The sequence below is a fragment of the Prinia subflava genome, chromosome 10, assembly GCF_021018805.1.
Source record: "Prinia subflava isolate CZ2003 ecotype Zambia chromosome 10, Cam_Psub_1.2, whole genome shotgun sequence".
Classification (NCBI taxonomy): Eukaryota; Metazoa; Chordata; class Aves; order Passeriformes; family Cisticolidae; genus Prinia; species Prinia subflava.
In genome coordinates this window covers 31,005,526-31,120,667 of record NC_086256.1, presented here as the reverse complement: position 1 = coordinate 31,120,667, position 115,142 = coordinate 31,005,526, and the positions used below count along the sequence as shown (strand labels likewise).

Genomic DNA, 115,142 nt, shown 5'->3' with positions numbered 1-115,142 from the left:
AAGGAAGGGCAGGGAAGGGAAGGGAAGGGCAGGGAAGGGCAAGCATTGGATTGCAATCAATTGCATTGGATTGAATTTCACTGTATTGCATTGCATTTCATTGAAGGGCAGGGGAGGGCAGGGCAGGGCAAAGCACGGCAGGGAAGGGAAAGGCAGGAAAGGGCAAGCATTGGATTGGATTGCATTGGATTGCATTGGATTGCATTGGATTGCATTGGATTGCTTTGGATTTCATTGGATTGAATTTCACTGCATTGCATTGCATTACACTGAAGGGCATGGAAGGGCAAGGCAGGGCATGGAAGGGAAAGGAAGGGCAGGGAAGGGCAAGCATTGGATTGCATAGGATTGCATAGGATTGCATTGGATTGCATATCATTGCATTGCATTGCTTTGGATTTCATTGCTTTGGATTGCATTGGATTGCATTGGATTGCATTGGATTGCATTGGAATGAATTGGATTGAATTTCACTGCATTGCATTGCATTTCATTGAAGGGCAGGGGAGGGCAGGGCAGGACAGGGCAAGGAAGGGAAGTGCAGGGAAGGGGAAGCATTGGATTGGATTGCATTGGATTGCATTGGATTGCATTGCACTGCATTGCATTGCATTGCATTTGAGGGCAGGGCATGGCAGGGCAGGGCAAGGCAATGCAGGGGTAGGGCAGGTCAGGAAAAGGAAGGGCAGGGAAGGGAAGGCAAAGGAAGGGAAGGGAAGGGAAGGGAAGGGAAGGCAAGGGAAGGGAAGGGAAGGGAAGGGAAGGGAAGGGAAGGGAAGGGAAGGGAAGGGAAGGGAAGGGAAGGGAAGGGAAGGGAAGGGAAGGGAAGGGAAGGGAAGGGAAGGGAAGGGAAGGGAAGGGAAGGGAAGGGAAGGGAAGGAAGGGAAGGAAGGGAAGGGAAGGGAAGGGAAGGGAAGGGAAGGGAAGGAAGGGAAGGGAAGGGAAGGGCAAGCATTGGATTGCATTGGATTGCATTGGATTGCATTGGATTGCATTGGATTGCATTGGATTGCATGGGATTGCCTTGGATTGCATTAGATTGCATTGGATTGCATTGGATTGAATTTCCCTGCATTGCATTGCATTTCATTGAAGGGCAGGGGAGGGCAGGGCAAGGCAGGGCAAAGAAGGGAAGGGCAGGAAAGGGCAAGCATTGGATTGGATTGCATTGGATTGCATTGGATTGCATTGGATTGCATTGGATTGCATTGGATTGAATTTCACTGCATTGCATTGCATTTCATTGAAGGGCAGGGTAGGGGAGGGCAAGGCAGGGAAGGGAAGGGAAGGGAAGGGCAGGGAAGGGCAAGCATTGGATTGGATTGCATTGGATTGCATTGGAATTCATTGGATTGCATTGGATTGCAGTGGATTGCAGTGGATTGCCTTGGATTGCATTGGATTGAATTTCACTGCATTGCATTGCATTTCATTGAAGGGCAGGGAAGGGCAGGGCAGGGAATGGAAGGGCAGGGAAGGGAAGGGCAGGGCAGGGAATGGAAGGGCAGGGAAGGGCAAGCATTGGATTTCATTGGATTGCATTGGATTGCATTGGATTGCATTGGATTGCATTGGATTGCATTGCATTGCATTGGATTGCATTGGATTGCATTGGATTGAATTTCACTGGATTGCATTGCATTTCATTGAAGGGCAGGGGAGGGCAGGGTAGGGCAGGGCAGGGCAAGGAAGGGAAGTGCAGGGAAGGGCAAGCATTGGATTGGATTGCATTGGATTGCATTGGATTGCTTTGCATTGGAAGGCATTAGATTGCATTAGATTGCAATGTATTGTATTGGATTGCATTGCACTGCATTGCATTGCATTGAATTTGAGGGCAGGGCAGGGCAATGCAGGGCAGGGCTTAGCTGGGCATGTCAGGGCCTGTCAGGGCATTTCAGGGCAGGGACAGGAAACGCAGGGTAGGGCAGGGCACGGAAGGGCAAGGCAGGGAAGGGAAGGGAAGTGAAGGGAAGGGCAGGGAAGGGCATGCATAGGATTGGATTGCATTGGATTGCATTGGATTGCATTGGATTGCTTTGCATTGGAAGGCATTAGATTTCATTAGATTGCAATGTATTGTATTGGATTGCATTGCACTGCATTGCATTGCATTGAATTTGAGGGCAGGGCAGGGCAGGGCAGGACATAGCTGGGCATGTCAGGGCATGTCAGGGCATTTCAGGGCACGGCAGGGCAAGGCAGGGTAGGGCAAGGCAGGGAAGGGAAGGGAAGGGAAGGGAAGGGAAGGGAAGGGAAGGGAAGGGAAGGGAAGGGAAGGGAAGGGAAGGGAAGGGAAGGGAAGGGAAGGGAAGGGAAGGGAAGGGAAGGGAAGGGAAGGGAAGGGAAGGGAAGGGAAGGGAAGGGAAGGGAAGGGAAGGGAAGGGAAGGGAAGGGAAGGGAAGGGAAGGGAAGGGAAGGGAAGGGAAGGGAAGGGAAGGGAAGGGAAGGGAAGGGAAGGGAAGGGAAGGGAAGGGAAGGGAAGGGAAGGGAAGGGAGGGGAGGGGAGGGGAGGGGAGGGGAAGGGAAGGGAAGGGAAGGGAAGGGAAGGGAAGCAAGAGAAAGCATTGTATTGGATTGCATTGGATTGCATTGGATTTCATTGGATTGCATTGGATTGCATTGGATTGTATTGGATTGAATTTCACTGCATTCCATTACATTTCATTTAAGGGCAGGGGAGGGCAGGGCAGGGCAGGGCAGGAAATGGAAGGGCAGGAATGGGCAAGCATTGGATTGGATTGCATTGGATTGCATTGGATTGCATTGCATTGCATTGCATTGCATTGCATTGCATTGCATTGCATTGCATTGCATTGCATTGCATTGCATTGGATTTAATTTCACTGCATTGCATTGCATTTCATTGAAGGGCAGGGGAGGGCAGGGCAGGGCAGGGCAGGGCAAGGAAGGGAAGTGCAGGGAAGGGCAAGCATTGGATTGGATTGCATTGGATTGCATTGGATTGCTTTGCATTGGAAGGCATTAGATTGCATTAGATTGCAATGTATTGTATTGGATTGCATTGCAGTGCATTGCATTGCATTGAATTTGAGGGCAGGGCAGGGCAATGCAGGGCAGGGCTTAGCTGGGCATGTCAGGGCCTGTCAGGGCATTTCAGGGCAGGGACAGGCAAGGCAGGGTAGGGCAGGGCAGGGAAGGGCAAGTCAGGGAAGGGAAGGGAAGTGAAGGGAAGGGCAGGGAAGGGCATGCATAGGATTGGATTGCATTGGATTGCATTGGATTGCATTGGATTGCATTGGATTGCCTTGAATTGCATTGGATTGCATTGGCTTGCATTGGATTGCATTGGATTTAATTTCACTGCATTCCATTACATTTCATTAAAGGGAAGGGCAGGGAAGGACAGGGCTGGGTAGGGCAGGGAATGGAAAAGCAGGAGATGGTAAGCATTGGATTGGATTGCATTGGATTGCATTGGATTGCATTGGATTGCATTGGATTGCATTGGATTGCATTGGCTTGCATTGGATTTAATGGATTGCATTGGATTGCATTGGATTGCATTTCACTGCATTGCATTACATTTCATTGAAGGGTAGGGGGGGGCAGGGCAGGGCAGAGCAGGGAAGGGAAAGGCAGGGATGGGCAAGCATTGGATTGGACTGCATTGGATTGCATTGGATTGCTTTGGATTACATTGCATTGGAGTGCATTAGATTGCATTAGATTGCAATGTAATTGCATTGGATTGCATTGCACTGCATTGCATTGCATTACATTTGAGGGCAGGGCAGGGCAGGGCAGGGCAGGGCAGGGGCTGGGCTGGGCTGCGCTGGGCATATCAGGGCATGTCAGGGCATTTCAAGGCAGGGCAACGCAAGGCAGGGCAGGGAAACGAAGGGCAGGGAAAGGAAGGGCAGGGAAGGGCAGGCATTGGATTGCATTGGATTGCATTGGATTGAATTTCACTGCATTGCATTGCATTTCATTGAAGGCCATGGCAGGGCAGGGCAGGGCAGGGAAGGGAAGGGAAAAGCAGGGAAGGGAATGGAAGGAAAGGGCAGGGAAGGGCAAGCATTGGATTGCATTGGATTGCATTGCATTGCATTGCATTGCATTGCATTGCATTGGATTGCATTGCATTGCATTGGATTGCATTGGATTGCATTGGATTGCATTGGATTGCATTGGATTGCATTGGATTGCATTTCACTGCATTCCATTGCATTTCATTGAAGGGCAGGAGAGGGCAGGGCAGGGCAGGGCAGGGCAGGGCCAGGAAGGGAAGTGCAGGGAAGGGCAAGCATTGGATTGGATTGCATTGGTTTGCATTGGATTGCATTGGATTGCATTGGATTGCTTTACATTGGAAGGCATTAGATTGCATTAGATTGCAATGTATTGTATTGGATTGCATTGCACTGCATTGCATTGCATTGAATTTGAGGGCAGGGCAGAGTAGGGCAGGGCAGGGCTAAGCTGGGCATGTCATTGCAGGGCATGACATTTAAGGGCAGGGCAGGGCAAGGCAGAGTAGGGCAGGGCAGGGAAGGGAAAGGAAGGGAAGGGAAGGGAAGGGAAGGGAAGGAGAAGGGAAGGGAAGGGAAGGGAAGGGAAGGGAAGGAAGGGAAGGGAAGGGAAGGGAAGGGAAGGGAAGGGAAGGGAAGGGAAGGGAAGGGAAGGAAGGGAAGGGAAGGGAAGGGAAGGGAAGGGAAGGGAAGGGAAGGGAAGGGAAGGGAAGGGAAGGGAAGGAAGGGAAGGGAAGGGAAGGGAAGGGAAGGGAAGGGAAGGGAAGGGAGGGGAGGGGAGGGGAAGGGAAGGGAAGGGAAGGGAAGGGAAGGGAAGGGAAGGGAAGCAAGAGAAAGCATTGTATTGGATTGCATTGGATTGCATTGGATTGCATTGGATTGCATTGGATTGCATTGGATTGTATTGGATTGAATTTCACTGCATTCCATTACATTTCATTTAAGGGCAGGGGAGGGCAGGGCAGGGCAGGGCAGGAAATGGAAGGGCAGGAATGGGCAAGCATTGGATTGGATTGCATTGGATTGCATTGGATTGCATTGGATTGCATTGGATTGCATTGGATTGCATTGCATTGCATTGCATTGCATTGCATTGCATTGCATTGCATTGCATTGCATTGCATTGCATTGCATTGGATTTAATTTCACTGCATTGCATTGCATTTCATTGAAGGGCAGGGGAGGGCAGGGCAGGGCAGGGCAGGGCAAGGAAGGGAAGTGCAGGGAAGGGCAAGCATTGGATTGGATTGCATTGGATTGCATTGGATTGCTTTGCATTGGAAGGCATTAGATTGCATTAGATTGCAATGTATTGTATTGGATTGCATTGCAGTGCATTGCATTGCATTGAATTTGAGGGCAGGGCAGGGCAATGCAGGGCAGGGCTTAGCTGGGCATGTCAGGGCCTGTCAGGGCATTTCAGGGCAGGGACAGGCAAGGCAGGGTAGGGCAGGGCAGGGAAGGGCAAGTCAGGGAAGGGAAGGGAAGTGAAGGGAAGGGCAGGGAAGGGCATGCATAGGATTGGATTGCATTGGATTGCATTGGATTGCATTGGATTGCATTGGATTGCCTTGAATTGCATTGGATTGCATTGGCTTGCATTGGATTGCATTGGATTTAATTTCACTGCATTCCATTACATTTCATTAAAGGGAAGGGCAGGGAAGGACAGGGCTGGGTAGGGCAGGGAATGGAAAAGCAGGAGATGGTAAGCATTGGATTGGATTGCATTGGATTGCATTGGATTGCATTGGATTGCATTGGATTGCATTGGATTGCATTGGCTTGCATTGGATTTAATGGGATTGCATTGGATTGCATTGGATTGCATTTCACTGCATTGCATTACATTTCATTGAAGGGTAGGGGGGGGGCAGGGCAGGGCAGAGCAGGGAAGGGAAAGGCAGGGATGGGCAAGCATTGGATTGGACTGCATTGGATTGCATTGGATTGCTTTGGATTACATTGCATTGGAGTGCATTAGATTGCATTAGATTGCAATGTATTGCATTGGATTGCATTGCACTGCATTGCATTGCATTACATTTGAGGGCAGGGCAGGGCAGGGCAGGGCAGGGCAGGGCTGGGCTGGGCTGCGCTGGGCATATCAGGGCATGTCAGGGCATTTCAAGGCAGGGCAACGCAAGGCAGGGCAGGGAAACGAAGGGCAGGGAAAGGAAGGGCAGGGAAGGGCAGGCATTGGATTGCATTGGATTGCATTGGATTGAATTTCACTGCATTGCATTGCATTTCATTGAAGGCCATGGAAGGGCAGGGCAGGGCAGGGAAGGGAAAAGCAGGGAAGGGAATGGAAGGAAAGGGCAGGGAAGGGCAAGCATTGGATTGCATTGGATTGCATTGCATTGCATTGCATTGCATTGCATTGCATTGGATTGCATTGGATTGCATTGGATTGCATTGGATTGCATTGGATTGCATTGGATTGCATTGGATTGCATTTCACTGCATTCCATTGCATTTCATTGAAGGGCAGGAGAGGGCAGGGCAGGGCAGGGCAGGGCCAGGAAGGGAAGTGCAGGGAAGGGCAAGCATTGGATTGGATTGCATTGGATTGCATTGGATTGCATTGGATTGCATTGGATTGCTTTACATTGGAAGGCATTAGATTGCATTAGATTGCAATGAATTGTATTGGATTGCATTGCACTGCATTGCATTGCATTGAATTTGAGGGCAGGGCAGAGTAGGGCAGGGCAGGGCTAAGCTGGGCATGTCATTGCAGGGCATGACATTTAAGGGCAGGGCAGGGCAGGGCAAGGCAGAGTAGGGCAGAGCAGGGAAGGGAAAGGAAGGGAAGGGAAGGGAAGGGAAGGGAAGGGAAGGGAAGGGAAGGGAAGGGAAGGGAAGGGAAGGGAAGGGAAGGGAAGGGAAGGGAAGGGAAGGGAAGGGAAGGGAAGGGAAGGGAAGGGAAGGGAAGGGAAGGGAAGGGAAGGGAAGGGAAGGGAAGGGAAGGGCAAGCATTGGATTGGATTGCATTGCATTGCATTGCATTGCATTGCATTGCATTGCATTGCATTGCATTGCATTGCATTGCATTGCATTGCATTGCATTGGATTTAATTTCACTGCATTGCATTGCATTTCATTGAAGGGCAGGGGAGGGCAGGGCAGGGCAGGGCAGGGCAAGGAAGGGAAGTGCAGGGAAGGGCAAGCATTGGATTGGATTGCATTGGATTGCATTGGATTGCTTTGCATTGGAAGGCATTAGATTGCATTAGATTGCAATGTATTGTATTGGATTGCATTGCAGTGCATTGCATTGCATTGAATTTGAGGGCAGGGCAGGGCAATGCAGGGCAGGGCTTAGCTGGGCATGTCAGGGCCTGTCAGGGCATTTCAGGGCAGGGACAGGCAAGGCAGGGTAGGGCAGGGCAGGGAAGGGCAAGTCAGGGAAGGGAAGGGAAGTGAAGGGAAGGGCAGGGAAGGGCATGCATAGGATTGGATTGCATTGGATTGCATTGGATTGCATTGGATTGCATTGGATTGCCTTGAATTGCATTGGATTGCATTGGCTTGCATTGGATTGCATTGGATTTAATTTCACTGCATTCCATTACATTTCATTAAAGGGAAGGGCAGGGAAGGACAGGGCTGGGTAGGGCAGGGAATGGAAAAGCAGGAGATGGTAAGCATTGGATTGGATTGCATTGGATTGCATTGGATTGCATTGGATTGCATTGGATTGCATTGGATTGCATTGGCTTGCATTGGATTTAATGGGATTGCATTGGATTGCATTGGATTGCATTTCACTGCATTGCATTACATTTCATTGAAGGGTAGGGGGGGGCAGGGCAGGGCAGAGCAGGGAAGGGAAAGGCAGGGATGGGCAAGCATTGGATTGGACTGCATTGGATTGCATTGGATTGCTTTGGATTACATTGCATTGGAGTGCATTAGATTGCATTAGATTGCAATGTATTGCATTGGATTGCATTGCACTGCATTGCATTGTATTACATTTGAGGGCAGGGCAGGGCAGGGCAGGGCAGGGCAGGGCTGGGCTGGGCTGCGCTGGGCATATCAGGGCATGTCAGGGCATTTCAAGGCAGGGCAACGCAAGGCAGGGCAGGGAAACGAAGGGCAGGGAAAGGAAGGGCAGGGAAGGGCAGGCATTGGATTGCATTGGATTGCATTGGATTGAATTTCACTGCATTGCATTGCATTTCATTGAAGGCCATGGCAGGGCAGGGCAGGGCAGGGAAGGGAAGGGAAAAGCAGGGAAGGGAATGGAAGGAAAGGGCAGGGAAGGGCAAGCATTGGATTGCATTGGATTGCATTGCATTGCATTGCATTGCATTGCATTGCATTGGATTGCATTGCATTGCATTGGATTGCATTGGATTGCATTGGATTGCATTGGATTGCATTGGATTGCATTGGATTGCATTTCACTGCATTCCATTGCATTTCATTGAAGGGCAGGAGAGGGCAGGGCAGGGCAGGGCAGGGCAGGGCCAGGAAGGGAAGTGCAGGGAAGGGCAAGCATTGGATTGGATTGCATTGGTTTGCATTGGATTGCATTGGATTGCATTGGATTGCTTTACATTGGAAGGCATTAGATTGCATTAGATTGCAATGTATTGTATTGGATTGCATTGCACTGCATTGCATTGCATTGAATTTGAGGGCAGGGCAGAGTAGGGCAGGGCAGGGCTAAGCTGGGCATGTCATTGCAGGGCATGACATTTAAGGGCAGGGCAGGGCAAGGCAGAGTAGGGCAGGGCAGGGAAGGGAAAGGAAGGGAAGGGAAGGGAAGGGAAGGGAAGGGAAGGGAAGGGAAGGGAAGGGAAGGGAAGGGAAGGGAAGGGAAGGGAAGGGAAGGGAAGGGAAGGGAAGGGAAGGGAAGGGAAGGGAAGGGAAGGGAAGGGAAGGGAAGGGAAGGGAAGGGAAGGGAAGGGAAGGGAAGGGAAGGGAAGGGAAGGGAAGGGAAGGGAAGGGAAGGGAAGGGAAGGGAAGGGAAGGGAAGGGAAGGGAAGGGAAGGGAAGGGAAGGGAAGGGAAGGGAAGGGAAGGGAAGGGAAGGGAAGGGAAGGGAAGGGAAGGGAAGGGAAGGGAAGGGAAGGGAAGGGAAGGGAAGGGAAGGGAAGGGAGGGGAGGGGAAGGGAAGGGAAGGGAAGGGAAGGGAAGGGAAGGGAAGGGAAGGGAAGCAAGAGAAAGCATTGTATTGGATTGCATTGGATTGCATTGGATTGCATTGGATTGCATTGGATTGCATTGGATTGTATTGGATTGAATTTCACTGCATTCCATTACATTTCATTTAAGGGCAGGGGAGGGCAGGGCAGGGCAGGGCAGGAAATGGAAGGGCAGGAATGGGCAAGCATTGGATTGGATTGCATTGGATTGCATTGGATTGCATTGGATTGCATTGGATTGCATTGGATTGCATTGCATTGCATTGCATTGCATTGCATTGCATTGCATTGCATTGCATTGCATTGCATTGCATTGCATTGGATTTAATTTCACTGCATTGCATTGCATTTCATTGAAGGGCAGGGGAGGGCAGGGCAGGGCAGGGCAGGGCAAGGAAGGGAAGTGCAGGGAAGGGCAAGCATTGGATTGGATTGCATTGGATTGCATTGGATTGCTTTGCATTGGAAGGCATTAGATTGCATTAGATTGCAATGTATTGTATTGGATTGCATTGCAGTGCATTGCATTGCATTGAATTTGAGGGCAGGGCAGGGCAATGCAGGGCAGGGCTTAGCTGGGCATGTCAGGGCCTGTCAGGGCATTTCAGGGCAGGGACAGGCAAGGCAGGGTAGGGCAGGGCAGGGAAGGGCAAGTCAGGGAAGGGAAGGGAAGTGAAGGGAAGGGCAGGGAAGGGCATGCATAGGATTGGATTGCATTGGATTGCATTGGATTGCATTGGATTGCATTGGATTGCCTTGAATTGCATTGGATTGCATTGGCTTGCATTGGATTGCATTGGATTTAATTTCACTGCATTCCATTACATTTCATTAAAGGGAAGGGCAGGGAAGGACAGGGCTGGGTAGGGCAGGGAATGGAAAAGCAGGAGATGGTAAGCATTGGATTGGATTGCATTGGATTGCATTGGATTGCATTGGATTGCATTGGATTGCATTGGATTGCATTGGCTTGCATTGGATTTAATGGGATTGCATTGGATTGCATTGGATTGCATTTCACTGCATTGCATTACATTTCATTGAAGGGTAGGGGGGGGCAGGGCAGGGCAGAGCAGGGAAGGGAAAGGCAGGGATGGGCAAGCATTGGATTGGACTGCATTGGATTGCATTGGATTGCTTTGGATTACATTGCATTGGAGTGCATTAGATTGCATTAGATTGCAATGTATTGCATTGGATTGCATTGCACTGCATTGCATTGCATTACATTTGAGGGCAGGGCAGGGCAGGGCAGGGCAGGGCAGGGCTGGGCTGGGCTGCGCTGGGCATATCAGGGCATGTCAGGGCATTTCAAGGCAGGGCAACGCAAGGCAGGGCAGGGAAACGAAGGGCAGGGAAAGGAAGGGCAGGGAAGGGCAGGCATTGGATTGCATTGGATTGCATTGGATTGAATTTCACTGCATTGCATTGCATTTCATTGAAGGCCATGGAAGGGCAGGGCAGGGCAGGGAAGGGAAGGGAAAAGCAGGGAAGGGAATGGAAGGAAAGGGCAGGGAAGGGCAAGCATTGGATTGCATTGGATTGCATTGCATTGCATTGCATTGCATTGCATTGCATTGGATTGCATTGGATTGCATTGGATTGCATTGGATTGCATTGGATTGCATTGGATTGCATTGGATTGCATTTCACTGCATTCCATTGCATTTCATTGAAGGGCAGGAGAGGGCAGGGCAGGGCAGGGCAGGGCCAGGAAGGGAAGTGCAGGGAAGGGCAAGCATTGGATTGGATTGCATTGGATTGCATTGGATTGCATTGGATTGCATTGGATTGCTTTACATTGGAAGGCATTAGATTGCATTAGATTGCAATGTATTGTATTGGATTGCATTGCACTGCATTGCATTGCATTGAATTTGAGGGCAGGGCAGAGTAGGGCAGGGCAGGGCTAAGCTGGGCATGTCATTGCAGGGCATGACATTTAAGGGCAGGGCAGGGCAGGGCAAGGCAGAGTAGGGCAGAGCAGGGAAGGGAAAGGAAGGGAAGGGAAGGGAAGGGAAGGGAAGGGAAGGGAAGGGAAGGGAAGGGAAGGGAAGGGAAGGGAAGGGAAGGGAAGGGAAGGGAAGGGAAGGGAAGGGAAGGGAAGGGAAGGGAAGGGAAGGGAAGGGAAGGGAAGGGAAGGGAAGGGAAGGGAAGGGAAGGGAAGGGAAGGGAAGGGAAGGGAAGGGAAGGGAAGGGAAGGGCAAGCATTGGATTGGATTGCATTGGATTGCATTGGATTGCATTGCATTGGGTTGCATGGATTGCATTGGATTGCATTGGATTGCATTTCACTGCATTGCATTGCATTTCATTGAATGGCATGGGAGGGCAGGGCAGGGCAGGGCAGGAAAGGGAAGGGAAGGGAAGGGCAGGCAAGGGCAAGCATTGGATTGGATTGCATTGGATTGCATTGGATTTCAATGCATTAGATTGCATTGGATTGCATTGTATTGCATTGGATTGCATTGCACTGAATTGCCTAGCACTGCATTTAAGGGCAGGGCAGGGAAGGGCAGGGCAGGGAAGGGCAGAGCAGGGCAGGGCAGGGCAGGGCAGGGCAAAAGAAGGGAAGGGAAGGGAAGGGAAGGGAAGGGAAGGGAAGGGAAGGGAAGGGAAGGGAAGGGAAGGGAAGGGAAGGGAAGGGAAGGGAAGGGAAGGGAAGGGAAGGGAAGGGAAGGGAAGGGAAGGGAAGGGAAGGGAAGGGAAGGGAAGGGAAGGGAAGGGAAGGGAAGGGAAGGGAAGGGAAGGGAAGGGAAGGGAAGGGAAGGGAAGGGAAGGGAAGAGCAAGCATTGGATTGGATTGAATTGGACTGCATTGGATTGCATTGGATTGCATTGGATTGCATTGGATTGCATTGCATTGGAATGCATTGGATTGCATTAGAGTGCATTGGATTGCATTGCATTGGGTTGCATGGATTGCATTGGATTGCATTGGATTGCATTGGAATGCATTGGACTGCATTTCACTGCATTGCATTGCATTTCATTGAAGGGCGGGGAGGGCAGGGGCAGGGCAGGGCAGGGCAGGGCAGGGCAGGGCAGGGCAGGGCAGGGCAGGGCAGGGCAGGGCAGGGCAGGGCAGGGCAGGGCAGGGCAGGGAAGGGAAGGGAAGGGAAGGGAAGGGAAGGGAAGGGAAGGGAAGGAAGGGAAGGGAAGGGAAGGGAAGGGAAGGGAAGGGAAGGGAAGGGAAGGGGAAGGGAAGGAAGGGAAGGGAAGGGAAGGGAAGGGAAGGGAAGGGAAGGGAAGGGAAGGGAAGGGAAGGGAAGGGAAGGGAAGGGAAGGTGCGGGCAGGGAAGGGAAGGTGCGGGAAGGTGCGGGAAGGTGCGGGAAGGTGCGGGAAGGTGCGGGAAGGTGCGGGAAGGGAAGGGAAGGGAAGGGAAGGGGAAGGGAAGGGAAGGGAAGGGAAGGGAAGGGAAGGGAAGGGAAGAGGGAAGGGAAGGGAAGGGAAGGGAAGGGAAGGAGGAAGGGAAGGGAAGGGAAGGGAAGGGAAGGGAAGGGAAGGGAAGGGAAGGGAAGGGCAAGCACTGGATTGGATTGCATTGGATTGCATTGGATTGCATTGCATTGGGTTGCATGGATTGCATTGGATTGCATTGGATTGCATTTCACTGCATTGCATTGCATTTCATTGAATGGCATGGGAGGGCAGGGCAGGGCAGGGCAGGAAAGGGAAGGGAAGGGCAGGCAAGGGCAAGCATTGGATTGGATTGCATTGGATTGCATTGGATTTCAATGCATTAGATTGCATTGGATTGCATTGTATTGCATTGGATTGCATTGCACTGAATTGCCTAGCACTGCATTTAAGGGCAGGGCAGGGCAGGGCAGGGCAGGGAAGGGCAGAGCAGAGCAGGGCAGGGCAGGGCAGGGCAGGGCAAAAGAAGGGAAGGGAAGGGAAGGGAAGGGAAGGGAAGGGAAGGGAAGGGGAAGGGAAGGAAGGGAAGGGAAGGGAAGGGAAGGGAAGGGAAGGGAAGGGAAGGGAAGGGAAGGGAAGGGAAGGGAAGGGAAGGGAAGGGAAGGGAAGGGAAGGGAAGGGAAGGGAAGGGAAGGGAAGGGAAGGGAAGGGAAGAGCAAGCATTGGATTGGATTGAATTGGACTGCATTGGATTGCATTGGATTGCATTGGATTGCATTGGATTGCATTGCATTGGAATGCATTGGATTGCATTAGAGTGCATTGCATTGCATTGCATTGGGTTGCATGGATTGCATTGGATTGCATTGGATTGCATTGGAATGCATTGGACTGCATTTCACTGCATTGCATTGCATTTCATTGAAGGGCGGGGAGGGCAGGGCAGGGCAGGGAAGGGAAGGGAAGGCAGGGAAGGGCAAGCATTGGATTGGATTGCATTGGATTGCATTGGACTGGATTGGATTGCATTGGATTGCATTTCAGTGGATTGCATTGGATTGCATTGGATTGCATTGGATTGCATTGCATTGCATTTCACTGCATTGCATTGCATTTCATTGAAGAGCAGGGAAGTGCAGGGCAGAGCAGGGCAGGGAAGGGAAGGGAAGGAAAGGGCAGGGAAGGGCAAGCATTGGATTGGATTGCATTGGATTGCATTGGATTGCATTGCATTGGATTGCATTGGATTGCATTGCACTGCATTGCATTGCATTGCATTGCATTGCATTGGATTTCATTGGATTGCATTATATTGCATTGGATTGCATTGCATTGGATTGCATTGGATTGCATTCCATTGCATTGGATTGCATTAGATTTCATTGGATTGCATCGTATTGCATTTCACTGCATTGCATTGCATTTCATTGAAGGGCAGAGGAGGGTAGGGCAGGGCACGGAAGGGAATGGCAGGGAAGGGCAAGCATTGGATTGGATTGCATTGGATTGCATTGGATTGCATTGGATTGCATGGGATTGCATTGGTTTGCATGGGATTGCATTGGATTGCATTGGATTGCATTCCATTGCATTGGATTGCATTAGATTTCATTGGATTGCATCGTATTGCATTTCACTGCATTGCATTGCATTTCATTGAAGGGCAGGGGAGGGGAGGGCAGGTCACGGCAGGGCAGGGCAGGGCAGGGCAGGGCAGGGCAGGGCAGGGCAGGGCAGGGAAGGGAAGGGAAGGGAAGGGAAGGGAAGGGAAGGGAAGGGAAGGGAAGGGAAGGGAAGGGAAGGGAAGGGAAGGGAAGGGAAGGGAAGGGAAGGGAAGGGAAGGGAAGGGAAGGGAAGGGAAGGGAAGGGAAGGGAAGGGAAGGGAAGGGAAGGGAAGGGAAGGGAAGGGAAGGGAAGGGAAGGGAAGGGAAGGGCAAGCATTGGATTAGATTGCATTGGATTGCATTGGATTGCATTGAATTGCATTGCATTGGGTTGCATGGATTGCATTGGATTGCATTGGATTGCATTTCACTGCATTGCATTGCATTTCATTGAACGGCAGGGGAGGGCAGGGCAGGGCAGGGCAGGGCAGGAAAGAGAAGGGAAGGGAAGGGAAGGGAAAGGCAGGCAAGTGCAAGCATTGGATTGGATTGCATTGGATTGCATTGGATTGCAATGCATTAGATTACACTGGATTACATTGGATTGCATTGGATTGCATTGCACTGAATTGCCTAGCACTGCATTTAAGGGCAGGGCAGGGCAGGGCAGGGCAGGGCAGAGCAGGGCATGGCAAGGCAGGGCAGGGCAGGGCAGGGCAAAAGAAGGGAAGGGAAGGGAAGGGAAGGGAAGGGAAGGGAAGGGAAGGGAAGGGAAGGGAAGGGAAGGGAAGGGAAGGGAAGGGAAGGGAAGGGAAGGGAAGGGAAGGGAAGGGAAGGGAAGGGAAGGGAAGGGAAGGGAAGGGAAGGGAAGGGAAGGGAAGGGAAGGGAAGGGAAGGGAAGGGAAGGGAAGGGAAGGGAAGGGAAGGGAAGGGAAGGGAAGGGAAGGGAAAGGCAGGCAAGGGCAAGCATTGGATTGGATTGCATTGGATTGCATTGGATTGCAATGCATTAGATTACACTGGATTACATTGGATTGCATTGGATTGCATTGCACTGAATTGCCTAGCACTGCATTTAAGGGCAGGGCAGGGCAGGGCAGGGCAGGGCAGGGCAGAGCAGGGCATGGCAAGGCAGGGCAGGGCAGGGCAGGGCAAAAGAAGGGAAGGGAAGGGAAGGGAAGGGAAGGGAAGGGAAGGGAAGGGAAGGGAAGGGAAGGGAAGGGAAGGGAAGGGAAGGGAAGGGAAGGGAAGGGAAGGGAAGGGAAGGGAAGGGAAGGGAAGGGAAGGGAAGGGAAGGGAAGGGAAGGGAAGGGAAGGGAAGGGAAGGGAAGGGAAGGGAAGGGAAGGGAAGGGAAGAGCAAGCATTGGATTGGATTGAATTGGACTGCATTGGATTGCATTGGATTGCATTGGATTGCATTGGATTGCATTGCATTGGAATGCATTTGATTGCATTAGATTGCATTGGATTGCATTGCATTGGGTTGCATGGATTGCATTGGGTTGCATGGATTGCATTGGATTGCATTGGATTGCATTTCATTGGATTGCATTTGATTGGACTGGATTGCATTGGATTGCATTTCATTGGATTGCATTGGATTGCATTGCATTGCATTTCACTGCATTGCATTGCATTTCATTGAAGAGCAGGGGAGGGCAGGGTAGAGCAGGGCAGGGAAGGGAAGGGAAGGAAAGGGCAGGGAAGGGTAAGCATTGGATTGGATTGCATTGGATTGCATTGGATTGCATTGCATTGCATTGCATTGCATTGCATTGCATTGGATTGCATTATATTGCATTGGATTGCATTGGATTGCATTCCATTGCATTGGATTGCATTAGATTTCATTGGATTGCATCGTATTGCATTTCACTGCATTGCATTGCATTTCATTCAAGGGCAGAGGAGGGCAGGGCAGGGAAGGGAAGGGAATGGCAGGGAAGGGCAAGCATTGGATTGGATTGCATTGGATTGCATTGGATTGCATTGGATTGCATTGGATTGCATGGGATTGCATGGGATTGCATTGCTTTGCATGGGATTGCATTGGATTGCATTTGATTGCATTTGATTACCTTGGATTGCATTGGATTGCATTGGATTGCATTTCACTGCATTGCATTGCATTTCATTGAAGGGCAGGGCAGGGCAGGGCAGGGCAGGGCAGGGCAGGGCAGGGCAGGGAAAGGAAGGGAAGGGAAGGGAAGGGAAGGGAAGGGAAGGGAAGGGAAGGGAAGGGAAGGGAAGGGAAGGGAAGGGAAGGGAAGGGAAGGGAAGGGAAGGGAAGGGAAGGGAAGGGAAGGGAAGGGAAGGGAAGGGAAGGGAAGGGAAGGGAAGGGAAGGGAAGGGAAGGGAAGGGAAGGGAAGGGAAGGGAAGGGAAGGGAAGGGAAGGGAAGGGAAGGGAAGGGAAGGGAAGGGAAGGGAAGGGAAGGGAAGGGAAGGGAAGGGAAGGGAAGGGAAGGGAAGGGAAGGGAAGGGAAGGGAAGGGAAGGGAAGGGAAGGGAAGGAAGGAAAGGTGCGGGAAGGGAAGGTGCGGGAAGGTGCGGGAAGGTGCGGGAAGGTGCGGGAAGGTGCGGGAAGGTGCGGGAAGGGAAGGGAAGGGAAGGGAAGGGAAGGGAAGGGAAGGGAAGGGAAGGGAAGGGAAGGGAAGGGAAGAGAAGGGAAGGGAAGGGAAGGAAGGGAAGGGAAGGAAGGGAAGGGAAGGGAAGGGAAGGGAAGGGAAGGGAAGGGAAGGGAAGGGAAGGGAAGGGAAGGGAAGGGAAGGGAAGGGAAGGGAAGGGAAGGGAAGGGAAGGGAAGGGAAGAGCAAGCATTGGATTGGATTGAATTGGACTGCATTGGATTGCATTGGATTGCATTGGATTGCATTGGATTGCATTGGATTGCATTAGATTGCATTGCATTGGAATGCATTGGATTGCATTAGATTGCATTGGATTGCATTGCATTGGGTTGCATGGATTGCATTGGGTTGCATGGATTGCATTGGAATGCATTGGAATGCATTGGACTGCATTTCACTGCATTGCATTGCATTTCATTGAAGGGCGAGGAGGGCAGGGCAGGGCAGGGAAGGGAAGGGAAGGCAGGGAAGGGCAAGCATTGGATTGGATTGCATTGGATTGCATTGGATTGGATTGGATTGCATTGGATTGCATTTCATTGATTGCATTGGATTGCATTGCATTGCATTTCACTGCATTGCATTTCACTGCATTGCATTGCATTTCATTGAAGAGCAGGGGAGGGCAGGGCAGAGCAGGGCAGGGCAGGGCAGGGAAGGGAAGGGCAGGGAAGGGCAAGCATTACATTGGATTGCTTTGGATTGCATTGGATTTCATTGGATTGCATTGCATTGGATTGCATTGCATTGCATTGCATTGCATTGGATTTTATTGGATTGCATTATATTGCATTGGATTGCATTGCATTGGATTGCATTGGATTGAATTCCATTGCATTGGATTGCATTCGATTTCATTGCATTGCATCGTATTGCATTTCACTGCATTGCATTGCATTTCATTGAAGGGCAGAGGAGGGTAGGGCAGGGCACGGAAGGGAATGGCAGGGAAGGCAAGCATTGGATTGGATTGCATTGGATTGCATTGGATTGCATGGGATTGCATTGGATTGCATGGGATTGCATTGGATTTCATTGGATTGGATTGCATTGGATTGCATTGGATTGCATTTAACTGCATTGCATTGCATTTCATTGAAGGGCAGGGCAGGGCAGGGCAGGGAAGGGCAGGGCAGGGCAGGGCAGGGCAGGGCAGGGGAAAGCAGGGAAGAGAAGGGCAGGGAAGGGCAAGCATTGGATTGGATTGCATTGGATTGCATTGGATTGCATTGCATTAGACTGCATTGGATTGCATTGGATTGCATTGTATTGCATTGCATTGTATTGCATTGGATTGCTTTGAATTGTATTGGATTGCATTGGATTGCATTTCACTGCATTGCATTTCATTTCATTGAAGGGCGGGGGAGGGCAGGGCAGGGCAGGGAAGGGAAGGGCAGGGCAGGGCAAGTATTGGATTGGATTGCATTGGATTGCATTGGATTGCATTGGATTGCATTGGATTGCATTTCACTGCATTGCATTGCATTTCCTTGAAGGGAAGTGTAGGGCAGGGCAGGGCAGGGCAGGGACGGGACGGGAAGGGACGGGACGGGACGGGACGGGACGGGACGGGACGGGACGGGACGGGAAGGGAAGGGAAGGGAAGGGAAGGGAAGGGAAGGAAGGGAAGGGAAGGGAGGAAGGGAAGGGAAGGGAAGGGAAGGGAAGGGAAGGGAAGGGAAGGGAAGGGAAGGGAAGGGAAGGGAAGGGAAGGGAAGGGAAGGGAAGGGAAGGGAAGGGAAGGGAAGGGAAGGGAAGGAAGGGAAGGGAAGGGAAGGGAAGGGAAGGAAGGGAAGGGAAGGGAAGGGAAGGGAAGGGAAGGGATAGGAAGGGAAGGGATAGGAAGGGAAGGGAAGGGAAGGGAAGGGAAGGGAAGGGAAGGGAAGGGAAGGGAAGGGAAGGGAAGGAAGGGAAGGGCAAGCATTGGATTGGATTGCATTGGATTGCATTGGATTCCATTGGATTACATTGGAATGCATAGGATTTCATTGGATTGCATTGCATTGGATTGCATTGGATTGCATTGGATTTCATTGGATTGCATTGGATTGCATTGGATTGCATTGGATTGAATGGATTGCAGTGGATTGCAGTGGATTTCAGTGGATTGCAGTGGATTGCATGCATTGCATTGCATTGCATTGCATTGCATTGGATTGGATTGGATTGGATTGCATTGGATTGCATTGGATTGCGTTGGATTGCATTGGATTGCGTTGGATTGCATTGGATTGCATTGGATTGCATTCTACTGCATTACACTGCATTGCATTGCATTTCATTGAAGGGCAGGGGAGGGCAGGGAAGGGAAGGAAGGGAAGGGCAGGGAAGGGCAAGCATTGGATTGGATTGCATTGGATTGCATTGGATTGGTTTGGATTGCATTGGATTGCATTTCATTGGATTGCACTGGATTGCATTGGATTGCATTGATTGCATTTCACTGCATTACATTGCATTTCATTGAAGAGTTGGGAGGGAAGGGCAGAGCAGGGCAGGGCAGGGAAGGGAAGAGCATGAAAGGGCAAGCATTGGATTGGGTTGCATTGGATTGCATTGGATTGTATTGGATTGCATTGGATTTTATTGGATTGCATTGCATTGCATTGGATTGCATTGGATTTCATTGGATTGCATTGGATTGCATTGGATTGCATTGGATTTCATTGGATTTCATTGGATTGCATTGGATTGCATTGGATTGCATTGGATTGCATTGGATTGCATTGGATTGCATTGGATTGCAGTGGATTGTAGTGGATTTCATTGGATTGAATTGCATTGCATTGGATTGCTTTAGATTTCATTGGATTGCATTGGATTCCATTTCACTGCATTGCATTGCATTTCATTGAAGGGCAGGGGAGGGCAGGGCAGGGAAGGGCAGGGAAGGTAAGTGCAGGGAAGGGCAAGCATTAGATTGGATTGCATTGGATTGCATTGGATTGCATTGTATTGCATTGTATTGGATTGCATTGGATTGCATTGGATTGCATTGGATTGCATTGCATTGCATTGCATTGCATTGCATTGGGTTGCATGGATTGCATTGGATTGCATTGGAATGCATTGGAATGCATTGGAATGCATTTCACTGCATTGCATTGCATTGCATTGAATGGCGGGGAGGGCAGGGCAGGGCAGGGAAGGGAAGGGAAGGGAAGGCAGGGAAGGGCAAGCATTGGATTGGATTGCATTGGATTACATTGGATTGGATTGGATTGCATTGGATTGCATTTCATTGGATTGCATTGGATTGCATTGGATTGCACTGCATTACATTGCATTTCATTGAAGCGCAGGGGAGGGAAGGGCAGAGCAGGGCAGGGCAGGGCAGGGAAAGAGAAGGGCAGGGAAGGCCAAGCATTGGACTGGATTGCATTGGATTGCATTGGATTGCATTGGATTGCATTGGATTGCATTGGATTGCATTGCATTGCATTGCATTGCATTGCATTACATTGGATTTCATTGCATTGCATTGGATTGCATTGGATTGCATTGCATTGGATTGCATTGGATTGCATTCCATTGCATTGGATTGCATTAGATTTCATTGGATTGCATTGGATTGCATTTCACTGCATTGCATTGCATTTCATTGAAGGGCAGGGGAGGGCAGGGCAGGGCAGGGCAGGGGAGGGCAGGGAAGAGCAGGGTAGGGAAGGGCAAGGCAGGGAAGAGAAAGGAAAGGAAGGGAAGGGAAGGGCAAGCATTGGATTGGATTGCATTGGATTGCATTGGATTGCATTGGATTGCATTGGACTGCATTGGATTGCATGGCAGTGAATTGCATTGCATAGCATTTAAGGGCAGGGCAGGGCAGAGCAGGGCAGGGCAGGGAAGGGCAGGGCAGGGCAGGGCATGGCATGGCAGGGCAGGGTACGGCAAGACCTCGTCTGTCAGGGCATGTCAGGGCATGTCAGGGCATTTCAGGGCATTTCAGGGCAGGGCATGTCAGGGCAGGACAGGGCAGGGCAGGGCAGGGAAGGGAAGGGAAGGGCAAGCATTTGATTGGATTGCATTGGATTGCATTGGATTTCATTGGATTGCATTGGATTGCATTGGATTGAATTTCACTGCATTGCATTGCATTTCATTGAAGGGCAGGGGAGGGCAGGGCAGGACAGGGCAGGGCAGGGCAGGGCAGGGCTTGGAAGGGAAGGGCAAGGAAGGGAAGGGAAGGGCAAGCATTGGATTGGATTGCATTGGATTGCATTGGATTGCATTGGATTGCTTTGGATTGCTTTGCATTGGAATGCATTAGATTGCATTAGATTGCAGTGTATTGCATTGGATTGCATTGCACTGCATTGCATTGCATTGAATTTTAGGGCAGGGCAGGGCAGGGTAGGGTAGGGCAGGGCTTGGCAGGGCTGAGCTGGGCATGTCAGGGCATGTCAGGGCATGTCAGGGCACGGCAGGGCAAGGCAGGGCAGGGCACGGCAGGAAAGGGAAGGGCAGGGAAAGGAAGGGAAGGGCAGGGAAGGGCAAGAATTGGATTGGATTGCATTGGATTGCATTGGATTGCATTGGATTGCATTGGATTGAATTTCACTGCATTCCATTGCATTTCATTATAGAGCAGGGGAGGGCAGGGCAGGGCAGGGCAGGGCAGGGCAGGGAATGGAAGGGCAGGAAAGGGCAAGAATTGCATTGGATTGCATTGGATTGCATTGGATTGCATTGGATTGCATTGGATTGCATTGGATTGCATTGCAGTGGATTGTATTGGATTGCATTGGATTGCAGTGGATTGCAGTGGATTGCAGTGGATTGCATTGGATAGCATTAGATTGCATTGGATTGCATTGGATTGCATTGGATTGCATTTCACTGTATTGCATTGCATTGCATTGAAGGGCAGGGAAGGGCAGGGCAGGGAAGGGCAGGGAAGGGAAGGGCAGGGAAGGGCAAGCATTGGATTGGATTCATTGGATTGCATTCGATTGCATTGGATTGCATTGCATTAGAATGCATTAGATTACATTAGATTGCAATGTATTGCATTGGATTGCATTGCACTGCATTGCATTGGATTGCATTTGAGGGCAGGGCAGGGCAGGGCAGGGCAGGGCTGGGCATGTCAGGGCATGTCAGGGCAAAGCAGGGCAGGGAAGGGCAGAGCAGGGAAGAGAAGGGAAGGGCAGGGAAGGGCAAGCATTGGATTGCATTGGATTGCATTGGATTGATTTGGATTGCATTGGATTGCATTGCATTGCATTGGATTGCATTGCATTGCTTTGGATTGCATTGGATTGCATTGGATTGCATTGGATTGCATTGGATTGAATATCACTGCATTGCATTGCATTTCATTGAAGGGCAGGGATGGGCAGGGCAGGACAGGGAAGGGAAGGGAAGGAAAGGGCAAGCATTGGATTGGATTGCATTGGATTGCATTAGATTTCATTGGATTGCATTGGATTGCATTGGATTGCATTGGATTGCATTGGATTGCATTGGATTGCATTGGATTTCATTGGATTGCATTGGATTGCATTGCATTGGATTCCACTGAATTGCATTGCATTGCATTTAAGGGCAGGGCAGGGCAGGGCAGGGCAGGGCAAAAGAAGGGCAGGGAAGGGCAGGGAAGGGCAGGGAAGGGCAGGGAAGGGCAGGGAAGGGAAGGGCAGGGAAGGGCAGGGAAGGGAAGGGCAGGGCAGGGAAGGGCAGGGAAGGGCAGGGAAGGGCAGGGAAGGGCAGGGAAGGGCAGGGCAGGGCAGGGCAGGGCAGGGCAGGGCAGGGCAGGGCAGGGCAGGGCAGGGCAGGGCAGGGAAGGGCAGGGCAAGGAAGGGAAGGGAAGGGAAGGGAAGGGAAGGGAAGGGAAGGGAAGGGAAGGGAAGGGAAGGGAAGGGAAGGGAAGGGAAGGCAAGGCAAGGCAAGGCAAGGCAAGGCAAGGCAAGGCAAGGCAAGGCAAGGCAAGGCAAGGGAAGGGAAGGGAAGGGAAGGGAAGGGAAGGGAAGGGAAGGGAAGGGAAGGGAAGGGAAGGGAAGGCAAGGCAAGGCAAGGCAAGGCAAGGCAAGGCAAGGGAAGGGAAGGCAAGGGAAGGCAAGGGAAGGCAAGGGAAGGCAAGGGAAGGCAAGGGGAGGCAAGGGGAGGCAAGGGAAGGCAAGGGAAGGCAAGGGAAGGGAAGTGGCATGTGAAGCTTTGCTCCCTTTGCGACACCACAGGGGTAGCAGCCCCAGCACTGCTCCCTTTGTGAAACCACAGAGGTGGCGGCCCCAGCTTTGATCCCTTTGTGAGCTCAAAATTCGTCAGCCTCAGCTTTGATCCCATTGTGGCACGACAGAGGTCGAAGCCCCAGGTTTGTTCCCTCTGTGACTCCACAGAGGTGGCAGCCCCAGTTTGCTCCCTTATTTAAACCTCAGAAGTGGCAGCCCCAGCTTTGCTCTTTTTGCGACACCACACAGGTTGCCATTCCAGCTTTGTTCCCATTGTGACACTACAGAGGTGGCAGACCCTGGTTTCCTCCCTTTTTTAACACCACAGAGGTGGCAGCCCAAGCTTTGTGCCCTCTGTGACACCACAGAGGCTGCAGTGCCAGCTTTGCTCCCATTCTCACACCACAGAGGACGAAGCCCCCGCTTTGCTCCCTTTGTGACATCACAGAGGTTTCAGCCTGAGCTTTGATTCCCTTCGTCACACCATACATGTGGCAGCCTCAGCTTTGATCCCCTTGTGACAGAACAGAGGTGGTAGCCTCAGCTTTGCTCCCTTTATGACACCACAGTGATAGGAGCCACAGCTTTGATACCTTTGTGACACCAGGGTGATGGCAGCCCCACCTTTGGTCTCTTTGTGACACCACAGAAGTTACAGCACGAGCTTTGCTCCTTTTGTGAAACCACAGAGGTTGCAGCACCAACTTTGCTCCCTTTCTGACTCCAAAGACGTGGCATCCCCAGCTTTCCTCCCTTTATGACACCACAGTGGAGGAAGCTCAAACTCTGCCCCATTTGTGACAACACAGAGGTTGCAGCCCCACGTTTGCTCCTTCAGTGACACCCCAGAGGTGGCAGCACCAGCTTTGCTCCCTTTGTAACACCACAGAGGTTGAAGCTCCAGCTGTGCTGCCTTTGTGACACCACAGACGTGGCAGCCCCAGGTTTGTTCCCTCTGTGACTCCACAGAGGTGGCAGCCCCGGCTCTGCTCCCGTATTTAAACCTCAGATGTGGAAGCCCCAGCTTTGCTCTTTTTGTGACACCACCGAGCTGGCCATGACAGCTTTTCTCCCTTTATGACACCACAGAGGCGACATCGCCACCGTTGCTCCATTTGGGATCCCACAGAGGTGGCACCGCCAGCTTTGCTCCCTTATTTAAACCTCAGAGGAGGCAGCCTCAGCTTTGATCCCATTGTGACATTGCAGAGGTGGCAGCCTCAGCTTTGCTCCCTTTGTGACACCACAGAGGTGGCAGCCCCAGCTTTGCTCCCTCTGTGTCGCAACAGAGGTGGGAATCCCAGATAAGCTCTATTATTTACACCCTGGAGGTGCCGGCACCAGTATTGTTCCTTGTAATACAGCACAGATGAATCAACCCCAGATTTGATCCTTTTGTGACGCCACAGAAGTCGCAGGTGAAGCTTTGCTCCCTTTGTGACACCACAGGGGTAGCAGCCCCAGCACTGCTCCCTTTGTGACACCACAGAGGTGGCAGCCCCAGCTTTGATCCCTTTGTGAGCTCAAAAATTCGGCAGCCTCAGCTTTGATCCCATTGTGGCATGACAGAGGTCGAAGCCCCAGGTTTGTTCCATCTGTGACTCCACAGAGGTGGCAGCCCCAGTTTGCTCCCTTATTTAAACCTCAGAGGTGGCAGCCCCAGCTTTACTCTTTTTGCAACACCACAGAGGTTGCCATGCCAGCTTTGCTCCCATTGTGACACCACAGAGGTGGCAGCACGAGCTTTGTTCCATCTGTGACACCACAGAGGTTGCAGCGCCAGCTTTGCTCCCATTCTCACACCACAGAGGAGGAAGCCCCCGCTTTGCTCCCATTGTGACACCACAGGGGTGGCAGCCCCAGCTCTGCTCCCTTTGTGACATCACAGAGGTTTCAGCCTGACCTTTGATTCCCTTCGTCACACCATACATGTGGCAGCCCCAGCTTTGATCCCCTTGGGACAGCACAGAGGTAGTAGCCTCAGCTTTGCTCCCTTTATGACACCACAGTGATAGGAGCCACAGCTTTGATACCTTTGTGACACCAGGGTGATGGCAGCCGCACCTTTGGTCTCTTTGTGACACCACAGAAGTTATAGCACGAGCTTTGCTCCCTTTGTGACACCACAGAGGTTGCAGCCCCAGCTTTGATCCCTTTCTGACACCACAAAGGAGACAGCCCAGTTTCGCTCCCTTTGTGACTCCACAGAGGCGTCATCGCCACCGTTGCTCCCTTTGGGACCTTACAGAGGTGGCACCACCAGCTTTGCTCCGTTTTTTAAACTTCAGATGAGGGAGCCTCAGCTTTGATCCCATTGTGACATTGCAGAGGTGGCAGCCTCAGCTTTGCTGCCTCTGTGAAACCACAGAGGCGGCAGTCCCAGCTTTGCTCCCTTTATAAAAGTACAGAGGTGGCAGCCCTGGCTTTGATTCCCTTGTGACACCACAGATGTGTCAAAAAGAGCTTTTCTCCCTTTGTGACACCACAGAGGTGGCCACCCTAACTTTTCTCTGTTTGTGAAACCACAGGGTTGGCACCCCCAGCACTGCTCCCTTTGTGAGCTCAAAAATTCGGCAGCCTCAGCTTTCCTCCCTTTATGACACCAGAGTGGAGGAAGCTCAAACTCTGCTCCATTTGTGACAACACAGAGGTTGCAGCCCGACGTTTCCTCCCTCAGTGACGCCCTAGAGGTGGGAGCTTTGCTCCCTTTGTAACACCGCAGAAGTTGAAGCTCCAGCTGTGCTGCCTTTGTGACACCACAGAGGTGGCAATCCCAATATTCCCTCCCAGGAGATGCCTCAAGGGAGTCATCCAGAGCTTTGTGCACTCAACACAACTGAGCCTTACCTGACTGGCCTCAGCCTGGGCTCATCTGGGGTCCTCTGCACTCTGGTCCGACAACGTCCCCTTGGCCAGCTCAACTCTGCCACACCCAAGTGTCACATCCAGTAACAGAGCTCTTCCCAGAGCTGACGGGGAAAATTCAGGAAATGAAACACCAAAGCCCACCAAGAAACCACTCTGCCCTCAGCAGAGCTGCTCCCACCATCGGTACTTTCACCTGCACACACACAGCACCTGAGAATGCAAGCAATCACCGTTCCTGCAAAACATGTGCAGCTAAAGGAGCTTGAGGACAGCCTTTTCTCAGGGAGAAAAGACCACGTGTCCCAGCCGAGTGAAAAAATCCCCTTGGCAGGCAGCAGGACGGCCCTTACAAAGGGCTAGACCCTGTGACACCACAGCACTGGGAGCCCCAAACTCCTCCCATTGTGACACCATAGTGGTGGCATCCCCAGCTTTGCTCCCTTTGTGACACCACAGGGGTGGCAGCCCCAGCACTGCTCCCTTTGTGACACCACAGAGGTGGCAGCCCCAGCTTTGATCCCCTTGTGAAACCAAAGAGGTTACAGCACGAGCTTTGTTCCATCTGTGACACCACAGAGGTTGCAGTGCCAGCTTTGCTCCCATTCTCACACCACAGAGGAGGAAGCCCCCGCTTTGCTCCCTTTGTGACACCACAGGGGTGGCAGCCCCAGCTCTGCTCCCTTTGTGACATCACAGAGGTTTCAGCCTGACCTTTGATTCCCTTCGTCACACCATACATGTGGCAGCCCCAGCTTTGATCCCCTTGTGACAGCACAGACGTGGTAGCCTCAGCTTTGCTCCCTTTATGACACCACAGTGATAGGAGCCACAGCTTTGATACCTTTGTGACACCAGGGTGATGGCAGCCCCACCTTTGGTCTCTTTGTGACACCACAGAAGTTACAGCACGAGCTTTGCTCCCTTTGTGACACCACAGAGGTTGCAGCCCCAGCTTTGATCCCTTTGTGACACCACAAAGGAGACAGCCCAGTTTCGCTCCCTTTGTGACTCCATAGGGGTGACAGATCCTGGTTTCCTCCCTTTGTGACACCACAGAGACGACATCGCCACCGTTGCTCTTTTTGGGACCTTACAGAGGTGGCATCACCAGCTTTGCTCCCTTATTTAAACTTCAGAGGAGGCAGCCTCAGCTTTGATCCCAGTGTGACATTGCAGAGGTGGCAGCCTCAGCTTTGCTGCCTCTGTGACACCACAGAGGTTGCAGCCCTGGCTTTGATTCCCATGTGACACCACAGATGTGGCAAACAGAGCTTTTCTCCCTTTGTGACACCACAGAGGTGGCCGCCCTAACTTTTCTCTGTTTGTGACACCACAGGGGTGGCAGCCCTGGCTTTGATTCCTTTGTGACACCACAGAGGTGGCGGCCCTAACTTTTCTCTGTTTGTGACACCACAGAGGTGGCGGCCCCCGCTTTGCTCCCTTTGTGACATCACAGAGGTTTCAGCCTGAGCTTTAATTCCCTTCGTCACAGCATACATGTGGCAGCGCCTGCTTTGATCCCCAGCTTTGACAGCACAGAGGTGGTAGCCCCAGTTTGCTCCCTTATTTCAACCTAAGAGGTGGCAGCCCCAGCTTTGCTCTTTTTGTGACACCACCGAGCTGGCCATGACAGCTTTTCTCCCTTTATGACACCACAGAGACGACATCGCCACCGTTGCTCCCTTTGGGATCCCACAGAGGTGGCAGCCCCAGCTTTGCTCCCTTATTTAAACCACAGAGGTGGCAGCTCTGGCTTTGATTCCCTTGTGACACCACAGATGTGGCAAAAAGAGATTTTCTCCCTTTGTGACACCACAGGGGTGGCAGCCCCAGCTTTGATCCCTTTGTGAGCTCATAAATTCGGCAGCCTCAGCTTTGATCCCATTGTGGCACGACTGACGTCGAAGCCCCAGGTTTCTTGCCTCTGTGACTCCACAGAGGTGGCAGCCCCAGCTTTGCTCTTTTTGCGACACCACAGAGGTTGCCATGTCAGCTTTGCTCCCATTGTGACACCACAGAGGCGGCAGACCCTGGTTTCCTCCCTTTTTTAACACCACAGAGGTGGCAGCCCAGGCTTTGGTTCTCTTGTGACACCACAGATGTGGCAAAAAGAGATTTTCTGCCTTTGTGACACCACAGAGGTGGCAGTCCCAGATAAGCTCTATTATTTACAACCTAGAGGTGCCAGCACCAGTATTGATCCTTGTATGACAGCACAGATGAATTAACCCCAGATTTGATCCCTTTGTGACGTCACAGAAGTGGCAGGTGAAGCTTTGCTCCCTTTGAGATATTACAGGGGTGGCAGCCCCAGCACTGCTCCCTTTGTGACACCACAGAGGTGGCAGCCTCAGCTTTGATCCCATTGTGGCACGACTGAGGTCGAAGCCCCAGGTTTGTTCCCTCTGTGACTCCACAGAGGAGGCAGCCCCAGCTTTGCTCCATTTCTGACTCCAAAGACGTGGCATCCCCAGCTTTCCTCCCTTTATGACACCACAGTGGAGGAAGCTCAAACTCTGCCCCATTTGTGACAACACAGAGGTTGCAGCCCCACGTTTGCTCCTTCAGTGACACCCCAGAGGTGGCAGCACCAGCTTTGCTCCCTTTGTAACACCACAGAGGTTGAAGCTCCAGCTGTGCTGCCTTTGTGACACCACAGACGTGGCAGCCCCAGGTTTGTTCCCTCTGTGACTCCACAGAGGTGGCAGCCCCGGCTCTGCTCCCGTATTTAAACCTCAGATGTGAAAGCCCCAGCTTTGCTCTTTTTGTGACACCACCGAGCTGGCCATGACAGCTTTTCTCCCTTTATGACACCACAGAGGTTGCCATGCCAGCTTTGTTCCCATTGTGACACCACAGACGTGGCAGACCCTGGTTTCCTCCCTTTTTTAACACCACAGAGGTGGCAGCCCAAGCTTTGTGCCCTCTGTGACACCACAGAGGCTGCAGCGCCAGCTTTGCTCCCATTCTCACACCACAGAGGAGGAAGCCCCCGCTTTGCTCCCTTTGTGACATCACAGAGGTTTCAGCCTGACCTTTGATTCCCTTTGTCACACCATACATGTGGCAGCCCCAGCTTTGATCCCCAGCTTTGACAGCACAGAGGTGGTAGCCTCAGCTTTGCTCCCTTTATGACAACACAGTGATAGGAGCCACAGCTTTGATACCTTTTTGACACCAGGGTGATGGCAGCCCCGCCTTTGGTCTCTTTGTGACACCACAGAAGTTACAGCACGAGCTTTGCTCCCTTTGTGACACCACAGAGGTTGCAGCACCAACTTTACTCCCTTGCTGACACCACACAGGAGGCAGACCAGGCTTTGATCCCTTTCTGACTCCACAAAGGAGGCAGCCCCAGTTTCGCTCCCTTTGTGACTCCACAGGGATGACAGACCCTGGTTTCCTCCCTTTGTGACACCCCAGAGGTGCCAGCCCCAGCTTTGCTCCCTTTGTGAGCTCAAAAATTAGCCAGCCCCAGCTTTTATCCATTTGTGAAACCACAGAGGTGGCAGCCCTGGCTTTGATTCCCTTGTGACACCACAGATGTGGCAAAAAGAGCTTTTCTCCCTTTGTGACACCACAGAGGTGGCAGCCCCAGCTTTGCTCCTGTTGTGTCGCAACAGAGGTGGCAGTCCCATATAACCTCTTTTATTTACACCCTAGAGGTGCTAGCACCAGTATTGTTCCTTGTAATACAGCACAGATGAATCAACCCCAGATTTGATCCCTTTGTGACGTCACAGAAGTGGCAGGTGAAGCTTTGCTCCCTTTGCGACACCACAGGGGTGGCAGCCCCAGCACTGCTCCCTTTGCGACACCACAGGGGTGGCAGCCCCAGCACTGCTCCCGTTGCGACACCACAGGGGTGGCAGCCCTAGCACTGCTCCCTTTGTGACACCACAGGGGTGGCAGCCCCAGCTTTGATCCCTTTGTGAGCTCAAAAATTCGGCAGCCTCAGCTTTGACCCATTGTGGCACGACTGACGTCAAAGCCCCAGGTTTGTTCCCTCTGTGACTCCACAGAGGTGGCAGCCCCAGTTTGCTCCCTTATTTAAACCTCAGAGGTGGCAGCCCCAGCTTTGCTCTTTTTGCGACACCACAGAGGTTGCCATGCCAGCTTTGCTCCCATTCTCACACCACAGAAGAGGAAGCCCCCGCTTTGCTCTCTTTGTGACACCACAGGGGTGGCAGCCCCAGCTTTTCTCTTATTGTGACATCACAGAGGTTTCAGCCTGACCTTTGATTCCCTTCGTCACACCATACATGTGGCAGCCCCAGCTTTGATCCCCAGCTTTGACAGCACAGAGGTGGTAGCCTCAGCTTTGCTCCCTTTATGACACCACAGTGATAGGAGCCACAGCTTTGATACCTTTGTGACACCAGGGTGATCGCAGCCCCCCCTTTGGTCTCTTTGTGACACCACAGAAGTTACAGCACGAGCTGTGCTCCCTTTGTGACACCACAGAGGTTGCAGCACCAACTTTGCTCCCTTGCTGACACCACAGAAGAGGCAGACCCAGCTTTGCTTCCTGTCTGACACCAAAGACGTGGCATCTCCAGCTTTCCTCCCTTTATGACACCACAGTGGAGGAAGCTCAAACTCTGCTCTATCTGTGATAACACAGAGGTGGCAGTCCCACGTTTGCTTCCTCAGTGACACCCCAGAGGTTGCAGCCCCAGCTTTGCTCCCTTTGTAACACCACAGAGGTTGAAGCTCCAGCTGTGCTGCCTTTGTGACACCACAGAGGTGGCAACCCCAATACTCCCTCCAAGGAGATGCCCCAAGGGAAGCATCCAGAGCTTTGTGCACTCAACACAACTGAGCCTTACCTGACTGGCTTCAGCCTGGGCTCATATGGATTCCTCTGCACTCTGCTCTGACAAGGTCCCCTTGGCCAGCTCCACTCTGCCACACCCAAGTGTCACATCCAGTAACAGAGCTCTGTCCAGAGCTGACGCAGAAAATTCAGGAAATGAAACACCAAAGCCCACCAAGAAACACACCACTCTTTCACCCAGCAGAGCTGCTCCGAACCTCAGTACTTTCACCTGCACACACACAGCACCTGAGAATGCAAGCAGTCAGCGTTTCTGAGGAACATGTGCAGCTAAAAAAGCTTGGCGAGAGCTTTTTCTCAAAGAGAAAAGAGCAATTTTGCAGCCCTGTGAAAAAGGCCCCTTGGCAGGGAGCTGGAGAGCCCTTGAAAAGGGCTAGTCTCATTGACACTACAGCACTGGAATCCCCACCATTCCTCCCATTTTGACACCGTAGCGGTGGCAGCCCCAGCTTTGCTCCCTTGGTGACACCTCAGAGCTGGCAGTCCCAGCTTTGCTCCGATGGTGACAACACAGAGGTGGCAGCCCCATCATTGCTCTCTTGGTGACACCGCAGATGTGGCAGACCTATCTTTGATCCATTTGTGACACGACAGAGCTGTATGCCCCAGCTTTCAACCTTTTGTGACCTCACATATTTAACAGCCCCAGCTTTGGTCTATTTGTGACACCAAAAAGGTGGCAGGACCGTCTTTGCTCCCTTGGCGACACCACAGAGGTGGCAGCCCATGCTTTACTCTCTTTTTGACACCAAAGATATGGTAGCCCCAGATTTGATCCCTTTGTGCCACCACAGAGGTGGCAGCCCCAGCTTTGGTCTTTTTGTGACAGCACAGAGGTGTCAGCCCCAGCTTTGTTCCTTTTGTGACACCACAGAGTTTGCAGCACCAGCATTTCTCCATGTGTGACACCAGAGAGGTGGCAGCCACAGCTTTGCTCCCTTGGTGACACCTCAGAGGTGGCAGCCTCAGCTTTTCTGTCTTTGAGACACCACAGAGGTGGGAGCACCATCTTTGATCCCTTTGTGACATGACAGCAATGCATGCCCCAGCTTTCAACCCTTTGTGATCTCACAGATTTGGCAGTCTCAGCTTCGCTCACTTTGTGACACCACAGCGGTGGAATCCCCACCTTTGCTGCCTTTGTTAAACCTCAGAGGTGGCAGCCCCAGCTTTGATCCCTTTGTGACACCACAGAGGTGGTAGCCCCATTTTTGATCTCTTTGTGACACGACAGGTACGCATGCCCCAGGTTTCAACCTTTTGTGACTTCACAGATTTGGCAGCCACAGCTTTGCTCCCTTTGTGACACCGCAGATTTGGAAGCCCCAGCTTTGCTCCCTTTGTGACACCGCAGATTTGGAAGCCCCAGCTTTGCTTCCTTTGTGACACCACAAGGGTGGCAGTCCCAGATTTGCTCCCCTTGTGACCTCACAGATTTGGCAGCACCAGGTTTGCTCCCTTTCTGATACGACAGGGATGCATGCCCAAGCTTTAAACCCTTTGTGATAGCAGAGAGGTGCCAGCCCAAGGTTTGCTCTCTTTGTGACACCACAGCAGTGGCAGCCCCAGCTCTGGTCTATTTGTGACACCATAGAGGTTGCAGCCCCAGCTTTGCTGCCTTTGTTACACCACCGTGTTGGCAGCACCAGCATTTCTCCCTGTGAGACACCAGAGAATTTGCAGCCCCAGCTGTGCTTCTTTGGTGACACCACAGAGAGGTCAGCCTCAGGGTTTCTTGCTTTGTGACACCACAGAGGAACCAGACCCAGGTTTCATCTCTTTGTGACACAACAGAGGGGGCAGCCCCAAGATTTCCTCCCAGGAAATTCCCTAAGGAAGCGTCCAGAGCTCTGTAATGTCAACACAACTGAGCCTTACCTGACTGGCTTCACCCTGGGCTCATCTGGATTCCTCTGCACTGTGCTCGGAGAAGGACCCCTTGGCCAGCTCCACTCTCCCACACCCAAGTGTCACATCCAGTAACAGAGCTCTGCCCAGAGAAGACAGGGAAAATTCAGGAAATGAAACACCAAAGCCCACCAAGAAACACACCACGCTTTCACCCAGCAGAGCTGCTCCCAAACTCAGTACTTTCACATACACACACACAGCACCTGAGAATGCAAAAAATAAGCGTTTCTGAGGAACAGGTGCAGATAAAGGAGCTCACCTCCCCATTTCCCTGATGTCAGATTGTGGGAGACATTTAGCACTCAAAAAAGCAGCCAGAGTTCCAAAATGTGGCATCTTGCATGTCGGAGAAGTTTTGATCCTTACAACATTTCATCTGGCAGTAGCCAATGTGCCTTTCTGGGGGAGGGTAGAAATGAATTTGGCCCTATTCCATGCGAATGTAAAACCCCTCCAAGGTTCTGATTTCAGATTGTGGGAAACATTTGGCACTCCAAAAGCAGCCACAGTTCCAAAATGTGGCATCTTGCATGTGGGAGAAATCTTGATCCTGACTGCATTTTGACAGGCAGAAGCCAGTGTGCCAGGCTGAGGGTGGTGGACACGAACGATGGCCCTTTTCCATGGGAAACTAAACTCACCTCCCCAGGTTCCTGATGTCAGATTGTGGGAGACATTTGGCACTCTAAAAGCAGCCACAGTTCCAAAATGTGGCATCTTGCATGTGGGAGAAATATTGATCCTTATAGAATTTTGGCAGGCAGAAGCCAATGTGCAGGGCACAGGGTGGTGGACACGAACGGTGGCCCTTTTCCGTAGCAAATTAAACTCAGCTCCCCATGTTCTTGATGTCAGACTGTGGGATATATTTGGCACTCCAAAAGCAGCCAGAATTCCAAAATGTGGCATCCTGCATATGGGAGAAATCTTGATCCTTAAGGCATTTTGGCAGATAGAAGCCAATATGCCAGGTGGAGGGTGGTGGACAAGAACGGTGGCCCTTTTCCATGGGAAACTAAACTCACCTCCCCATGTTCCTGATGTGAGACTGTGGGGGACATTTGGCACTCTAAAAGCAGCCGGAATTCCAAAATGTAGCATCTTGCATGTGGGAGAAATATTGATCCTTATAGAATTTTGGCAGGCAGAAGCCAATGTGCAGGGCACAGGGTGGTGGACACGAACAGTGGCCCTTTTCCGTAGCAAATTAAACTCAGCTCCCCATGTTCCTGATGTCAGACTGTGGGAGACATTTGGCACTCCAAAAGCAGCCAGAGTTCCAAAATGTAGCATCTTGCATGTGGGAGAAATCTTGAATTTTACTGCATTGTTGAGGCAGAAGCCAATGTGGAAGGATGCCAGTGGAGAACATGAACGGTGGCCCTTTTCCATGGGAAACTAAACTCACCTGGCCATGTTCCTGGTGTCAGATTGTGGGAGACATTTGGCACTCCAAAAGCCGCCAGAGTTCCAAAATGTGGCATCCTGCATTGACATTGAACCCTGGAAAGACTGGGGACTAGAATAACGTGCGTCCACACCAATATGGTTCTAAGCACGTAATTCGCTTTATTCTGTGAGATGGTGGGTTAAATACAGACAGAATAGTTTACAAGAACAGGTGCATTCTGATAGGCAGTGAGAATACAGAAATATGTAAGCTATTGCAGTTTAAGGTAGCCACCGTGTCTTCCCAGTAACTGTTCTATGTTAGTGACACTACCACCTTAAGACATCCTTAGTAGTAGATAAGTTTATCTGCCAGTACGTATGCTGAACGTACTGAGGCCTGCTAGACCAGGCCTGAGGCCTGGTCTGAGGCCTAGTTTGAGGCCCAGGTGTGGATAGCTCTACCTTATGATATAAGCTATCCTCCTACACATCCCCCCTTTTTTCTTTAGAGCTATCCAAACTGGGTCTGTGACACGGTTGGCTGCTTCTACATATACTGTTATCAGCAAAGCACTACTTGAGATACCCAAGAAAAACCTAAAGATCTTAGCTGCTAAAAGCAAAAAGATGAGAGCACACTATATTCAGTCCTTGCTCTTCATTCATACGCAGGTTCTAGATTAAAGTTTCAAATCATCTGCTGTCTCCTCTTCTTCTGCACTGCTTGATGATGTTTCACAGCTGAAGACTTCTCTGCTGTCACTGAGCGGCCAGGGTTACTTCCATCAACGCAGCTGCAATGCTGCGTCTGTGTTGCTGTCTTCTCATCTGGTTCAGCTTTTGTTAGTATCTCATTGAGTCTACAGCTTGCAGAAAAGAAACTAAAACAGACCTGGTATGTGAATTAGCATTCTCAGAGACAAGGAAATAGGATAGGAATTTTGCTTACTAGTGAAAGTGATAAGCGATTATCAAACTATTTCTGCTATCAGCCCAGAGACTGCAAACTGCTGAAACGCTTTTCTTTAGTGAACCTTGACATCTTCCCCCGGGTAAAGATGGCAATCTTCACTCCAAGCTGATTCAGCTGTCATTCTGATCGGATCAAATTGTCAAGTTAAGATAACTTGCATATTGCTTTTGGAGCAGAAACCTCTGGGCTTCGTTAACAAACACCATCCGTCCAAGTTAGAGTTAGAGTTTGGCCAGAACTCAAACTTTAAATTGGAGTGATGTTTTTAGCATATCTTTTAAAGACAATTTCTAACAACAATAAACATAAAATGCCTAAAATACAACAAACTGTCATAATATCATTACATAAGAGAGACATTTAAAAGTTAAGATAAAAAATTGTTCCGATCACTCGGGAACTCGTCTTTTCTGGAACTCTTCTTGAAGACAGTTAAGTACCAATTGGAGCAATCACAGGATCAACACCTGATGGAAAAACCATCAATGCTGCTTCAGGTATCTCTCTCCAAGACCTTCTGAAAAACACTTAAAGATTTAACAAACTGAAATGCAATGTCTCGAGTCACACAAGAGGTCCCAAAACAAGCTCAAAATCTCATTTCAAGCGAAATGCGTAACACAGTTAAAAGAATCAAATGAAGCTTCAAAAGGACATGCTAAAACATTGCATAAAACATACAAGATTGATTACAAAAGAGACAAACTATATACTTAACATGACACTTAAGAAAAAATTCTGACTTGCACCTAATAATACAACCATATCTGTTAACAACATTCATGAAATATTTAGATGGCTAAAAAGATATATAGAATCATTTAAAATGGCAAGTACTTGTTAGAAAACCCTATCGACAAATAACACAACATAAAAACTTGAACATCAACTTACAAATGCTACTAATCTATATACTTAACATGTCATCAAATTATATTTTAAAACTCTTATCTTTTAAAACTCTCATACACTAGGACACCTCACAACTAACAATACAATCAAGGATCTAACAATTTGCATCATTTTAAATCTTCTTTATCAATGTTCTGTTATTATCATCTCAGTTAAACCTGTTTCTTCCCTCTTTCTCGCCTCTTTTTTTTTTTTTTTTTTTTTTTTTTTTTTTTTTCCAACACAGTTATAACGTCAAACTTGTTTTCACTGGGCAAAACTGTTCATTTACTCATTGCCCTAAGACCTTTCTCAAAGATTTCTTGGCTGTACTGCTACTGCTGGCAGGATTATCAGTGAATTTCTGCTGCCCTGGCATCCTCCTGCCCAGGAAGATTGCTGGCTCTCTCAACTGCCTCTTGAATGTCAGGTAGTTCAAAATGCTGTGAATCATGTTTCCAAACGCTCTTATGTGGCTGACAAACGACAAACGTGGACTTTACAAGTACAATTTCAGCCTGTAGATTACTTAGCTGTTTCAGGAAACATTATTCTCAACTCACTGGCTGTGGTCGAAGCTGGGAAGATTTGCTATTTGGAGAACCTGGGAGAAGGTCACTCAGCTTGAGAGAACTTGTGCTACATGACTTTGCTCAGCAGAAGGCTGGGCTGTCATGGCCCTGAATTCAAATTACCTCTATTATAACTTATCTTGATCCTCTCAAAATTCACACTAACTGAAAAGTCTCACTGGCTAAAGTCCCTTACCCTTGTCCCATTCTGTCAGGCATGGGGACATCACGGCTCTCAGCTCTCTCCCTAGTGCCATCACTGAACAAAACATACCACCACAGTCCTCAGGCTCTGAAACTCATCCCCTGAGGCACACTACTGTGCGTCCCCATCGCTGCAGCACAGGACATGCTCGCCTGGGACTAAGCCAGCACAAACTTCCTGAAAAATGATCAGCTGGTCACCGCCCCAACCCGCCAAGGAGGGGTCATAAAAACAGATTCTCTCAGGCCATTCACTCCCCAGCCTCAGGAGTGACAAAGCACTAAAAGCTAATGTGCAAGACAGCCTTCTCTCATCTCTCTCCCTAGCACAGAAGACCAAACTCAAGAGCAGTAGCACAGCCTCTCTGCCCAAACAGATGTGCCAGGGACTGGCTTCAGCCAGCTGCACCCACCTCTCTAGGCAGGACAACAACGCTGAGAGTTCTGAGATGAGGCTTTGTTCAGCTCTGAGAATCATTCTCAAAAACAACTACTAGAAGACCTAGCAGTGACACAAGGGACCACTCCAGCTGGAGGTGTCAGCTAGAGCCCTCTCAGCACCACTTACTCAAATGTAGCTAGCAGGGCACTAATAACTATTTTCCATGTAATTTTAAATCTAGTTTCCTTTTTCTCTCTCTTTTTTTTTTTTTTTTTTTTTTTTTTTAACTAAACTTTACAAGTTAAACAACTATACCTTTTACAAATTATAAAGCACTCTTTAAATCAACTAACTCTTAAATCTAACATAAGTAAGCCTCAACAAAAATCTACAACCCTCATTAACTTTATAAACTCTATATGTGTGGTAACTCACTAAAAAATCATTATTAATTAAACTCCTTAACATTTAAATATAGACTTAAACTTAACTTAAACTTATCAGGGCCCAAATCCTAAAAACAAGCTTTAAAATTATATGTTTAACAATAATTAACTCAAACTCAAATTAATTCACATAAAAATTAATTTTAACAACATCAAAATGTAGAAACAACTCATCCTTACACAGAGTTAATAACTCTAGCTAAGAACTCATTTCTATTTCATTTTTTGCTTTATCTTTTTCATGATAGGATATATCTTTCTTTTTCATGTTGCATTTCTCACACAGTGATGGATTCTTTCACAATAGAGGGACAGATGACTATCTTCCCTTCTTTTTCTGGTGTTTTTCTTGCAATGTCCACTTGTTGCATGTTTTCACTGTCTCTGTTTAACAATCTTGAAAGCTTCCTGGGTAATAGCACGACATAGGGTCGAGTTACGATGCTTGCTTATCTTCAAAGACGACAGTGACAGCCTCTGCACTCAGCAAAGTGGGGGGGTAAGAGGATTTCAGAGCCCAGTCCGTCGGCTAGTGCAGTTGATTGGCAGACTGCAGGGGCATAGGAGCCTCTAATTGAGCTGATGGTGTGCTGACATTCTCATTAGTAGACATCTTGTTTATTATATTTTTGAGGGGGACAGAAAAAAAAAAAACAAGGCTCGGCCAGGAACACTGCCGGTCGCTCCGCTGCTGCTGCCGCCCTGAGATCCGCCTCCTTGTTGCATCACTTGTGCCCTCCTTGTTCCGCCTTCGGCCCCTCTTGCCTTCTCATCTTTCGCACCGCCTCCCGGGTCTGGCAGCTGAGCTACTTCTTGTTTGTTTTCATTCGGCCCGAGAGGTGCAGAGAGCCTTTCTTTCCCTCTCCCTGCACAGCCGGCCAGAGAGGAACAAAGGGAGGGGCAAAGCGAAGCTGCATTCTCACTCTCGGAATGCGTGGAATGCATGGAATCTCCACTGAAGCGTCTGGCTACCTTAGATTTTTCCTGTTGCTCTTTTATCTTGGAGAGGGAAGTAGAGGGACAGGGAATCTGTTTTTCTCCGGCTAAAATTGCGGCTTTGCTCTTTACTGTGAATGTTTGCAAGGTATTTATTGCTTTTTTCCAAATTACGCTTAACTCTGAACGTCTCTTTGCTCTTTTTCCCAGTAAAACTACAACGTCCCATAGCAATCTGCCTTTCTCTTTCCGTCCTGCTTCTCTGCAAAGAAATGCTGGCCGCTTTCGCTTTCCTTCTTCCCGAACCCATAGGGTTACTTGATTTCTATCAGAGTCTTTGATATTTTCGCCTCTTTTCGAGACAATGGACGCTAAAAGCTGCATGGCAGCCAAAAGGTACCGGTCCATAATTGAATCCCTCCGCGTCTGCCGCTCTTACCTTCTCTCTGCTGACAGTAGGTGGTACTGTTGCCTTTCTGACCAATCCAATCGACAGACGCTCCCCAGCCTGCCTCGGGAATTCCGGACTGTAGTTCGCAAGCGACACACACACGTCCGAAATCAAGCGAGGTCTTCCAGCATTTAAGCTAAATAATACACAGCATTTAAGCTAAATAATTGACAGCATTTAAGCTAAATAATCCACAGCATCGAAGCTTTATATTTCAGTAAAATCCAGGGCTCTGTCTCTATTCAGGCGCCACTGACGTTGAACCCTGGAAAGACTGGGGACTAGAATAACGTGCGTCCACACCAATATGGTTCTAAGCACGTAATTCGCTTTATTCTGTGAGATGGTGGGTTAAATACAGACAGAATAGTTTACAAGAACAGGTGCATTCTGATAGGCAGTGAGAATACAGAAATATGTAAGCTATTGCAGTTTAAGGTAGCCACCGTGTCTTCCCAGTAACTGTTCTATGTTAGTGACACTACCACCTTAAGACATCCTTAGTAGTAGATAAGTTTATCTGCCAGTACGTATGCTGAACGTACTGAGGCCTGCTAGACCAGGCCTGAGGCCTGGTCTGAGGCCTAGTTTGAGGCCCAGGTGTGGATAGCTCTACCTTATGATATAAGCTATCCTCCTACACTGCATGTGGGACATGTCTTGATCCTGACAGCATTTTTGCAGGCAGACGCCAATGTGGCAGGATGAGGTTGGTGGACATGAACAGTGGCCCTTTTCCATGGGAAACTCAACTTACCTCCCCATGTTCCTGATGTCAGACTGTGGGATATATTTGGCACTCCAAAAGCAGCCACAGTTCCAATATGTGGCATCTTGCATGTGGGAGAAATCTTGATCCTGACTGCATTTTGGCAGGCAGAAGCCAAGGTGGCAGGGTGAGGGTGGTGGACACGAACGGTGGCCCTTTTCCATGGGGAACTAAACTCACCTCCCCAGGTTCCTGATGTCAGATTGTGGGAGACATTTGGCACTCTAAGCGCAGCCCGGCTTCTAACACATTGTAGCTTGCATCTGGGAGAAATCTTCCATTTTTATGGCATTTTAGCAGGCAGAACCCCAGGATCAGGGCCTGTGCCAGGCACATTGCGTGGACACCAACAGTGACTATTTTCCATAGGAAACTAAGATCATCCCCCTGGTTCCTCACGCCAGTGTGGAGTAGGAAGTAATACCTCGCACCTTGAAAGACCTTTGCACGCTTTGTTCATTATCCCAAGGAACCCTGAGCTACAGTGAAATAGTCATGTCCCCACTGTCCTGGTATCAAGTTTCAGGAGTGGAGGAGGTTCCCATTCCACCTCCCCCAGGCCATCTCCCAGTTTCTCCTTAAGTCCCCTCGGTGGCTGCCGTTCCCCACTGCAGAACCGAACCAGCACCCAGCCAGCTGCTCCTCAATCCTGGCAGGTGAGTGGCACTTCCAGGAGTACACCAGGCTGGCAGCAGACTGACCAAAGGGTACTCAGACCCAAACCTTTCCAGCCCTCCCAGGAATTTTTACCCACAGGCAGGGTCAGCACCAGCCTCAGGAATTCAGGGTCATTTACCACAGCTCACAGCAGCCAAGAATCTCACAAGGAGAGGCTCAGCAATGTCCCTCAGCACTGCTTTCCAAGATAACCTACAGGAACTGAGATCCAGCACCACGGACCCTGAGACTCCACCATCCTCCAGAGCTGCACAGCAGCTGGAAATCCCCTGTCACAGCCAATCACAGGAGAGCCCCACCCCAGAACTGGGAATTCCCACGGTTGCATCCACCCACAGGCAAAGAGACTGTGCTGGGACGGGGCCTAGCTTGGACATCTGGGTGCCAGAAACTGGCTCACACCACGTCCAGGGTGGGAACAGCCAAGTTTGGCCTCCTCCTGGCCAGGGCTTCAGGAGCAATCCAGGAGCTGCCTTTGGCCCTGCACCTCCCAACAAGGCCACAGGACTGATTTCAGGGCCCTGTCTGGCCTCTAAACATGGGCATGTCAAGCCATGTTTCAGTAACGAGCAGAGATCTAGTCCAGAACACTAATGATCCTGGCTATTTCCCTACTGAGGGGATACAAACACAACATTTGGCTTAAACCTTCATCTCGAGGTCAACTGGAGCTCAGAGCCTGTTGTCCAGGCCTCAGGACTCCACAAGTTATGGCAAACTCACTGATGCCACAGCACCTGTGGTGCTGAAGTTGATGAACCCATTCTGGCTGAACTGTATTTACAGCCCAACTGCAGCAATTCTGCTCCGCATCACACTCTGAAATGGCCTGGAAGCAACTGAGGGAAAGCGCCTGGAAACCACGAAAAACTACTGAGACTGTCACCACAATGCCTCTCCCAGATCTCCAGCTCAAAGAAATATTCCAACTGAAGCATGTCCTCAAGGAGCTGCTTTCCTAAAGGAAACCCCATGACTGGCAATGCCAGACCACAACACGGGGCACCTTGGAGTCCCCAGCTACTAAGGGAGATGGAACAAAAACATTCCCAGCAATAAAAACAAGGAAGGGCTTCAGTAAGGATCTTTATTATTTTCCTGGGAAAATTCTGGGAGGAAATCACGTTCAACTGTTTGTCACATGAAATCAACACCAAACAAACCATTCTGGGACACCCAGTAGCAGCTCTCACTAAAACTCCATTGGGAATTCTCCTTTGGCTTGAGCCCAAACCACCTTGGCCCTCAAGGATGGCAAAGAAAAACCCAAATGAACCGGTCCCTCCTCTAACAAGAAAAGCAGAACAGAGAGAGAAGACAGCACTGAAACAAACAGCTCTGGGAACACCTCCTGCAGGTTGTCACATTCCTGTCCACCTTTCCTGAAAGACTGAAAACTAAGCAGGAGTTCAATCTAAAACTTACAGAACCATTGATCACAGCAGCCTCAAAAACACCATAAAGAGAAACAAAAAGGTAACAAAGGGACAACACCAAACAAGCCTCACAAACAGGGACTCATCAAGCTGGGACTCATAGAAACTCTCCCAACTCCATTTGCTGCTTCACTCTCTGCCCGGGACCAGGAAATCTCATTTCAGTTCTTGTCCATCACTTGCCAGGGACCTCGAGAGAAGAAAAGGTGCAATTAGTACTGTCCATTAGGGCCACAGGGTTTGGGTTCAGCCTGCTGGAAATAGAAGCGGACACTCTTCACCCTGCTGGAGCTGAATGAACCACTGTGCACCTGCACTGCTCGGTGTGGGGGGATCAGTACACCTTCCGTGTATGCTGATCTACAGAGCACAAAACCAAAAACCTATCTCAATCCATAAGTAATACCAAACAGAAAGAAAAATCATAAAAAATTTCCACAGACTAGGAAATCCTTGCATGCCTTTGAACATAGACCCTGAGAACTCAAAAATCCATTTCCAATAGGAAATACTCCTGAGCTAGACAAAAGCACCAAACGCTGGACCCAGCACCCAAAGTTTGGGGTGCAAAACCATCACACTACATAACAAAGCCGAGACCAGGAAAAGAGCTCCTCCAGGCAAGAAAAGTTAAATATTCTTTGCCCTAGTGATAAAAGCCCAAAACCATACCACTAACCCAAAAGCAAACAAAACCCAGGCTGTCCCGAGTTTCATTTGGTGTTCAGCACCTTCCCAGACTGGGGACATCTAAGGGAGATCTTACACACCTTTTCTAACACCTCTGTCCCTGCGACTTCCCTCCCCCTCAGGCACCACTGCTCTGCCCAGGGCTAAGGCCACCCGAACACCTTGTAAAGGAAGGCTTAAGCTAGCAGAAATAATTCACATTACTCAAAAGCTGCCTCTACTTCTAGTAAGTAGCTCTTACAAACTTGGTAGCAGCTTCCAAAGAAATTTTATTATTGAAATCACTTCATAAATCAGCCAAGAACACAAACCTCAAAAGGCTGTTTCTTCCTGCCATGTTCTTTCCAAGTTAAAGGCTAATTTAAATCTTCGATAACACATGCAGTCCAACTATTCTACCAAATCCTGCACTCCATCATGTAACCACGTTACAGGGCTCAGACAGCTTTCCCCACAAGGGTTTCAGTTCATAACTCCCATACCTCAGCAGGAGTCTGAAATAACAAAAAACACCCTCGTGCCTCCCTGCCCCTATCCCCCCCACCCAGGGATGCAGGCACAGCAACATCTGGAAAGAGAGCACAACTTCTCAACTCCTGTCCCAGTCACAGACCCCAGCCAGGCCCAGGCACCACAAAAGATTAAAGGGAAAAAAAACAAAGGCAGAAAAGCCTCTCTACCTTCCCTGAACAACAGACCCTGAGAGTACACATCTTCCTCTTGCCTGCAAAAACACCAAAGCTCAGCATAACTCTGACTTATAGAAGACCTTAAGACAACTCTCTAGCATGGACAAACCCACCCACCCCAAACCATAGGAAACCACAAGCAAAAGGGAAAATGAATAGAGAACCTTAACTCAACACCAAAAAAGACCAGAAACAAACCAAGTTAAAGCAACTCAAATTAAACCCAAATGAAGTTGGGTTTGCCGCCCAACCCCAGACAGGAAAAGGCCTTGGGATTCCGAGGCAAACTCCAACAGACCCACAGAACAACAGCCCCTCAGCCCCTCCACAGCCCCACCAGGTACCCCCCACCACATTATACACACCTAAACACAGTCTCACATACCACCTCTTATAAAGAAATATACAAACGCATTCTCACCACATTAACACAGCCTGGAGAAGCCGCACATCCACAGAGATGCTCCAAGCAGCTCCACACAGAGCAAGCAGAGAAGGCATCCCTTCCGGCACCCTTTGGAATCCCCTCCCGGCACACGATTGGTGGGCTTGCTGAAGCATCGGCAGTGCTGATTGGACAGCGAACCCCAGGAACCGCCCCCACCCTGGTCCGGGCTCCACCCTGAGCCCAGCACTGGCCCCACCCCAGCCCCGGCTCAGGCTCCGCCCCAGCCCCAACCCTGACTCAGCCCCAGCCCTGGCTCCACCCCAGCCCTGGCTCTGCTCCAAGCCCGATCCCAGCCCAGGCTCTGCCCCAGCCCTGGCTCTGCTCCAAGCCCGATCCCGGCTCAGGCTCTGCTCCAAGCCTGGTCCTGGCTCAGGCTCTGCTCCCAGCCCCAGCTCAGGCTCCGTCCCGAGCCCGGCCCCGGTCCCCCCAGCTCACTCTGAGGGGCCGGAGGCTCCGTGGGGCAGGGGGTCCCTGGCCGGTCTTGTTTTTGCAGCCAAACACGGGAATCGGCGGTGGGGGGAGCGGGGAAATGAATTCTGGTGAGCTGGGGCTCTCCTGGCTGAGCTGCAGGAGGAAGCTGAGCAATCCCTGGGCAGGGATCTGCTGCAGGGATCTGCTGCAGCCCAGGACATGGAGCACCGGAGCACTCTTGTGTTGAACACGTTGCCCTGGACTGCGCCCAGGTGATCTCCAGGCCTGGGCCCGACAGAACAGAGTCTGGTGCCCCAGTGTGTCAGGTGCAGACAATGAGCTGTCCAGGGAACGAGCAGCAGGTCCCCTCTGCCCCTGCCCTCATGCTTGGAGTGACAGCAGCCAGGTGAGGGCTGTTAGGTTGATGAGGGCTCAGAGCACTGCCAGTGAGGGCTGTTAGGTTGATGAGGGCTCAGAGCACTGGCAGGTGAGAGTTGTTAGGTTGATGAGGGGGCAGCTCCTGCCAGGGGTGCTTTAAAAGGGGAGCCTCAGCTCACTTTGGCATGGAGCTGCTGGAGGAGAGGTGCCTGTGTTGTGTGCCAGGAGTGTCTTATAGAGCAATGGTAAGAGCCTCTTCTTTGGGTCTGGGGGAGCAGCTGGGTACACTTGGGTGTGGGGCACTGCTTGAAGGAGGTGCTGGGGGGCAAACCTTTGTGCTAGATGGGGCAGCAGCTGGTGAGCCAGTGGGGGTTGTACAGGGGACTTTTCCCCTTTTGCTTTTCAATTTTATCTTGCCAATCCCTCCCTGCTGCCCCCAGAAAAAGAAAATGGGGGTTATGAAGATAAAAGAAGTTTAAATTGAAGGAAGAAATTCTCTTTTGTTCTTGGCTGTGTTTAAATTGAGTAAAATCCCCCTTCACCTGGGATTTTAATAAATAGTGTTTTTTAAATGTGGTTTTAATTCAATATTATTTTTTTGTGGTATACAGTGTTCTGCTTTATTTTTTGGTGTTATTTATTTGGTCTTTGAGTGCAGATAACTTTATGGATGGGTTTGTTTGTATTTGAGGTAGAATTAAATTAAGTAGCCTTTTAAATAGAGTTTGGATATCTGTTATTGAGGTTTTGTTTTTATTTATGGTATGGAGGGATTCAGATTGGGTAGGGCTAGCTTGGCTGGTGGAGATTTGGGTGTTTTGTTAGATGCAGCTTTTAATTTTTGAAAGTTTTTTCTGTTTAGTGGGTTTAAGGTGGTTTTTACTAGTTCACTGTGTAATTTCATTTTGTTTGTTGATGGTGTACAATAAGGGATATAGTCTATTTATTTTATGTTCTATTTCTTATTTCACATGTTGATCAGGTTGTTTTTAAACTGGGTTTTGTTGTGGTTTTGTTTTTTTAAAGGCTATGCTTTCTAAGGCTTACAAGGGTGTAATGGGATGTAGTGTGAGATACAGGGTATGCTTTCAGTCATTTAGTGGTGTTTTTTTTATTGCAGTGAGTACGTAGTGTTTGTTTTGGTTGGTTTGAGATAGTGTGATGTAGTTGATTTATTAGGGTTTTCTAATACATGTGGTTGGATTATTGTTTATTTTATTACAGGGGTGTATTTATTTCGTTTGTTTGGTTGCAGTATATGTTGGATAGCTTCAGATAATTTGGGAGATACTGTATGTTCATGGTTAAATTGATCTTTTGTGTGTATTTATAGGTGATATTTTTGTTTGGATGGTTTGAGGCATTATGGGTTTATTGAGTTAAGAACAATATTTTTGGTGTTGTTAATTTAAGTTTTTTGTGATATTTTTATATTTGTAGTTTGATTGGTTTGTTTGGTGGGTATTATTTGTTTTATTTCTGCAAACATGGGTAGTGATATGGTGGATTTTCTTAGGTAGTTTTTTGGGGTAGTGACATCCTTTTTTAGTAGTTCAGATTTTTTTCATGTTGTTCATTAGTTTGAGTCTTAGTTAGAGTAGTGGTTATTATTTATGAGTTAGTGTAGGGTTTTTTTAGTCATGTTTAGGGTCAGTTGTACAGTTTTGAGTTTAGCAAGTTGGTTTGATTTGTCTCTTACAAGTTTTTCTGATTTGTTGTGTGGAATTCTATATGGTTGTTTTTAGTTTTAGTTCTATTTTTATGATGTGATAAGAATTGTTAGTGAAAAGAGTCTAGTGTTTGTTTGTATGGTGGAGATTTTTGTTTGTTTTATGTGATGTTGGTGGTGTGGTAGGTAGAGGACATTTTTGTAGTAGTTATTTTACATGTTTGAGGGGTTTTGGCACTTAAAATATTTGTTTTGAAGGAATTTTGAACTGTTTGGGGTTAGTTACAGTGAGACTTTTAAATTTTATTTTTAATTAGGTTTTTTTAGGTTTTATTATAGTTAACAGTTGTGATTTTTTTTGCTGTGTTAGTAATAGAAGTGGATTTTGATTTTGTATGTAGTGATGGGATTATTGTATACGGCATACTAGTGTTGACTGAGGTTTAAGTTTTTGTGGTTCTGATGTGTTAGGTTAATATGTTTATGTATTTCAAAACACATGAGATTTTGCTTTTTATTTGGTTAGAGACAGGTCTTTTTAAGTTTGGGGGAGCTCTAGGTATATATTTGAGTTTTTTTAAAGGAATTGGACAAGGTATTTTCATTATATTTAGTAGTTTGATTATGAGTAATCAGAGTTGGCTTTTTTTGATGCAATTTTTTTTGAGTTTTCTTTTTCAAAGTTCAGGTATTTGTGTGGTTAGGGCAGTGGTGTTTCTGGTGTAACTCTAAGCATCCATTGTTGCTTGTGCGTTTCAGGTGGTCCACTCATATTACACTGAGACCCCCTCACAGAGCGGCCAACAGCTCTGCTGAGATCATGCCCTGATGTTTGGTTTTCTTTGTGAGAGCTGACTGAGACACAGCAGCCCAGGGACAGCAGAAAATTCCCTGAGGGCAGGAGGGCCTTCCATTGCACCCGACGCAGATTCTCATCGCCGGAAGCCCCAGAGATAAGTGGAGGGCTATGAGCCACAGAGGGGAGGAAAGCACGGTGCTGGGTGGGGACTCACTGGGAGGGGTCTGGAGTCAGCTCTGCAGACTGGGATGGCCTAGATGTGACCCTTTAGGCCACATTGAGGGAAAGTCTCCATTTTGATCACAGTGCTGAGGTGTGCAGGGCAGAGCAGTCCCAGGCCATGTGGAGTCACTTGTCTGTTGTGCACTCTGTGTCTTTTGGGTGTTTCATGTGCAATGTCTTCTGCCTTAGCCCTTCGAGGAGCCTCTCGGAAACACCAGGCATTGTTCTTAACATCTCCCAATTCCTCAGCTTGGTGCCTTTGGCTCAGGAGCTTGCATGCGCATCGGACTTGCATCTCTGTTCAGAAGCATCTGGTCCCAGGTCTTTTCAGGTCTTGTTCTGAGCTGTACCAACAGCTGTGCGCTGCAACGATCCATTGTGGTGGATTAAGCCTTGTAAGAATGCTGAGCTAGCTCGAGGTATCTGACCGTAGGGTTCTCAGGCATCCATCTTTGCGGTTCTCGGACGAAGCAGTTCTGCTGGCATCTTCTTGCTGCTGGGTTCTTTGAGCCTCATCGGCTCCCCATCGGTCTTAGCTCGGTCATCTCCTTCCTCATTCTCTTGGCCCTCAGGGTCATTCTTCTTGCCAAGCCTTTTCTCTCCCTGTTGCGTCCCTCTCAATGGTGGTGTCCTGTGTCACGGGTGTTGGTGTGCGTTTGGCCCTGCGCTGCTCTGCCCTCCTGCGTAGCCTGGATGTAGGAGTAATAGGACATGTCCTGGGGACTTGAGGTTTGCAGTGTAGGGTGTAGTGGGAGTGTAGAGGGTATTTCTGTATGGGCACAAGATGCCTGGAGCTTTTAAGTTATCCTGCAGCACTCTGACTTTTGTGCTGACTTTCAGATGCAGATGGATTAAATCTGTGGCAGAGTGCCCCATCCCGGGTGAGGGTGTTCTCCTCCCCCATTGCCTGAAGAAGAAGGTTGGTCACTGTTGGTCTTTGCAGGGGAGGTGTGAACGGTGGCTACATTGCAGCATCATTCTTTGTGTTTATTTTTAGGAAGTAAAGCTGGGTATTGGCAGTAAAGGTCAATGGAGCAAGGTGAGCAGTGACTGGTGGATAGAAGCAGTTTTTATTGCTCAGGTCTTAATTTCTGGTGCAACTCTAAGAACTCTAAGTATCCACTGTTGTTTTTTTTATTTTAGTTGGTTCACTTGCCGGATGTCCCAGCCCTGGATGCCAGAGGCCAGATGGGTGTAAGCTTAAGGTACACTTGTGGCATACCTCAGCTGGACTGCAAAGGTTGCTGTTTTGCACTGTTTCAGCATGCATTTTTGCTGGATTTCTTTGCAGGTGCTGCTGCTGCCCTAGGTGTGCCGAGGAATGTGGGAGAGCAGGTGAGCGGGCATTTAGGCAGGGTGGCTCCTGGGTGAGGGGTTAAGCATGTACCTTTTCATTTTGCAGGCATCCTCCGGGCAGCCTCTGGAGTCGAATGAAGATCCAAGATGAGCCAGGACAGCGGTGTGGAGGAGACCTGGGGATTATTCTTCTGGAGGGGATTGTCACATTTTCATTTTCATGGTCCTAGGTACCCTGTGGAGGTGCGGAGCCCGAGTTTGGATATGGCAGCACTGAAGCAGATGCAGAGAATGTCTCAACGTTCGTGATGCCGACACGTTCTTTTCCATCAAGAACAGATTTTGTCTACTCATCTCCTGAAAGATAAGTGTTGGGGCTGGTGGTCAGGAGAAGAGGAAAAACCTTTTCCATCCTCCTTTTCCATTCTAGGAGGCAATTTAAAGTTAGCTTAGATGAGAGGGTCCTAGAGGGATGGACCATTCGTGAGTAAAGGGAGAGCATTTCTTCTCAGCCTCGTTGGAGCCTTCCCTGGCCAGGGCAGTTCTGCCCCCTCTCCATGTTCTAGAGAGCTTTGTGGTGTCAGCTATCTTCAAGAGTCCACAGGGTTAGGGTGCACCAGGGGATGCCTGGCCCACCCTGGGATCCATGTCCTAGGAGGAACCCAAGATGCAGGTTGTAGGGTTCAGCAGGGTACTTGACAGTGACACACAGAGGCTGAGGGAGGACTTGAGAGGGAAAGGACTCAAGGGCTAGAGAGCACAGAGTTGAAAATAAGGGCTACAGGCAGGGATACAAGTTAGAATACAGGTATACCTGCCCTCAGAGCAGCCCTCCCAACACTCCTGTTTTTCTGAGAGTAGGTGCCAGCAGCAACTCTAATGCAGGACAATGCCAGAACTCCTGAGAGGTGCAGGCAGTAACCCTAAGGCTAGGGCGAGGCAGGAAGTGATAGTGGGGAGCAGCATCCGACAGGGTTGGGTATAACCGGGGGTTTCCCGCCCCAGCCCACCCTGCGATCGTCTGTCTCTCTGCAGCTGGGGATTGCTGCCTGTCCCCCCTCGAGGTGGCGGTTGGTTGGGCTTCGTGCCTGTTGCCACCACAAAGAGTGCTTCAGCTCTGTCAGCCTCTGCCCTGACTCAGGGCCACGCTTAGGATAGGAAGGGCAAACTGTGGATGATGTGTCTTGCTTGCGGGACAACTCTTGGGACCCTAACGGTAAAGGGGCGTCCTCGGCTGCAAGCGTAGGGTTCTCGAGAAGTAGGGTTCAGCAGGGACAATTGACAGTGACACACAGAGGCTGAGGGAGGACTTGAGAGGGAAAGGACTCAAGGGCTAGAGAGCACAAAGCAAAAATAAGGGCTACAGGCAGGGATACAAGTTAGAATACAGGTATACCTGCCCTCAGAGCAGCCCTCCCAACACTCCTGTTTTCCTGAGAGTAGGTGCAGGCAGGAATCCTAATGCAAGACAATGCCAGAACTCCTGAGAGGTGCAGGGAGTAAACCAAAGACTAGGCTAGGCGGAATGCAGCAGTGGGGCTGGGATTCCCCTGGGTTTCTTGCTAACGGGATATGCCCACCATTGGTTCCTTCTCCTGTTGCAACTAGGGATGCTCACACCCTTTATGGAGGCTATGGTGGGTCGTTGTTGACCCAGTAATGCGATGAGGACTGGCTCTGCAAGTTTGAGCCTCTGAGCATGGCTAAATGTATTACTCAATGACTCAGGCATTCATAGAAGATGGTAAGTTGCAGAATCTTCAGGTGTTGGAAGTCGTGCTGCCAAGGCCATGCGTTGACATTTAGTTTCCTTTATTGTAGCTGCCTGAGAGATGACAGCCCGGTGCCGGCGGGAAATTCCTCGAGGGCGAGGCAGCTTGGTTTTGCACCCAATGCCGATTGGCATGCCCAGACATCAGAGAGATAAGCGGAGGGCTGTGAGCCACAGAGGGGTTGAAAGTGGGGTGGCCGGTCAGGCGTCAGCAGGAGGGTTTTTTGAGTCAGATTTGCAGTCCGGGATGGCCAAGATGTGGCCCCTTAGGCTACCTAAGGGGAAAGTCTCACTTTTGATCGTGGTGCTGAGCTGTGCAGGGCAGAGCAGTCCCAGGCCATGTGGAGTCACTTGTCTGTTGTGCACTCTGTGTCTTCTGGGTGTCTCGCCTTCTGTGTCATCGTCCGTAGCCCTGCAAGGGACCTTCTGGAGTCCCTGGCTTTGGTCTTAGCATTTGCATTCCTTGGCTCAGCGCCTTTGACTCGGGAGCTCGCCCGCACATCGGAATCGCATCTTTCTTTAGAAGCATCTGGTCCCAGGTCTTTTCAGGTCTTGTTCTGAGCTGTACCAACAGCTGTGTGCTGCAACGATCCATTGTGGTGGATTAAGCCTTGTAAGAATGTCGAGCTAGGTCGAGGTATCTGACCGTAGGGTTCTCGGGCATCCATCTTTGCGGTTCTCGGACGAAGCAGTTCTGCTGGCATCTTCTTGCTGCTGGGTTCTTTGAGCCTCATCGGCTCCCCATCGGTCTTAGCTCGGTCATCTCCTTCCTCATTCTCTCGGCCCTCAGGGTCATTCTTCTTGCTGAGCCTTTTCTCTCCCTGTTGTGTCCCTCTCGATGGTGGTGTCCTGTGTCACGGGTGTTGGTGTGCGTTTGGCCCTGCGCTGCTCTGCCCTGCTGCGTAGCCTGGGTGTAGGGGTAATAGGGCATGTCCCGGGGACTTGAAATTTGCAGTGTAGGGTGTAGTGGGAGTGTAGAGGGTATTTCTGTATGGGCACAAGATGCCTGGGGCTTTTAAGTTATCCTCAGCGCTCTGACTTTTGTGCTAACTCTCTTTCAGATGCGGATGGATTAGATCCGTGGCGGAGGGCTCCATCCCGGTTGAGGGGCTTGGCCCTGAGCAGGTCAGTCACTGTTTGTCTTCAGAGGGGCAGCGTAAATGGTGACTGTGTTACAGCGCTGTTCTTTGCATTTGTTTTTAGGAAGCATGGCTGGATAGCTGCAGTCAAGGTGAGCGTTGATGGGTGAACAGAAGCAGTTACTGTTGCTCATGTTGCACTTGCTGGTGCAATGGTAAACATCCATTATGGTGTGTTTTAGGGGGTCCACTCTCATCATGCCAAACTCCCCTCAGCAACCGGACAACGGAGCCGCTTCTCCTGTCTCGTGAGCCCTCGGGGAGCATGACAGGACTCCGTGATGAAGCCTCGATTTTCTCCATTTGCAGGTGCCATCTGGGTAGGCTGCGGTAAGGGCCGAGGAGTTGCGGTGGATTGGGGAGGTAGGGAGGAGGAGCGAGGGTCCACTCAAGCTCCAGCGATGCCGCATGACCTCGTCTCCTCTTAACCCAGGTATACCCTGTGATGTCGGCGTGCAGCTCAAGGATCCGGGTCTTCCTGGGGGATGGTGAGTAGCAGAATTATCAGGTGTTGGTAGTTGTGCTTCCAAGGCCATGCGTTCACATTTGGTTTCCTTTATTGTAGCTGCCTGAGAGATGACAGCCCGGTGCCGGCGGGAAATTCCTCGAGGGCGAGGCGGCTTGGTTTTGCACCCGATGCCGAGTAGCATGCCCAGACATCAAAGAGATAAGTGGAGGGCTGTGAAGCCACAGAGGGGTTGAAAGTGGGGTGGCCGGTCAGGTGTCAGCAGGAGGGTTTTTTGAGTCAGATTTGCAGTCCGGGATGGCCAAGATATGGCCCCTTAGGCTACCTAAGGGGAAAGTCTCACTTTTGATCATGGTGCTGAGCTGTGCAGGGCAGAGCAGTCCCAGGCCATGTGGAGTCACTTGTCTGTTGTGCACTCTGTGTCTTCTGGGTGTCTCGCCTTCTGTGTCGTCGTCCGTAGCCCTGCAAGGGAGCTTCTGGAATCTCTGGCTTTGGTCTTAGCATTTGCGTTCTCTGCATTCCTTGGCTCAGCGCCTTTGACTCGGGAGCTGACTCGGGAGCTCGCACGCACATCAGAATGGCATCTCTCTTTAGAAGCATCTGGTCCCAGGTCTTTTCAGGTCTTGTTCTGAGCTGTACCAACAGCTGTGCGCTGCAACGATCCATTGTGGTGGATTAAGCCTTGTAAGAATGCTGAGCTAGCTCGAGGTATCTGACCGTAGGGTTCTCGGGCATCCATCTTTGCGGTTCTCGGACGAAGCAGTTCTGCTGGCATCTTCTTGCTGCTGGGTTCTTTGAGCCTCATCGGCTCCCCATCGGTCTTAGCTCGGTCATCTCCTTCCTCATTCTCTCGGCCCTCAGGGTCATTCTTCTTGCTGAGCCTTTTCTCTCCCTGTTGTGTCCCTCTCGATGGTGGTGTCCTGTGTCACGGGTGTTGGTGTGCGTTTGGCCCTGCGCTGCTCTGCCCTGCTGCGTAGCCTGGGTGTAGGGGTAATAGGGCATGTCCCGGGGACTTGGAAGTTTGCAGTGTAGGGTGTAGTGGGAGTGTAGAGGGTATTTCTGTATGGGCACAAGATGCCTGGAGCTTTTAAGTTATCCTGCAGCGCTCTGACTTTTGTGCTAACTCTCTTTCAGATGCGGATGGATTAGATCTGTGGCAGAGCATACCAAGGAGGAAACAGCTGTGGGTGACAGACTTGCACACTGAAGGTACTTGGGAAAATGTTTAGCTTTGTCCTGGATTTTGGGTTTTTTTTAAATTTTCTGCAAGGTTTTAATCTTCAGTTTGTTAAAATTTATTGATAAGGACTGAAAACAGGGAGGCTGCCAAGTTATACATACCAAAGTCATCTTTCTGTAATATCTTTGAGGCTTCTATTTTGTTTTTGAGACTTTCCTTTGTTGCTGTCTTTATTTTGAAAAGTCCTATTTTAAAATAAGCTCTTTCAGTAATGTGTTCATGGTACAAATACCCTCTATTTTTAGAAACTTAAAAGCACTGACACCAACATGGCACCTCCTTAATTTTTATCAGCAAAAGTTGGTTGTAACTTAACTTCTGTTTTTCTCCTGCTAATAAGTTAATAAAGGAGTTTATCAGCTTTTGCTGCCCTTCACTGATATTCAAGGTCATTTAAAAATTGCTCTACTCTTCTAAAATGAATACAGTTTTTAGACCTCCCTCATTCTCCCCAGACTAGAAGCATATGAATTAATTTTTTGATCTTCTTTCTTTTGGTTTCTTTGGCTTTTTAAGCTGCATGGCGACAGGTGTCTGTGGACATGACACCAGGGAATGGTGCTGGGAAGGGCAGGGTGGGAGGGACTGGTCAGAAATCTAGATGCAGCAGTGGGTTGGGAGCTGGTGATCCTGCCTCAGTCACACCCTCCTGGACAGTCTATGTAATGATAATATTCCTATTTCTTTTCCTGAACGTGGAGTTTGAGGAGGACACAAGTCTTTGTATTGGTGGAAAGGGGAACACCATGGAAAAACTGCTGCTCATGTCCTCAGAGAGCAGGGGAAAGACCCTGAGAGAAATATTGGCTGCTTGAGGGATCCTTGTGTCCCCTCTGGAATAAATCCCTGCATCTCCTCAGACCTGCTGGTTTGCAGCACAGTTTGGATGCATATTGCTGCTGTGTTGGTTCTTAATTAGAAATCCCTGCATTTCTGGATGACTTCCATAGATTCTTGTATTTAGTAGGAGCTGCATGGTGAGGTCAGTGTTCTGAGGGAGGCCCTGGCAGAGCTGCCAAAGGCAAGGAACGTGGAGTGTGCAGGGAGCATCTGGGGGGGTTCTCCCCACTGAGTTTCTCCTGGGGCCTGCTGCCTGTACTGCTGCATGTTGAACCTGGGTTTGGGCTGTTCTCCTGCAGTCCCAGCTCCAACTGCTGCCCCAGTGTCCAGACCTTGCCGTGTCCCACCACCAAACCCAGGCACCTGGGGCTGCTTTTCCAGCCTTTTAATGCCATGGGCGGTCCCCGATTGCCGGAGCTCCCCAACGCCCAACCTGGACTCACTCTCTGGGAGGGGCACTTCCATCTGCCTGAAGCAAGGATGTCCTGCCCAGGTTTGCCACTTTATTCCTGTTGTTTTTCCTCTTCCAGGTAGTTGGCAAAAATGGAGAGAGCCACTGGGAAGCAAAGCCACTGAAAGGCCTTATACCCAGTCCAAGGTTCCCACTTTTCTCTCCGACTTCTGGATAATTGCTTGACCATAATCAGACACTGTCCATTTGATTTTGTACCTTTTCCAATAAATGGTTACTTTCAGCTGTAGTCTGTTCCTGGTGTCATCCTCCTCTGTTGGAATGGCACACAAAACAACAACATGGAGGCAGGAGGTCCACAGTGAAAGGCTGCTCCCCAAAAAGAGGGCGAGCCTGTTTATTTCTTCCATTTTTATACATTTGTGGGTCTGGTTATGGATTGGCTTCTGAGGTTACTACCCCTTCACCCCACTGGCCAGACCAGCTGTCAACCAACATTATTTTCAGGCTAGAAATATGTAAACAAAGGACAGTGAACAAAAACAAGAACGGTTGCTTATGTTCCAAAGTGTGAGAAAGTGAAAAACTGACCCTTCATATTGAACAGAAACTAAAGATCTGACTCCATCTTATGAACAAGTAGAAGGCTTTAAAAAACCAGAAAAACCAGAGCAACACTCCTCGTCCATGGATTTGTAAATAAAGTTCCTGACTTTTGCAAAGTTTACTTTTGTCATTCTGAGAATTGTGGCTCTTTTGTTCCATTGAAACTTCCACACTCTGCCGAGAATTTCAGATGTCAAAATATAAGTAAGATCGGAGTTTATTTGCATTGTTACTCCCACAAAATACAGATCATTCTTGGATAGGAATAACTACACATGTTTAGTTCACACTACCCTTTAAAATCAGAGCAGAGGAAGCAGATTTTAAATAATCATGAGCTTCCACCAACTTCCTGACTGTTCCAAAAGTTTTTACTTATAAAAAATCCTGAGGTTGTTTTCTAGGCAAGCTGAGATTTAGATGTTATTCATTCCTTTTATTTGATGATTTTCCTCTCTCTGATTTTAGTAAGGGAATATTTATTTCTTCGAATATTCCATACTAATTGGAATTTTTGTACATCTTAAGGCACATTTCCAAGGAAATGTACCAAATTAATGTTAGTAAATCAAGCATTGTTCAGCACCATATCCACAAAATTCTGTAAATTCCCCGGAACAATTGCTGAGTGTTTAATTGCTATAATGAATCTCTCAGTGAAGTTCAATTTACTGCATTTTAAATTACATGAATCCTATTAAAACTTAAATCCTGGCCTAATTGCTGTTCCTTGGATGCCATGGAGTGGTTCTTTTGGGTCTTGGTACCATTGTTTCCCACGAAAATAGAATTTGTTTCAAGCAAAACTGGGAATTGTCTAGAAAACCTTATTTTTGGGGAGGCTCTGGGTGTGTTTTTGGATAGGGTTAGGGGGTTAGGGCACTTGGGGGTGGACACGAACAGTGGCCTTTTCCATGGGAAACGGAACTCAATTCCCCATGTTCCTGATGTCAGTTTGTAGGAGACCTTTGGGACTCCAAAAGCAGCCAGAGTTCCAAAATGTAGCATCTTGCATCTGGGAAAAATCTTACATCATACTGGCTTGGAGAAAACTGACAAACTGACATCAGGAGCATAGGGAGGTGAGTTTAGTTTCCCATGGAAAAGGGCCACCCTTCCTGCCCACCACCCTCAGCCTTCCACATTGGCTTCTGCCTGCAAAAATGCAGTATGATTCAAGATTTCTCCCACATGCAAGAGTCCACATTTTGGAACTCTGGCTGCTTTTAGAGTGCCAAATGTCTCCCACAATCTGACATCAGGAACATGGGGAGGTGAGTTGAGTTTCCCATGGAAAAGGGCCACCCTTCGTGTCCACCTCCATGTGCCTGGACCCAGCCTGGATTCTGGGCTTTGGCCTGTTCCAAGTCCGTATGATTGAAGATTTCTCCCAGATGCAAGCTGCCACATGTTGTGAGCCTGGCTGCGCTTGGAGTTCCAAAGGTCTCCTACAAACTTGCATCCGGAACGTGGGGAGGTGAGTTGAGTTTCCCATGGAAAGGGACACCCTTCCTGTCCACCTCCATGTGCCTCGTCCAGGCCTGGATTCTGGGCTTTTTTCTGCTCCAAATTTGTACGATTGAAGATTTCTCCCAGATGCGAGCTGCCACATTTTGCAAGCCTGGCTGTGCTTGGAGTGCCAAAGGTCTCCTACAAACTGAAATCAGGAACATGGGGAGGTGAGTTGAGGAGGGCTCGCCGGAACTGCCATGTCCGCCATCTTGGAGTGTCGGTGATGGTGGTGAGCGGAGGTTTTCCCACCTGATCGGAGGCACCTGGGGCCTGTGGTAGGGAACGTGCTGCCGAGACCAGCATGTTTTGGAAATTTGATCTCTATTCATCATCACACATACATACACTTCTAGAAAGAGAAGATGTAACACTGAAGGAATTGATGGACGAAGAGGATGTTCTACAGGAATGCAAGGCTCAGAATCGCAAACCTATAGAGTTTGTGCTGAAATCAGAATGTTTGGAAGATGGAAGACTTAGTGGTTTTTTGGGGTTTTTTTTTGATTGTGAGCCATTTGGGAATGGAAGGTGGAGCTTCCTGTGTTCCTGAGTGACTCATTATAAGAGATGACCGGGGAGCGCGGCGACCCGGAGCGCGGTGAACAGGAGCAGGCAAACAGGGTCACAGCAGTTTGCGGAGGCAGGGCAAGCAGGCAGGGCTGCAGGTTCTGGCTAGTTTGGTGTGGTGTTTATATTGGTTGATTAATCTTGGGCTTTCTCCTAAACAATGGTTTTAACCCGGTCAAAATCTGTCGTTGGTACAGGTGTATGTGACCAAGTAGAGCCCTCCAAAAAGGATGTGCCTGTACAGACCCATTCCTGCCTGGAGTGTTTGAGCTTATCAGTGGCTTCAGGGGATGTTTTGGAGAAGGCCTGCCTATGGTGTGAATAAGTGAATGACCTCTTTTTGCTAGTGGCTGAGTTTAGGGAGGAAGTTGAAAGATTAAGGAGTATCAGGGATAGTGAAAGGGAAATAGACTGGTTGAGTTCAGCCCTTACATCCTTAAGGGAGGCCCACCAGCAGTCAGAGGACTTATATGCCTCTCACTCTCAAGCAATAGAGGGGCACCTGGTAGATGAAGGGGAATGGGAATCCCTGCTCGGGGTGGTAATAACAATAATCCCTCCTGCCCTCCATCCCCTAGCCAGGTGCCACTTCAGAATAGGTATGAGGCCCTGGATCTAGAGAGCCAGACAGATAATTTAGTAGAAAATTATCTACCCAGTGAGACTTACAATTATGACTTGTCTAAAAAATGGATTATCTCCTCTAACATCAAGAAAAAAAGAAGGGTGATCGTAGTGGGTGATTCCCTTCTGAGGGGGACAGAAGGCCCCGTATGTCGACCTGACCCATCCCACAGGGAGGTCTGCTGCCTCCCTGGAGCCCAGGTACGAAACATTACTGAGAGACTTCCTAGGCTGATTCGGTTCTCTGATTATTACCCACTACTCATACTCCAGGCTGGCAGTGATCAGATTGAAAAGAGGAGTGTCAAGGCGATTAAAAGGGAGTTTAGAGCACTGGGTCAAGTGGTTGATAGGACAGGCGTACAGGTAGTGTTCTGCTCAGTTCCTTTGGTGGCAGAGAAAAATGATGACAGGAATAGGAGAACTCACATCTTTAACAAATGGCTCAAGGGTTGGTGTCATTGGCAAAATTTTGGATTCTTTGATCATGGAGCAACCTTTATGGCACCTGCTCTACTGGAATCAGATGGGATGCATCTCTCTGTTAAGGGCAGGAGGTTTTTAGCTCATGAACTGGCAGACCTTATTGAGAGGGCTTTAAACTAGGTTTGAAGGGGGAAGGGGATGCATCTGGGCTGTCTGGAAGCAGGCCCAAGGATGATAAGACTGCGTTAGGGGAGAAATCAGTAGCCCAGCTGAGGTGCATGTACACCAATGCACGCAGCATGGGTAACAAACAGGCAGAGCTAGAGGCCATGGTGCATCAGCAGAACTATGATATTGTTGCCACCACAGAAACGTGGTGGGATGACTCACATAGTTGGAGCACTGCACTGGATGGCTATAAGCTCTTCAGAAGAGACAGAAAAGGGAGAAGAGGTGGAGGGGTGGCCCTTTATATTAGGCGAGTTTTGGATGTCATAGGTTTTGAAACCAATGATGATGAAGTAGAGTCCCTATGGGTAAAAATTAAGGGGAAGGCCAACAAGGCTGACATCCTCCTGGGAGTCTGCTATCGTCCACCCAGCCAGGATGAAGAGGTGGACAACTTATTCTATAAGCAACTGAACAATGTTTCAGGATCATCAGCCCATGTTCTTGTAGGTGACTTCAACCTACCAGACATCTGATGGGAACTTAATACAGCAGAAAAACAGCAATCTAGAAAGTTTTTAGAGTGTGTGGAGGGTAACTTTTTGTCACAAGTGGTGGGGAAGTCCACCAGGGGAGGGACTATGTTGGACCTATTGTTCACAAATACAGATGGACTGGTGGGTGATGTGGAGGTTGGAGGCCGCTTGGGGCACAGTGACCATGAAATTATAGAATTCTCGATAACTGGTGAAATAAGGAGAAATATCAATAAGATCTCTACACTGGACTTCCGGAGGGCAGACTTTGGCCTATTTAAGAGACTTATTCAGAGAGATCCTTGGGAAACAGTCCTTGAAAACAAAGGAGTTAAGGAGAGATGGGTATGCTTCAAAACAAAAATCTTGAGGGCACAAGAACAGACTGTCCCTGTGTGCCGAAAGATGAGTCGACGAGGAAAACGTCCAGTCTGGATGAGCAATGAGGGTTTGAAGGAACTTAGAAATAAAAAAAAGGTGTATCATCTTTTTAAAGAGGGACTGATTTCTCAGGAAGTATTTAAGGGAGCTGCTAGGGCATGTAGAAAAAAAATCAGGGAGGCCAAAGCTCAGTTTGAACTTAACTTGGCAACTTCTGTTAAAAACAATAAAAAAAGTTTTTACAAATATATCAATGATAAAAGGAAGGGTATAACCAACCTCGGTTCCTTATTGGATGAGGCAGGCAACTTAGTAACTAAAGATGAAGAAAAAGGGGAAATGCTTAATGCCTTCTTTGCCTCAGTCTTTACTGGTAGGACAGCTTATCCTCAAGACAACTATCCTCAGGGGTTGGTAGGTGATGCCAGGGATCAGAATGGTCCTCTTGTTATCCAAGAGGAGGCAGTCAGAGAACTGCTGGGACACTTGGATATTTATAAATCTATGGGACCAGATGGGATCCACCCTAGGGTGATGAGGGAGCTGGCAGATGAGCTTGCGAAGCCGCTCTCCATCATTTATCAGGAGTCGTGGCTCACTGGTGAGGTTCCAGGCGATTGGAAACTGGCCAATGTGAAACCTGTTTACAAAAAAGGTAGGAAGGAGGATCCTGGTAATTACAGGCCAGTTAGCCTAACCTCAGTACTAGGTAAGATAATGGAGCAGTTCATACTGAGTGCTATCACACAGCACTTACAAGATGGCCAGGGTATCAGACCCAGTCAACATGGGTTTACAAAGGGTAGGTCATGTCTGACCAACCTGGTCTCCTTCTATGACCAGGTAATTCATCTGGTAGATGCAGGAAAGGCTGTGGATGTTGTCTATTTAGAGTTCAGCAATGCCTTTGATACTGTCTCCCATAGCATACTCCTAGATCAGCTGGCAGCCCACGGCTTGGACAGGAGCACTCTTCGCTGGGTTAGGAACTGGCTGGATGGCCGGGCCCAGAGAGTGGTGGTGATGGTGCTGCATCCAGCTGGCGACCAGTCACCAGTGGTGTCCCTCAGGGGTCTGTACTGGGACCAGTTCTATTTAATATTTTTATAGATGACATGGATGAGGGCATTGAGTCCTTCATTAGTAAATTTGCAGATGACACTAAGCTGGGAGCTTGTGTTGATCTATTGGAAGGGAGGAGGGCTCTGCAGAGAGCCTTAGATCGGTTGGATGGATGGGCAGAGTCCAACAGCATGAAGTTTAATAAGTCTAAGTTTCGAGTTCTACACTTTGGCCACAAAAATCCCCTACAGCATTACAGGCTGGGGACAGTGTGGCTGGACAGTATTCAGGCGGAAAGGGACCTGGGGGTGCTGGTCGACAGCCGGTTGGATATGAGCCAGCAATGTGCCAGAAAGCCAATGGCATCCTGGCCTGCATTAGGCATTGTGTGACCAGCAGGAGTAGGGAGGTAATTTTTCCCCTGTACTCGGCGCTGGTGAGACCACATCTTGAGTACTGTGTCCAGTTCTGGGCCCCTCAGTTTAGGAAGGATATTGAGATGCTTGAGCGTGTCCAGAGGAGGGCAACGAGGCTGGTGAGGGGCTTGGAACACAAGCCCTATGAGGAAAGTTTGAAGGAGCTGGGGTTGTTTAGCCTGGAGAAGAGGAGGCTTAGAGGTGACCTTATTGCTCTCTACAACTTCCTGAAGGGAGGTTGTAGACAGGTGGGGGTCGGTCTCTTCCACTGGGCAGCAACTGACAGAACAAGGGGACACAGTCTCAAGCTACGTCAGGGAAGATACAGGTTAGATATAGGAAAAAATTTTTCACTGAAAGAATAATAAAACACTGGAATTGTCTTCCCAGGGAGGTGGTGGAGTCCCCATCTTTGGATGTGTTTAAAAAAACACTGGACATGGCATTTAGTGCTATAGTCTAGTTGAGGTGTTAAGGCATAGGTTGGACTTGATGGTCTTAGAGGTCTCTTACAACCTCTTTATTCTGTGATTCTGTGAGCTTCCCATGGAAAAGTGCCACCCTTCGTGTCCACCTCCATGTGCCTGGTCCAGGCCTGGATTCTGGGCTTTTTTCTGCTCCAAATTTGTACGATTGAAGATTTCTCCCAGATGCAAGCTGACACATTTTGCAAGCCTGGCTGCGCTTGGAGTCCCAAAGGTCTCCTACAAACTGACATCAGGAACATGGGGAGGTGAGTTTAGTTTCCCATGGAAAAGGGCCACTGTTCATGTCCAGCTCCATGTGCCTGGCCCAGACCCGCAGCTTCAGCTTTGGCCTGCTCCAAGTCTGTACGATTGAAGATTTCTCTTCCACATCGGGCACAAAAGAACAAGACAGCCGTAGGCTTCTGCGCCTTTCTGCCCTGTTTCCTCCTGGCCTAAGCACCCATTTGCTGCCACTGCACACCCTGGGGAGTGATCCAGGCGGGCTGTACAGCAGCAGCCGCAGCTGGCTGCATGGCTGCAGCCACAGCTGGTTGGGCCGCCATAGCTACCGTCGGTTGGACGACCGTAGGCACAGCTGGCTGTACAATTGTAGCCACAGCAACCATCTTGTGGCTGGTAGGGGTCACCCTCGCACAGACCTCAACCATCTGTGACATCGGTGGATCCCCAGGAAGCGCTTCAATGATCCCCCTGCAAACAGCATTGCAGTTGCTTCGAGCAAGCAACTGAAGCATGAGCTTCCTAGCCGCAGGATCACTCACCTGCTTTTCAACAGCAGAAGTCAGCCTTCCCGCAAAGCAGAGAAAAGGCTCATCAGCTCCCTGGACAATCGTTATAAAGGACTCTTGTGGAGTAGCCAGCTGTATTGTCTGGACCAGAGCTGCCATGCCTGTTTTCTGGCACTGCTTCCGGACCAAGGGCTGAAAACCAACCTGCCCATCGGCTCTGGCATAATTGCCTGGTCCCAGTAGCATATCAGTATTAACTGTACGCCTAGGATCAGCCGGATCCAGTGTCGTGTTCCGTTCCACCGCTCTGGCTGCCAGCTGAGTCCACTTGTACTCAAAGAAGTCATACTCAACTGGTGGAAAGAGGGTCTGAGCTATGGTTCTTATGTCAAACGGTATTAAAAGATTTGCGCTGAAAAACCGGAGGATCTGCATCACCTCGGCCGACCCCAGACCATACTTCCCGACTGCATCACGCAGCTCTGCTAAGGCCTGCCAAGCCAAGGGTTGATGGGTGTTATGAGTAACACCCTGAAGGACAGGGAAGGCCTGAAGACCCCCGGATGAAGCAGCAGAACCTGCCATATCCTGCCCTGTGGGTCCCACAGGGTTAGAGGCAGGCACTTGGCTAGGGACTGGCTAAACACCAGACACTGCAGGTCCAGCAGCAGCATCAGCAGCAATACCAACAGGGCTGGAGTACACATGTTCAACCCCCAATGAGTCTTGTGCACCAGCACAATCACCCATTCGTTCGGCCTTAGCTCTCACTTCCCCCCAAAACTGCTCGCGGTCTCTCAGGCGTACTGTCACCTGACAGGGGGAAGTGTCCACCAGGCTGTGGAGGAAGAACCAACAGTGCGGGGCCCTTTACTCCTATCAAAGACCGGCCGTGTCCCCGCTAGCACTGAACTTAAACATCCCGGGGTCCGCAGCTGCCGCGGCACTCACAGCGGGCAAGGGAAGGGGAGCGGGGCCAGCCGCTGACACCGGGCCCGCCCCAGCCCCCGTGGGGCTGGAGCCCGCCTGCAGCGCTGCGGCACCGGCCGCCGGGGACCACTCAAAGGGCTCTGCGGCACGCACGCATCCCGGCAAAGCCTGACCGCCCGGGATCGATTCGGGCGGAGACTGCAGCAGCAGCTCAGCCGCCGCCGGGGCCGTCCCACCTGCCGCCGACAACCCGGCGGAGCCGGCCGCTGCCGCAGCTAGCGCGGGGAGAGGAGGGTCTGGAACCGCCCCCAGAAGGGTCCCAGCGGGAGGGCGGACACCCACAGCAGGCACAGCCGTCCCCGCGCGGAGCGGGGCTGTCCACCCGCCCGCCGGGGCGGGGTCCAGCGAAAAACGGACCGGGGCCCCACCTCCGGCAGCGTCCACGCCCTGCGCACCCACAACAGGTGGGGCGGGCGGAAAAGTGGCCAGCGCACCACCCCCCGGGGCCAGCCCAGATGTTGGAGCGGGCTGTGCCGCTCCAGCAGGCTTCACCGGGTACGTAGTGGGTGTGCCACAGCATGGGCACCACACCGTGACTGAATCCCGGTCAAAGAACACTGGGGGCCCCGCCCCCGGGTCACCGTCCCCCTCCAGCGCCGGAAAGGCATGGAGGAGGGGCTCCTCCGTCCCAGCCGCGCCCTGGCGCAGGCACAGGCAGGACCGACCCCGGGCTTGCCGGGGCCCTGCCCCCCTGCTGCCCGAGCAGCTCGGAGGGGCCCGGGGCGCGCCCCGCCCCCCGGAGATCCACAGCGCAGCCTGGGGGAGAAAGACCCCCCAGCGCAGCGACCGGAGAGGGAGGGGTTGGGATTTCCTCCTGTTATGAACAAGTTTCCCGGATGGGAGGGGCTAGGCTGCCCCTGTCCTGGCCCTGTGGTGGGACGGTCGCTCAGTCCCCCCGGGGAAAGCGCAGAGCACACATTGGCATGTTAAAAGAGCTCTGGGAGTGCAGCCCCCCTCCTCCCAATTTGTGCCTTCACCCAGCCTTTTTGGAGGAATGGGGTTTTTTCCGGGTTGTAACCCCCACACCCTAGCAAGTTTGAAGACAGAGGGAAGCTGCCCCGAAGGGAAAGGCAACATTCTTCTACCTCATTAAAATGTGAAAAGGAGCGGCTCTGGCCTTAGTGGCCCAGCCATTGTTTGCTGTAACTACCTCTTACAGCCGGGATACCTCTGCTTCGACCAGGACCAATGCATATGCATTTTTATATGCAAATAAAACTGCCCCTGTGAATCCTGGGAGAGTTTTTTTGGAGAAACTGCACCCCAAGACAAGAAGCTAGATGTGTCAGAGGAGAATTAGATAGTGCCCTAGCTGAGCAAGAAGTAGATAACCCCTGGCCTGGATTGAAGATTCACCATAACCTATGAGGAGCTTAGATACAATGGGAACTGGCTAGCTGAAGTGACTTAGTCAGAGAATAGAAAACTCTCAAAGCTTTTCCCTGAGGGGGAAGAGCTGACTGCCACTACTCTGCCTTCTGATGGGTGACCAGAGAGAACTCCCAGCTGTTTCTATGGGAACAAGGACTCAGCATCCACTAGGACAGCACCTGCTCCTTCGGATGGCTGCAGAAGTGTGGAAAACTCCGATCCGACTCTACAATCCTGCTAATGACTTTAATAATGAGCTGATCACTTTAATAAAGAGCTGAATATTAATAAAGGCATATGCCCTGTTCTTTTCACTCCCTTGGGAGCTGAAGTCCGGGCTCAGACAATACTTCTGGGTCTGACAGAATAACCTCGCCCTCCTCCAGCCCCCCGTCCCCTTTTGGGATGGGGGAAACAGCCCGCGAGCTCTGCGAGTTGGGAGTGGTTGACCTGAACGCAGTCCCCTCAAACAGCTTCAATTGCATGAAAAGGCGTGCTACTTCCACATCATATTCCGTTTCGAGCACTTCCATGAGGCATTCTCCCAGGAGGGACCACGCCTCCGGATGGAGCACCTCATCTGGCGTGGGAAAGAACCCACGCCCTCTGCCCCACTTGTACAAACGCTGAAGCTCCTGCTGAGATACCTGAGTGTGTTTCCGCTCCAACAAATCCCCCCAAAACTCCAACACCACGGAGTCCTGCATACTAGCACAGGAGTAGACACTGGCACTGGTGCAGTGCAAAGCAATTTGCCTAAAAACACTGCACAACAGGGAGGGAGGGAAAGGAAGGATCTCACCAAACGTCTTCTCACACAGACGGGGTCGCCAGTTGTTGCCCGGAATGCAAAATCAACAACACGGAAGCAGAGGTCTGCAGTGAAAAGCTGCTCACAAAAAGGGACCCAGCCTGGTTATTTCTTTTCCTTTTATAATTTTGTGGGTCTGGTAGCAGATTGGCTTCTGGGGTTACTACCCCTTCACCCCACTGACCAGACCAGCTGTCAACCAACATTATTTTCAGGCTGGAAATATGTAAGCAAAGGACAGTGAACAAAAACAAGAAAGGTTGTTTATGTTCCAAAGTGTGAGAAAGTGAAAAACTGATCCTTAATATTGTACAGTAACTAAAAAACTGACTCCATCTTATAAGCAAGTAGAAGGCTTTAAAAAATCTCAGAAAAACCAGGGCAACAGAGGTGAGTTGATTTTCCCATGGAAAAGGGACACCCTTCATGTCTACCTCCATGTGCCTGGCCCAGGCCTGGCTTCTGGGCATTTTCCTCCTCCAAGTTGAAGATTTCTCCCAGATGCAAGCTGCCACATTTTGCAAGCCTGGCTGCACTTGGACTGCCAAATGTCTCCCACAATCTGACATCAGGAACAAGGATAGGTGAGTCGAGTTTCCCATGGAAAAGGGCCACCCTTCGTGTCCACCTCCATGTGTCTGCCCCAGGCCTGGATCCTGGGCTTTGGCCTGCTCCAAGTGCATACGATTGAAGATTTCTCCCAGATGCAAGCTGACACATTTTGCAAGCCTGGCTGCATATGAAGTGCCAAAGGTCTCCTACAAACTGACATCATGAACATGGGGTGGTGAGTTGAGTTAATGTCCTGGGGTGACAGGACATTTTTATGCTTTGTATCCCAGCCGTGTTTTTTCTGTTCCCATGTTCTCAGTTTGTTTTGCCCCTCCCCCGGCTACTTTGCTTTGGCTTGCTTGCTGCTACCTTAGGCTCGCTTTGCTGGCTTTGCTCTCTTGATTTTTGCTTTTTGCTTGCTTTTTGCCATTTTTCTGCTTTTGTTTTTCCCCTTTATTCCTTCCTCCCCTTCCCTGAAGACATCGGACCTGCTTCAGGCCTTAATCGGGGAACGTCAAGGACCCCCCTGGAGTCTGCACCTGAAAGAAGCTTTGGCACCCTCCCCAGCAGAGACTGCTCAGCCTCTCTTGGACTGGTGAAAACGTTTGTTGTCATCTCGGGCTGTTTTTCTTGTGTTGGGGAGTGTTTTTTTGTTGTTTCTTAATAAACAAGTTCCTCCCAAACCCGGGGGAGGGGGGGGGAGTTGTGGAGGTTTTGTTTCCTTTAAGGGGCTCCTTTGGAGATTTTCCCCTAATATTATTATTATATTGGTGGGCGTCACTTTGCTTCACTCTCAGACCTGATCGGCTATTACAGTCATGTGTCCTGCTTGCTGAAAGGGGAAAAGCTCTTATTTCCAGTAGCACCTCCAGAGGCAAGTAAAAAGAAAATTCTGAAGACTAATTAAATGAAATGTTTGTAACTTTTATCGCTATTCAGAATTTTCTTTCAGAAATTTAGAAAGTTTCCTGTAGTTTTGTATAGGCATACATGGAACTATAAGGAGTATGAAAATGCATTTTTAGTGAAACGAAGTAATGATTAAAAAGAATTCGCTATTTAATAGAAATATATAATGAACAAAATAGAGATATGGCAGTTATTGCCCAATGTAGTAACATTATTTTAAGTAAACAGAGAAAAACCAGAAAATGCTGAGTTCTTGGCTAATAAAGAGCACCGCTGTAATGTAACCTTCACTGTTCTGTGACATTTTGCATATCTAACAGTGGTTTCAAATATGCATCCTGGAGATAACCATGGTTTCTTTCACATGCCCATCTTTAAAACAATGAAAGTAATTAAAATGAAACAAAACACTGCAAAATATTCCCTGTAACAAAACCTGAATAAAAGTGTTGCTGAATGTTAAAATTCTGGACACTGCTTCTGCTCTAAGTGAAAAAAAAATAAAAACAGCTGCTCTCTTAGCCAACAAATTACATGTTTCTAGCTGACAGTGGTTTTGAGCTTTGGAAATATAAAACTGGCAAGACAGATATAAGTGATGTTACAAGTTCTTTGCCTCAGAATAGCATAATGCTGGGGAGAATCATTCTTAGAGTATAGAATATACAGTACAGAGTATAGAGAAAGAAACATTTCTCTCTTTTAAACTGTAGCCTGTGGAAGACAGAAGGCGAGTTCGAGCAATTCTACCTTACACCAAAGTGCCAGAAACCAATGAAATAAGGTATGTTCGAATAACCGTAGTAGCTGTGACATCTGCAATAGTGTTTTTAAATAGCAACAATTTAGGTAGGTGTTCGTATGCAAATACTTTCCAGTTGCATCTTAAACTTAACACAGTTAGATTAAAAGATGATATTTCTCTGTTCTTTGGTTGGAAATAAGAATAAGACATTTTGTTCATAGTATATTTGTACTGATTTTAAGGGAAGGTACATTAGGTACACAGAATTAAAATTAGTAATGTTATAATTATTAAATATGTTTTGTAAAGCCCTAGATTTTTACCAAAAGGATAAATTTATTTGACAGAGAATTCTATCTGGAAATGGTGTGTGAAAGAAATGAGGTAGGCTTCTTTCTGAACAGCCACAGTAAGTAGATGTGTAGCTAAGGGAAATTCAGATCACTACCAAGAGAAACTGAACCTTGACTACTTACAAATTTAACAATGGAAAAAGTCAGTCTTTCAGTAGAAGACCATTTTCTGGTTACTTGGGATTGATACTGCTTTCTTGAGATAGTTTTTTCCCAGATGAAAAAATAGGAGGATTTGAAAGTGATTTATGGTGATTTTTAATCTCTTTAATGATACAGATTTCATAAGCTGATATAGTACACCAGTTGAATTGGAAATTTTCTTAAGTTTAGGATTATTATCTTAAAATGTAGAGAAAGATTATGAGAGGTTTATGTCCTCATTTAGATGGAAATTTATTCCAAGACTCACAGTCCAGTCTGATCCTTTAAAGGGTGATATAAGGATATTTGTTTTTGTAATTATGTGTTTTAGTAAGGTAATAGGACTGGGAAGGGGCTCTCTAATGGCACATTGCAACTGAGCCTTTCTATTATGTGTGAGAACAACAGATAAAAACTGAGTCCTTTACATGCCTTATTGCACCTATCAGCTTAAGAGGAAATAGCATTTTGTTGTTTGCTATCATAACAAAAATTGTAGGCAATTAAACCTTTTCTTCCTCTTTAGGATAGAGCTGAAATGCAGAGTTGGTATTTGGGTTTTGAGGTCTACATGGCTAAAATAGTTCTGTTCATGGCATAGCTGAGACCAAAGTTTTGAATTCGTTCGAGATGGAATTGATATGCTCTTGAAGACATTATGTCTTTCAGAGAATATTGACTTAAAATTTTAATATCATAGTTAATATTTAGTAAGGTCGAAGTATTACTGAGTTAATTTCAGCATGTCTTCCATGCAACAACTGTACAGTGATGGAGGGTGCTCTTGTTGTCTGTCACCTGTTAAAGCTGAATAGCAGTTGAATTTATTCTTTGTTCTCAATAGTGTTTCGTTGCTTTTTGTTTTTTTTTCTGTTAGCCTACTTCAAAGGAGAGCCATGCCATAGACATTTGCTCTGAAATTTTGAATTGAAATGGTAGTTAATGAGCTTCAACTATTTACGGTTTTTCTGTACCTTGATGCGTCATGAAACACGATTGAAAATTTTGTGCTGCAGTGAAGGTTTTCATGTGACCTGAGTTTGTGTTCTTAACATTTAAGGAGTAACCTACACTAGTCTTCCAGAAATGAAAACTTGCTTGGACCAGGTACTGGGTCCTGCGCTTTGGCCACAATAAAACCCTCTGCAAGAGGAAGAGTAGTTAGAAAGCTGCCTAGTGGAGAAGGACCTGGGAGTGCTGGTCAGCAGCTGGCTGAAGATGAGCCAGCTGTGCCCAGGTGGCCAAGAGGCAATGGCATCCTGGCTTGGATCAGCAGTGGTGTAGCCAGTAGGACTACAAAAGTGATTATTTCCCTGTGCTTAACACTGGTGAGGCCACACGCTGAGTACTATGTCCACTTCTGGGCCATTCAGTTTAGGAAAGACATTGAGGTCCTGGAGAGTGTTCAGAGAAGGGTAATGGAACTGGCAAAGTGTCTGAGTACAAGTCCTATTAGGAGCAACTGCAGGGCCTCAGCCTGGAGAAAAGGAGTCTCAAGGGAGATGTCATTGCTCTCTGCAACTGCCTGAAAGAAGCATGTAACCAGGTAGGGTTCAGTCTCTTTTGCCAGGCACCAGTGGCAGGATGAGAGGACATAATCTTAAATTCCTCTTTAGCCTACAGGGCAGCTTTAGGTTGGGCATCAGGGGAAAAATTTTCACAGAAAGGGTGATTAGACATTAAAATGCTGCCTGTGGAGGTGGTGGAACCACTGTCTTGGAAGGTGTCTAAGAAGACTGGATGTTGCACTTCATGCTGTTGTGACATGTGGTATTTGGTTGTAGGTTGGACTCCATAATCGCAGAGGTCTTTTCCAACCTATTTGATTCTGTGATTCTCTGATTCTGAATGTTAATGCTTCTTAGGCTTGTAGCTAATTGCATGGCATCTCTGGTAACTGCTCTGTATTCTCTTTGCATCACTTGTCTTCTATGTGTGAGAACATAGTGAATAGATATTCCACAAGTTACATTATACAAGGTAATCTTTCAATTAAACGAATATTATTTTCTTATAGAATGTAAGATATAACCTACTAAGGGTTATTTTACTTGTGTTTCATATGTGATTTCTCTTGATAAAAGAGCAATATTACTGTATTTTCATATTGCTGTGTTATTTTTGTTTCATACATTAGCACACTGCAGTTGACAGCACTGAAGCATATATTAGATACTAAACATATATTAAAAGTATGAAAACTTGTATATAATAGCCATATATATATTATATATATATACAATTATATATATATTATATATAATATATATATTATATATATTATATATAATATAATATCACTGTGGAGGCCTAACCAGGAAAAACAGACTGGGGACACAGATCTGGGTGCAACAACAGCAGCAGGGCAGAAGACCCGGTTTATTTACAAAAACCTACTTTTATACTTTTACTATGAGGCCTGTGGATTAGAGGAAGGAATTCCCACCTCCACATCACATTGGTGAAGGAGACTGTCACACAGTCTTGTTTGTCCCAGCAGAGAATGTAAAAATAATGGCTATGTTTATAGAACATAGCTGATGTTTACATTAAAAGAGCGTGAGAAGGTACGGACTTCTCCTTTAATATGAGCGCTCAGCAAAACCGGGAAAAACTCATGGCAACAATATAATAATATAATTAACTGTGAGGAAAAATACACATGGGCTTGGAATAACAATTCCTTTGATAGTCCATTTTTTACAAATAGTTTTTCCTAAATATTTTATGGAAATTATACTCAAGAATTCATTATATTCATTAAGCTTTGTATTATGGTTGTACCTCTGATTTAAATCTTGCTGTAACCCTCCTCAGTTTCCTTAAAGGAGACATGTTTATTGTCCATAACAAGTTGGAAGATGGCTGGATGTGGGTTACGAACATACAGACAGATGAACAAGGTCTCATTGTGGAAGACCTGGTAGAAGAAGTGGTAAGTAATTTTTCCATTCAGATTTCTTAAATGAATAGGATTTTTTGATAAATTAATATTGAACAAAAACTAGTGACATTTAATTGCGTGTTTTCTAATTATGTACTTTTCTAAACCTAGTAAATAAATCTAGTAGTTCTAAAATATGAAAACAAACCTTTAAGCCTAATTTGTTATCAAAAAATGTTTATTCATGTGTTGTTCAAAGATAAGTACAAATGAATGGTACTGTAAATTTCCTAGGCATTTTCCTAAAATGTACTGTCCTGGTGAAGAATCATTAAATTGCATTTCTTTCTTGCAATTGCCATGAAATGTTCACTAATTCAACCGAGTATAATTTTGCATTGTGTTAGGTCTTTCTCATTACTCAAGGCTGAAATTTGGTTTAAAAATTTATTGGTGAGAAGAAAAAAAGGAAAAAATAAGATTTTTTAATAATATCTTCTTACACAGTACATGTGTTTTGCTAATAGCAGTGTTACTTGAGATACTTCCCATAGATGATCTGTGTCAGGATGAGAATAGCTAAACTGAAGTGGCACTATTATGTTGATATGTCAGTGGTAATTTAACCTTAGGATGGATGAGAAGGTTGAAACTTTCCAAAAAGTTACCACCTGTAAAGGATTTGGATCATGACTGAAGTAGTCATCAGAAATAACATTTTTGCTGAGTTTTCACCTAATGTATGAAGAGGAAAACTTCATAGATGTACAGAACCCCTTTAGTTAAAAAATGCCTCAGACTTGTAAATGTCTTTTTTTTTTCCTACAGACTGTCTTAACTAACAACTTTTTTTTTGGAATTGAGTTGTACTGTTGTCATTCACTTGATATGTTAATTTTCTCATAGGGAAGAGAAGAAGATCCCCATGAAGGCAAAATGTAAGGATTTTTGTTTTGTTGTTTAAAAACAGTCATAACTGTTTGTAAACTTCCACTATGAGACTTCAAAGTCTTGGAGAAAGTGATTAAAGAGATTTATTTTTTAATCTCAAGATGAATTTATATACTAGCTGCTGCAGATGCAGGTCTAATGAACATGAAAAAGTCCTGCAATGGGTATGTCTGTTGCTAATGGGTATTGCAGTCCTGAAATCTTATATGAGGCCATGTATGATCACTTTCAGCCAAAATAAGCGCAATGGAGTATTTCTTGAACACAGTTGCCTTGGAGATAACTCTAAATACTGTACCAAAGTACTATTAGAGCAGTGTGTCTGTTTGTCTCATGGGTGGGGAGCATTGATCTTCTGGAGGGTAGAAAGGCTCTGCAGAGGAATCTGGAGAGGCTGAGTTGGTGAGGCCAGTGGTATGAGACCTCACAAGGCCAGGTGATGGTTCCTCCCGTTGGTTCACAACAGCTCATGCAGTGCTGCAGGCTGGGGCAGTGGCTGAAAAGCTGCTCAGCAGAAAGCACCTAAGGTGCTGGTCAGCAGTGGCTGGACAGGAGCCACTGTGGCCCAGGGGACCAAGAAGGCCAATGGCATCCTGGCTTGGGCCAGCAGCAGTGTGGCCAGCAGGACCAGGGCAGTGAGCGTCCACCTGTCAGGACTGGTGAGGCTACACCTTGAGTTCAGGTTCAGTTTTGGGTTCTCACAGCAAGAAAGATATTGAGGTGCTGCAGTGTCCAGAGAAGGGAAATGAAGCTGGGAAAGAGTCTGGAGCAAAAGTCTGATGAGAAGCAGCTGAGGGAGCTGGTGGTGCTGAGCCTGGAGAAAAGGAGGCTCAGGGAGAATCTCATCGCTCTCGACAGATGCCTGACAGGAGGTTGTAGCCAGAGGAGGTCTCTTATCCCAGGTAATGTGTGACAGGACAAGAGGAAACTTGCTCAAGTTGTGCCAAGGGAGGATTAGATTGGGTGTTAGGGAAGATGTATTCACTGAAAGGGTTGTCCAGCCCTGGAACAGGCTGCCCAGGGCAGTGGTAGAATTGCCGTCTCTGGAGGGATTTAGGTGTCTATATGTGGCACTTGGGGACATAGTTTAGACTTGGCAGTGCTGCATTAAGATTGGACGTGATGATCTTAAAGGTATTTTCCAACCCAAAGTATTCTGTGATCGTATAATTCTGTGATTCTTTTAACACTTAAAGTTTGAAGAAAAAGTCTCAGGACTATAAGTTTCCTTCTGTTGTTTTCAATACTTCAAAAAATTTTAAAAGTTGAATACAACTTAGAATCAACAGTGTGTTGATAGATTACATTCACAAGTGAAGATGAGTGACAGATAGCTGTGAAAAATGTCTAGTGCCTTGATGACTTAATCTGATGTCCTCATTTGTTTCTCATATTTGTGCTTGCTGCTTTTTTGCTGTTTCCCACTTTCCAAGAGGCTGGTGGCAAAAGGAGACATTTCAATTGTCTTACTTGGTTTACTGTGTTCTACTAGTCAGTTTGGCAGTATGTATGTCTACAAATGTGGAAATTTTATCTTTGGAAAGTTGCTTGTAGGAGATTCCAAGAGCTTTGATTCTGTCTTTCAGTGGTTCTTTGCCTTTCAGAGGAATCCATAAATTAATATCTGAAGGTAGTATAGAAAGAAAGGTGGAAACTGGGGTCTTTTCTGATAGATAAAAGCACTGTATCTTTAGCTTTCCTTTAAATACAAATTATTAAGTTGTAGTATGTCAAGCTTTTCTGAATAGTGTTAGGTACGAGGCCGAGACTAGGCAGAGGGTATGAACTTTTGTAGGGTACTTCTCTGACACAGAACTCTGGGAAAGTACAAGATGTGAGATCAAAGCAGTTTGTATTCATTAATCTAACAAAGCTAGGCCTTGTTTCCACAGCTCTGGCAAATTTGAGTTTGAGGGTTTGTGTATGTTTCACTTCTTGTTTGAGCTTCAGATTTCATGATTCTAGTACATTGCTGTATGGCTTCAGTTAATGCCAATCAAATTACCTACTTTTTGGATAATTCATATCAATCTCTAAAACAGAATTGTATTTGAACATCAGCTCCAAGTGTTGGATATTTTTATTGAAAGTAATTTATTTATATACCTATTAGTGTTAGTCTTTTCAATGGTGTTGGTAGAAGAGAATCATTAACTTTTCATAGACATTTATTGTCTCATCTATATATATATAGATATATTATATATATATATATATAGGTCTTTTTAAATAAAGATTAATTAATAGGTGCTACAGCCTTGGATGTCACACAACCAAAAAAGAGAGCTGGTAGTCTTGCTTTCTAATTTTTCTCTTCATCTTTGTTAAGATGGTTCCATGGGAAGATCCCCAAACAAGAAGCTTACAACTTGCTGATGACAGGTACGTGTATTTCTCATGTCAAAATACAGTGATAGTGAAATGGCACAAAATGACCCTATTAATATTAAACTGTGGCAAAATTTCCTTTACTGTCTTGTGGCGGTGCATGTTTTCTATTATGTGCCTTGTTTAGATCCTTTGAACATTAGATTGGTGAGAATGGAGGAGAGAATTTTCCGAGAGACTCTGCAAGTGAATTACAAGGATTGTGTTAAGATGGCCGGCGGACTGATGAGGGAGAAGACTTTGGAAAGACTGTTTGGAGCAGTAGATGAGGGCGCTGACAGAAGGACTGAGGGAGAAAGAAACTGAGGCAGAGAGAAGTAGAGAAGGACTTTAAGAGTGGTTTACTATTGTGGGTGGAAAAATAGACACGAGGGAAAGTTAGTCAGAAAGTTTATTGTGATTTGCCTTTGTACAAGCTTCAGTTCTCTGTATTCCCCCCCCTCTCTACCCCCTCCTCCCTAATTGAAATTCAGACTCCCTGCTGAGCTACATGCAGCTGGTTCTATTTCGAGCACAGCAGTTAGCTGTCAATCCCCTTTCCCGCCTTTGGTTTTCCCCTCCCAATACCTCCTGGTTGGTTGTAAATCCCCAGCTCCTCCTCTGTACCCCCCGGAGATAGCATTTGATTTGCTCCCAGAAAAGGAGACACCCCTTTCCCCGCCTCTATCCAAGCCCCTTAAAAGTTGATGCACAAGCCTTGTTCGGGGTCCAGAGCACTTGCTCCTGTTGGTGTTAATAAATCTGTTCCTGTTTTCACTGCTTCTGGATCCTCCCTTCTCTGCCTCTGCGCGTCAGACGGGCCTTAGGAGAGAACAAAAATCTCTCTCGTTGGGTCAAGGACCCACAGGGATCAACCCTGCTCAGCCTGCTGCGGGGTGACCCTACCTTAATCTGCCGTGGTGCACGAGCTAGCCCGGCAGAAAGCGGAAGGCTTTCGAAGGCACCGCGACACTGTCTGAACACAGATGAGTGTTTTAGATTCCCCAACCTCTCTGGCTGCTACCTCAGTAGAATACTACATTGGAAGAAAACTTTCATGCCTGTCAGTTCCGAGTATGTTTTCAAGTGAAGTTGATTTCATAATTTTTGATTCCATTAATTTTAAAATTATTGTATGTGGAATCAATTATTTCACTTTCATAAAGCAAGTATTTCTATAAATGAAAACAGTACTTCTGACCCATATTATTTAATACCCTACTTTAAATACTGAAACAGAGATCATGTTTTTTTGAAAATGTAATCAAACTTTTTTTGTATGCTGTTTTAAAGAGATGGCAAAGATGTGGCTAGGTTGCAGACCACAGCTGAACCATTTTTTGTTAATTTTGGTGGTATAGTACTAGTTCTTCTAGTTTGAGATCAATACTGGAATTTACTTTTATAGGGCTTGTATTTCTTCAAGTGTGCACTTCTTCCTAGTTTATGTAGAGATAGATTTAGTAAACGTTTACATCTATCACTAAGAAAAGTAACACTACTGTGATGTGTTTTCAGTTGGTCAGGTGTGCAGTTTTCTTGTGAGGCCTTCAGATAATACCCCTCGTGATTATTCACTTTATTTCCGGACCAGTGAAAATATTCAGCGTTTTAAAATATATCCAGCATCAAACAATCAGTTTATGATGGGAGGCAGATACTATAATAGGTGAGTTCTTGTGGCAAAAGGAATTGTGCATATTTTATGCTTGTATAATTTGCTCCTGATAATCATTTACTACTATAATTTTAAGACTGTAGTTTCCTTTATACTAAATATTTTCCCTAATTTCCTTAGTATATACTTCTAACTGATCAAATTCTTAAAGCTTAAATAGCTTAAGTGTAACTTGTTTCTCTTGAAGTATTTGTGCATGTTCTGCCAACCAGTTGGTTCACTCTGTAAAATGTGGTTTGAATGGATCATGTGGATCCATAAATTGTGTATCTGTAATTAAAAGATTACTCCGTAGCAGCTTGGGAACTTCTCCATGTGTCCTTGTCTGTTTGAAAAGGGGAAAATGAAAATGCTAATTTTATCTGAGACAATCAAAAGAGTTTTCAAATAATAGGAATGGGTATTTACAAGAAAGGAGAAAAACACCATTGTTGGAAAGAGCTACTAAATTGCATTGAAACGTGCATGGTACGTAGAACAGAAACATAGATCAGTTCATTTAGAGTGAACAAACTTAAAATACATTTATTTTGCCATTGGTGCAAAAATATAGTAATTTGTGCAAAAAGAAAAAGAAATAATGAGGTGTTTCCCCTTTTGTGGGAGAAACTATCAGTAGACCTCCATCTTTGATAGTATGTTTTTAGAGTTGTTGTGTCTGGAAGACTTTTCAGTAGTGAAGACTCACTTTACTCCTTAAACAGAGGTCATTGCCTGCCTTTAAAAAAAAAAAAAAAAAAATCAGCATTTTTCCGGTCCTGCTCACCTAGAACCAGGGCATTCTTACCCCAACAGAGAATTTCTGTCACTTCTAGCTTGGCTTCTGAGTGGGTGGAGATTCAGCAGCTAGTGTGTCTGACAAAATGTCATGGTCTCCTCACTACATTCAGTGGACTTTTTAATATGACTTCACTCAGATGATGCTGTGAGGCTAAACAATTGGATCCTTAAGAACCTTATGCCAGTTTCACACCCAGGCTGCTTGAATACCTTCTTCCATTAACCAGTCTGGTCTCCAGCCATCCTCGCTGAAAACCAGGCTAGCTGCAGGGTCAGCCTTTCGTGAACGTAAATGCCAATGTCTAGTTGCGTGGCTTATTAGGAGAATGAGAAGTCAGAAGCCTCCCACCCTTAGTGATGTCGAGTTCATCATCAAGTTAGTGGAGCTCTTACTAGTCTCAAATGGGTTTGTAGCTTTGAATAGTATACTTTCAGGAAGTTATTATATTGTTGTTACTTCAGATTACTTTATAATACAGTGCTGGATTCACTTCCGGTATAGATTACATTTATCTGAAAGAGGTTCTATGCAGCTGAACAGAAAACAAGATTTTAGTTAAGCAGCAATAAATTGTGACAAAGCACTGTAAGAATATTTTTTAGTATTTTGGTACCTAGTTTGCAGAGATCTTCCACAGTGTGAAAGAAAATGTTTGATTTTGTTGTATGTTTGGGAGAACTATCACTATACTTTTAAGCTCACATTCAGTTCACCTGACTATGTGTATCAGGTTAGTAATTTGCTGGAAGTTCAAACATGTAATGAAGAATGCAGCCCTTAGGTGCTCCATCAGGGCTTGAAGTCCTAGTCTATGTGTTACTCTAACTACAGATTGAGTTTTTAAATACAACTGATCTTATTCTTCAGCCCATATTACAAAATTGCAGAAATTTTGCAGGCACCTGCTCTTACATTGAGAAACTCCTAATGACATTTTTAATCTAGGAATGGTGCATTGAAGGTCAAGGTGTTCCTGATTTGAGGAGTGAGAAAATTCATACAATGCTGTTTTATTGGTTAGAAAATGGATTGGTAGTAGCTATTCAACCTGTGAAATATAAGGACAGAGCAATTATTTTTTGTAGTGTGAAACAGTTGAAATTCTTATGTAGAAAACAGCATATGCAGACAGCATCTCAGTAAAAATTGAAATTAATTACTTGTTTCATTAAAACTGAAAGAAACATTAGTCTTATTTTATGTACCTGAAAAATAAAAATACTTGTGGGAAGGTCATTTTATCAAATTTGCACTAGTTCATAGCTTCAGAATGAAACAGAAAAGCCAACCAAGATGCCTTGATATAGCCTTATTTAGAAGTTTTTGAGATTTTTACAGCTGTTGTTCCTGTGTTACACATATGCCTTATTCGTATCTTTGCACACACAGCTGAGTATGCATGAACTGAGAAGACACACCGAGTATATTTTTATCTACTTAATTACTTAGCTCTTTTTCTAGGTTCATATTTTGCATGTAAGTGATTAATTTCTATTGATGTCCCTGTTGCTGTTCTTTATTACAGTGTAAATTTCAGTACTGCAAAAATAATTAGAGCAACTTAAATGCCTTGAATTTCAGCTTGTATCTGTCACTACTTCTTTCCTGAGCCTTTCAAGTGCAATTCCAGTCTGAATCTGGTGATTAGAATGAATGCTTCCCTATAGAGGAGTGCTACTGTATTTAAAAGTATAGCTCAGTGATGTCCAATCATAATCTGTATAAGCCCTGCTACAAACCTTTCCTCCTAGAAAGAGATTGCACTTCACTCAATGTATGTCCCATTCCACTTAGCTAATTACCCTAGGACTTAGTTGGAAAATTATTGCCAAAGAAATAGCAATTTTCAGCCTGGTTGGAAAGTGGGTAATGTACATGTACTACCTGAGTGTGGGAAGTGCAATGTCCTCATTTGACATTTTAAGCAAGTCATTAAAATATTTTGCAGAGTTCAGGATTAGTACATTCTGAATACAGTTTCGTGAACTTTCTTGACTTCAGTATATTAGTAAATCCTCATTCTTGCAAATAAGATTATGATGATTAACACTTGATTTTATTAAAACTTTGAGGGAAAATTTTCTCTGGTTTTATGGAAAAACAGATTCTCAAACAGTGGACAAATTAATGTGTTTAACATTTCAATATTCTTTTTCTTACTGGAACAGGGTTGCTGACATCATTGAGCACTACAGAAAAGAACAGATTGTTGAAGGATGTTACTTAAAAGATCCTGTTCCAATGCAGGTAGGATTTCATCTCTGAGCCTTTGATGTTGAAGTCACAGACTGAATCACTATCAAACCAATTTATGAACTAAATTACAGCAGAGATACCAGTGGTAGTTAAGCAGTATCATCTCCAGTAGTCAGTCATCAACAGTTTCAATGTTTGCAGCTCATCTGTTTCTTTTGTTTTATCCTCAAATACATACACTTACCGAAGACTGGCTTCTAGTCAACAGAAAGTGTGGTAAGTTCTGTCTGTGCTGTGAGGTGTTCGACCTCTGCTCTGTGCCCCTGTCTCTGTTCTGGGCTCATCCTTTGATTTAGTCCCATTTTAAAGGGAACCAGTCTGCTCTTCTCTCTTCTGTGTCTGGGGTTTTTCTCCTGTCACAGGAAACCTATACACACCAAAAACTCAGGGATGATTACAGAGCTGGGATTTGCAGCACTTGTTCTGAGGCATGCTTGCCCCATAGCAGAAGTTGATTCCAAGAGATCACCAGTAATAAGCACACCACATCATTTAGCTTTTCATGAGCTTATTGCTGGTTAAAAAATTTACATACTTTTTTTTTTTCTGTTTCCAAGCTTTTCTGTTTCAATGAAAATGAGAATTTTACTCTTCTTGTCTTCCCTAATGAGAGCTGCAGTCAATTCATACCTCTTTGTGGGATCTTTCTTATTAACATGAGAGCATTCCTCTGTTCACCAAGCTAAGCACGCAGAAGCTAATCCTGTCTCTTTGTAATGTTTTCATAGTCGCCTTGCTGCTACCAGTTCTGGTGTGAGCTCACCTTTCTTGAGCATGTACCAGAACAACTTAGAGTAGTACCATGTTATGCATAATTCCCTTGCCCTCTGGAAAGCACTTAACGAATATACATGTAATTTTCTGTGGTGGGTTGACCCTAGATGCTGCTATGGACCCACATCTTTGTTTGCGCACTCCCTTTTCCTGCGGAATGGGGAAAAGGCAAAAAAATTTGTGGGTTGAGATAAATACTGTTTCATAAGCAAAGGAAGGGGTGATGCAAAGGCATCACTCAGCACCTCTCACAAGTAGACTAATGCCCAGCTGCTCTCTGAGACCTCCCTCATCCCACATGCTTATTGTTGGTCATGATGTTACATGACAGGGTATGATAATACCCCATGATCAGTCATCATTATCTGTCCTGGCTGTCCCTGCTCCTGGCACCTTGTCCACTAAGCCACCTCACTGAGAAAGGGGGCAGAGTGGGAAATGGAGAACATCTTGAGGTTATGCAGGTACTGATCAACAATAGCCAGAAAGAACACAGGTGTGTTACTAATACCGTTCCAGTCACAAAACCAAAACACAGCACCTTCGGCGCTGCCATGACAGAAGTTAAGTCATCCTTGAGAGATCATTATGTTGGTATAGCCAACAGCATCACAGCCCAGTCCTCCAATGAGTGACTCAGCTGTTAATGGCTCATTTTCTGTGTCAACAGTGTAACTGCTGTCTTGTACTAGGAGATGTATACCTCGTAATTGCAATCTTTCCTATACTGCTAATTGTGTTGTGTCATTGGTGCTTCCCTGTTGTTTCCTGCTGTTAACTTGTGCTCAGTAATGTGATTGGGTCAGAAAGCAAATACGAGTTCTCAGATTGCTCCTTGGAAAGCTTCATTAGTAACTTTCTTTATGCTCCATCATTCCTCTTTAATCATGGCAGTAAGTCTTCATTTTAGCTTTTCACATAGGCGAAACTTACAGTATTAATATGTAAATTAATAAAGTCAGTATTCCTAAAAAACTGTATTAATAAACTCTGCATTGACTCATTTTCCATGTAAGAGTACTTCAGATCTTTTAACCTAGCCAGATACACTTCTGACTTTATTTAAAAATTAAGTGCACAGTGGTATAGTTAATGTTCAGCTTTGTTACCTCCCTTCCACATAGCACTATGCGCCGTGTTTTCAAAGGGAAAAGAGAATTCAAAAGTTTGCATCGTTTTAGGGTCAATCTGATGGAATTCCTGTGTCTAATATGATATTTATGTAAAAATATTTGTCACTAGGTCTCTAATTTCGTGCACTACTCCTTGTGTACTTAGGTTACAGACATTATCTTGACAGACAATTATGATACATTATCATTTCATAACATATGGATATAGTTTCCATTGCAGGTCCTGCAATTCCTGTTAGTATTACCAAATTATTTTTCATCTTGCTGTTGTTGTTTTGATCAAAATCATAATTCTTGCAGACGTATGCACAGGCAGAAAAGTAGACTATTACAGAAGAACCAGTTCATAGGTCTCTTTTTATCTCAGCGATGTCCTTACTACCTTATAGTCTTCCTTTTCTTGTATTTTTTTATGGCTAAAGAACTTCCGTGGATCAGCTTACGTAGTAAGGTCAGACCTGGCTTGGGTTTTGGTCATATTTGGCATTACTAGATACTACTATTTTTTGTGTGAATTTATCTTTTTTCTGTTTCCTGTTTCTGCTTTCTTCTCGTCTTGAGTTCTGCTCAGTTACAACATGTGAGTTCTAATGAGATTAATGAAGGACTGTGCCACATCAAGTCAGTTTTAGTTATGGCCTGCACAATTTTCATTGCTTCAGAGTTTATCCATGATTACTGAGACCTATGAGCTTTGGTAGAAGACAATTAGAAGCTAGATAAATCTTCAAAGACTGGCATAAATTTTAACACAGTGGAATTACAGTGAAAGATCATGTTTTTTATTTTTACATGGAAAAGACTTACTTGGTAGAAGTTGGTCTGTATTGAAAACTCCTATTTTCTTTCCGTTTTGGAAATATGGAAAGCGTTACAATACATTTCTAGCAAGTGTATTGCATGAAAAATGAATGCTTTAGTAAAATGCATGAGAGAACAATAGTAGTGAGTTGGTAGCATTCAGAAAGATGATCCTGATCACAACTGCATAGGATGCTTTTTAATGGCAATTTCTGAGCTTACAGTATGTTTTTCTGACATGTTTTCTAGCGCCAAGAACAAGTGCTTAATGATACAGTGGATGGAAAAGAAATCTACAACACAATTCATCAGAAAACAAAGGATGCTTTTTATAAAAATATTGTCAAAAAAGGTTATCTTCTAAAAAAAGTGAGTTATGTTTGCTTCTGTTTTTTAAAAGGAAGAGAAAAAGCAGATAAGGATCATAGAATCATACAGTATCTTAAATTGGAAGTTAGTAATAAAGATTGTGCTCCTTGCAGGTCTACCAAAAGCTAAACCACAAGAATAAGAGCATCATTTAGATGCTCCTTAAACCCTGACAGACTGTGAGCATTTCCTGTGTACCTGTTCACCTCTGCAATGAAGAACTTTTTCCTAAAGTCTTATCTGAACTTTCCCTGATTCAACTTTGTTGCATTTCCTTGTGCCCTATTGTTGGTCACTAGAGAGTGGAGATCATCACCTCCTAGCTGAATTTAGTGAGTTTACTGGTACTGGAAAGTGCTAAAAATTGAAGTGGGGAAAAGTGTGTAAGGAGTGTGAAAGATCTCTTTCCTTAGGTAGTAGATGAATAGAACAATATGATACATAAAATTATGTGCAGCGTAAAAATTTTGGTTGTCAGTTCTGAAAAAAATCAGCACAGCACAAAAACTAGGCATCCTTGTCAAAGGTAGCATTCAAAATCACAAAATGAAATATATTTTCATGAAGTGTTTGTACTTAATATGAAACTAACTAAGTTCTAGCTGGTAGAGGTCTGAGAGAGCTAGAATAGTGCAAATCTGTACATTCACTGCAGAGAACAGCTGGCTTTATGTTTTCAGTCATAATTTTAAAATGCAGTGTGCCATACAAAGGATATAATGACTTTTTATGCTTCTAATGCTGACACAGCATAACATAAAATAAGCACATTAAAAGCTGACAGCTTGACTTATTTCAGTGTAACCTTCAGTACTACCCTGAAGAAATTTCCATTGAACAAGTTTCTGAAGTTTTGAGGAAGCTAGTCCCTAGAGTGTTATATTTCTACTTTTTGAAAAGATCAACATGAATGCATGCAGAAAAATGATATCATTAACAAAATTCTGCAAATAACAAGAAGGATAAGTTAAGGTGGTAATCTGGATAGTAACCTAATGCAAGAAAGAAGGTAAGAGTTTACATATAGGCTAATACAAGAGACATTAAAGAACGCCAAACTACACTTTCTGAACAGAACAAAGGAAGCATTTCGTTTGTTGATAAGGTTTATTATGAGAGGTGTAGAGAGATGTCATGGAGTAAGGAAAGAAATGCAAATGACTTGGAAAAATTAGGCTAAAAGAGGCAAATTGGAGTACTCTCTTGTAGAGTGATGCACATAGTATATATGGAATAAGTGCAATAAAATCACTCTTCCATCCAAGAGTCATAGTATAATAAATGAGTGTTACATTTGTATTTTGAAAACAATGTTGCTACTAGTTTATTGAGGCCCCAGTGGATTTATGATGAATAAAGTATAAAATAAAGGCTGAAAGTTTTTTCTAAATGGTACTCTGATTTAAGCATTAATTTGTTACAGAAGGCTCCTAATCCATTGTAATTCAAAGCACCTTTTTTTTCAGCAAGTGGAACCAAATTCTTACCTATGGATGTGTTTGCGGGTTGATTCTGATTTAAGTTTGCATATAGAATATTTTAATTTCTGTTCTGCGGCTATATGTTTTAAGGTCTTGTAATGCAATCTGTTAAACATTGGTCAGAGTTTAGGAGTAACTTTCTAATATCAAGAGTCCATTTCTTAAAAAAAACTCTAGTGAATGCGGTCCACACTGTCATTATTTACAATCACTGTACATACAGGCGTAACACTGAGAGGAGCTCAGGGACAGCTCATATGCACTTACATAATGCAGTTGAAAGCACTGGAGATGTTTGAAGAACCTTTTGCAACTCTGCTTGCATCTGTGAAGAGGAGCTGGTTTTAGTCCCATTTTTTATAAAACTGAATGTGTATACTGATGCTATAACTCCAGTGGGATTATCTGTACATTGTTCTTCTCTTCAGAATTTGACAGAAGCTTTACTGCCCTCTTCTGTTTTCTTAATTTACAAAATTTACATGTTGTTTTAGACAGTATTGTAACCGTTTGCTTGATCCTTGTACAGGTAAAGGAAAAAGATGGAAAAACTTGTACTTTATATTAGAGGGAAATGATGCCCAACTTATTTATTTTGAAAGTGAAAAACGAGCCACAAAACCCAAAGGACTAATAGGCCTTAGCGTCTGTTCTGTCTGTGGAGTACATGACAGTTTATTTGGCAGGTAGGACATCAGCTTTTTTTAATCCTGTTGCACCAAGATTTAATAGATAAATGATTTTTTAAAGTTCTAAAAGTTCTACATTATTTTGATAGGTATTTGAAAACTAACTTGGTTAGAAGTCGGTAAGTGCTTTTCTGTTTAAAAACAAGTACTCTGTTTGTGGCGTACTAGTTCGTATAAGTAAACATCCTCAGAGATTGTTTTTGCACAATTACTATACTCAGAGTTAATTACACATTGACTCTTATTTACTGTAATATTTTGATATTCAAAATACGCTGTCCAAAAGGGAGGTGACTATCAGCAAGAAAGTTGAGAATCAGAAGTCTTTTAGATACTGCTAGAAATTAAGAAGAGAATTTATATATTTTTTCATTGATAGTTACAAAACCAACTCCGCTGGCTTGTATTATAGTGTTTGATAGAAGAAATAACTACATTTATTTATATAATAAATGATAGAAGTGAGAAATTCTAGTTATCCTAAGGATCTTAATATTTATTGAAAAATTGTATACAGTCACCTTGTAGTTACTCTGTGAAAAAACTTAGAGTAAAACTTAAAATTAGTGACATTTCTCAATCTGCAAAGACTGATGCTTTGCTCTGTCTGTTTGGGATTTTTAAAAATCTTTATGATAATTTTGAAAAAAACCTCCAATATTTAACTGCTGGAATGAGGAGCACAAATACAGGTAAAGAGTATGAAAAAAATTGCTGAAACGTTCCCTATGTAGTTGACAATTAGGCAGGAAGCTTTGGTATATATTGTAATCAATAAACATTCTGATTTTTTCTCTTAACAGCTTTTAAGAAACCCTGTGTTGTGGGTTAGAGCATAGTTGGGTGCTCAGTGGTAGTTACAGGTGTGTAGGAGGTTATGCATGGTTGCAGCAGCTTAGGAAGCTGTTAGTGAGGAACTGCAGCTGAGACAGAGTTCCTCCTGCACTTCAAGTAGCTGATAAAAAACAGTCTCTGCTGTTTCCTCAGGAGTGCAGTGAAGTCTGTACTTCTGCAGCATTCAAGGTCGTAGAGCTTTGTACCACATACACTCAAATGTTTCGTGTATGATCTAGTACACATTTCACTGGTCATGAGAGCTGCGGGACACATTCATATAGGGGACTCCTTAGGTTACTGTTTCCTGAAAGAAAAATCCTTAATGTACAATTAACTGATTGTGAAAGAATGCTGAACCTCTGCTGCTTTTAAACTCTAGGAATAATCCTTGTTGACAAATTTTTTCAGATGGCTGTTTTTTGCCTTGACTCTAAGCCAGCATACATGCCTGTTCTGTACACACCATTCTAAAAATGTATCAATATTCTGAAGCAGACTGCATATACTCTAGTTTTCTTAAAATGTTACAAGACATTCAAAAACAAAATGCAGTTTTGAAGATTTGAGAAATTTTGTTGGAGTTCTTCCTGTTTCCATGTGTGATGGTAACATGTAGATGAATAAAAATGGATGCAATTGTTCAATGCACCTTACAGACAAACAGCAGAAATCTGTTAGTTCAGTGTAAACTTTGTTTTGGCACAGATTAATTGAAGGTGTCTGCTAATATGTGAAGATTAATTAAACTTAAACTTAATTTTTGTTGTTTTTTTTTAATTTTTATTTTTATCTTTAAGGCCAAACTCTTTTCAGATAGTAGTTCAGCACTTTAGTGAAGAGCATTACATCTTTTACTTTGCAGGTGAAACTCCAGAACAAGCACAGGTGAGAGCTTTTATTTGCTAAGTGTAAAAAAAGTAACCTTTAATAATATGTTGTTGAAATGGACTAGTAGCAGATCTCTGAGGGGAAAGACTGGTACTAAAAATACAGCACCTGTATTACCTATTCTTCAGGGTTTCAGTTTTGACAAATTCCAGTCAGGTCCCATGCACAGAACTTCCATTATTTTATGTTTTCTGTTTCTGTAGAACATACATGTTTTTGATACAGTTCAACTCAGAAGAAAAAATATACCCTTCAAGTCTTTTCCATGTTATAAAACACAGCATAGTAAGTGAGAGTTTTACTTTAGAGTGAAATAAAATGTCAATGCATGTATATGTGCCCTGTGACCAAAGTGGATTGAACTGCCTTTTTCCAGTTATTTGCCATGTGTATAAACTGGTAGTTGTGCCTAGCCCCGATGGTGCACAGTGTAAGGTTTTCTGGGTTTGTATGGTGCATTTAGTTACTAGCTCTCTTAACAGTTATGTTAACTGATTAAGAATTGGGGGATAGAAGCCTGCTTCTGAAAAATTATTTTACCAGCAGATTGCATCTAAAATACAATGTTCTTGTTTATGAAGTTTTAAGCTCTGCAGGTTCACAGCTCTGATGTATAGGTTGAATTAGAAGTTAAACTTTGCATTTGATTATTATTATTTGAATGGAATGAAAGCTTTCTAGAGCACTCAGACTGTATTCACCCTAGTGTGAAGTCTATAAAGATAGTCTTTTTTGTGTGCTGTATATAAAGGAAAGCACAGATTTTCTTGTTAAGTTAATGCAAACAGTTAAATGCAGAGATGACATAAGAATGTAGTGCATTTGTCATACAACTGTCAGTATACTGTCTTTGAGAAGCAATGTGCTGTATCATAGTTGAGAATATATAAATTAAATTCCATGCTCCTTAATTAATTTTTGTCATATCTGTAAAATTTTTTGCTTTCTAAAAAGTAAAAGAATTAAGAATGTGTAGAAGATAGAATATCCTGTTTTGTTTCCTAAACATTTGGTTTAATTTGCCTTTGGTTTTGAAGCTGCTTAACAAGCTGTTCACTGCATTAATTGTTTCAGGTTTCTTTATAATATGGCTTTGGCCCAGGAACGTTTACAAATATTTCTCTTTTGAGAATGCTCAGCTTTCTTTACTTTCTAACATTTCACAGAAAAATAGGAACTTGGTGAGGTGTAGCTGAAAGCTCTTCCTTGGAAGGATTTGAAAGCTGAAGCCTAACTCAAGCCTAACACAAAGCTGAGAATAGATGCAGTGCTGCATATTCCTGTATTTTTAAAATGTGGAGAATGTTGTGAAGAATGGTTGAAGCAGTGTTGTGGGGGTTTTAATGACATTGTTAAATTGTACTTTGAGAGTAGATGGCAGCTATTTGAGATACTGACTAAAGAGAAGACTGTTGGTCAAAACCTAAATTTTGTGCTTTGCAAGAAATGTACAGGATTCAGTGGGAGACAGTAACTAGAGAATGAGGCTGTAATGTATCTTCTACCTTCCAAAGACAAACCAGAGAAAGCTGGATATATGCTCTATGTTTCTCTGTTAATTGTTCAGTTTTTGTTTGATGTATACAGTGTTATAACTGCCATATGGGAGAGCTGGAGAGAATAATCAGACCACTTTGGCTTGTTAAATGCAATTTTCTCAGAAGTAAACAAGTTTTGCTTAATTTTATATACAATTTACAATTTCTTGTAGTATCACTACACTGGAAAATTGGCAGAGGTCACACTGTATATCCATTACTAAGGCTTGATAATTCTGAAAGGGAAAATGGTTCAGATTTGCAAATTCTTTATGAGATTTTGCTTAGTAAAGATAATAAATTTGCTTTAATATTGCTTTAATATTTGTGGAATTACAGAAAACTTTGGTTTTGCCAAGCTAAAGTGAAAATTCAGATACTTTTTGCAGATATGTCTGTTCCACTGCAAGAAGCTGTATCTGGCTTAGTTTTGTTGCATTCTTCTGCATTCTTCTCTCTTAGGACTGGATGAAAGCTCTGCAGCTGTTTTGCAGTTTAAGAAAAACCAGTCCAGGAACATCAAATAAACGTCTGCGTCAGGTAAAGCTGATACTGTGAGGCTGGAGGTGCATGTGGAGGAGGAGTATTTTGTCTCCTCTGTGCAAAATGATATTCATAAATCTCAGAATTTCCCTTTCAACAGTAGCATGTTGTGAATAAAAGTCTAAAGAAGTCAGCAGCTTTTCAAATATGCCTCACATGGGAAAATTTAAAAATTAGTATGACATGTAAACAGAAAAAAATTATAAAAATTTATATTGACACATAGATCAAATACTCCTTATTTACATTTTATTTACATATAAGTGCATGTTATTTAACTAATGATATTCATTTTATGTAGCAGATACACGCTGACCCATGCTTTTGTCTTAATTTCTCTTGGCTTTTTGAAAGAGCCATGTATGCCAGAATTTCTTCAGAGAGAGAGAGGGCAGTCAGTCTTAAATAGCTGTCTCTGTAATGACTGAAGAGTAACAGGGAAATACTTAACAATTCCTGACATGATTTAATCTTAGGAACATTGACTGTAGTTGTTACAGGTCGTAGAGAAGGGAATAAAATGGTGAATAAAAAGTTATAACCACAACTGTTTGGTTGTGAACGATAAAGAAGTTTGGATAATTCTGAATTAGTAAACTAAATTAGGTGAATTTACAGATAAAGTGACAGGTGCAGTTGGGAGCTTCAGGGTGCAAAAGCAAAGCAACAAGGGACTTCTTTTCTTCAAAAAGCAAAGACGGTGCTTATCTACATAAAAGAATACAATGTAATGTGTTGCACAAGAGAATTTTACATAATCTGTTAGGAAAGCACCAAACAATAAACCACTGTATTTGGAATTGTTCATGACTCTTACTCAAAGTGCTAGTCTTCTGTTTCAGTAGAATTTTCTGTGGCCGGAAAAGTTATTTGCAAATCCTAATGCTTCTAAAATGATTTTAAAATGAAAACCCAAGATGCCTTAAAAACATGGGTCTGGATATTTGTTTTCAGTAATAATTTGAGTTACTCTTATTTTGTTCCTTGTGCTTCTTAAAGTGTTCCAGTACCTTTGGTCTTCACTCTTCTAATAAGGAGTTTTGTATTCACTATTCTCATATTAACATTAAGCCTCTGCACAGAGGATTAAAAATAATTCATTCATGTGCTTTGTATTTTAGCAACAAAAAATAAACTGTTTATTTTTTTTTTAGGTCAGCAGTCTCATTTTGCATGTAGAAGAAGCTCAAGCGCTCCCAGTAAAGCATTTTACAAATCCGTATTGTAATATCTACCTAAACATTGTCCAGGTAGCAAAAACACACATCAGGGAAGGACATAATCCTGTATGGTCTGAAGAATTTGTCTTTGAGTAAGTCTTAATTATCTTGAATTAGTAAATTTCACTTTTAATTTGTATCAGAGTTAAGATTTTAACACTTGTTTATTGTTTTGCAGTATTTAAAAAATACTGTATATGTGTTTATACAGCAGCAACCTTTCAGACAGGTTCTGCATGGGCAGAATTTTCTGTAGGTACCTATTTTTGCTAATATTAGTGGCTGATAGTGGTAACTCAGGATTGAAATGAAATTAGGAAAAGCTTAAATGCTAGCCATTATAGTATTAATTGAGGCTCTCTGTCTTTTCTCCTAGTGATCTTTTATCTGATATTAATAGATTTGAGATAAGTCTTAGTAATGAAACAAAGAAAAGTAAAGATCCAGATATATGTAAGTATTTTTCTGTAAAAGATGCTTCTACATTACAGCAGTGGATACTTTGTGTGGTTATTGTTGCTTTTGTCAAAGATTGTCACAAGAGGATTAAGTAGGTTTTTAGGTTCACCATACTGCCTGTGTATAGTTTTGATATCTGGTATTGGCTTTCCATTAATGTTTTTATAATAAGAACTTCCACTGTTTTAGTCATAAAATGCACTTTACTCCAGTCCTGTATGTCTCACATAGCTCTGCTTTACAATAACTGTTGTAAATCTGCTAGACAACGACTGTGCTTACCAAAAAGGAGAAATTTTCTGTATTAGTCTGCTTCATAAAATGTAAGTTCCTTGGAATCTGACTACATGGAATTTCTTTTCAGGTTTTTGGTTGCTTCCAGTGAGATAGGGAAAGGTATAGTTCTTTATCAAAAAAAGTAATCTTGGCAGTCTCTGAAGAAAATTTCCCTTTTTTCTCTCCGTTTTACCTCATCTGTCTTCTTCCCTTACTACCACTCTTCGGCTTAAGTCTGAAGTTAGCTCAATATCACTTTGAATAGGAAAAGATCTGTATTTTCTTCTCCTTATGTTAGTCAGACAGGTGCTGCTTTAATGTGGTTTTTGGTTCCAGCAAATCAACAAGAAGGTGGTAGAGTCTGTCAGCTTCCTAGAAAAGAAAGAGTTTGAAGAATGTGAATTTGAAGCTCTTAAGTAGAAAAAAATACTTTTTTAAGTCAAGTCTCTTCCCACACAATACTTTTAGTGTTGTTTTGTGTTTTTTTTCTTTTTCGTGTTCTTCAAGGTATCTTGTTTCCCAATACTTGCTTTAGAGCAACTTCAGCCTTGTGCCTTTCTTTGCTGCTTGCAGAGTGGGATGGTTTTCTCTGCTCTCTTCAAATTTCGTTCCAAGACTTTTTTTTCATTATATTCTAAACTGTCTCTTCCAAGGCAGTCAGAGTATATATAATCTAGTGCAATTGTTTTCAGTTTGTATATATTGTTTTTACTGGCCTGTAACTTAGGCCAGTGCTAAATTTATTGATTTTTTTCTTTTCTGGAGTTTATTACAATCTGTTGGGAAACCTTAGCTGAGGTGGGTATTTACAACTCATTTCAAATGGTCTGGCAGAACCTTATTTAATTTCATATCTTCTCCTCCTCTTACTAGAAACATTACTGCATAGCAGGAGGAATAAAGATATATTCTCTCTCACAGATTAAAGGGCTATAATTGCAGTTGTGACCTTGATCTTGAATTCATTTGAGCTGGAAAACTGATCACCTATCTACACCAAAGCCTTGGTTGGGAACAGAATCTTAGAAGGGTAATTCCTGTGTGGGATACTTCAGCAGCTTAGTTTCTTCCCCTCTGTCCGGGTTAAGGAGATGCCGTTAGTTTTGTGCATTCAGGTTATGGAAGGCTTCATGTTCTAGGTCAGGGGCAGGACTGGCTGCATTTCTTTACTGCAGTTATCTGCACTCCTTAAGGCCTAAGCATAATCCAGCATAACTCCTTTGAGATAAATATTACTTTAAGTCATCTTGAATGAACATACATGTCTGCTTACATCCCCAACCCTATGAAGTGAAGTTCACTGGGGTAAAATGAGCTAAACCACATCTTCTCTGACATATGTTATGTTGCAGTGCCAGAATAAACCTGTAACTCTTCAAAAGCAAGATAATGTTTCCTTAACCAGGCATCTTTCCTTTCCTTTTCAGCCACAGATACCACCTGTGGAATGCTATGAAGTGGCAGTCCTGTACAGCTGATGCTATTCATCTTGCCATTTGTTCATTGGGTTAACTCACCTATTCTGCTTGCTTTTTCTTCCATGTAGTGCAGATTGAAGGTCTAAAATTTAATTTTTGGATTCACTGCTTTGTTTTTTTTATTGTAACACGCAAAACTTAAATACCAAAATGATACATGGATGAATGCTACCTTTTCAGTATTTTAAAATATTTCCTTAGTTTTCAGGTCTTTACATTGAAGTTTGCCTACTATGAATGTTCCATAGTTACTTTAGAGTTTAAGTATTCCAGATAGTCAGAAATGATACTAAACAGTTCAGCATCAATTCTATTCACTTTTTTGTTTGTTTCTGTATATTGCATAAGGGCTTACTCTTATATAATATATATAATATGGCTTAAAAAATCCAAAGTCCTAGAATTTACTAGTTGAATTCCGTCTGCTGCTATTGACAGTTGAATTAGTAGGACTTGAAGGACAACATCACGAAGTGTTGAAGTGGAGTGGATTTTCTGATTTGGTCTTGCACAACAGTGATTAATTTCAGATTAATTCATGTTGATTATAAGTCTCTTAGAGAAAGGAGCCTACCAGTTCAATGTAACATTATAAACAGGAAAAAAATCTTATTACTTTGAAGTCTTACTACTTTAATATAAATTGTGATAACTATTTTGTAGACTTAGCAACTTGTACAGATATTTGGTATGATTTTTTAAAAATCAAAGTCAAGTAATATTATTTCTATTATAACTATGAAGTGCTACTATAACCACAGGGAAAAACTAAATCATCACTTGTTCTAGGTCCTGTATCTCATTCCCCATTCCTTTCACTTTGGTACACATGCCTTACATGTGCAAGCAAATAAGAAGAAAAGCACATTGCTTAGTTATGAATACTGAGCTTTGATGGCAGGGAGAAGTGTGCTAGGAAAGTCAATTTATTACGTAGTCTAATGACATTCCCTCCACTCTGGTGATAAATAGCAGGTGGTGATGGATTGATTTTCATGCTGTTTGATGTAAATGCATTAACTTCTATCAGTTCATCAACTCCAAAGAATATGAAATAGGCAGCAGGATTGCCCTGAATAAGGCAATATAAATATGATCTTTTTCTGTTCCAGTATCAAATTATATCTTGCTGTGTATTGCAACACTGGGGCAATGAGAAATCTCCTGGGACTGTTGACAATTTCTGCAAGGCAAATTGGTGTATCGGCTTTACAGAGATGTAAAAGAAAAAAAGATCTTGGTTTTAAGGGCCTTTTTATTTTTCATGAGAAAAAAGTAAAAGCAAATATTTTTGTCACGGAAAGAGAGGGCATTTGACTGAGAGATGCAGACTGATAGGCTAAATGTAAAACTAATTGTGGATTCCTCTTGGAGCGTGGTGGGTGTTTCACAGGCACATTGTTGGCTCTGACAGTGCCTGGGCCTTTCTTTTTGGGAAAAAAGCCCCTCCACTCAGGAGCACATGTTCGTGCTCTGGGCCTGTGTTCCCTCCCAGCTGCTGTAGCTGGCTAGCCAGCTGCTGCACCAGACTTCAGCTGCAGTCCGGGTTGTTGCTTGGCAATTTCAGTGTACCATCATCACCAGTTAATGATCTGGCTGTTCTTGAGCTGACTGATTATCTATCAGCAAGTGCTTGAGAACACTTTTTAACCTAATACACATTAACTGTTTAGACTGGAGTTACTATAAAAGTAATATGTATGTCAGTGTTTGGGAATACCATAATCCCACACACGGTAATAATTAATAGGAGCAGACCCTGATGGTGGTGTCAGCCCAAGGCTAGAAAGAGAGTAGTGAATTCTAAAGATTTAACCTGTTTCTTTAGTTTGTGCCTGCAACCTTGATTTGCAGGGTAGCACTGTTTTACCTACTTACATGGGTGTTACAAGGAAAATTGTCAATTTGTGTGGTATTTTTGAATTTATATGTATACATTTTTTACAGATTGCCATATATTTCTTCTTCAGTTTACAGGACACTGTTAAGCCATTGAAGAGAGTATTATTCCATTAATATATTGATGAAAATTTTTTGTTTACTCTTGCTGGTATTTTTTCCCTGAAATAAAATGATGTGTTGAAAATAAACACCTTTTTTTATTCAATAGTAGCACTGGTTTGGTGGAGATAACATACCTGAACAATGCTTTTTTTTCTTTAAGTGTTTATGCGTTGCCAATCAAGCCGGTTACAAAAAGGACATGCAACAGATGAGTGGTTTCAACTCGGTTCCCATGTACCATTAAAGGGTATTGAGCCAGGATCTTTGTGTGTTCGAGCATGATATTCCATGGAGAAGATCATGCCAGAAGAAGAATACAATGAGTTTAAAGAGGTATGAACTTAAGTTTAACCATCTATGGTTTATCTGTCAAAACCAATTTTTTTTCATTGGTTGAGAGGATCTCAGTAACACTGGTTGATGTAATCAAATATTTTTAAGAGATAGCTATATATATAGATATCTAATATTTTCCCAAAGCTGTTATATGTAAGGAGAAGCTTCTGAATATTTTAAAATTGCTTTTCTTTCAGCTTATACTCCAGAAAGAACTTCATGTAGTCTATGCCTTATCACATGTTTGTGGACAGGATAGAACACTGTTGGCTGGCATTTTACTGAAGATTTTTCTTCATGAAAAGCTTGAGTCCTTGTTGTTACGAACACTAAATGACAGGGAGGTAAGTATGGAAGGTACTGCACTAAATCACACAAAAGTTTACTGGGATTCTGGGCAGGTGGGGAGGAAAGGGTTCTGGTGCTACCTTTTTTTTCCTCCTCCTTTACCTTATGTCAAAGAGTAACCATGTTCTTCCTCTCTTTTTGATGTCTCCTTGTCTGAGTTTTTCCAGTTTCTTTTTTCAGATGAAGCTACCACCTTGTTCCGTGCCACCACTTTAGCAAGCACACTTATGGAGCAGTATATGAAAGCCACAACAACAAGTTTTGTTCATCATGCGCTGAAAGACTCCATATTAAAGATAATGGAGAGCAAGCAGTCCTGTGAGGTGATACGTTAAACTGTGTTTTTAAATATTTTGGTTTGTTGACACAATAATCCATTGGTTGTTGTGTTGCGTTTACATTCAGTATTAGTTGTAGAGACATTTAATGATCTTTAGAACTGGACTTTGTTTTCATCAGAAATACAGGAACTGAGTTCATTAAGAGCTATTTTGATTTTTTTTTTTCTTTTTTTCCTGGATTTTCACTTCAAATGTTATTCATAGTAGAGTTACTAAGTTTTTTTATTCAAAATTTCTTTTAATTATTTATCAGTCATTGTGTGGCTGTTACTGAATTTCCTAATCTAGGTAACTCTTGTTAAACCAAAGATACTGTAGAAGTCAAGGTCTGAACTTCAGTTTTAATTGTAAAATTCCTTATACTAAAGGGTTGTTACTGATCCTGAAACTCTTTTTAAAATGACCCTCCTAAATCTTGTGTTTCACTTCATTGTGAAAAAGATGAGAATCATGAGAAATTCGGACTGAGCGAGACAAAAAGGTCACAGAGATGAGAAGAGGTGAATATCCAAACTGATAAAAGCCAGATATGTATATTAGAACTTAAAAATATTGCTTCACATTTCCTGACAAGCTACTGAAACATGCATGAATTCTGTAAGAGACTTGTACAGCAGCAGAATATTTAATTTTCTTTGAAATTCAGTGTCTAATACTCAGAGACTATATATATATATGTAGTTCTAGATAGAAGAAGAAACCTAATCTTTTTCTGTTTTAGTTAAATCCCTCGAAGTTAGAAAAAATGAAGATGTAAACACTAATTTGGCACATCTACTCAGTATACTTTCAGAATTGGTGGAGAAGATATTCATGGCTGCAGAGATACTACCCCCGTAAGTTTGCACTTTTCTGTTCAGATTTATATTTGAAAATTCCCATTTCAATTAATTACACTGCACTTTAAAATTGTGTTCTTACTGATTTATCTTAATGTTACTGTATAGACACAGAGGAAAATAGAAAATAGGTAGGAGGAAAATAACACTTTGCATAATTAATAGCGTTTTATTAAAAGCCTCTGGCTGCCAAGAGATCAGGGACAAAATAGTAATTAAATTATTAATCTCATATCTTTACAAAAAGGTAGAAGGCAGTGGTAGTTGGCAGACAGTGACATGTATTTCTCAGTCTTTCTCCTCTGAAAAAGAGATGGAATTATTAACAGCATATTAAAAATACAGGTAAGTAGCAATAGTTATACCATGCTATGCCTATTTCTGTCCACTAGGAAAATGCAGAGGCTGTTTTTCCCCGCTTCTTTTAACTGAGGAAGTAACTCGTTTTCATACCTCAGATTTGAATCATCTAATAAAAAGTGGATAGTACAGAGTTTCCTTCCATAGTGTCATTAGCTTCTAAAGTATGTGAAACTCTCAATTTTGAGTCATTGGAGTAGCGTGGAATTTTCTTTTGTGTTAGTGATTGCAGGGTTAGCATTGAAAATTGCAGTCCTTTTAAGCATATGATGCAGTGATCAACATTTTCTCAAATACACCACAAATCTTCATTTTTTTAAATGGGAGAGGACTATTGCTGTGGTGCTTAACTTTTTTAGCTTTATTCACTATGTGTCATGTATGGAAAGAATAGTTTTTGTTTAGTTAAGAGAGAAACTAAAAGACAGATCAGCCATCAAAATAGTCCTTTTTCAAGAAGGAAATACTACTTAAAGAAACAAAACTACTGAAGTTACAAAACACTTAGTGCACATCTGAATGATCACAGAATTGCACAGAATGGGTTTTCCTTGTTATTTATAAATTTACTTTCTAAAACATACTTTTAAAATAGAATTTTTATAAGTTTGTTAACTTTACCTGAGAGTTAATTTATAATTTAAAGATTTGTCTAAGTTATTAATACAAAGTTGTTAATAGTTCTGCATCAAGTAGGAGGTTGGTCTAAGTCCTTTCTGACCCAGCTTTTTTGATTCGGTAAGTTTAATGGAATAAGTAATTAGCAACTATTTCTGCAGGATATTGAGGTATATTTATGGGTGCCTACAGAAGTCTGTTCAAAACAAATGGCCAGCTAATACTACCATGAGAACCAGAGCTGTTAGGTAAGTTACTTGACAACCTTATTCTGGAAGTATTTCGTTCAAGAATTGTTGAAGACATACTTCAGTGTACTTATCTATGTTTCTTTCAGTGACAAAACTGTATGAACTTACACAGGTTACTGCAGTGTTTAAGATATTTATGATGATGAAGCAAAAAACTCCCAATTAAAGATAGAGCTTGCTGAATTCTTGGTTTTGTTCTTAGAGCCTTGCCAGAATTGATGTAGTATAGAGGTCAGTATAGCTTTACTTAATGGTTTTAGCTTTGAATTTACAGTACTGGAGCCCAATCATGTTGAAATATTCTGGAGCTCCTCTGAAAACGTTGCTGGAGGTTACAGAACCTGGCTGTTCTGAACTTACAGCAGCCACAAAACTCCAGTCTACATTATTAAACCAGTGCAATACAAAAGTTCTAACTCTGTTCATTGCCAGGGCAGGTCAAACAAAAATGTTTGACAAAGATGTGGTCTTGATACTTCTTCTAAACATGGCAAGGATTTTCAGGGTATTGATTTGCAGAAATCAGGACTTCACAACTGAAGATGTAAAGCAGGTATGTGTCATTTCCAGCTGGGACACACGGCAGGATCTCTCCTCCAAACCATGTGTAGCTGGTCCAGACAAGGTCCAGGTTTAAATACTAATTGATCCCACAAACCCACACCTTCCCACCCACCCATTCTCCTCCTTGTCTCGCTTCGTATGGTAACTAGCCACCACACCTCCTGGTAGTCATGAGTTGGGCCCTTGGGAGGAAGGCCGACCTCTTCCTCAGGTTGACCTTCCCTTCTGGGCAGGTCAGTGCAGGTTTGGCTATTTTTCAGGTCACTGTGGTCTTGCCAAAAAATTGGAGCCCCATTTTGCTGGATTCAAGCCATAGATTTCTGCTTGATTTCTATTGATTTTTCATGATACCTAAGTCTTGCTTTACTGAATTTTCACAATATACATCTTATCCTAATAGTTTTTACCTAGCAACTAAACTCCTATGTGCGCTGCTACCAGTTCTTTCTTCATAACAAGTTATGTTCTATATACTGTTACAAGTTGTTGTACTTTTGCAAAAATCATTACACAAACCGTAGATATTTCTGTTTGCCCTTCACCTGCTTGAACCTATTATATGCTTCTAAAATTCTGAATTTTCGTAGCCATATTTGAGCCCCATCTCAGTATCAGAGCCACGGGTTTCCTTTTTGTGGTGTCAGGCAGTTGTATGGTTAGCAGAGGTTAATCTCCTGTGGAGTGATCTTTGAGAGCATTTGTCTTGGGCTTGTATTTATCATTTTGGCACCAGAAGCCTTATGTGTTTCATTCTGTGAAGCAGCATTTCCTTCAAATAGAGACTGCTCCTATTCTGAGAGCTCTGAGCTCTCAGCTCAGCTCTGGAAGGCTGTAAAGGTCAGTAGTGAATTCTGCATTTCTGGCTGCTCCTCCCCAGCTCCAGAGAGGACCATGTGACTTTCCGTGGGGGACACAACAGCTTACTTTCAGAGTTTTCCAGCAGTCTCCACTGGATGCTAAAAATACTTTATCACTTGCTTTTGTGGTGTTCTGTTTTCACAAGTGAATACTAGAAATTTCTCTCTGGAGTGCAGTTTCACAGCTTTCAGTGATGTTTATTACCTTTCATTGCATTGTTTTTGGTTTAAGAATGATTCAATATTCAGAGCCAGATGGACAATTTTTTGATATCTCTGTATCTTTTCTATTGTATCAGTCAGAATGTGCTGCCATTTCTCTCTGGTTTAAAACTCCCATACAGATAGTTGCTCATTCCTAATTTAGGAAGGTTGACAAAGATAAGGAGCATCAGATCTTCCCTATCAGCAGGTACTCTGCTACATGTGTACCTTGTTGGCCTTCAAATTTCAGCCCTTCAAAAGACTGATCTGTGTGTCTTCAGAATTAACTACTGATTCATAGCTTTGAATTCTCACCATAGAAAGTATTTTAGCCTAACCTCTGGCCAAGAACTGTTTTCTTACCAGCCCATAGCTTCTGTTTCTCAGAGAGATATGTCTATAACATAACATCCTAGGTGTCTTTGACTTACAGAAGATGCTTCAACCTCAATAGTTTGTCACTTTAAAGAAATGTGGGGATTTCCCTACCTGTGTACTTTACAACAGGCAAGATTCCCTTCCTCCTTTCATTAGGAGTGAGGCTGTGGTATTACTGTGGTGAAATCCAGTCTGCTGGTGGTGTCCAAGGCCAAAATTACAGACATTTTACATTGATTTGTTTGGTCTGTATGTCACTTCAATGTACAGCAATTAGCTGGAGTTGAGGTTAACCTGAATGATGATTTTTACCTCTGGTATTAACAGGAAGACAGATTTTTTTCTCACGCTGCTAAAGCTTGTTCTGTGTTCCTGTTGAATGAATTCCTGACTCTGCAGTCAGAAGAAGAGCACTCTTTTTCCAGCTTTTAAAATGGCAGCAATTCTTTTATGGTGGAAAGTAGCACATCCCTTATTTTTCTACTGAAGTGTACTGTCATCAGGATAAAGGATCAGCTGAAGCTGACCTAAAGGTGTGTTCTGCCAAGAGAGATCTTTTTGCCCATTCACTCCTGCACTCTAGCTTAAAATGGCTTGAGGAAGTGGTGGCTGTGTGCCGCAGTGCCTCTTAGAGCCACTGGCTCTCGCCCCGAGCTAGCCCAGACACTGGGACAAGGCGCAGTCTAGGGTCAGTCTGCAGGCAGCGCAAGCAGGACTGACTCCTGTGGGCTCTGTGTCCCTGAAAGGGCTTAAGAGGAGATGTCTGTGCAGCAAGGCAGAGGAAAGAAAAGAGGATCCAGGAATGGTGCAGCAGAGAAGGTTTATTAGCCTAACTCTGAGCCCAATTCTGGACCCAGATTCTGGTCTGACACAGGGTTTTATGGGGAGCAAAAGGGGAGGAGATGGGGGTGGGGTTGGCCGCCTCCAGCCAATGGTTCACAGTCTCTGGGGGGAACAGGGGAGGGGAAAGGCACTTCGGACCAATTACAGAGAACTGGGAGGGGGAAACTAAAGGCGGGAAAGATGATTGACAATTAACTGTGCAGTCTAAAAATACCCCTTGTGAGGGAGAAGGAGAGGAACAAAGGAATATTAATTGGGGGGGTGGGGGTACACAGAACTGATTTTTTACAGACAACCAAACCTTACATAAAACAGCAAATTTTAAAAACATACACCACCACATCTCCCCCTTTTCTTTTAATTAAGATGAAAAGAACCGCGGTGGGTCTGGAAGGTATTCGGACTCCGAATAGCATTCAGCAAAATATGATTGTTGGGTTGGCCATTGATTGTGGGGTAAACGGCATGGGCCCTCTGGCTCTTCATAATCTTCCAGATCCTCTTCAGAGCTTTCCAAGTCCATTTCTTCAGGGTCAGCCGACACCGCTGTATGATTCACTTCCGGAGAGGGGGGAGAAGTGGCACTGGAAACTAACTTAAAAATCATCTTTCTAATTAGTCCGAAGGCCACCAGGACAATTAAAATAATAAACACGAATAACAAAACAGTCCTCAGGATAGATCCTACCCACCCAGAGAGTCCCCAGCCATTGAAGATATTACTTAACCAGTCCGATGTCTCTCTTTTTATCTGCCCGACCATGTCTTGCATCTGCCGCAAGATCTGTTTTGTGTCCTCAGCCCGACTTGACAGGTTAAAACAACATAGACCCTCAAACTCCTCACAGGTATGCCCGTGGAGGAGCAGGAGGTAGTCTATGGCTGCCCGATTTTGGAGGGTGGCTTGCCTCGTTAGATCCTCATCCTGCAGAAGGTTATATAGGGCACTGGAAGTCATTCTTGACTGTTTAGCTACCCAGCATTCTAAGTGAGCCAATTCCCCCATGTTCTTGGCAATAGAAACCCAGGGGGCAAATATAGTGACTACGACTCCTTTTGACTTACTCCAATGTACAATTTCTGAATCGCAGTTTGGATCCAATTTCTTTAGATCTCTTTTTGAAATGGCCGATTTCTGTGCACCATTTTCCTTTTGTTTCCAATTCATTATTTGAGTTTTGTTCGGTGAAAACAGTCCCAGTTTCCCTAAGGTGCATGGACCTCCTGAAAAATGAGAGGGGATGCCTGCCCAAGCATGGGTTCTGCAAATTAGAAAGACCTCTTTGGGCAATTTTTTTGGGGTGATCATAAATTTGAGGGGGAAGTATTCCTTTAGTTATACCTCTACACCATGATCTTGCGTGATACAACGAATTGGACTGGACCACATGCTTTGTTCGGGGATTAAGAGTATTTGCCAAATTAGTGAAGTGGATGCAGTATGGGGCTTTGGCTGATCCAAGGAGTTCCAGCTCCTGGGGTTCATCTTTCAAATTCTCCAATCCGAACAAAAAATTTCTCCAACTGATAAAGGCACTACCACGGGGGGCTATCTTACTTATACGGCGTGCATAATAGAGTAATCTTTCGGGCAATTCGCTTTTCTGAAAAGGCATCCCCATGAGGCAGGAAGAGATCGGGTCTGAGGCGCTGGCCTGGTTCAGGCAGATATGGTCCTGGCCTAAAGACCGCGCTTAACGTGGTCCACACATTTGCAGCGGGTTGTGGCACGATCCAGGCCTGACTGGTAATTAGGAGGCTGGCGACCACGATGACGATGACGAAGTAGACGGTCTGCATGCTCGATCGGGGTGGGTAGGACCTGTAAAACAAACTTAAAAACACAAATCATGAGGTTTCATAAAAACAGGCTGAGGGGGAGTCATTCTCGCATTCCCAGAGAGTATCAATTGGGGGTACCTTGGAACACTTTCTTCGGCGACGTAGTGCCGCTGAAGCCACCTGGGGGACTTTCCCTTCTCTCTCTCTTTACTTTTGCACATAAGGTTTGACCCATTTTGCTGGGATCCACTTTAACCCCTCATCAGTGAGGACGCAGGCGTACCCACGCCCCCACGTCACTAGGGCAAAGGAACCCTCAACTTTGCCTGATTCAGGGAATCTTACCAGGACAGGCAGATGGCGTTCAACTTTCCAGTCTGTATTGCATTGAAAGTGCTTAACTATGGGTGGATTTGAGTTCTCGAAGGAGCAATTGAGGAAATTGATGACGTACAAGGCCCTGGCCAATCTGATGGAGGGTGTCTCGATTTTCAGCACTTGTTGTTGTTGCTGGAGGACCCGTTTGATGTTTTGGTGGGTCCTCTCTATGATAGCCTGGCCTGTGGGGGAGTGGGGGATGCCTGTCTTGTGTTCCACTCCCCATTGCTGCAGGAAATCTGCAAGCTCCTTGGACTTATACGCCAGGCTGTTGTCAGTTTTGATCCCCTTGGGGATGCCCATAAATGAGAAAGCCTGAACCAAATGCTGGATGACATGATGGGCTCTCTCCCCTGCGTGCGCAGAGGCATAGACAGCACCGGAGAAAGTGTCCACTGATACATGGACGTATTTCAGTTTCCCAAACGATGTAATGTGGGTGACGTCCATCTGCCAGAGCTCACAACTTTCCAACCCTCTGGGGTTGACTCCGGCATGCAATGTCGGCACTGCGTGGGACTGACAGGATGGACACGAGCTGACAATCGCCTTAGCCTGCTGTCGGGTGAGATGAAAGCGTCGAGCAAGACTAGGCGCATTCTGATGGAATAACTGATGGCTGAGCTTTGCCTGCTCAAAAACATCAGGCAAGGGGGCCATTGCCACTGGGGCAGCAAGGGCATCCGCCCTTCTGTTTCCCTCGGCAATGAACCCAGGCAAATCAGTGTGCGACCTCGTATGCATCACATAAAATGGGTGCTCTCGGTGGGATACAAGCTTAACTAGCTTCGAGAGCTGCTCATATAGAGCTGTGTTAGACACCTGCTGCAGTACGGCCTGATCAGCTCTAGATACCACCCCCGCAACATACGCGGAATCGGTTACTAAATTGAAGGGTCCAGGGAACCTCTCGAAGGCTCTGACAACAGCAGCCAACTCGGCAATTTGAGGAGAACCCTCAACAATTTCAATATCTGCATCCCACTGCCGAGTTTTGGGATCCTCCCAAGTCATTACTGACTTGTGAGAAGCCCCGGGATGTGGCAGTGCTTTAATTTAATTAGTTTTATTGCATATGTTCTCTGTAATAGTTCAGTTCTCTGTACCCTCACCCCCCTCATTAATATTCCTTTGTTCCTTCATTCTCCCTCACAGTGAGTTATTTTTAGCTCACATCTGTTAGATTCAGTTATGTGTCTGTTACCCTTCCCGCCTTTGTAAATCCCCTTCTACCCTCTCCTGATTAGTCCATGTTATGTTTCCCCACCCCTGGGTCCCTCAGCAACTGTTCCCGGTTGGCTAGTGATAGCCAACCACTCCCCTTGCTCCTCCCAGCTAGCCCCTAACAAAAACCCACTGCACCCTCCCTTCCTCGGCCAGTTCTGGGCTGAGGAGGTGTTTTTAATAAACCCTCTGTTCCCTCAGAACTGACTCCTCCTTTCTTTCCACTGCCTGCCGCCTTATCATCACTCACAAGAGTCCCTCAGGGGAAAGAACCCAAGGGAGTCAGCCCTGCCTGCGCTGCTTGCAGGCTGACCCCACTGAACGCCTGTCGCCGCGCCTGGGCTTGCCAGGGACAGAGCCGGTGGGCTCTAGTGGGCACTGTGACACTGGACGCGTCAGTAAAAATGGTCCTAGCATCAAGGGGTCTCTTGCTCCGGACACTTTTTAACACGAATCTAAAAGTCACTTCCGAATTAAACAATTTGTGGGCCGGCTGATGAATTGAAATTTGTCCCGTAAAGGAATCTAGAGCAAATTGCAATGCTTCATTTTCTTGAAGCAGGTGTTCTAACATGGGTTTGGTTATTTGGCCCGTTGATAAACTGATTGGTATGTGAATGTATTCGAAGTCACAACCGGCCAGATATCGCATCTGCGTTCTCGCTTTGCGGATCAGCTCAGCCATGAGCTCCTGCGGCTGTGTCATCCTCTTGGGCCGATGGTGGCTGAGAAAGACCCACTCTATAATAAGAAGAGGATCTCCTCTGCCTTGGCCCTTGGTGAAATGTGGTGTATCTGTGTCCCATTGAAAAATGATCCCATGAAGATGTGGCAGGTTACCCATTATGATGAATCTGAAGGGTAGCTTGGGATCACACCTGTGCGCTTGTTTCGATGACATTGCCTCTTGGACTTTCTCCAATGCTTCTTTTGCCTCTGCAGTAAGTACCCTGGGAGAACTAAGCTCCTCTCCCCCTTTCAATAAATTGAAAAGGGGTGCTAGAGCCTCGGTGGTCAGACCTAGCCAGGGCCTTACCCAGTTCAAAGCACCGCAGAGCTGATGGGCATCGGCAAGGGTATGGACAGTAGTCCGAATGTCCAATTTTTGAGGAACAATGGTCCTCTTTCCAATTTCCAGGCCCAGGTACTTCCAAGGTGGCATCTTCTGAATCTTGTCTTCTTGCAGCTAGAACCCTGCAGCAACTAACGAACTCGTTACCAGGTCAAGCATTCGTGATAGTTCATTGTCTGTCGGCGCGCAAAAGAGGATGTCATCCATATAGTGATGGATGACAACCCCCTCCGCGGCTGCGCGCACAGGGTGCAGCAAGGAAGAGACAAAATGCTGACACATCACTGGAGAGTTTTTCATCCCCTGGGGGAGCACTCTCCAGTGATATCTCTTCCTTGGGGCCGCTCGGTTGATGGAAGGAACCGAGAAGGCAAAACGTGGTGCATCGTCCGGGTGTAGTGGAATTTGGAAAAAGCAATCCTTGATATCAATGACAGCCAAATTCCAATTTTGGGGCAGCATGGTGGGGGACGGCATTCCTGGTTGTAGGGAATGTCCTCTGCCCATGTCCTCTATAACGTTATTAATTTGCCAGAGGTCGTGAAGGAGGCGCCATCGTTTCTTGTCACTCTTGCGAATGACAAAAACTGGTGAGTTACACGGGGAGTTAGTCTCTACTATATGTCCCTTTTGTAACTGCTCCTCCATGAGCTCCTCAAGCACCTTCAATTTCTCTTTTGACAGCGGCCACTGTTAGACCCAGATTGGTTCATCCATTTTCCAATTCAGTTTCAGGGCTGGATGCTTCTCAGTGACCGCTATGGAAAAATCCTGTGGGGGGTCTGGAATGCAAATTGTGACTCCCCACTGAGACATGAGGTCTCTTCCAAACAGGGGCCGCTGGTAATCCAAAACAAAAGGACGAGTAAAAGCCAATTGTCCTTTTGGTCCCTCAAATTTTACCATGCCTTTCAATTGTTTTGCTGATTGAAACCCACCTACACTGTGGATACTTGCAGGCACGTCCTCCAGGGCCCAATGTGACGGCCAATCCTTAGTAGGGACGATGGTCACATCTGCCCCTGTGTCAAAAAGCAGCGGTTTATTGACTGACTCATCCCCTAATGTCATCTTACACATGATGATGGGCTTCTGTGTAGTGATGTGATGCACAGTGTTCACGGAAAAGGTGTAATGATCTGGGTCCCCGTAGGGAAGAGCCTGTGCAACAATTTGTCCTTTAGGGACAAATGTTGGGGGATGAGTAGTGCGCAGCCAGATCATGAAGGCCCTGGGATTGTTATAAAGTGTCCCAGGAAGAACCTCAGTCTCCTGCGGAGTATGTTTACAGTCACCGACGATGATGAACTTACCTTCCTTCACCAGTGGCCAGTCCTTCAGCTCCTTCAGGTTGAGGGTGACCAGATGCCAAGCCCGATCCCGTAGGTGTAGGCTCCTGGTAAGATGTAACCTGAAAGGTTCATAGAGAGAAGTAGTGGTCAATATAGGTTCAGGTGAGTCCCAAGCAGGATTTGAAAGTGTCCAGTCTGGTATTTTGTTCTCGTTCTATTGACCCCCAAAAGCATCTCCTCCTTTTTGGTCCACCCTGTTGGGGTCATCATGCCGGGTGGACCCGTGCTCCCCCTTTAATTTTTTTGTTCGCTGCGGGAAGGCTGCGGCGTTCCTGGTGGTGTAGTGTGATTCCTCCTCCCTTTCGGCTTCTTTGGGTACTCATGCGCAAAGTGTCCTTCTTCTTTGCAGAAGAAGCAACTTCCACGACGAGCAGGATGGTTGTGGGATTGAGAGTGCTGATTGGAATGTTCTGCCACACGCACGGTCCTCGCTGGGATTGCAGGCTGCACAGGAACAGGTGGATTGTGACGGGCGAGGAATGGGACCTTCATTTGACAGACCTGTAACATCGCTTGAAGAGTGCGCAGAGGATCTAAGGGAAGACTCAAAATGGCTTGCTTGCAAAGGTTATTAGCGTTAACAAAAACAAGGTTGTCCCTGATCTTTCCTTGCGCACTCTCGTCTGGAACTTGGACTTCAAGTGCCCTAGAAAGTTTTTCCACAAAGTCTACAAAGGGCTCCGATGGTCCCTGTTTTATCGTGGTGAAGGGTGGTAGAGGTGCGTGTGGTTGCAAGGTAAGAAAGGCCTTGCATGCGATGTCTTTGATTATAGGAAGAACCGAGGGAGGAATCAAAAGAATTTGTGAGTCAGGGGAACTAAAAGAACCTTCTCCGCTAAGTAGTTCAACAGAGAAGGGGTTCCACTGCTCATCAATCGCCGGGAATGGCAATGTTGGGATGGTCTCCTGCAGTGCTTGTTTGAAGGTGGCTTCCCAGAGGGTGAACTCCGTGCCGTTCATTAAACAAGCAAAAGGTTGTCTCAAATCAGCTGGTATCACTGTGACCCCTGCTAAGTCTGCAGTTAGGAGGCCACAGAAGTATTGACTCTCTCTGCCAAACTCCTTGTGCGCCTTGCATAACTCTTTAATTATATTTTGGGAAAAAGGATGCCAATTAGCTTTTTGGATGTCACCACCTCGGGTCTTTCTGTAGGTGACTAGTGCTGCAGAGAGGTCTACTTCCTCATTGCCCTCGCTGCTATCTTCTGGTTCCGAAGCGTGGGAACCGGAAGAGAGAGCGTGGGAATTTTGCAGTAAAAATGGCCTCCTTCCGGGGCGGGGAGATGCGGCTGGCTCCGCCCTAGGGGTGGATTGATGGGCGGGGTGAGAATGGGGTGGAGCCCTGTGGGAAATGGGAGGGGTAGTAGGAGGAGTTGAGGTGGAACGAGTGGGAGGGGTTTTCCTGGAGGTGGGAGCAGTGGTAGGAGGAGTTGTGGGAGGAGTAGGGGCGGGACGAGAGGGTGAGAACTTTCGAGGTAGGGGAGGGGTTGTGGGAGGGGTTGTGGGAGGAGTTGGGGAAAGGAAGGGGTTGGGTGGATAGTGAGGGGCGGGGAGAAGGAAGGGGTTGGGATGAGGGGGAGGGGGTGGAGGAGAAAAAGGATTCTGGGAAGAAGAAGGTGTCAGCCATGAGGGGCAACTGCCACCATCTTGTGGGTCACAGGCACCATTTTGTGGAGCCTGTGATTCACTAAAATCAAACCTAACTTTGGGTTTAACTGCAGGGGAAGATGGGGGAAGGTAAGATCCTTGAGCCACCTGGCCAGGGCACCTCAAGGAATCCCCAGCAGTCCGGCCAAGACTGCTGAGGCTGGGGGATCGGGAATTTTGCAGAAAGCCTGGGCTGGCAGCCCTCCGGGTTGCTGCTTTCTTCAAAATTCCCTTTTTTGGAACAGAGGGACTGGCACTAGGGTGTGTGGAAACTGGGGTAGATCGCTTCTGATGTGGATTTTCTTGCACCTTTTGCTTCTTCGTGAGAGATTTTAACTGTGAAATTAAAAGCATAAATTTTTGTGCCTCTTTTTCTTTTGAATTACCCAATTGGATCAATTTCTTTTCTGCAGCCTCCCAAAACCGGGAGCTGCGAACTGTTACTTCTGAGGTATTTGGAAGGTGCAAGAAAAGCCACCTAGTCAATCTCTTTAAACAGCTCTTAGAAAACTGAACTTTCTCAACTTCCAACATCGAAACACAAACATAATAAACTCCTTTCTGCGTGGAGCTCAGAGATGCACCCATTCTCTTAAGATGGTAAAATCCGCACACTCCAAAGACCGAACTGAACTAAAAATCACAAAGGAAAATCAAACTGCCATGTGCTTAAAACCGGCAAACGAAAACACACTCACTACCAACCGCAAAACCACCGGGGAATGACACTGACTTCAGACTCAAAACCACCTCCACTCGTACAACACAAAACCGACAACAAATAAAGAAACTCAAAACACCAGGGATTCCACAACCGGGAAGATGAGCCCCAAAACCCACCTCCCGGGGCCGCGCGACCACAGACCGGGGGCTTCACCCACACGGACCTGCATCAAAAACCCACCTCGCAGTTCAAGGGGGTTTATACTTACCAACCCTGGCGTGGGTGCAAAAAGCCGGTCTTTGGGGATTCCTCTGCTGGGGGAAGACGTCCTGCAGAGTGTGGTACAAAACGCTACCTTCCTCTCCTCGGGGAGCACCTCCTCCGGAGAGGCAGCTCACACCCGAGGCGGCGCGACGTCCAGGAGTTTCTCTTCCCGAGGTCGGCCCCTATTTCCGGACCTCGCTAACTCCATCCGTGGGGTCTTTAGCAAAGACAAAAGCCCCTTTCAGGGCACCACGTTGGGTGCCAGACGCTTGCCGCAGTGTCTCTCAGAGCCACTGGCTCTCGCCCCGAGCTAGCCCAGACACTGGGACAAGGCGCAGTCTAGGGTCAGTCTGCAGGCAGCGCAAGCAGGACTGACTCCTGTGGGCTCTGTGTCCCTGAAAGGGCTTAAGAGGAGATGTCTGTGCAGCAAGGCAGAGGAAAGAAAAGAGGATCCAGGAATGGTGCAGCAGAGAAGGTTTATTAGCCTAACTCTGAGCCCAATTCTGGACCCAGATTCTGGTCTGACACAGGGTTTTATGGGGAGCAAAAGGGGAGGAGATGGGGGTGGGGTTGGCCGCCTCCAGCCAATGGTTCACAGTCTCTGGGGGGAACAGGGGAGGGGAAAGGCACTTCGGACCAATTACAGAGAACTGGGAGGGGGAAACTAAAGGCGGGAAAGATGATTGACAATTAACTGTGCAGTCTAAAAATACCCCTTGTGAGGGAGAAGGAGAGGAACAAAGGAATATTAATTGGGGGGGTGGGGGTACACAGAACTGACTTTTTACAGACAACCAAACCTTACATAAAACAGCAAATTTTAAAAACATACACCACCACAGCTGTGGGATGGATGACTTGGCAGTAGCAGACAGTGCAGAATTTTTGGGAGGTCAGAGACCAAGGGTAGCTCCTGTTTGAGCCAAACATGGTGTGGTCTTCATTATAACTTGGCAATTAATTTCTTCCTACACAATTTCAACAGTTCAGCTTTACTGGGAAATCAGTGTGCCTCTTCTTTCAGATTGCATTGCAGTCCATAGCATGATGAACTTAATTTATATTTTTACAGAGCACAGGCTAATTTACTGGTGTTTGTCTCAACAAGATCCCACATTAACTTTATTCCTGAAAGACTACACAGTTTTACATCAATTGTCCTAATGGTTTTGAACCAAATACAATTTTATTTCATTTCAGTGGCTTTGTTTTTCTTCAACTGATTTGTCCTGCTATCCGGAACCCAAGGATGTTTAATATCATCTCAGATGACTATGTGCTTTAGATTGAATCTATACTTTATGCAGTAGGAGACATGAAATAACTGTAGTATCTAATGTAGCAAAAGGAATTTTTTTGAATGCTGTGTTTCAAGTCAAGTTATCCACGTCATTTGGCTGACTTCTCCTTAGGGTATATGCTTTTCACCCTCAAAGGCTTGATTGTGGATATCCCCAATGTAATTTCAAGGTCCAAAAAAAAAAAAAATCCATTGTTACATTTAATAATATTTTGAGTCAAGTCTAGCATTGTTTATGTATTTTATCAGTGTGAAAAATGTAATTACGGGAATTTCAGATGTCACTTTCAATGCAGTGCAATGGCAGAGTTAACAGCTGAATGCAATGGTATCTCTGAAATGTACAATTATAAAGTTCGTATGTATCTACAGAGCTTGGAATACATTTGTGCACCTAGAAAATTATTTGTGAACAGTTTGTTTGAATGTCCTGCTTAGATGGCTTCCAGCCTTTAGAGTTGTGTTTTGACTCAATTGATCTTAGAATCTTAAAGATGAGAGAGGGATGGCCTTCAGAAAGGTTGAAAAATAGGAGATACAAGAGAAACTTTAAAAACCTGGTTCAGAAAAGCATTTTTCTTTTTTCAAAGACAGTTTTTAAGACAATGTGGCATGTTATCTACAATCAGTCTTTAAACTGTGCCAAATGAAGTTCCTTTCTGTCACACAGTAATCATTTCTGTACATGCTTTGGAGAAATCATTTAAGAAACATGGCCTGGAACAAGTGATAATTTCTTGGGCATTTTATTATCTTTGGGCAGTTTGCAAGTTAGGTACCTCCTAACTTGGGTTGCACTCTGACTGCAGGTGTAAAGAACTACTTACAAATTTGAGTAATCCCTTTTGAGCTTCTCCCTTACAATCCTGCTGAGTTGCCTCCAGCTCGTATCCTCGACTACTGTTGAGGGAAACTTACAGACCATATAACCCTAAAACTGTGTCAGTGGAACACTTTCAACCAAGCCATTTACCTTAACTGGAGAAAAGTAATTTTGTGGGATACTGCTGGGTAACATTACTTGTTAGAAAAGGAAGTTCTAACTGACTTAAGTGGTTAATGTAAAATGTTTATGGTCACAGTGATTACGGACTAGAGGTTCACGGAAATACAGGCCACCATTGCATGTAACATTCACTCTGTTCTCCTGCTGCCAGTAACTTAAAAGTATAATTTGTCAGTGCCCACTTACGTGGGTATAAACAGATAAGGAAAATGTAAACGTCCTTCCTTAATTTCAAAGGTAAAACTTTTAAAAAGTAATCCTCTGTTCAACAGAACTCAAGTCTTGGGCAATGGTTATTTCACCTAACTCTTAGGAACACTTATTTATTTTGCCTTCTTGTTCTGTGTGCTGCTATTACAGAAAATAAGATGATCAGATTAACATGGCTTTTGGACATTATAAAAGCAATATATTTTACTTTACCAAGTAAAGACATCTTTTACATGCAGTTGTTTTATATTAAAAAGAATCTATAAGAACATGAATGGGAAAAGAATTTATTTTCATGTGACTGTTGTTAATTTTAAATGTAATGGCCAGTGACTCTCTACTTTGCATTCCTGCCAGATTCTCCTTCCCCCACTGCTGCAAGAACACTGACACTGGTCGCCAAGTCTGTGCAGAATTTAGCAAATCTGGTTGAATTTGGAGCTAAGGTGAATATAATTGTACATACAGAGAACAAACTGGAATTGTGTTTTCAGTACGCTTTTCGCATGTTCCTGTTCAATGCATGCAAAAAAATTTTTGCTATTTTCTCATGCAGAATGTATGACTTTCTCTTCCTCCACTTTGACCCTGCATTTATCACTGGATGATTGTTTTCTGTGGTACAGCACTTCAAAGCTCTCGTGCTTGAACTATAATAGTGCTAGAGATAATGAAACTGTAAGTCAGGGATACCTGTTGCACTTATAAGCCCAAGCTTTCAATAAAGTTCCTACTAAAATGCTAACAGAATGCCAGCAGTGACTGGTCTCAGTTTCCAGGCTTCAACCGGGAAAACAAAAATATCTAAAACCATCTAAAAATAATTCTGTTGACTTAAGCATAATTAACATCACTTCAGGCTGGCATGAGAAAGTTGTTTCTCTGACACAAAGAACTTGGCATGTCAGAGTTAATGACAAAACAGGAAAGAAGGCATTTGTTCTTGATGATACTTCTGAACACAAAGCATCTGTTCACTGCAAACAGGTATTTAGAGACACTCACCTTGATGCAGATTGGTATCTGTATGCATGTGTAAGAAAAATTCTTAATCACAGGTTCTCAGTCTTCTAAATATAATACCAAATTCTGTAGTCTTTTGACTGGCTGCACACCAGACACTAGAAATACACTTGAAAAAAATATAATATTATTCCAATTTACATACTTGTTCTGCAGTGTCATCTGCCTGACTGCACTGTGTTGCTTCAGATATGACAATTTTCTTGGCACTGATTTGTTAGTTAATACTTTTTAAACTACTAGGAGCGATATATGGAAGGGGTAAATCCATTCATCAAGAGCAATAAACATCGCATGATCATGTTCTTGGATGAACTTGGGGTAAGTTGTAAGAAGAGTATTTCCTGAAGTTACAAAGCATGATTGTAAATTTCATTTTTTTACACTTATTAACTAGCTCAGCAATGCATCAGCTCTCACATAACTTTGAACACTTTTATCTGAGTACATTTTTTAATACTTATTTAAAAATTGTTGGTCTGCCATATGGAATTAAAATCATCAAGTATCTTCCTAAGATTTTATTAATTTAGTGCCTCTGTAAAAGTGAGAAGCTTAAGTAGATTCTATAACTATGAGATAAGAAATTTCGGGCAAAAATACAAATATGTTTGTAAACCAGAAGTTTTTATATATAACTTGTCACGTGGTTTTGACCAGAGACTGAAATTATTTTTTCTTCAAAAAAATACTAGGTTGAATTTCAGTTAACACTGACAAAAGCTTCACTGCGTGCATTCTATATATTTTAGTTTGAAAGTGAACTGCTGTCACGTTGTTGTTTTAAAGTGTGACTGTTTTGTGTGGTAGCTGTAACAGGAGTTATGTCTTTGTATTTTATATATATGTATTTTAAATCAAATAATTCATTTTAAAATTGAGATGAAAAGATTGTGCTAAGCATGCTGAATTAATTCTTTAGAAGTGACCTACGAGACATCTCAGAATACTTAGCAAGTGTGGCATTTGGGTAGGTTCTAGATGTCATCCTTTTCTGATTAAACTGCAACTTCTGAATACTATGATACATCAGTTCTCTTTAAATGAGAGATTTTACATGAGGTCTCTGATAACTGTTGGTTTGAAAATACCTGTTGGATTATTCTGCTGTTTTAATTGCAGCGTTATTGGTTTATCATCAGTTTCATGAGTTACGTGATAGGTAACAGCAGATTTTGCTGCATTTCGTTGCTCTTTTGTAATTTATATAACAAAGCTTGTAATGGATGGATTTCCTCTTCATTTAGAGGATTTGAGTTGTAGGTTTCTCATGCTGTAGGTTTCTGATCAACACAAAGAGCAATACCAGATCTTGTAGTGAGAATCCTGCTAGCACTGCAAATTGCAGTTTACTTCACATGCCTGTGAAGAGGAGAAAATAAACAGATGATTCATAATGAAAGACGGACGGAAGGTTTAGCTGGAAAGACCAAAATTGGTCTTGGCACCCTAAACCTGCTGTGTTCTGTTCTGTTGAAGAATGTTCCCGAGCTTCCAGACACTGCCGACCTCTCTCGAACTGACCTGTCCCGTGACCTGGCGGCCTCGCACGAGATCTGCGTGGCACACTCAGATGAGCTTCAGACACTCAGCAACGAGCGAGGGGTGATGCGGGTGAGTTAACAGAAACAAATCACAGGTAGCGGTGCTGTGCCCTGAATTACTCCGCAATACTGGGATTCTTTTGTGGTATTGCTGTAGCAAAAATGACTGATATTGTATTTCACCAGGAGGTTATTAGCTGTGAAGGAAATACGTAACCCATAGTCTTGTTCCTTCATGCAAAAAAACCAACTGAATTTGGGTGGTTTTTGTGAAGTTTCTAGAGGAAGCCTTAAACCCACAAAATTACTGTCTCCTGACAGACTCTGGGTCTTAGCTTTCACATTTGGAATTTTTTAAGTTGAGAACCAAATTCATTTTCTTTAACTTTCTATTAATACCTTATTTCTGTTTTCTAGTTTGCCAGTACACTTGTATGCTTGGCAAACTCTGCTGGCAAACTGTAACGGTGTGTTAGCTGTACACTTCCTCCGCCTTCCTGTTAAACGCAAAGAAGCAAGAAGATTCATGGGAGGAGAGGCAAAGTCCATAACATTATTTTAAGACTACCCTCAGTGGCTAGGGAATCAGACATTTTATCTTTTTGGTAATATATTTAAACCATGGAGTCACAGGTCTGATGGGCTGGTGCTGAACATGCTGCTCAGGGAGGCCTTTTCTGTCTCCAGCAGCTAACATGTTGTTTTACATTCTCTTTTACAGCACATTCTTAAGAAGCTTTTGGCCATTACTGAACTGCTACAACAAATACAAAATCAGTATTCAGTGTCTAACAACATCAGGTAGCAGCCCTCTACCTGAATTCTGCATGGGTCCAGCATGCCCAACATGGCAACTCTCACTAGTATCACTTTCTTCTTGCTCTTGCCAAAAATAGCACACCCAGTCACATTCCCAGTGATGTGTGAACTATGCAAAAAGAAAACAAAGATCCTGTTGGTGAATGATTGAACCAGCAGCTTTTTTTAAGCTATCTGTGCAGGACATTTGCACTTTTTTTTTCCACTTGGAAACAGTTTTCACCACCTCTGAGCCTTGGTGTACAGTTCATTTTCCACAGAGAACGTGCTGTGACTGTGTCTAGGACTTTGAAATTTTTCAGCACCTCTACCAAAGTTTTTGCTGTCCGATTGGAAAAGAATTATCAACTGACATGAGAAGAAAGGCGTTGTTCTAACAACCACCTATAACTGCATAACATTTTTTACTGTAATTTCTGACTGGTTACAAGAATTATGACTTTTGACTGTTTCAACCACTTTTGACTTGTATTTACAGTTTCCAGAACTTGATGTTATGGTAGGAACAACCTTTACTGTACACTTTTTATACCATGCTGTTTCTCTCGCTGGAATGACATTTGAAAGAGAATATGCAGAATGGGTCTTGTCAGCTTTATTTTTTTTGATGTACCACTGATTCAGTCTGAATAGTTCTTCCATCAAGAACTGTATATCCAGATAAATCACAATGCTTTTGTAAAATGTTTACAACAGTAAATAATTTGAATTCAGTAAATTTATTGATCATTATACCAGACATGCATGCATTCATTAAACCATTTTATAAAATAGGTATTGTTTGGTCTTTTTTGTACTGTAAGTCTAGAATAAATATTATTTTTATAAGTGAAAAGTAAGTTTTTAAAATAAATCAAGCTGCATATCTCTGTCTCTGTGGAAACTGGCTAACTCTGGCTGCTGTGGAAATTTTTTAGTGTCTGCACTGGTGGTGTATTTTGCAGTGTTCACATCATGTCACTTTTTGAGCATGAGTCCTCAGACAACATTACCATGTCCCTATAACTTAATTTGTACAGCACTGGGTAAGGAAGTAGGTGTTAAAACACCTTTGGTAGGTTGAGATTTAATAAAAGGAAATTCTTCCCTGTGAGTGGGGTGAAGCACTGGCAGACTGCCAGAGAAGCCAGGGATGCCCCTGGGTAGTGTTGAAGGTCAGGCTGGATGAAGCTTGGAGCAACCTTATCTAATGGAAGGTGTCCCTGCCCATGGCACTGCCATGAAGTGTTTAAAAGATTGAAAAGTAAAATGTGCTGTTGATACAGAGGGTGTTTCATCAGGCAGTGATACAATAATAGGGAGTAAAAGATTCAGTGACAAGACTAATATGATGACCACTTAAATAATTTTATCATATGACTCATATGTTGTCAACTCTTATACACCTACAGTGCTTTTCCTGTCTTTCAGAACTGCCAGATCACTGTCATATAAAATCAGACTTGACTTTGCACCTTTGCTGTGGTGTTATAGGGTTCTTGCTGTGTTGCCTTGGTCTCCAGCTGAACAGCTTCTTAAAGGTTAGAGCCTCCAGATGTCACACCTATGGCACTGGGCAGACACATGTGGTGCTCTTCTGCAGTAAAAATAAACCTGTTTGCAAGACCTTGTTACTGGAGAAGTATTTTCTTAGATTGTCCCATAACCCTGTTAAGCCTGTTACTAAAATGCATCTCAGAGGAATAAGTAATTAACCTTTCTTTCTGCCCTACTTAGATCTCTAATAGAGTGTATAAACGGGATTATTCTGTGCATTTAGCTGCTTTGGTATAGGCAATATAACATGGTAAAAATACAAACCGGAAGACAGAGCTGCCTACCCAATTTACCTGTTACACACAAAATGCAGCAAAGAGTGAAACTGGGGAACACCCAAAGCCGCATGTAGGTGTGTGTATTGTAGAACTCTTAACAGGGTGTATGAAAATGAAATAAATCATTTTTATTGGTGCTCTAACACTACACAGCAGCCACATCCAACCGTTTCTGAACCA

General features: G+C 45.4%; 1 protein-coding gene and 1 long non-coding RNA gene across 2 annotated transcripts; both read left to right on the top strand.

Annotated features, from left to right (window-relative positions):
• The first annotated feature begins 47,959 nt into the window (after positions 1-47,959).
• On the top strand, positions 47,960-48,919 carry LOC134555308 (uncharacterized). Its single transcript, XR_010081398.1, has 4 exons — positions 47,960-48,003; positions 48,108-48,169; positions 48,256-48,299; positions 48,491-48,919. It is a non-coding gene; the product is annotated as an uncharacterized LOC134555308 (long non-coding RNA).
• A 2,532-nt stretch (positions 48,920-51,451) lies between these two features.
• Positions 51,452-113,134, top strand: LOC134555266 (ras GTPase-activating protein 1-like). The gene is given in 28 exon segments (XM_063406731.1): positions 51,452-51,490; positions 51,604-51,658; positions 52,771-52,823; positions 62,578-63,127; positions 66,131-66,240; positions 66,989-67,059; positions 70,335-70,452; positions 71,308-71,339; positions 73,682-73,734; positions 75,238-75,388; positions 78,347-78,425; positions 81,392-81,515; positions 83,522-83,678; positions 85,316-85,403; positions 87,407-87,484; positions 88,642-88,799; positions 89,084-89,160; positions 93,085-93,257; positions 93,458-93,617; positions 93,789-93,931; positions 94,671-94,686; positions 94,689-94,785; positions 95,928-96,014; positions 108,447-108,511; positions 110,117-110,208; positions 111,029-111,106; positions 112,265-112,399; positions 113,051-113,134. Coding segments are annotated over 28 exon segments (3,123 nt in total).
• The last annotated feature ends 2,008 nt before the right edge of the window (positions 113,135-115,142 follow it).